Consider the following 124,948-nt stretch of genomic DNA (forward strand, 5'->3'; position numbering starts at 1 on the left):
CAGTGATTAGGAGGCGGGATCATGATGATTTAAATGGTTTCACTGTCCATATCCTCAGGCTTTGCTGACTGCTGCCCGATTTTACAACGAAAGAACATTATTTTTTGGTATCAGCTAACCACATCATACATTGTGGCAATCTGTCCGTCGATGACAGTCGATGACAGTCGACGACGTGGCACACAACCATTGGTTGATGCCCATGCAACGTTTGAGCAGGGGATCTCGACCAATGAGTGCCTGACTACCTCCGAGGTCTGGAAGATCAGATCACAATGCATCTTTTAATCGTCTGCACCTGTCTGAAGATGAGGGCACAATCAGAATGGGGACAAGACAAAGCATGCAAGTTAGAACCAGGTATAAACAGAGCTAACAGGTACATATTTTAGGAATAGTGAGGTGAGTTTTCAGAGCCGTGTGATATTATTTTTTTTCCACATTAAATTGGAGCTTGTTAGTAAATGTCCTCTGTAGTGGGCATCAAGCTATTTTTACCTACTGTCCGCATTTAATGTAATTTCTCATATTTACTATCAACCGTGTCCTCAAGGCCACTACAGTTCATATAGGCCTACAATAAAAAATGTATACTATTTTTTTCCCCACCAAAACATTATTTGCAACGTGTTTTTTTTTTCACGACGAACACTTATATACTGCAGGGAGGAAATTCATGCAAACCTATCGCCTTCCACTTTATTTGCTAATCCCAAATATTTGATCAACAAACGGGACTGCACCCTTTTTTTATGGGAGCGAGTTTGGTGCGTTGTTACATGACGTCATCGATCATTCAGCGCAAGGATTGTATTCAACAGAATGAGATGCTGATTACGCTGTATAGCCTAGTCAATAATAGTAGAATAAATGTATGGACGTTGGCTATAGCTGAATGGTAGGCTATCAACACAGCAAGGTATGTGATTCTCAATGTAAATTAATTGCTTTTGGTCAATATGTGTTTATTGGCGGCACAAAGGATATGGAGAGGGCAGTCTGGTTCACATACGCTGATGATGCGAAGCGTTCTTTTTATTCTCGTACGGCGGCCGAGTAAACCGGACATTGCATTCATTCATATGCAGGAATCGTTTTATTATTAATCTTCTGTTATGGCATTATCCTTGGCTATCTGATGATGATAATGTCTTGAACAAGGTGCGTGCTTGCCTTGTCAGGCCTAAAACCAGGTACCTTATTATCAGAGGCTGCTGAATCGTGACAGAATATTGCCAGGCCCTTTCGGGTCTGCACTGTTAGCCTACAGACTAGACTAGCATGATAGGTTGAGCCTTGTTTAATTTTGTAAATGGTTATTGAATATATATCTATCCTACCTACCTATTTCTCAATTTAAAAAATATATTTTTTGTTTTCAACTGTCTATCGATTAAGATAATGAGCACCCTAACATGATATTTTATATAAATGTTTTTTTAAAGGTATATAAAAAAAAATCCATTCAATAACAGAACGATTGGGCTTAAAAATTGACCGTTCTGCCAATCATTTGCCCATGACTGTCAAGGAAAACAAGCGAGGCAGCAGGTGCACTTTTCAAAATGGTGTTGGATGTCAACTTTGTTTTCACAGTAGCTACTTTTGGTTAATATTTGACCTCAACCAATGGGCAGGTAGAAACTCATACAGTTTTAGTCCATGGGTCAACACCATTGGTCCAGACCTACCTGGTGAATGGAGTTGAAGTTGTCCTGCAAAGCCATGACATAACACGTAACCTACGTTACAGATAACCTGACAAAATGGAGAGGGGAAATTAGTGAGTACACAAACACTCACCATCTTTGAATTAACATCACAAATGTATTTGTTCTTTGCCATATGGTTGATAAAGTAACAAGACTTTGACCGTTTCGGTTGTCATTGCAGCGGTGGCTACTCCCGGGAGTATTTTGACCGCTTTATTGAAAGCCAAGACTCGTCTGTTGTGAACAAGTTCCAGCAAAAGTACTGGAAAACCAAACAGAAGATCATCAAGGTCACGGGAAAGAAAGAGGACGAACATGTCGTGGCATCAGACGCAGACCTGGATGGCAAACTGGAGGTTCGCTTCACAGATCAAATGCTTCAAATCTGTTTTGTTACTGTGTCATGGATACATTGTCATAAATACAGACAACTGTTGTGCCAATTACCAAACCTCTGTTCATCTCACATAACATAGGCAGATGATTGTTAAAGATTTGCATGAAATGCATATATATTTGTTGACTGGCATAAGTCATTTTTCTATGGCATTGTAGGTGTTTCACTCTGTCCAGAGAACGTGCATGGAGCTATTGAAGGTGATCGAGCAGTACCAGAGAAGAATCTGCTGTGAGTCTTTTCACCCTCACATCTGGCACCCGCTTCCATGTCGGACCCAGTTACATCTGGGTACCCAAGGTTCTTCTGGACCCGGATTCTAAAGCCCTGTTCAATCCTCTGAGTTCTACCATGTGGTTCTATCCCTTCTCTTCAGTTCTATCCCAGGAGGAGAATGAGTTGGGGCGGTTCCTGCGCTCACAGGGCTCCCAGGACCGGACCAGGGCTGGAAAGATCATGCAGGCTACCGGGAAGGCTCTCTGCTTCTCCTCCCAGCAGAGGTTTGTACCTGGACCACACTACCAGAGGACAGACAGACACACTGGATATTGCAGTGTAGATAGACAGAATAGGGGGCTCACATTACAAGGTAGAGAGACAGACTACTATCCTGCATGTCTGTCTCCCTCTACTAGAGGAAATGAAACAGACTACTAGTGTAGTAAGACAGACATGTAGGATAGTAGTCATAGGCGGCGTGTCCATAAGGCTAGGGGAATTAAATTGGCAAAATGATATAGCCTAATTAGCCTACTCCTGTCTATACAAAAAAATGTAATCATTCAAAATAGGCTACTACACCAGAAAGCATGATTTGTCCACAGAGGATCATTAGCTTCTTTTAAAATGGGTGGAAGGTAGCTTAGCTGTTAAGAGTGTTGGGCCAGTAACTGAAAGGTCGCTGGTTTGAATCCTTGAGCCGACTAGGTGAAAAATGTGTTTAGTGCCCTTGAGCAAGGCACTTTACCCCAATTGTACCTGTAAGTCACTATGAATAAGAGCATCTTCTAAATGTAAAAAAAGATTAGCTGTGAATTGTTTTAAATCGCATTGCCTACAGTCGGAAGGGCCCGCAATTTCTTCAGCGTGCGTGGCAAATACCAAATAGATGATTGTTGAGTTGCGACTGTCAGTGAAAAGCAGAGGCTCAGCCAGGCATATTGCAATATTTCAAAATCCAATCGCGGGAAAACATAGTTTTGAAAGCAAATGGCTGTTGCTGTAAGGAGAGGACGATGAAAATACTGTCTTTTAGTTATCAAAATTCTCAACATAATTAAGCGAACAAACTTATCAGCACCATCCGAGATCATCTGCTATATATCCCCGGTGAGTGTTCACTGATCAGTGCCACTTGAAAGTTTGTTTTTGGACAATCATTTCCTCTTCCGGGTTAGATGGACGTCATATTGTAAGTATTTGCCTCTTTCAATTTTTATTGATCTGTTATTCTCAGCAGAGTAGGTTACCCTGTAATTTTTGTTGTATTTATAAAAAAAATATTCTGCTTATAAAGTGTAGTAGAATTGCATTAAATGTGTTTATGAAAGGCCACATTTCTTCCTGTGCAAAGAAAGAAGAATCATATCTGATATAGCCTATAGCTCTATGTCACTACGCGTTCAGCCGTGCATTGAACAGTCTTTTTTTGCGAACAGTGATTGAGTTATATTATTAGCCTATATCATGACTATCCAATCTACTCATCACATTATGAATAGTGGGCTATCTTACATAAGTCTGCAAATGTGATGATGCATAGAATGCTATATTTATAAAGGTACATTTTTGGGGGGTGAAAATGAACTTGAAACTCACACACTACCTATGATAGTAGTCTCCCTCTTACAGAGGAGAAGACAGACTACCAGTGTAGAGAGACATGAGATAGAAGATTGCGTCAATTGGCTCCTAAGGGACAGGCTAGGAGTCTGCTGTGTGGAGACAAAAAGAGAAAGAAAACGGCATACAGTGACAGCTTTGTATTCCGACAGACATAGGCCTGTACTGTATCAACACAGTACCCAGAGTGTTTGAATAGAAACTGATGACTCACAATTGAGAGAGTGCTATGATAATCCATGTTGCTTAGGTGAAGGTTTATAACTGTATGTTTACTTACTGTTTGCTGCTACATCTTTAAGCTTTAGTGACAATAACCCAGTCAAAAGATTCAGGATCAGAAAAAAGGTGAACAGACAATCATCTTCTTTCTAAATGGATATTTTCGTCCAGCTGCTGCTCCTCACTCACTCATCCACATTGTGTCAGCTGCACTTCATTTGGATGAGTGGATTTGTTCTCTGTTGATGACAGTCTTTTGTCCCCCTCAGGCTGTCTCTGCGTAGTCCTTTGTCTCGCCTCTATCAGGAGGTGGAGACTTTCCGATACCGGGCCATCTCTGACACCTGGCTGACGGTGAACCGCATGGAACAGTCCAGGACGGAATACCGTGGAGCACTGCTCTGGATGAAGGATGTATCCCAGGAGCTCGATCCAGACACACACAAACAGATGGAGAAATTCCGCAAGGTTAGCATACTCTCTTTAGATATAGGTCTCAATCATATGAAGTCAGTGGGCCAGATTGATTAAGCATTTGTAACGGTTTCTTTAGAGCAAATTTAAATCAGAATTTCATAGAATCAAACAGAAAATGGAAATTGTTATATTTACCACTAGATGGTGCAATTTACTGTAAATGTGTTGTGTGTGTGATTGTACTTCAGTGTTGAGCTGACTCATGGGAACTAGGGGAAAGGCATGTTTTCTTCTGTTTTGTGTTGGTTACACTCAAGGGTTATCTTGAGTGAGAAAGACTTCAGTTGCACTTGCAACATCAGTGTATTCTTATGTGTGATCTTTATTCCATGCAATGTTGTGCCTATGTTATGATCCTGTCTTCCTTCTGTTGAGTAATATTTCATCTCTCCTCTCATCTCAGGTTCAAGTGCAGGTGCGAACCACTAAAACAAGCTTTGACAAACTGAAGAATGATGTCTGCCAGAAAGTCGATTTATTAGGAGCCAGCCGCTGCAATCTGCTTTCTCATGTTTTAACCACATACCAGGTACACCGGAATATCAAGGAGTGGTGTATGCACAGAAAGTAAAATAACAATTATTGCATAATAGTAATTGTTGGCTACAGCCTTGTGCTAATAAGTATGTGTGTGTTTTAGACCACCCTGTTGCACTTCTGGGAGAAGACGTCTCACACTATGGCTGCCATTCATGAGAGCTTTAAGGGCTGCCAGCAATATGAGTTCTCTACAATCAAGGTGAGGGAGGCCTCTATCATATTTTTTATTTTATTTAACTAGGCAAGTCAGCTAAGAACAAATTATTATTTTCAATGACTGCCTACCCCGGCTAAACCCTAACCCAGACGACGCTGGGCCAATTGTGCGCCGCCCTATGGGACTCCCAATCACGGCCGGTTGTGATACAGACTGGAATCGAACCAGGGTCTGTAGTGACGCCTCTAGCACTGAGGTGCAGTGCCTTAGATCGCTGTTCCACTCGGGAGCCCTGTCACCTTTGTCAGGATTTTGGAAACTGAACAGTCCGCTTTTATATCTATGATATACTCAAAAGGTGTCTGTACAGTGTTTTACTTTACAATAACGAAGAACGGTGTGTTTCACCATAAGGCCTCACTTAGATTACAACACAAGGTGTCATGTCTTGTGACGTTGTCCGTATGTTATTCTTCTCCTTCCAGAGCCTCCAAGACCCCATGGATAAACTGTCATCTCAGGGATCGAAGAAAAAGAGGGAGAAGAAAGTCCAAACAAAGACTGATCTTGAGGAGACTGCAGATGGCCAGTAAGTGAAATACATACAACATGACAGAATTAATTTAAAGTCTTACATTATGGTACACAGGATCCTATACTGTACACTACATGTAATGTGTTTTTTTGTTGTCCTTAGACTTATCTCAATAGATCCCAATGAAGAGTCCAATGAAGAAGGTAACGGACAACAGTGTATTTATGAATATTTCAACTAATTAACAAGCCATTGTAACGCACACTTGTTCTATATTGATGGATTTAGGGCTAGATTAAATCAGATTCCCGACACCCGCATAGCTGTTGTGTCTGAGGTGGAATTGTGTTAGAGCTGTCAAATCCACAAGTGGCTACCGGTATTATGCCCATCACGGACATTGCCATTGGCTGCATGGAATCCGGATTAAAGCTTCATTTGATTGAATCTAGGCCTTAAACCATGTTGCCATGCACTTTTCACTCTCATCCTGTGCAGCTCAAACCAAGACACCTTCTGGACAATTCTTTGAAGAAATCGACCTTAATAGACAAATGACAGGTAATGTACAGAAGCACCACCTCAATGTATGTGTCCTAAATGAATACCAGAGAAAAATATATGAACAGATCATGTGAAATTATTTCACCCTAAAAAACATAGAATCAACTACCCATTATTAGGCCCCACTGTCCACCTCTAAATAACACAGTATTTGATTGGTTATTCCAGGGCCTGAGGATCTTCTCTCAGCCTTCTCTAGGCAAGAGCAGGAGGAGGGTGGAGAGAGGGACAGCTTGGCCTTGTTGAATGAGATTCTGGGCAGCACGTCTCTGGATGAGGGCGAGTTCTCACAGGAGTGGCAGGAGGTGTTTGGTAAGGGGGACCAGGGGAGCGGAGCCACTAGTGGAGGGGGCCTAGTGGAACCCCAGCAGGAGGAAGACTCCTCCATCTTCCTCCCATCTCACCTCCTGGACCAGAACAGGAACAATCTCCAATCTTCGCTCTCAGGTCAGAGATACAACACTGTTGTGCATATTTATTCATTGGTCAGATTGCATTGCTCTTCATTGAAAAACAAACCATGTGAAGCATCACCGTATAGTTCTCCCAAAACACAGGATGTTGTGGAGAGAAAGCATGTAAAAGATCATCCTTGATTAAATTGAGGAGTAATCCCTGACCAGAGTATGAAGCATGCGACAATTGAATCAATTTGTATTGGCGTAATTAAATTCAACCCTGTGGTTGGTTAGATTTTATGAATGAGCCCAGAAATACATAATTAGGGCTGTGCAGTCAGCCTTGACAGTTTTTCTTCTCTCTGAATAAGTACTTCAACAAATAAACCTTTTTTTCACCATGCGTAACTATTTCCACAGAGAAAAGTGGCCCTAAAATGCTTTTTTTTTTAAACTACAGCTGTATAAGTAATAGGCACTGGCTATTTGATTTGCTTACCCATAGCTAATTGCTAATCTCTTTCCATTCCATTTCTCTCTGGGCAACGACTACTAGTCCATCATCTGTTTTTGTGTTTGTCTATATTCACTGTGGGGGCTAGTGAAGTGAACAGTCATACTGAAATATAATCTTTAAACCTCATGTGGATCTAAATGTATTATTAAATAAGTTTCCATTTCACACCACACTTGTACAGGGTAAAAACATACTTACTTGTGCATGCGTGAAACTGGACAGATATAATTAAGTACCCCTTATTTGACCTTTGAAATGGTTATGGACTGACAATTGTATTTTGGAGAACATGCATAGATTTGGTAAAGACATGCAGTGTTCAATAATTGCAATATTCTTGTCTATTGCACAAAGTCCTGTTCATACAAAAGGTCTGTGTGAAAGTAATTTATTGTCTCCTGGATCAAGCAACGATGTGTATCCCCTCAAGATGGGTCTAAATCTGCATCTCCCTTCCAGATTGGGCCACGAGCATTCCACAGCCCATCTCCCAGGCAACAGAGCAATCATCTGGAGCCAATCAGAACCCCTCTAGGCCAACAGCAGCGAGAGGTAGGATTGGGCCAAACGAGTAAAACATATGAATAGAATTGAAAGAAAGGGTTTAGCTCATAAAAAAAGTTGTTTCCAGCAAGAACCTGTGTTTATGAGCGCTTTCGGAGTACTTGTTGGGTATAAATATTACCAGGAATAGCACAATGTCTGAGTCAGATGAAGCCCTGTATTAAACAAGACATTACTATTCAACATCCAAGTTTACTGTGTGAGATGGTTTACCATTTGGTTCTGATTGTACAGAGACGCCAGAGACCGCCAAAGACCTTTCAGCCTGGTTTAACCTGTTCGCCGACTTGGACCCTCTGTCGAACCCAGACGCAGTAGGCAGGAGTGGTCAGGAGCATGAGCTTCACAACGCATAGACCTGCGACCTGATTCACGTATAGGGATCCTATGCTATAAGTTAGCATAATGCACAACAAGGTTATGGTTATTTTGTTGTTAACATCTGTTCTAGGGTCATCTCTCTCAACCCGTCCTACTCCTTACCATTGAGTTAAACAACAAATTGACCCTGGACCAGCTGTTAAGGATGCATTTACTGTATCAATCAATTGAGCTTGAAATCATGAATTCCAAAAGAAAACAATAGTTGTCTTTTTATGTTTGACATGATTTATCAATGTTTATACGTTAAGTTGTCAGAGGGTAGATGCTTTCAACAACCAAAATATGTACGAAGGATTCAAGATTAGCTTTTTCAGAATTATTGCCTTGTCATTCGGGTATACCTGTAAGCCTTCTGGTGGTGACAATGAGGCCTTTACACCCATCTCAACAATAGAAAAATCAGTATACAGTATGAAAGGGTAACATAAGTATCCGTATTATCTGATAGATCATACATTTATTGCATGTTTTGTGTATTCCTTATTTAGTCGTGTGTGATTGTACTCAACATATGTTACTGTTGACAATAACATATCTAACATTTGATTTATTTGAGATGCCCTGGAATAAATTTAAGGCGCGTTAGAGCAGCGCACTAGACAGCCGACAATGTACCGTTTTAAGACATTTTCTCAGACGTTTGCGGAAATCCTATTCACGGTTACCACTGCACATGTCGGCTCAAGCGTAAATGACCTTAGTCTGTTCTATAGCACGCCTCAGATTGAATCCCAGCCTAGGTGTACATTTATTAACTAGCTGCACCTTTTCAAGTACACAATCTGTATTATATTGCTTGGAGAGCAACCTGTGGAAGGGCGAGAATACATACAGTGGGGCAAAAAAGTATTTAGTCAACCACCAATTGTGCAAGTTCTCCAACTTAAAAATATGAGAGGCCTGTAATTTTCATCATAGTTACACTTCAACTATGACAGACAAAATTAGAAGGAAAAAAAATCCAGAAAATCACATTGTAGGATTTTTAATGAATTTATTTGCAAATTATGGCAGAAAATAAGTATTTGGTCAATTACAGAGGTCAAATGTCTTCAAGGTTTTCACACATTGTTGCTGGTATTTTGGCCCATTCCTCCATGCAGATCTCCTCTAGAGCAGTGATGTTTTGGGGCTGTTGCTGGGCAACACAGACTTTCAACTCCCTCCAAAGATTTTCAATGGGGTTGAGATCTGGAGACTGGCTAGGCCACTCCAGGACCTTGAAATGCTTCTTAAGAAGCCACTCCTTCGTTGCCCGGGCGGTGTGTTTGGGATCATTGTCATGCTGAAAGAACCAGCCATGTTTCATCTTCAATGCCCTTGCTGATGGAAGGAGGTTTTCACTCAAAATCTCACGATACATGGCCCCATATGACATTCGCCCAATCTTCTTCTGGATCATCCAAATGCTCTCTAGCAAACATCAGACAGGCCTGGACATGTACTGGCTTAAGCAGGGGGACACATCTGGCACTGCAGGATTTGAGTCCCTGGCGGCGTAGTGTGTTACTGATGGTAGGCTTTGTTACTTTGGTCCCAGCTCTCTGCAGGTCATTCACTAGGTCCCCCCGTGTGGTTCTGGGATATTTGCTCACCGTTCTTGTGATCATTTTGACCCCATGGGGTGAGATCTTGCGTGGAGCCTCAGATCGAGGGAGATTATCAGTGGTCTTGTATGTCTTCCATTTCCTAATAATTGCTCCCACAGTTGATTTCTTCAAACCAAGCTGCTTACCTATTGCAGATTCAGTCTTCCCAGCCTGGTGCAGGTCTACAATTTTGTTTCTGGTGTCCTTTGACAGCTCTTTGGTCTTGGCCATAGTAGAGTTTGGAGTGTGCCTGTTTGAGGTTGTGGACAGGTGTCTTTTATACTGATAACAAGTTCAAACAGGTGCCATTTAATACAGGTAACGAGTGGAGGACAGAGGAGCCTCTTACAGGTCTGTGAGAGCCAGAAATCTTGCTTGTTTGTAGGTGACCAAATACTTATTTTCCACCATAATTTGCAAATAAATTCATTAAAAAATCCTACAATGTGATTTTCTGGATTTTCTCATTTTGTGTCATAGATGAAGTGTACCTATGATGAAAATTACAGGCCTCATCTTAAGTGGGAGAACTTGTACAATTGGTGGCTGACTAAATACTTTTTTGCCCCACTATGTTGTAATTGGTGACTGGTTTTAAGTGTGTAAACAATGATATTTACATTGAGTGCTGAAGGAGCGTCTATTTTGATTTTGTCAGTAAAAATGTTGCTAAATGAGACTAACTTATTAGAATTAAACTATTGCCCTTATCTACATTAAAGCCTTGTTTATTCCTGTTATCTTATGTGTTGTTGCTTTATTTGAATGCTGCAAAGCTATGCTGCTGTTCCTCTTGTCAGGTTACAACTACCACCACTATTCTTCCTCTGGTTAATTAGCTTTGAATAGATAGAATGCACACATCTCACTATGAATCCCTGAAGCATATGCTGTCACTAGGCTTTCTCTGAACCATGAAACTAATAACCCAGGTTAAGGGGTTCTAGGGCTCAATTCAATCTGTATCGCAGATGTTCAGTGCTATAGCATGCTTAAAATAACATTTCTGATTGAGATCGAACGCAGGAACATTGCCTTTAAATAAATTTGCTATAGTGCTGAACTTCGGCAATACGGATTGAATTGAGCACCTAGTCTCACGTGGCCAGCCTTCCAAAATCCTGTCTTGTTGAAGCCTGAGCTTAATATAGTAACATCTAAAATAACGTGAAGCTAGTGCTTTAAAAAAATGAGACAAACGTCAGGTGTAATTTTATTGCTTACTTTATTGTAAAAACACAAGGTCTACATAAAACAGATACACAGGCATGTAATATTAGTGCCGAACATGGCAAGCCTTGCTGAACTTTGAAAATAATATGTTAGTATGATTCGAGCAGCATTCATCTTTACTGACAAAATATACATCTAGGTTTGAGTGGATTGTGTTGCATATGTTGGTTTTGCCTGTTTTTACTTAAAATATTTTTTAAATATTAATGCCAAGGGGTTTTAACGTTATGGACTGGATTTAATCGGGGGAGGTCCACGTTATAGCTCGATTTATATTTAAAGGCGACGTTCCCACGGTACTTCCGCGACAAGAATTGAATCCAGCCCTATTACAGTTTCATGAAATATTTTACTCCATACTGAACGTCAAATCAACACTAAGATACTCAGTTTATTTTAACAGATTTGCACAAATTAAGTGCTTTGAAAATATCTCATTAGCCGCAATGTTAATTCTCTGATTGCTTATCTATTTAGTTTTAAAAAAAGTTACTTTCGGCTTTGCTATTTTTTGTTGTTGTTGATGCTTAACTTTTTTTTAGGGCTAGATTCTATCTAGCCAACACCCGCATTAAAGCTGTCAAATCCACAAGCGGCTCCCGGCGTTATACCTAAAGCGGACATTGCCATTGGCTGCATGGAGACGCATTGAGAGAAATCCCATGTAGCCTTGTTTACAAGTTCGAACACTGGATTGTGAGATGTAATCTAAACCTCGATTAGGCTGATAGAAATGCTCATTATTTTGTTTAGTGATTTTCAATTTGAGCATCATTATTTCTATATAGCCTACACATTCTCTTTCTGAACTTCTATCGCGAGTGAGACGAGTACGGCTTCGTGACAATGATCACAGGAGCATTTGTTCACCGATTTGACAGCTCCAACGCAGTAACACCTGACGCCGCCAAAACTCAAGACACCGCTGGTCAACACTTAATCCGATTGAATCTAGGCCTTATTTTGATCAATTTTATTGGTAAAATGTCATAGCTCATTTATCACTAGGGAGATTGAACAGGCTCTGAAAGGTAATACTGCTGATATCTTGGAGCTACAATATAATAACCTCTGGAATGTCTCTTTAAGCACTTGAAACTATCTTTACAGATTTCCAATGCACAAAGTTATTTCTATCGATGGCAATCCTTTAATGTCGTGTTGAAAGATTAGAATCAGCACTTGTTTAAAGACTATGGAATGTCTTAGGAGTAATGTCATGAATGAACCATAAAAGACAACGTCAAAGTTCATGCATGAGTCGTAGTACATTCCAAATGACCTGAGTTCATTGGTTATTCAGGGGACCTGAAACAAGGCTATGTGGGGACATTGTGCTTTGTAGCTGGCTGTGTGGTCACTTTCAGATCGTCTTTAAACTGGATTGAGACCTGAAATAAGTGTAAACATTCAGGAAAAAGTGGAGCATTGTATTGTAACTGTAGGACATCCCAATAGGGTTTTTAATATAAACAGGCATGATATTTTATATTAAAAAGCTTATCCATGCTGTAATATTGGCTAGCAACACAGAACAGCTAAATAAGCTGGTTAGATAAACATTTTCAAAATTCAATAAAATATGTTTCTCTTGCCCATTGCTTAATTCCCTTATTTTTTTTCTTGAATTGATTTTTGATGAAGCTGATGATTGCTAAAGAACACAATACATGAAACAATCGAATCTACCCTCTGAATAGAAAACAAGTCTTTCTGGAGGATTTTGCCTGCCACACCTTTCAGAAGAGAAGGCTAGGTTAGTAAGGATAGGCCCTCCTTGCTGGCTAATGACGCGTTAAAGAGCCATACTCAGCTAGCCTGGTTCCAGATCTGTTGTGCTGTTTTACTACCTCCTATGGTCATTGCGACCATAGGAGTTAGCAAGACAGCTCAAACTGATCTGGGACCAGGCTAATGCTCATAAGCTGGACTGTCCCTGAGAACTAGCTGGTAAGAAGGATGTGTGTAGTGGAACAGGGATCTGTAGACAGGCCACCTGGGACCACTGCTGTGCTTGTCAGTTCACCTGTGTCTGTGTTAGTGTCTGGGCTCAGACTGTCTGTGCTGTTCTCTGTGCTTGTGTTGGTGCCTACGCCTGTGTCTGAGCTACTGACCATGTCTGTGCCTATAGACGAGCTCCAGTTAGTGGAGGCCAGAGTAGTGAAACTAGCGGGTGTCATGGCATCCTCGGGCCATGTGCTGCTTCTTGCATGGAGACCAGGGCTGGGCGAGGTTGTGGTGAAGTGGGAGGAGCAGAGGAGTTTGACGGGACAGAAGGCGGAGCCCCTGGGGATGAAGTTCACCTTGTTTTTGTCTGGGCATGAAAAAAGAGGGAAGCCTCTGGAGACACCAGACCTGGGGAGGAAAAGTGAGGGAGAATGTCTTCATCTTTTTATCATCACATACCAAAGTGTGTATATGAAACACCTACAGTGAGAGAGTCCTACAGATGGAATGATCAAATTAAGATCCTACGTTGCAGGAGAACTAAATGAAGATCCTACATCTGTAGAGTAGCATAAGGACACGATCAGACTAATTTTAAAAATAAACTAAAACATGTAACACTATGAAGTTGAGAAGCATTTGAATTAGAAACACCCCTCAACGTAGTGAAGAAGACTTACACCATCTCTTCAAACACTTTTACCCTCTCACACCCCTCCGGAGGCTCCCGTTTGAACATGTAGCTGTTGTTGGGTTTGGGAGAGGTGGCAAACTTGGGAAGGGGAGAGCCGCAGCCACTGTCTGAAAACAGAATGAAACATGTAAGCAGGTCAGTGTGGTGATCTTATGTCCCTATAAGGGAACATGTGTTAGAGAGCTGTTGCCTGTAGAAGACAATGTGATTCACATAATACGGCAGTATTAATATAGCGTGAGCCATTTATCATTAACCAAATCCTGATCACTAGGCTCCTGAGCAGAGTATGTGAGCGGAGCATGCCCAATTTGATTGGAGCGTGGAGCAAGATTCCCAAAAGGCTGGAGCACTGGCCTTCTCGCCCGCTCCAATTTCACTCCAGTAGCGCTCACTTCACGAGCTCAGGGCATGCTCGCCCCTGCATGCATTTATAGTCTACTTGTATGCTGCTAATAACCCCATGCTTCAGCTACTGTCATGGAGTTCACTAAATATTTTCATAAAGAAACTGATAGAACGCACAAGTGCTAAATCAAGGTGACTTACAAAGATGAGGACCAATAGCAAGAGAAGGAGTGTAGTGCTGTTGTGTCCACAACTAAAGAATCATTGTGGAATCTGAAAAGACACTTATCCCAAGAGTATGATGTGTACTTACTACATGCACATGCTAAAAGAAAGGAAGGAGGTGGGTAGATATCTAAGTGCATCATTGTAGAAAGTATTTCTAAACTAAAAATCTGATATTTTAAACGTTTCGTTCATTTTTGTTCTATTATCTATTCAATAGGCCTGGCATATTCCCACGTTCAAGGAGCTTTCCATTTCGCTTAAAAACCTTTATGCCTACCTATAAAAATAAATTAAAAAACAACTCTGCATCTCTGCCCAGCTTGGCAAGAGTGGCCAAAAGGGTGTTTAGCATCCTCAGTGGCTCTGCAAGTGTGGAGAGGATATACTCCACTGCCAGCCAGCTGGCTCTCCAGACACCATCGCATGAGTCTGAACCCACAGACTGGCCAAACTCGTGTTTCTAAAAATGAATTCCAAAGCACTAACAAGTCACTTTTCCTTTAATTTGCATTTCATTCGAAGTAAGTCACAGCCTAAATGCACAATTTATAGACTATAATGACTTAATACAACAAAATGTTTAAATGCTGCGCGCTTTATGTCCCGACCAGCCTATCGTGTCGAATTCGCAAATGCTTCACAACGTACTTCTTTGTAGGCTATAGCCTTGAAATAATATAGCCTAAATAATTCATTTTTGTTCCTTCTTAGGCTCCTGACCTATTTAGAGTGTTTATATGCTGTTTAACATTCAAATCCATATGGTTTGGTTTCAACACTTAAAAACCAATTGGCAGGTCCAGTTAATCACAAAAATAAATGGGTGTTGGTTAAATTGTGATTTTAATTAACGGCGCGAATTTGGAACTGGAGTTTTTTCCCCCCCGTGAGCGTAGAACGGTTTTTAGTGGAGCGGTTGGAAAAGACATGGAGCGGTGAGCGGGATTTCCAACCGCTCAACTACGCTCACATACTCTGCTCCTGAGACATGCAATGGCTGGAGACTGTTGAATGTGTGCCTTGAACTAGAGTAATAGATCATGCAAGCCAGAAAATACATCTGAATGGAGTACCTTTGTCAAGCTCTTCTGCAGAGCAGGGGCTGCCTTCTGGGGAGTGGAGGGGGTCAGGGGTGAAGGGGCAGGCCCAGGGGCTGGAACCGCCACTAGAGGGGGCCTGGGTGTCCGTGTCACGTGTGTCACCGCCATTGCCATAGCGATGAGGCTGAAAGGGGGCGCGGCGGCCATCCAACACGTCCAAAGCCTGAGAGGTCAGAGGTGGGGATGGAGGGACAGGATGAAGGGATGAGAGGAGTGCGAGAACCACAGCAGGGCACTATATAATTCACAGTTATTGATCATCATAAGTTAATTCAATGCATTCAGTTAATTTCAGCATTATCACACTGCGCGTAAACTCCAGTATGTGTGGACGTATTTGAATGACAAGCAGAAAAGCGAATACCAGAGCAGATGATAATGTATGATACTGTATGAAAATGTTCAGAGCCCTTCTGCTTGTGCTGTAGGGTACAGCTGATTCTGAGCAGAGGAAGACTTGCTGTGCTGCAGGTCATAAATGTGTGTGTGTGTGGGTGCGTGCGGGCACTCGCGCACACGCTTCAGGGAGACCCATTTCGCTAACCTGTCAAGGTTTACTGCCCTACTTCACACACAATTTACAGCTCTACTCAACTCTCAGCAATTTAAATCCGTGTGTGTGTGAATACAGTGTGTGTGTGTGTCCACCTGTATTCCCTGCTTCCAGTCCTCTCTGATGAACACATTCTCCAGCTCGTGGTTGATGCCCTCCACACTGCTAGGCACTCTCGATATGAGGGACTTTGGCACTGGGATGTTCGACAGGGCTGTGGAAACCACCTTATTCTGGAAAACATGGCAAACCAAGGGTTCAGTTATATTTTGTTCAGTGGTAGAAATGTTTTGTAGCTTTTCTATGATCATTTAAAAAAAAGACATCTTGTCAATTGTATGCTCTCCCTAGTATTTTAGTGTATGGTATCGCTATAGAATGTGATTTATGTGAGGTTAAATTTTAAGTTAAATGACATTAAAGTGAGGTCAACAATAATATAGGCTAGATTGTGATCTACCACCGGTGAAAGTCATGCCATGTTAAAGTCAGTTTATGTTATTTTTCCCAGTGCTTTGTTTACAGTTGCTCAGTGTCTGTTAATGAATGAACCACAAACACAGAAAGTACTGGGAACTGGGAATGCCCAGACATGTCTCCGCCTCTTCCTCATCTACGTCTCTGGTCAGAATAGGGACTAGAGCTCTTTAAATAAAACACACACACACACACACACACACACACACATATATATACATATACAAACACACACATATGCAGACATGCTCAAATTTGTTGGTACCCCTCCACAAAAAATGATGAATACACAATTTTTTAATTGAAACTGACAAAAGTAATTGGCGTCCACCATTGTTTATTCCATATTTAATAGAAATCAGACTTTGCTTCAGATTTTTTATTTCATCATAATATTGTAAATAATAAAACAAATAAATGGCATGGACAAAAATGGGACATTTAACCTAATACAACCTTTAGAGGCAGTCACTACAATCAAACGTTTTCTATAGCTCTCAATGGAGACTTCTGCACCTGTTAACAGGTAGTTTGGCCCACTCTTCCTGAGCAAACTGCTCCAGCGGTCTCAGGTTTGATGGGTGCCTTCTCCAGACTGCAAGTTTCAGCTCTTTCCACAGATGTTCGATAGGATTCAGATCAGGAATCATAGAAGGCCACTTCAGAATAGTCCAATGTTTTGTTCTTATCCATTCTTGGGTGCTTTTAGCTGTGTGTTTTGGGTCATAATCCTGTTGGGGGACCCATGACCTGCGACTGAGACAGAGCTTCTTGACACTGGGCAGTACGTTTCGCTCCAGAATGCCTTGATAGTCTTGTGATGTCATTGTACCCTGCACAGATTCAAGGCACCCTGTGCCAGGCGCAGTAAAGCAGCCCCAGAACATAAACAAGTCTCCTCTCCTCCATGTTTTACTGTAGGTATGGTGTTCTTCTCTTTGAAAGCTTCATATTTTTGTCTGTGAACATAGAGCTGACGTGACTTGCCAAAAAGCTCCAGTTTTGACTCATCTGTCCAAAGGACAATCTCCCAGAAGGATTGTGGCTTGTCACTATGCATTTTAGCAAATTCCAGTCTGGCTTTTTTATGTTTTTCTTTCAAAAGTGGAGTCCTCCTGGGTCTTCTTCCATGGAGCCCACTTTCGCTCAAAAAGCGACGGATGGTGCGATCAGAAACTGAAGTACCTTCACCTTAGAGCTCAGCTTGTATCTCTTTGGCAGTTATCCTTGGTTCTTTTTCTACCATTTGCACTCTCCTTCTGTTCAATCTGGGGTTGATTTTCCTCTTGCGGCCGCACCCAGGGAGGTTGGCTACAGTTCCATGGACCTTACACTTCTTAATATTTGCAACTGTTGTCACAGGAACATCAAGCTGCTTGGAGATGGTCTTGTAGGTTTTACCTTTACCATGCTTGTCTATTTTCTTTCTGATCTCCTTTGCTTTCTCTGGTCCATGTTCAGTGTGGTGCACACAATGATACCAAACAGCACAGTGACTACTTTACCCTGGTCCATGTTCAGTGTGGTGCACACAATGATACCAAACAGCACAGTGACTACTTTACTCTGGTCCATGTTCAGTGTGGTGCACACAATGATACCAAACAGCACATCGACTACTTTACTCTGGTCCATGTTCAGTTTGGTGCACACAATGATACCAAACAGCACATTGAGTACTTTTCTCCATTTAAATAGGCAGAATGACTAATTACAAGATTGGAGACGTGTGTAACTAATAAAATAAACAAATTATTTTGAAATATCACTATAATCCAATTATTTATTATTATAATTATTATTATTATATTTTCTAAGGGGTACCAACAAATGTGTCCAGGCCATTTTAGAATATCTTTGTAGAAAAGGCAATAATTCATCTCTTTTCACAGCTTCTTTGCTTTATTCTATGACATACCAGAAGGCATGCTGGTATATATGATAAAATAGCTTTAATTTCATCACTTTTCAGGAGGAATTGAGCAATATTTCAATGAGCTGTAAGGGTGCCAACAAATTTGAACACATCATATATTTATATAAAATTTGCAAATAAATTCATTAACCTCTAGTGACACCCCATCCTGTGAACGGGACCATTGTCATCATCTGACACTAATTAGCATTACGCAACGGACATAAATATCACTAGAAAATATTTCTATTCATGAAAATCACAAGTGAAATATATTGAGACACAAGCTTAGCCTTTTGTTAATCACCCTGTCATCTCAGATTTTCAAAATATGCTTTACAGCCAAAGCTAGACAAGCATTTGTATAAGTTTATCGATAGCCTAGCATAGCATTTTGTCCAGCTAGCAGCAGGTAACTTGGTCACGGAAATCAGAAAAGCAATCAAATTAAATCGTTTACCTTTGATGAGCTTCGGATGTTTTCACTCCCAGTTCCAAAAATATTATTTTTGTAGGCGAAATAGCTCTGTTTGTTCTTCACGTTTACAGTTTTGGAAACTTTAGTGTTGCCTGAAGCAGAAACAGCCTGGCACCCAGGCTACCAAAACCCTAGTTTATACATTTACAATCAAGTATTATCCATAATAAGAACTGCATTTATTTAAGGTTGTACATGATACGGTGACACTGCCACTGTGGATATAGCATTGGGGTAGATACCATACCATGCCCTGTTATCTGGGTGGCAGACACAGGGAGGCAGCAATAAGGTATAACTCACCTGGGGATGGCATGTGGTGCTTGTGTGTAGTCCCAGCTGTTGATCTCGGTCTTTGCTCTGGCGGCTGACCTGTTTACTGCGCTGGAGCTGCAGCCTGAGTTTAGCAATCTGCTGGGGAAAGAGAGTGGGTTTACTTCAGAGAAAATGAATGGTTCTCAATTGACATTCAAGGTAGCCTTGAATGTACTGCATGTGCTGTGTAGCCAACACTTCTATTGTTTCATGCCATACATGGCAGAGAGGTGGCTAAAGCACAAATAGACTGGACCACCAGGCTATATTTGAGGTATAATTCAATAGAATATGCCTTTAGAAAAGGTACAAAGCAATATGTAAGGGATAATCATAAGTGAAGTCAAAGGGTTATTATGTTTCTGTACTGGTTATATAATCATAACATAATCAGTTCTATAATGCAGACTAAGGCGAGGTCTTTTAATGCTGATCTTATAATCCTGGCTGTACTGTACACAGAAAGAGTATGTCTACTCTATAGGATGCCCTTCCCTGCATGTCATCCATACTGGTTATTATAGTACAGTACCATGTGATCCATACAGGTTATTATAGAATAGTACCATTATATCCATGTAGGTTATTATAGAACAGTACCATGTCATTCATACAGGTTATTATAGTACAGTATCATGTCATCCATACAGGTTATTATAGTACAGTACCATGTGATCCATACAGGTTATTATAGAATAGTACCATTATATTCTTGTAGGTTATTATAGAACAGTACCATGTCATTCATACAGGTTATTATAGTACAGTATCATGTCATCCATACAGGTTATTATAGTACAGTACCATGTGATCCATACAGGTTATTATAGAATAGTACCATTATATCCATGTAGGTTATTATAGAACAGTACCATTATATCCATGTAGGTTATTATAGAACAGTACCATGTCATTCATACAGGTTATTATAGTACAGTATCATATCATCCATACAGGTTATTATAGAACAGTACCATGTCATTCATAGAGGGTTTTATATAACAGTACAGTGTGGTTAGCCTGGATTGACTTGCTTTGAGAGTACATGATAGGAGTCAATTAGAGGTTGAACGATTAATCGGAATGGCCGATTAATTAGGGCCGATTTTAAGTTTTCATAACAAACGGAAATCGTTATTTTTGGACGCCGACTTTGCCAATTTTATTTTTTTGACAACTTTATTTAACGAGGCAAGTCAGTTAAGAACACATTCTTATTTTCAATGACGGCCTAGGAACGGTGGGTTAACTGCCTTGTTCAGGGGCAGAACGACAGATTTTTACCTTGTCAGCTCAGGGATTTAATCTTGCAACCTTACGGTTAACTGCCTTGTTCAGGGGCAGAACGACAGATTTTTACCTTGTCAGCTCAGGGATTTAATCTTACAACCTTACGGTTAACTAGTCCAACGCTCTAACCACCTGCCTCACGAGGAGCCTGCCTGTTACGCGAATGCAGTAAGAAGCCAAGGTAAGTTGTTAGCTAGCATTAAACTTATCTTGTAAAAAACAATCAGTCAATCATAATCACTAGTTATAACTATACATGGTTGATGATATTACTAGTTTATCTAGCGTGTCCTGCATTGCATATAATCGATGTGGTGCACATTCGCGAAAAAGGCCTGTCGTTGCTCCAACCTGTACCTAACCATAAACATCAATGCCTTTCTTAAAATCAATACACAGAAGTATATATTTTTAAACCTACATATTTAGCTAAAAGAAAGATTAGCAGGCAATATTAACCAGGTGAAATTGTGTCACTTCTCTTGCGTTCATTGCACGCAGTCAGGGTATACGCAACAGTTTGGGCCGCCTGGCTCATTGGGAACTGATTTGCCAGAATTTTATGTAATCATGACATAACATTGAAGGTAGTGCAATGTAACAGCAATATTTAGACTTCGGGATGCCATCTGTTAGATAAAATACAGAACGGTTCCGTATTTCACTGAAAGAATAAACGTTTTGTTTTCGAAATGATAGTTTCCGGAATCGACCATATTAATGACCTACGGCTCGTATTTCTGTGTGTTATTATGTTATAATTAAGTCTATGATTTGATAGAGCAGTCTGACTGAGCGATGGTAGGCACCAGCAGGCTCGTAAGCATTTATTCAAACAGCACTTTTGTGCGTTTTGCCAGTAGCTTTATGACTTCAAGCCTATCAACTCCAGAGATTAGGCTGGTGTAACCGATGTGAAATGGCTAGCTAGTTAGCGGGGTGTGCGCTAATAGCGTTTCAAACGTCACTCGCTCTGAGACTTGGAGTTGTTGTTCCCCTTGCTCTGCATGGGTAACGCTGCTTCGAGGGTGGCTGTTGTCGATGTGTTCCTGGTTCGAGCCCAGGTAGAGGAGAGGGAAGGAAGCTATACTGTTACACTGGCAATACTAAAGTGCCTATAAGAACATCCAATAGTCAAAGGTTAATCAAATACAAATGGTATAGAGGGAAATAGTCCTATAATTCCTATAATAACTACAACCTAAAACTTCTTAACTGGGAATATTGAAGACTCATGTTAAAAGGAACCACCAGCTTTCATATGTTCTCATGTTCTGAGCAAGAAGCTGAAACGTTAGCTTTCTTACATGGCACAAATTGCACTTTTACTTTCTTCCAATACTTTGTTTTTGCATTATTTAAACCAAATTGATCATGTTTCATTATTTATTTGAGGCTAAATTGATTTAATTTATGTATTATATTAAGTTAAGTGTTCATTCAGTATTGTTGTAATTGTCATTATTACAAATAAATAAATATTTTTAAAATCAGCCGATTAATCAGTATCAGCTTTTTTTGGTCCTCCAATAATCAGTATCGGCGTTGAAAAATCATAATCGGTCAACCTCTAGAGTCAATAGTGACAAGGCAATCCATATGAGGTTTCTGAAGATGAGAAAGAACAGGGTAGTGTAAAGTTTAGTGTATTAAAGGGCTGCACCTCACAATATGACATTATCACGATACTTAGGTGAGCGATACGATATGTCTGCTGCAGACGGATAAGAGAAAGCCATGACAAAATTCGTTTTGGAGGTAAAAGTGCTCAAAACATATAGGCTCACCATTTAAAACAAAGAAAAAGATGAAGAACTAGCTATAGGATGATAAATACCAGAGGTTTGGGGCAGGTACACCTGACTAGCGCTAGCTAACGCTATCTTGTCTTTTTTAAATCAATACTTCGAGTCAACAGTATCGATATAAAATCCCCAAAAACAATGTTGCGATACTCTACTGCCTTGAAACTAAACTCTGGACCTTGAAGCGAGTTCCAATGTGTTTTTTTGTTCCCCTATAATCAGGGACTGATTTAGACCTGGGACATCAGATGGGTGCAATTCATTATCAGGAAGAACAGAAAATCCAGACCTTGTAGGATAAGATTTTAATACACCTTCTTACTGTATAGTACCACTCACTGTTGGGTGGGAGGATTTGGCTACATATGACTAGGTCAGTTAAAATAATACATTTCATTGACAATATGTAAGACCATATGTCAAATCCAAATGTACCTATTGCTACTTTTATATGCTACAATGGGTGACTTAGATTATTAGTATCTTTAGAAACATGTACTATATGTTGCAATATGTTACTACATGTACATACAATACAATAGCATATCATCATAATCATGTCAAGAACAAAAAGAAACATCTCAACATAGTGAGAGAACATTCCATCCATTTAGTGTTTATCGCTCATCTAACAGGCATATCTTATGTAAGTCAGTCCACTTCAAAAGCCTCAATACAACTGTTTTGCTCTTGAGCAAAAGCCAGCAGACTGTAACACGCTTATATATGGGTTGTTTGCAGGAGGACTAGGCCTTTATGGAGTTAGATAAGGTTCATCCTTGTCACTAGAGTATCAACAAGGCCAAGCTGAGAGGGAAATGATATGGCTGTTACACCCTGCAGACAAGTTCAGTGCCTGCTCCCCCTCTCAAAACAACCAGGCCCAACGAGATGCGACGGACTAGACTACAGAGGGAAAGGAAGGTTAAATAAAGACTGTGGTCTGGAAGCGCTAGAGAACTAATAGCTCAATGTGGTCTCCAACTAGCCACTAAGTCAGCCAGGCTACGCACACGGAAACCAACCTTCAGGAGAGTAATATTTAACTGAACCTCGTATCCTGACAAATAAAACACATTTCTAGTAATTGCTGAACCTCAAAGCCCTGACAAAAACTTGTTGGAAGTTTAGTTGACTATGCACATACAGCGCAGATCCAATAATGTCAACAATACAACTCTCGCTGGATGTTTTGTGACAGACCAGCTATTCTGGTCTAACACTCAACTCCTCAGAGAGTTATGGTGTTGACATTGGTTACAGTATTGGATTACAAATAATAGGATAGCGCTCCGTACAGTTGTTTTGACTAGGGACAAAGGTCATGCAGAGAGTGTGTAGGCTAGGCTATATATGCTAGGAAGGTTGAGTGTGGCACCTACCTCTTTCAGATGGTCTGCACTACCCCAGGAAGCTGACCGCTGGTGTGGGCTTCCCTGCTCCCCTCCAGCCTCCTCTATCCACAGACCAGATGTCTGAATCACACACATAAATATGCATACTCTAAGCAGTGGATAAACAAATACACCCACATCAGTCCCCATCATTTGTATGGAATTCAGGAAGACTGAGAGACAAGAGAGGTGGGTGACAGCAATCATCACCCCTGTGCCTTCGCCAGAGATGAACACATCTGGAAACAATCAAACGAGTCAAAAATTGTATTTGCGGGATAAAGATGGCTGCATCTAACCAGAAGCACAAAACAGTAATAACATGTGTGATAGCTACTACTTAAAGTTGTATCCTTACCGTTTTAATGGCAATCCACATTAGGACAGACTGCCAAAGGCTACTTTGTGGTTGGTGACTGACATACTACATACTAGCTGGTAAGTCTGTGGGAAATGGCTGCTCTTTCTCCACTACAGCAGATAAAGAAAAGTGCTCTAGTGTCTACAAGAATGCAACCTTTACATAAATAATGAAATGGTTAACTTATGTAAAACATATGCAAAAAAAGAGACAGGATGTTTCAAAAGCATGTATGCAACCATGATGCACATCCCCTTTATTATGCATATCAACAGTGACATTGGTCCTCCAAGGAGTCGTGGTCAATACAGTAAAGAGAAGAATCTTAAATGTCAATGTCCTCATACTGCCTTACGTTTGACCCTTGTCGAAAAACAAAACATCCTCTATAACGCACAACGTGACACAAAAGAGCCACTTTATGATATGTAATATGAAGAACACTAGTGAAGCATTATGGCTACTGGAACATTGCTCTTCAGAAAGGACAAACGGTTTAAACGGGTGCTTGTGCTCCAATAAAGAGGCCACTATGCTGGATGGCAGATATGTTTTTGTACATGACTATGGTATTGCTGTGGTGTTTCATGCTAGAGCCAAACATTGAGGGCTGAATGAATAGTGAAAGGAAATTTTCCAATGCTAAGTGCTAACTGCAAAAAGTTATATTGAGATGTTAAGTAATATGGGTATTAAAACATTTTAGCCTAGTTCTCTGGTTCTACTAAAGCCTGCCCTTCAGCAAACAGTTAAAAGCGTACAATAACATAGCAATGCTTACACCATAGGCTACTTATCTCCATCATCATTGTAATAACAAGTGAAATGTTTATTTTTTTTTATAACAAATTAAGTGTCTGCAACAGTGTAAAGGCGCCGACAGAGTTGGTCGCCTCGCTTCACGTTCTTAGGAAACTATGCAGTATTTTGTTTTTTAAATTTATCTAAAGTCTTATTACATACAGCCGGGAAGAACTATTGACCATAAGAGCAACGTCAACTTCCCAACATTACAACCAGGAATACAACTTTCCTGAAGTGGATCCTCTGTTTGGACCACCACCCAGGACAATGGATTGGATCTCAGTAGACGACCCAAAACAACAGCGCAACAGAAGGGGCAGATGGAGCGGTCTTCTGGTCAGGCTCTGTAGACGGGCACATCGCTCACCGCTCCCAAGTATACTACTCGCCAATGTTCTGTCTCTTGACAACAAGGTAGACGAAAATCGAGCAAGGGTTGCCTTCCAGAGAGACATCAGAGATTGTAACATTCTCTGTTTCACGGAAACATGGCTCACTCGGGATACGTTATCAGAGTCGGTACAACCACCCGTTTTTTTTATGCACCGTGCCGACAGAAACAAACATCTCTCTGGTAAAAAAGAATGGCGGGGGGTGTATGCCTTATGATCACACCTTGACTCGTTAATCATAACAACATACAGGAACTCAAGTCCTTTTGTTCACCTGACCTAGAATTCCTTACAATCAAATGCCGACAGCATTATCTACCAAGAGAATTCTCTGACTATAATCACAGCCGTGTATACCCCCTCCCCCCCAAGCAGAAAAGTTCTTTCAGGGCTGTCGAGGTTAATTGGACTCCACGTAAACTGGAAACCACATATCCTGAGGTTGCATTTATTGTAGCTGGGGATTTTAACAAAGCTAATATGAAAACAAATTTTAGCAGCATATGGAATGCACGACCCGGGCTGGCAGCATTCTGGATCATTGTTACTAACTTCCGCGACGCATACAAAGCCCTCCCTCGCCCTCCTTTTGGCAGATCTGACCACGACTCCTTTTTGTTGATCTCAGCTTATAGACAGAAACTAAAACAGGAAACGCCCGTGCTCAGGTCTGTTCAACGCTGGTCTGACCAATCTGATTCCACGCTTCAAAATTGCTTCGATCACGTGGACTGGGATATGTTCCGGATAGCCTCAGCAAGTTTATTAGCAAGTGCATCGGTGATGTTGTACCCACGGTGACTATTAAAACCTTCCCCAACCAGAAACCGTGGATTGATGGCAGCATTCACGCAAAACTGAAGGGGCAAACCACTGCTTTTAATCATGGCAAGGCGACTGGAAACATGACCGAATACAAACAGTGTAGCTATTCCCTCTGCAAGGCAATCAAACAAGCTAAGCGTCAGTATAGAGACAAAGTAGAGTCGCAATTCAACGGCTCAGACACGAGACGTATGTGGCAGGGTCTACAGTCAATCACGGATTATAAAAAGAAAACCAGTCCCGTCGCAGACACCGACATCTTGCTGCCAGACAAACTAAACAATTTCTTTGCTCACTTTGAAGACAATTCCATTGCCACTGACACAGCACGCTACCAAAACCTGCGGGCTCACCTTCACCGCAGCCAGCGTGAGTAAAACATTTAAACGTGTTAACCCTCGCAAGGATGCCGGCCCAGGCGGTATCGCTAGCCGCGTCCTCAGAGCATGCGCAGACCAGCTGGCTGGTGTTTACGGACATATTCAATCAATCCCTATCCAAGTCTGCTGTTCCCACATGCTTCAAGAGAGCCACCATTGTTCTTGTTACCAAGAAAGCTAAGATAACTGAACTAAACGACTATCGCCCCGTAGCACTCACTTCAGTCATCATGAAGTGCTTTGAGAGACTAGTCAAGAACCATATCACCTCCACCCTACCTGACACCCTAGACCCACTCCAATTTGCTTACGGCCTCAATAGGTCCACATACGAAGCAATCACACTGCCCTAACCCATCTGGACAAGAATAATACCTATGTAAGAATGCTGTTCATTGATTACAGCTCAGCATTAGGCAGGAGGAAGCCTAGTGGTTAGAGCATTGGAATCCCCAAGCTGACAAGGTAAAAATCTGTCGTTCTGCCCATGAACAAAGCAGTTAATCCCACTGTTCCTAGGCCGTCATTTAAAATAAGAATGTGTTCTTAACTTACTTGCCTAGTTAAATAAATGTCCAAAAAAATGTAACACCACAGTACCCTCCAAACTCGTCATTAAACTTGAGACCCTGGGTCTCGACCAAGCCCTGTGCAACTGGGTCCTGGACTTTCTGATGGGCTGCCCCCAGGTGGTGAGGGTAGGAAACATCTCCATCCCGCTGATCCTCAACACTGGGGCCCCACAAGGGTGAATTCTCAGCCCTCTCCTGTACTCCCTGTTCACCCATGACTGCGTGGCCATGCACGCCTCCAACTCAATCATCAAGTTTGCAGACGAAACTACAGCGGTAGGCCTGGTTACCAACAACGACAAGATGGCCTACAGGGAAGAGGTGAGGGCCCTCAGAGTGTGGTGTCAGGTAAATATCGTCAACAAAACAAAGGAGATGATCATGGACTTCAGGAAACAGCAGAGGGAGCACCCCCTATCCACATCGACGGGACAGTAGTGGAGAAGGTGGAAAGTTATAAGTTCCTCGGCGTACACATCACGGACAAACTGAAACGGTCCACCCACACAGACAGCGTGGTGGAGAAGACGCAACAGCGCCTCTTCAACCTCAGGAGGCTGAGGAAATTTGGCTTGTCACCAAAAACACTCACAAAGCACACCTACACCACCCGATGTCACAGGAAGGCCAAAAAGATCATCAAGGACAACAACCACCCGAGCTAATGCCTGTTCACCCCGCTATCATCCAGAAGGCGAGGTCAGTACAGGTGCATCAAAGCTGAGACAGAAGCTGTTTTTCAGTCTCAAGGCCGTCAGACTGTTAAACAGACATCACTAACATTGAGTGGCTGCTGCCAACATACTGACTCAAATCTCAAGCCACTTTAATAGTTAAAAATTGGATGTAATAAAATGTATCACTAGTCACTTTAAACAATGCCACTTTATATAATGTTTACATACCCTACATTACTCATCTCATATGTATATACTGTACTCTATGCCATCTACTGCATCTTGCACAAGCATTTCACTACACTCACATTAACATCTGCTAACCATGTGTATGTGACCAATAACACTTGATTTGATTTGTTCACAGAGCTCCCAGCTATGTTTATCTCAAGGCTCTTTCATTGACTTACTTTTTTCACTTCCCGGCCTGCCTTGTGTGTTTTGTGGGGTTGTGTGCCAGGTGTCGTGCCAGATAATACTCTGGTAATTTACTTTCACAGTCTACAGCCCATGTTAAATTATTCTCACCCCACTTAAAATCCTGTTTGATTTCCCAGCAGGGATACTGAATTTCAATGGATTTACAATGGCATTCAAGTTGGTCTGTTTAGTTTACATGCTGAGACAAGAGTATAGAATGCCACTGCTATCATTTGGTCTGATTTGAGTTGATGAGGGCATTACGTTCTGGTTCTGTGACCTTGTTGGTCTTCTGATCTACAGCCATCTTACAGTATGCACGTCTAAAACATGAGGAACATTTTCGAGAATAGATAAATATCTTTGACTAAACACTTATTATGGATTTAAGCTGCTTGAAGAACATGGAAAGAGTTGTAAATGCATAACTGCTCACTTTAGACAACTCAAGTAAAACATGCTGAGTTGATTGTCATCGATAATAGACCGTCCACATCCTACCTGTGTAACACAATTCTAAAAACTAAGATTAAGTCAGTCTTTAGTCTGGTGTGTGTGCGCAAACACACACCAGACTAAATCATTGCACTCTGTTTGTCTGTCTGTGTGCCCATGTATGTGTGCGTGTGTCTGTCTGTCTGTTTAATCTTCATACAGACATTCTCTGTGTTCTGTAACCACAGGGTCTAGGGCAGACAGATCTATCCCGGAACAGTGATTAGCATATGTATGGCCCTCCGCTCCTCACTCCCACACAAAAGCAGAAGGGCCAGCCACGAGGGCCAGGTGGTAAGCAGTGGGATTCCTCTCCTAACCCGAACCATCGCCTGAGGGACAGGTGCAAACAACTTCACCTCCACAGAGAGCTGCATTACAGCTCTGAAAAGAGCCCGTCTCTAGATTGTGTGCTACAACAAAGACTTTTTGTCCCAGTTTTTTTTGATGATGCAGTGTTACAGGCGATTTGAGGTATTGGGAGATCTTGTTAACAGGAAGTAGCTAGTCTGTGACTGTACTTGGGGAGTATGGGCTTTTCCTAATCAAAGTGGTTTAAGTGAAGCAGTCCACACCATCATTAGGGGAACGTTGATTCTATATGTAGCAACTTGAACCTGGAGGCCCACTCACCACTTCCAAAGACTACACAAAGAGCCCCAAGGTGAATGAAGGGTTAAAGGGAAGAAGCCATGTAAATGAGGCTGGGCGGCGCTCATTCAGCCACATGAAAGGATTCTATTAGGACGGACAGCGCGGCCATGGTCAATGGCCCTGCAATCATCATACATATTCAATATGGGTTCATAACCACAAATCTGCCCATTCTCAAACTGCATTGAACTCTCAATCACGTTGACCAGAATAGTGAGTGCTGACGTGTGGGCTGCTACCCAGGAAAATTGTAGTCAAAATAAACCCAGTATGTGTTTTTCTGAATATAAATTTTATTTAGAAAACATATGCTTTTAAAGAAATGATTATGATGTGCATCATTAGCTTTTATGGGTCCTTTGGCCTACAGTTACCTGTGTGGCTTTGTCTTTCATGCAGGAAGGGTAGGGTCCGTGGGAGTCACGAGGCCACTGGCCTGCGAGGTACGGCCCCATAATGGCATCCAGGGAAGATGTCCGCCGGATAGCACTGGAGCTACGCACCTGCAGTTTGGACCGCTCTCCTACATGAGCGAGGGGAGAGCAAGGGTCAGGATAGGACACACCCACACTGTCATACTGAACAATTGGCCCGGAACGTCTTGTTGTTTTCCATAAACGTCACTATTGCTAACCTTATTGACTATCATTGCTCTACCGTGATATATACTAGGCCTAACTAATCTGGCTGTGTTGAAGCTCAATCTGATGTCATGGGAGCTGCCTTCTCTCAGCCAAAGTAGTTAAACACACACCACCCACATAAGAACTCATAAACAACCACACCATAATTAACATCAATATGGCCTGCATTCACTCAACATTCCTCCTGCAGTAACTTACAGTAAAGACCCAAACACAGAAATGCCCTGTTTTTCTAAAGAAGGGAGACATGAAGGAGGAAATGAATGAAAGAATAGGCTAGTAAGCAGTATTATGCTTTGTGATTGTTGAAAGTCAATGAGAGCTCCTTGTTTTCCATATCAAAGAGCTCCTGAGGGGTGAAGCAGGTGACCAGGGTACACATTCTTCATTCAATCTGTTCCTTGTCTAAGTGCATATGCAGTGTTCCTTTTCGATACCACTACACACCACCTAGGCTCTAAAGCCGAGATGATCAGCCAAGTCTGAGCATATCAACCAAAATGTTGGCTAAGTAAGTAAACCCAATAACCTAGGGTAAACTATCTGAGGAAAGGGGAGTGGATTTCCATCAATATTGTTCTAGCCAAAGTTCTCCAAACACAGCATGCAAATTTTGCCCAAGTGATTTTCCACTGTCTCTCCACTTTGCTAAATTTAGGCTCTCAAGAGCAAAATAAAGTCAGATCCTTTCCTGGCTTTTAGTATGCATACGGTCCCTCTCCCTATTTTCTAATCAACCTTTTCAAAAATAGTGAACTTTCTACCAAAGTTGACAGATTTTGGGCTGGGTTCTAGGTTTAACAACAAGCTTGTTTTCCAATTTACTCTTACTCTGCAGTTTGGGGACGTGTGACAATGAGGCAGGCCATTTCAGCACAGCTGGCACTTTGAGAGGGAGGGGGAGTTTCTTTGTTGAGACCATTGGGAAGGCCTGGTGTGGGGATGATGTTATAGTGTGAACCTAAAGATCATGTGGTGGAACGTCACCCTCTTCCATGGCCTTCACCCTGGCCTGTAGTTCTTGCGACCCTTCCTCCACCACCTAGCTCAGATGAGTGATGCGAATGAACACACTGACTGACTGAAAGGAAGATGTCCACTGGTTAACTTCTCCAATGTTCCAATCACAAAGCTGCATGGCTGACAAGGACACAATGTATTGCCCACTTCAATGTTTAACCTTCATTTGTCAGATGCCTCGAAGGATAAAACCACAAATTCACCACAAATTCCATTCAGTGTGTTTGCTGCAAATAACCTATAATTCCGAGGAAACGGTCAAATAAAAATAGCTCCATATTTCCGTTTGACAATGAAAGATGAACAATACATCTACACTACCATTCAAAAGTTGTGGGTCACTTAGAAATGTCCTTGTTTTTGAAAGAAAAGCAAATTTTTGGTCCATTAAAATAACATCAAATTGATCAGAAATACAGTGTAGACATTGTCAATGTTGTAAATTACTATTGTACCTGGAAACAGATGATTTTGAATGGAATATCTACATAGGTGAACAGAGGCCCATTATCAGCAACCATCACTCCTGTTTTCCAATGGCACGTTGGGTTAGCCTTTTAAAATGATAAACTTGGATAAGCTAACTGATCATTAGAAAACACTTTTGCAATTACGTTAGCACAGCTGAAAACTGTTGTTCTGATTAAAGAAGCAATAAAACTGACCTTCTTTAGACTAGTTGAGTATCTGGAGCATCAGCATTTGATTACAGGCTCAAAATGGCCTAAAACAAAGAACTTTCTTCTGAAAGTCATCAGTCTATTCTTGTTCTGAGAAATGAAGGCTATTCCATGCGAGAAATTGACAAGAAACTGAAGATCTCATACAACGCTGTGTACTACTCCCTTCACAGAACAGCGCAAACTGGCTCTAACCAGCATAGAACGAGGAGTGGGAGGCCCCGGTGCACAACTGAGCAAGAGGACAAGTACATTAGAGTGTCTAGATTGAGAAACAGATGCTTCACAAGTCCTCAAGTGGCAGCTTCATTAAATAGTACCCGCAAAACACCAGTCTCAACATCAACAGTGAAGATGCGACTATGGGATGCTGGCCTTCTAGGCAGAGTTGCAAAGAAAAAGCCATATCTCAGACTGGCCAATAAAATATTAAAATGGGCAAAAGAACACAGACACTGGACAGAGGAACTCTGCCTAGAAGGCCAGCATTCCGTGGCAACATCAATATTTGGCAGGAGAGCCTGTCTCAGAAACAGGATTTAGAGTAGTCTAGTCTTCCATCTCCCCTTCAGTCCACCCTTCATCTCCTTATCACCTGAAAGGAACAACGGCTCAGGCTGAACCAATAAACATGAAATGTCACACCACTCACTTCCATTCTCCATAATATAGGGCTCACAATATGTTCCTGATGTGTACAATACAGTACAGTTGAAAGGGAGTAGGTCATACACCTGTAACCTGACTGTTTGTTCAACAATGATTCTCAGGGTCTACAGCCCCTTTACAACCCTTAAGCATGTCTTGCTGCCAATGATTACCTCCCCCTTTCTGTCAATATTCCAGAAGCAGCAGGCGTGTAAGAGGAGAGGACACTATAAGCTTCCTTATTAGTGATGTACTGTAGTAGAAGGCCTTCTTCCCCCTTTTATGTAACTCTGGGGCCATATATTCAATCAAAACACAATATGCTAGTGAGTTTGTTTACAAATTATTGATTATATGAATCCTAAATCAGAAAAAAGCCTAATCATGTGTTTGACTTACCTTAGAAACCTAGGGCCCTTTTCCATGTCAAGGTGACTGAATAGGGCCCAGTCAGTCTCATTAATCCATCAATATTTTTTTTAAATAATTAGGATATAAAATGCATAGCAAACACTGTATTACAGGAATACAAAAGGCCTGCAATCTCTTGACCATCACCAAGAGCAAGCAAAATGGTGCATTTATCCTGAATACATCTACATTGTAGCATGTGGTAACAGGATAATATACAAATATTTTACCTCTACAAACGGGTGAGTTTGGACTCCGGTCAGGTGAGTGCGAGACCCTATTTTCAGGAGACAGTCTCTGTCTCGTGGCGCCAGTGCAATTTACTCCAAGATTCAGTGTCGCACTTGGGGGAGATGACCCGCGGCTATTTGTCGGTCCATTGTTGCCTCCAACAGAGAGAGCCAAAGAGCGTGTCGGGCTGCTCTGGCCCCCGCGTAGGAGCTGGTAGGGCACGGTAGCACGGATGGGGTGCAAACGGCAGCTGTTGGATAAACTGGGGGACCCTGCATTGCTACGTCTGACTGTGGACTGTTGTTGAAGCGAGTTGGTGGGAACTGACATTCTGCTGCTTCGTATCACTTTCAGGAAAATCGCCAAGATATCCGCTTCTGGAAAACAGAGGATAAACTTCCTTTAATTTTTAGCTCGTATGCTGCTCGAGCTCATTTTGCAGCAATCTCGCATCTTGAAAAGGCGAATTCTACTGCAATAACTTACCTGAAGAACACTAAAACAAGTCTTCTTTGTGCATGTTTTGTCGATAACTTTAAATATATGTTGTTTTACAAACTTAATTTATACAGTTAGCTAAACATATTCTCTAATCTTTGGCGCTTCCCTACCGTCCCCATGTCCACTGTAAATGACAGTTGTATCCGCAAGACTACTGGCTGATAAACCTGGGCGGGCTGCACTCTTTAATTCTGATCATGTGGTTGGACAGCTAAATTATACAGTAACATTACTCATTGGACCAATGATGTCTATCGACTGTACTTTCAGCCAATAACGTCATCGATGTATTAAGGATTGGACCAATTTTTCTCAAAACCTTCGTTTAAAAAATTAACGTTACAATATTTGTGTTATTACCTGTACAATTAAATACATAATGTGTGATGTAATGACATTAATTCATATCGACGAAATGTTGGACAAACCTGACTCAGGGACAAAGACACGATTGATGAAATGTGATCCTCAGTTTTTTAACAAAATTTGCATAGTCCCTACATGTATATGTTTTATGAGAACTTGTGAGTTTACCCCCTAGATATTTACTGGAGAGTCATTGTGCATTTTATTTCCTCTATACAATTGTAAATATGAGGGGGAAAAACGGTAACAGTTGCATCATGCATGATAGAGCATACATTTCCACCAAAGATTGAAGCAATTAGTTACTATGATTCTGTTTTCAAAAGGCAAATGCAAAAATGCTTTTAGGAGACTTGAGTTCAAGTAACTTTTTATTCAGAACGGTACACTCCTACCGCATTTGCCAAATCCACTCCATTATGGTTCACAAAAGGGTACACCATAAAACATCCGACGCTGAGACACTGTGGTGAAAAACAGAATACAGTAGCTCACATGCCCCCTCCCTACTCCATGACTAAGTGATTTAACCAGCTCGGGTGCAGGCCCCTCTCACTTACAATGGTTCCCCGAGTCGAAGCAGTAGAGTCCAATGGGGGGGTGGCAGAGAAAGAAAAACACATTTACAATGCAGCTTACACATCGCCGTCCCTGTGGAGTACGTCTGGACACCCATCCCGGATTGATGTGTAGTATGCATATTTTGTGCGCGATTTTGGCCCGGGGAGAGAGAACTGAGAGCCTTCTCGCTCTCCAGCTCTCGCCCTCTTTGAGTCAATGGTGTTCAGTGGTGTTCCGGCAGCTGAAGTTCTTTATGAAGAGAACAATCTGGAGGGTCTTGTCGGAGTGCCGAGCAGCTGCTGTTTTTTCTCTGCCTCTTTTCACAAGACACAGGCCGGGAGAGGGGAGGTGAATACACAGACAACTTCCCCCCTCCCTGCCCCTGCACTGTAAGCCCTAACATACAATGTGAGATGAAGAGTGGCACAGACCAGGGTAACCAGAAGAGAGAGAGCATTGTCAATTTGTTCTCTTTCTGTTGCCTGGGGTAACTAACTTCCTTCTTTCATCACTTTGTCAATGTTTTTCGAGATATCTCAGTCTGACTGTGACCTAGAAAGAAAGCTTGAAAAAATGTCTTAAAACATAGCTACAATATATTGGCACACAATCATATCCTTTACCTGCTGGCTGATTAAAGGGATAGGGGAAATGAAGGCTATATGCTAATGCTAGGAATTAAAGGATCATCCTGATTCAGGTTTGGTTAGAGGAGGCCGTTTATAACACAACCTTTATAATATATCCCTTTAAGGATCTCCTTAATGTCATTAGTAAGCATCAAGCCACAATCCTTCAAGACATTCATTGATTCATCAGTAACACATCTAGCCTCTCTTACCATATGATTATGAAAAGATGTTACGTTTTTATTCAACTCAAGCGATCACCCAGTGTTAACACTATTCAAGCGGCCTGTCCAGAACAGTACCCAGCAACCTGGCTTAGTCTGGGGTGTGTCGACTGGTGGGTGCCGTAGTGTAGTGAGAGTGCACAGGGAGGTGTTAGGCTGTGGACCCTACCAGAGGCCCCTCTAGTGGCTGTCTGAAGGCACCAGGTTTCCTGTGGTGTCCAGCTGCATGCACTTACAGGTGCAGGCCGACACTGGACACTCTGTATGGTCCCTATGGGGAACAGAGAGGACAACCAAAGGTTAATCAATTAACAACCATTAAAAAATGCACAAACCACCGAAAGTGTGAAACTTTTCACAAAGCTACCAAATCACATACGCCGGTGTAGACCTTACCGTGAAATTCTTAGTTACAAGCCCTTAAACAACAATGCAGTTCAATAAATAGAGTTCAGAAAATATTTACTAAATAAACTAAAGTAAAACAAATATAAAATAAAAAAGTAACAATAAAATAACGATGCTATATACAGGGGGTACCGGTACAGAGTCAATGTGCGAGGGTACCGGTTAGTCGAGGTAATTTGTACATGTAGATAGGGGTAAAGTGACTATGCATAGATAATAAATAGCGAGTAGCAGCAGTGTAAAAACAAAGGGGGGGGTTAATGTAAATAGTCCAGGTGGCTATTTGATTAATCGTTCAGCAGGTTTATGGCTTGGATGTAGACACTGTTAACGAGCCTTTGGGGACTAGATTTGGCGCTCCTGTACCGCTTGCAGTGCGGTAGCAGAGAGAACAGTCTATGACTTGGGTGACTGGAGTCTTTGACAATTTTTGGGGCCTCCCTCTGACACGCCTATTATATGGGTTCTGGAAGCTTGGCACCAGTGATGTACTGGGCTGTACACACTACCCTCTGTAGAGCTTACGGTCAGATGCCGAGCAGTTGCCATACCAGGCGGTGATGCAACCGGTCAGGATGCTCTCGATGGTGCAGCTGTAAGATCATGAGGATCTGGGGACCCATGCCAAATCTTTTCAGTCTCCTGAGGGGGGAAAGGTGTTGTCGTGCCCTCTTCATGACTGTCTTGGTGTGTTTGGACCATGATAGTTTGTTGGTGATGTGAACACCAAGGAACTTGAACCTCTCAACCCGCTCCACTACAGCCCTGTCGATGTTAATTTGGGCCTGTTCAGCCCCCCTTTTCCTGTAGTCCACGATCAGCTCCTTTGTCATGCTCACATTGAGGAGAGGTTGTTGTCCTGGCACCACACTGACAGGACATTTTACAAGACCTATGATGCATTCAGTTGACAAAACTACTCCGATACAGAAAATGTTATCTGAATGTTCCGGTAATGTTCTTACCTAAACCAGCTGAGTATGTGACCTGCGTGGCCGCCATGTCGGCAGTTGTGGCACCAGGTGAACCAGTTGTTGAACTGGGCCAATTTGTTTTCCCTGGTCAGATCCACCTTCTCATCTGACTTCCCCGTGCCTGGAAAAAAACAACAGCTGTATGACTACACACTTCTAATCTAAACAATAAAATGTTAATGTTTGTTTTGCTTTTTATGTGCTTTGAGATTATTTTCCGTAATGAAAAGCGCTATACAGGTTAACTAAATTACTATTAATAATTTAGTTGATGTTTTATAAGCCAACTAAAGTACAGATCAGTATCTACAATCATCACATTCATGATCTGCTTTATTTATTTTCTGTGTGATTTATATCACTAGCTAATATACTGTATGTATGCATTTCTCTCGCTCAATTACCCTAAAGTGTGTGTATGCACTTGCATTCCTATTTGCATAATAGAGTGTGTAATGAGGAAGTTAGACTGGCTGCAGAACTGTGACAGTAGGGTAAAGTTGACTTTCAACACTGATCCATGACCAGTTTTTCATTCTCTCCCCATAATGGTTATGGTTAGGGGAAGGTAAACAGATCCTAGATCTGTGGCTACAGGCAACTTCCACCCAGAGCCTATCTGTGGAGCATACCATGTCCAGTACCTGGGCAGTTGGACACAGGCGTGCCCATGTTCATGAGGCAGAGGGCACAGCGGGGGAGGGGCTTCCTGCAGCCGGGGCAGCTGGTGACCTTTGACTTGGTGGGCGATCCGCTGACCCCATACTGGCTGAAGCCGCGGCCCTGGTGGGGCATGGCCGAACAGCTGTACGATATGGACTTCCCACAGAAGTTACAGCTCACAAACACCTGCAGCAGGCAACAACACAAAGGTCAAGTGTGATAATGTCTGGCAGGTTCAATTAGAGCAAGCAGAAGCCAACATGAATAGGTTATATCATCGAGATCATTGTTAAGATTATGAAGCTAGAGATGAATGTAAGGGTCCAATACAGTGTATCATTATCTGGCTGACCAATAACAAATAAACAACTAGCATCACTTATTAAGCAGGATAATCATATTCATTATTGTGTTTTAAATGTATGTAAAAACCTGCAAGCAAGTTGGTCATTCAGTCACATCCTCCATGTGACGATTTATGAAGAGATAGAACAAAAGACAGAGACGTGAATAACTATGAACAACTGTCCCTCTCTTAGTGCAGTGTTCCCTTTCCCTTTACTTGCCTGTGCCAGTGGTTTGGAGCTGGGGTCCAGCTTGCTCCTGTGGATGTCAAACTCAGCCCGTTTGTGCCAGAACCTCCATGCGTCCAGCAGGTTACGGTAGTTCTCGATCCAGCACTGGACACGTGGGTCCTTCACCACCTCCCCTGGGGAGCCCTGGGAGGGAAGAACACTTGGTAATGAAGCTCCCCTTACCAAATGACAGAGCATCATTAAGCATTTGAACCCCAGCAAATCTTAACATTTCAAAAAATCTAGAAGCCTGAATGTGGGAAAATCCTTGGGGAAAGATCCAACAATCGATCTTGAGGAAAACTGTCTAATTCTAGCCAACATGGGACAGGTGATCATAGTATGAACCACAAGGTCAGTCAGCTCATTCCATTGACTTCAACCGTTCTACAGTGTGATGTCGGGCAGCGCAAGACTATTCAGCCCCTGCTCGGACCATACCTTGAGCATGCAGAAGCTAGCGGTCTGGACGTCTCCGGTCCGGTCCACGTAGCTCTCCATCAGGTCCACTCCGTCTTTGGTCAGCCCCGTCAGCAGGATCCCCTCCAGGTTCCCCACCTCCTTCATCTCACTGGTCAACTTCTCCATGTAGCGAGGCAGCTGCATAACAACACACAGAGAAAAGGAAACGCATTCCTTTCAATAGATAGAAACGGGGTAATCAGTGAAAAAAACAACTATTATAATCTATTTAGTATATGCTGTCGTGCGTTTGCTGGAGGTCTTACCTGTGAGTCGTTAAGGAACATGCATGCGAAGGCCACTCGGTCCGTTACGGCCACACTACTCTCATACTAAGGAGGGAAACACAACAAGGTGTGTATGACTAAGCTGTACTTTTTTTATGTTGGAATCTTCAAACTACTATGTAAAACACTGCCCTCTTCATACTGCTGATGATATTTAAGATTCATTTGTAGTTTCCCTGAAAACTCACTGAGGCCCCCTCGCGGTCCCTAGCCCCTTTTGACAATTCAGGTACTATAGCCCTTTGTACTTCAGTCTAACATCATAATGAATGATATAAAGGATTGGATAATGCGCATAAGAATCTGGCAACCCAGTTTATATCAATGGTTTACCCCCTTCCCTGCGTACCAGTACTCCGTCGTAGGTGCCAGGCTCACTGGTGAGGAAGGCAAACATGACACACAGGTAGGGGTTCTTGAGCTGCAGCCTCAGAGAGCTGCACATCTCCCTCCACAGGGAACTCTTCTCGTCCGTGTAGCCTGACAACGCCATGGCAACCACGTTTAGGTTCAGGTCGCCTGCGAGGAAGGAAGGGTGGGGAGGTTTGGTTTATTTTGCTTGGATAGCTTGGTTTATTAGCCTGGTTTATGAGCTTCCACTGTACACTACAGCCAAATCCTAACCTAATATTGGTGGGTATACTTTCTGACTGTATACTGCTTTTGTTTACAGTGGTGAAATAACAGCAGCATGTTATGGTACTTTTGCTGTGACGTGATGGAAGTGACACCTCCGGCAACAAGGGCACAGGAGAGTAATGCATGTAATGTTAACACTCAATACCTAATTAGTCTCCCTGTCAGTCTGTGACCAGGCAGTAATTAGTAGCACACGTTATGCTGTGTACAGTACATACAGTGTATATTGCAAACATGTTCTTGAGCCCTTACAAAGAATCTTCAAAAATGCATTACATAGTCCTGTCCCAGATGATTCCATGCCAGTACCTCGCTCAGCGGAGGCTCCCTTGTTGAGGATCTGGATGGCCCTGCGGATGTCCAGGTTGAAGAGGGCCACGGCGGCCGCACGCTCCCACTCGCCCTCCCCCTCCAGGGAGCGCAGGAAGGGCTCCACGTTGATGTCGGGGCCTCGGTTGATCCAGCCGCACAGACGAAGGGCAAGGCTGCGCTCCTCGCTGTGGAACCTGGGGACGTCCGTCTGGCGGTCTGAGCCGCTCCAGCACCGCCGGTTCTCTGTAGTGCCTGGTGGAGTAGAGCAACAGATACAAATGTTACTTCAGGGGCTTTTTTCGCTCCAACGCAAAGACAAACCTAGGAGAAACACTGAAAAATAGTTACATAACTTACAGTGTTACATAATACTTTCAAGGGTTCAGCCTAGATATAGGCCTAAAGATGATCTATATCTTTAAGTTGCTTACCTGAGCTGGACTTGACTATGTTCTTGATGCCTGAATAGACCAGGGCCTGTTTGCTCCCCTGCTGTTTCTGCTCCACGTCTTCAGTGTACTGCTTCATGAGTGATACTTGCATAGGAAACGGAACGCTGAGACATCATAAGAACCACAGTGCAAACAGTGACATACAATATAGCAACTTAGTCTATCCTGTAGGTCAGGTGTAAGAACACAAAGACAAATGATAATTCAATAAATTACCACAGTGCAAGCAGAACGCCAGGCATGTCTCTCACACAGGGACTACCTTATCTAAAATAAACAGAACAAACAGCACATAAATCACACAAAGCTAGAAATGCTAAGAAAATAGTTAGCACCAGTAATGTAATAAACCAGGGGTATTCAACTCTCACCCTACGAGGTCCGGAGACTGCTTGTTTTTTGTTCTACCTGATAATTAATCGTACCCACCTGGTGTCCCAGGTATAAATCAGTCCCTGATTAGAGGGGAACAATGAAAAAAGACAGTGGAGCTGGCTTTGAGGTCCAGTTGAGGTTGAGTGTAATAAAGGATATAGAACAGAGTGTACCACAAGGACTTGAGCTGGGGGTCGTCCCCTCCGGCCAGCAAATGGTTCTTCCACACCTGGACCGTATCATGACCGTACCTGGACTGTGCCCTCTGCCTCATCTTAGTGGCTATGTCCTTCTCTACTGTACCCTCCCCTCCCACCCCCTCGGCACACTCGTACAGGTGCCTGCCGCAGGCCCACATGAGCGAAGTGGTGGAGCTCCAGGCTAAAGAGATACGTTCGAACACTGTGAAGTCAGTCATGACGCGGTTGGCAGCCGAAACCACCACCATGCGGTTCTGGGAAGTGGGGTGCCAGGCGAAGCTGCCAATGAGGCTGTTGCTGGGCTGCACGCTGCGCTCGATGATCGTGGGCTCTGTCTCGTCGCCGATGGGCGTGGGCGTATGCTGCATGTCGTAAAGGCGGATGATGTTGCTGTCACGCGTTAGCGTGGCCAACAGGCCCATACGCGTGGGGCACCAGGCCACCTGGGAATGAAAGGAAAGTGAGTTGTACATCCTTACATCCAAAACATGTAGGCTACAGCACAATTAAGCATTACGCTATCACACAAAAAGTATACTTCTGATATGTGCAAGTCGATTGTACACTGGATGGCAGGGGACAACAGAATTTCACAACAGACCAAAAAAAGCATACCAGTAAGTTACCTTGGTGAGCGGCTTGGGCTGCTCGGTGAGCGTGAGCACTGGCTTCTCAAATTTGCGCAGGTCCCAGATGGCCACCTGGCCCTCGAAGAAGGAGGCCACGCGGTCGGGGAAGTGGGGGTCCACTGTCACACCCTGTATGGCCTTGGTGTTGACGAAGGTCTTCTGGCTGGTGTTGCGCAGGTCAAAGATGGCCAGGTTGCGGTGCATGCCAGCCAGGAGCAGCTTCTGGTCGCGGGGCAGCCAGCAGAGGGACAGGCAAGCATCGTTCTGGCCTAGCTCATACAGGGGCTTGGTCACCACTAGGCCAGAGTCTGTGTCTCCTGACGAGAGACGGATCTTTTCAGCGGCTACACTAGCCTCTGGGGAGAACTTACTGCTAATGTCCCATATGAGCACTGAGAAGTCTGCTCTGTGCTTGTCCAGCCCGGCGGCTAGCCAGTTGCTGTCCACAGGGTTCCAGGCTAGGGTGTTGCATTGACGTGCATGCTTGGGCACAAACTCCTTCCCCATCAGCTCCTTGCACTTGGAGTTGTGGCTCTGGCCTAGGCTAGTGAGGACTACCCTGCCGTTAGCCTGTCCAACTGCTAGCAGACATTCAGGCTCGTGCTTTGGGTACCAGGCCACACATTTCATGTATGGGGTGTCTGAGTTGATCGCTAATAGGGTAGCAGCGGTCTCCACAGAGAGGGGGAGAGCTCCGGCTTTGGTCTCGCTGCACCCCACAGGTCCGATGCGGTACAGTCCAAGCTCTGAGTCACAGATGACATAGCGGTCCGCGTGGTGGGGAGACCACAAAATGTCTGGCTTTGAGCCACTCATTGTTCATATGGAAGAGCTTCTGTCCGGGAGAATTCTCTTGCTGTTTACAACTTGGTATACTGGGGGGAAACAGCATTTACAGTACAGCTGAAAGTTACCAACTGACATCTAGCAAGTAGTCTAGTAGTGAGCAAACTAATGTGTTTAGCCGACTTTATATAAACGAATATGTTGAGCATACTTTCTATATACTTTGTTGAGCATACTTTCTTTTCATACTTAAGATATTTTACAAATGTTGTCACAATGTAGTCAGCTACGATTGTGTGCAGCACGGGAGCAACATATTAGATCGCGAACTGCTAACGTTAGCTAGTGACATGTGACAAGTGGCACAGCTAACATTTAGTTAGCAATCCCAAGGCGTAAAAGAACGATAGGCCTAAATTGCAAGATGTTAATGCAACATTGTATCTCGGTAGATAGTTAATTAAACAAAAATGTGGATATAGGATACTTTGTGGCATATTTGTTAGCAAAAAATTGAAAGTCTGCTAACTTAGCTAGCAACAGTAGTTAGCTAACGTTATCTGGTTAGCTAGCTACAATTTTGTTGACATCGCAAGATTAGCTTCCCGAACTACCCGTATTAAGAAAACAGATGAACCCCAAATAAACATTAGTAAATTGTGTTTCTAATAATAAAGATTTAAAACATATTGAAAGAAACTTACACATTTCTACAGACATGTCAACATGATCAAAACTGGGAGTCCACTAGTTACCACAACTACAAAGTCAAAATGGCCTATATCGTAAAATGTCATGTAAATATTTGCTTATTGGTCTTAATTTAAGGTTAGGGTTAGGTTTAACTCACATTTTAAGAAGATAAATTGTAGAAATAGGCGGGCTTTATGATTTTGTGGATGTGGTAACTTGTGGCGAACACAAACCTAAGCCGTGCTTGTTTTCATGTTACACCAAAATATTTCCCCGGAAAAAGCAGATTACTATTCGAGAGGTCCGGTTACGCACAACCCCGTTCGAATTTTGGGGAACACGGCACTGTCAATTCCTAAAGGTGGCGCTACAACCAAAAATGTATGATATTGGGATACTACTACATTTATATTATAGTGTAATAGTAGATATGCATGTTTAATAGGCTTTTACATCTGTTAGGTGATCAAGGGTTTTCAAACTGGGTTCCCGGGGGTCCGCAGGGAAGCGCAAGGGGTAAACGGAAAAGTTGGAGAAAGATAAACAAATTCAGCCCCTTATTTTTCACTAAATTATATATTTGTTTTATCAAACCTGCAGAACACAAGCTGGGACATAACAAGTTAGCCCTAGTTTACCATAGTACTGACAGGTTGGCCTGTAAATCTAATTAAGTCTCATTCCACGTGGGCGTTAAATGATTCTTGAACATGCGGGGGAGCCTGTGTTCTGGTTTTATATACTGAAAAAAAACATGTCTGTTTTTCAAGTTAGTAGGCGTGCAAGTGGAGAAGAGGAAAATCTTCATAACATGTATCAGTTGGGATTTGAATCTACAACATCCAAACAATCACCATGCAGAAAGGTTTACAAACAGTTCTAAATTGCAAATAACGGGATTCAACGTAGACTGTGGGGAAAGTGAAATGTTAAAAGAAACCACAACGTGTTTTAAATTTTTATCCTCAGCTTTTTACACCTCTATAGTTCTTAATTAAGCTTAATACGTTATAAGGAGTTCCGTCTTGTGTACGCTGCCCAGAGCTACAGTATTACGCGCAATACTAAATCAAATTGTATTGGTCACATACACGTCCTATGGGTGACTACAATTTATTCCGTGTCTAAAACTGTGAAATGTCATAAAGATACATGAAGATAATACATAGTGACGTGTAGCGCACAATAATCTACACATTCTTGCAGACGAACCGAGCGCTGTCCTTCCCGAAGCGACATCGCACTTCACGTAGTGGACTAGTCCGAGCTGGTGATCAGGACGAGATGCTGTTTCCTAAACCACTCCAGATGATTATACCAAAACCGGCGGCTGTATTTAAATAAGAACTAAGGTAAGATGATAAAATCCACATTTTCAAATCAAATTACAACTTTCTAACTAGTTTGGCAATTATTTTCTCTTGTGGAATGTAAAAGATGAAAAAATGATTATTTTACACTGATGACTTTGTTTTCTAGGCAAGAAAAAAAACATAAATGATGTGGCATGTTGTTTTAGTTGATCTGTATAAATAGTTGACAACATTACAGGAATTCATAAAGTACATTTATGTTGCCAGCTTCAGCCCATAGTTGATACAGTGACTCTGCAGATGGCTCATGTACTGTACATTGATTCTGTGCTCCAACAATAAGGGTGAGAATCAAGAATGATCGTGATTGAGGAGGAGATCGCATCCACACCTGCCATATAGAATGATGTCACACTTGAATAAGACAAGTTTTTTTCTTTATGTTTAGGGTGTGAATGTTGAGAAAGGACAAGATGGGGAAAGGAGTGGCTCTGTTCCTTCTGCTGTTGGCACTTCTTCACGAGGCTATAGGCCAGAGAAGAAGAAAAGGAAAGTACAGTGTCCTCAGAGATGGAGAAAATGGTAAATGACGTCCACATGTTAGTGATGATGGTCAGTCACTGTGGCTTATCCGTTATTATTTTTATCTATATGGCTACATTACATCTGAAATACCCCGTGCATGATAAAGGGGGGCTGAATTGACTGATTTAGCCTCGGTTTCAATTCTCCTCATTAGGAAATGCGACTGAGAATAACAGTTAACCATCGTTCCGTGTCATACCCTCTTTTTCCTAAATTATTTCGCAAATCTTAGTTTTGGACTGACTTAATGACAAAAATGATCCTATTTACACTAGAATAAATGTTTCTGACTCATATCGATGGCACATAGGCCGTTTTCAAGAGGAAAAATAGCTTATTACATTCAGTTGCTCTTTAAGGTGTTTCTGTCTTTTCTAAAAAAGGGTGCACAATCTGCTGGAGAAGTCAAACAACGTTCTCAGCCAACAGGAAGATTTTAATTTATCAATGTCTAAATGTCTAAATCATTGTAACAGTGATTTACTCTAAGTAGTACAGTGCATTCGGAAAATATTCAGACCCGTTGACATTTTCCAAATGTTGTTTGTTACAGCTTTATTCTAAAATTGTTTTTAAAAATGTTTCTTCTAATACATCTACACATAATACCCCATGATGACAAAGCAAAAATAGGTTTTTAGATTTCTTTGCAAATGTATAAAAAAAATTAAAAAACTGAAAAATACATTTACATAATCAGACACTTTACTCAGTACTTTGTTGAAGCACCTTTGGCAACGATTACAGCCTTAAGTCTTCTTGGGTCTGAGGCTACAAGCTTGGCACAACTGTATTTGGGGAGTTTCTCCCATTCTTCTCTGCAGATCCTCTCAAGCTCTGTCAGGTTGGATGTGGAGCATTGCTGCACAGCTATTTTCAGGTCTCTCCAGAGATGTTCAATCAGGTTCAAGTCCGGGCTCTGGCTGGGCCACTCAAGGACATTCAGAGACTTGTCCCAAAACCACTCCTGCGTTATCTTGGCTGTCTGCTTAGGGTCGTTGTCCTGTTGGAAGGTGAAGCTTCACCCCAGTCTGAGGTCCTGAGCGCTCTGGAGCAGGTTTTCATCAAGGATCTCTTTGTACTTTGCTCTGTTCATCTTTCCCTCGATCCTGAGTAGTCTCCCAGTCCCTGCCGCTGAAAAACATCCCCACAGCATGATGCTGAAATCACCATGCTTCACTGTAGTGATGGTGCCAGGTTTCCTCCAGATGTGACGCTTGGCATTCAGGCCAAATAGTTCAATCTTGGTTTCATTAGACCAGATAATCTTGTTTCTCATGGTCTGAGAGTCTTTAGGTGCCTTTTGGCAAACTCCAGGTGGGCTGTCATGTGCCTTTTACTGAGGAGTAGCTTCCTTCTGGCCACTCTACCATAAATACCTGATTGGTGGAGTGCTGCAGAGATGGTTGTCTTTCTGGAAGGTTCTCCCATCCTCACAGAGGAACTCTGTAGCTCTGTCAGAGTGACCATCGGGTTCTTGGTCACCTCGCTGACCAAGGCCCTTCTCCCCCGATTGCGCAGTTTGACCGGGCACCAACTGTAGGAAGTGTCTTGGTGGTTCCAAACTTCTTCCATTTAAGAGTCATGGAAGCCACTGTGTTCTTCGGGACCTTCAATGCTGCAGAAATGTTTTGGTACCCTTCCCCAGATATGTGCCTCGACACAATCCTGTCTCGGAGCGCTATGGACAATTACTTCGACCTCATGGCTTGGTTTTTGCTCTGACATGCACCGTCAACTGTGGGACCTTAAATAGACAGGTGTGTGCCTATCCAAATCATGTCCAATCAATTTAATGTACCACAGGTGGACTCCAATCAAGTTGTGGAATGGCAACAGGATGCACCTGAGCTCACTTTCGAGTCTCATAGCAAAGGGCCTGAATACTTATGTAAATAAGGTATTTCTGTTTTTGCTTTGTCATTATGGAGTATTGTGTGTAGATTGATGAAAATATATATTTTTAAAATCCATTTTAGAATAAGGCTATAATGTTAAAAAAAATGCGGAAAAAGTCAAGGGGTCTGAATACTTTCCGAATGCCCTGCATACTGAACAAAAATATAAAGGCAACATGCAACAATTTCAAAGATAAGGAAATCAGTCAATTGAAAAAACATTTCCTCCGCATAGAGCTGATCAGGCTGTTGATTGTGGCCTGTGGAATGTTGTCCTACTCCTCTTCAATGGCTGTGCGAAGTTGTTGGTTATTGGTAGGAACTGGAACACGCTGTCGTACACATCCATCCAGAGCATCCCAAACATTCTCAATGGGTGACATGTCTGGTGAGTATGCAGGCCATGGAAGAACTGTGACATTTTCAGCTTCCATGAATTGTGTACAGATCCTTGCAACATAGGGCCGTGCATTATGAAGCTGAAATATGATGTGATGGCGGCAGATGAATGGCATGACAATGGGCCTCAGGATCTCATCACGGTATCTCTGTGCATTCAAATTGCCAGCAATAAAATAATTTGTGTTCATTGTCCATAGCTTAGGCCTGCCCATACCATAACCCCATCACCACCCATGGGGCACTCTGTTCACAATGTTGTGTCATGACATTGGCCTCTTTGGGTACAGCAACCCCATCCCCCTCTCCCTGCCTCCCCCTTGCCTCCTTCAACTAGGCTGCTGTGGTCAGAGGTTGTAAATTCCTGAGAAGACCCTGCCACATGGCCACACAGTATAGAGAGAGTAGATTTTCATGGAGAACAAAGGAAATCCACAAATGTCATGTTCCGGAGAAAGTATAAAAGATCGGTGAAGAATCCAGCTACGAACTGGTCTGTTTGTCACAACTTGGGGAAGCTCATGGGAGATGGGTGTGGCCACATTACCATAACAATGTTTATTTTATAGCCTCAGATATGAGGTTTACATCTAATTATTGTATAAGATGAATGAGTGAGTATGAAATTGTTTACACAATTTTACAATGTGATTTTGGACTGTTTAATGAAGGAAAACTCAAAAAGGGGATTGGAGTTAAATAAATCAGAGGACCGCCCCTGAGCCCAGTTAGGGTCATGCGTCCTGGGACAGCCCTTTTCTGCCATTCTGAATAAAACCCCCACTCGAGTTTTCAAATCAGCAGACCGAGCTTTCCTCAGTTACGAGATGGCTAAAGGTTACAGACCATGTTTTTCTCCATTAGGAGGACAAAGGTGGTAGACCATTGCTGAATCTTTTAACCATACCACGTGGTTAAACTCTTAGACTATCGATACCGACAGAATAAGAACAAGTCTTTGATATTAATTACTAGTCTGCAGCTAGGAATTCGGTATCATTGAACGCGAAGAACCACAACCGCCAAAACATTCATTCTATAATGAAACAAATGAATGTCACTGTTAGTGAGAATTTAAAAATGGCCAAGATAATCCCTCCACCTGACAGGTGTGGCATATCAAGAAGCTGATTAAACAGCATGATCATTGCACAGGTGCACCTTGTGCTGTAATAACGCGTTTTGTATGGAAAAACCCATTCTGATTGACTGGGCCTGGCTCCCAAGTGGGTGGGCCTATGCCCTCCCAGGCCCACCCATGGCTGCGCCCCTGCCCAGTCATGTGAAATCAGTGGTGAAAAGTACCCAATTGTCATACTTGTAAGAGTATAGATACCTTAATAGAAAGTTACTCAAGTAAAAGTAAAAGTCACCCAGTAAAATACTACTTGAGTAAGTCTAAAAGTATTTGGTTCTAAATATACTTAAGTATCAAAAGTAAATGTAATTGCTAAAATATACTTAAGTATAAAAAGTAAAAATATAAATCATTTCAAATTCCTTCTATTTAGCAAAGCATGCGGCACCATTTTCTTGTTTAAAAAATGGATGGATGGCCAGGGGCACACTTCAACATTTAGAAAAATTTGACAAAAGATGTGTTTAGTGAGTCTGCCAGATCAGAGGCAGAAGGAATGACCATGTGTTGTCTTGATAAGTGCGTGAATTGGACAATTTTCCTGTCCTGCTAAGCATTCAAAATGTAACAAGTACTTTTGGGTGTCAGGGAAAATGTATTGAGTAAAAAGTACATTATTTTCTTTAGGAATGTAGTGAAGTAAAAGTAAAAGTAGTCAAAAATATAAATAGTAGAGTACAGATACCCCAAAAAACGAAGTAGTACTTTAAAGTATTTTTACGTAAGTACTTTACACCACTGTGTGAAATTCATAGATTAGAGCCTAATTTATTCATTTTTATTGACTGATTTCCTTATGGACTGTAACTCAGCAAAAATATTAGACATTGTTGCATTTATATTTTTGTTCAGTATAAATGTTCATTTGCTTTTGACATTTGCCTGAAGTTTATCCAATCGATCTCCATGTGAAACACATGTATGCATCCCTCTCCCAGACATGACAACATGCTCCATGGAGGTGGCCTTCATTCTGGACAGTTCGGAGGGCGCCAAGACCTTCCTGTTTGAGAAGCAGAAGTCCTTTGTTCTGCAATTCAGCACTCGTCTCACCATGCTCCAGTTGTCTGGATGGACCCTAAAGCTGCGGATGGCTGCTCTCCAGTACAGCAGCTCTGTGTCTGTAGAGCACAGCTTCACTGCCTGGCAGGACCTGGATGTGTTCCACAGCAGAGTCAGCTCCATGGCCTACATTGGCCATGGCACCTACTCCACCTACGCCATCACCAACGCCACACAGCTCTTCACCCAGGAGACCAAGGAGGACAGCGTCAGGGTGGCGGTGCTCATGACCGACGGTGCCGATCATCCGAGGAACCCTGATGTGATCGGAGCAGCGGCGGATGCTAAGGGTAGTGGCGTGAAGCTCATTGCTATAGGGTTGTCGGACCTGGCCCGCCAGAGCCAGAACAGTGCCAAACTCCGGGCTATCGCCAGCACACCGGCCAAGCAATTCGTCCACAGTCTCACTGACCCCCAGCTAGAGGAGAAGTTACTGAAAGAGTTGGTGAGTGTTCTGTTATCAAAGTCACCCTACACTCAAGTTGAAGATGATTGGTATGCTTAACCAGGCCAGCACGGTATGGTTTGGGATCATTAGTTTGTAGTGTGAAAAGGGTATAATAGTACCTTCCACACTGCCTTTTCTATATGAGTATGAGAACTTCACAGCTTTTTCCAGAGGTTTGTGAGGGTACAAAGTGAGGGTAACTAAGTTAGTTGACACACAACATCACTGTCCAACAGTACTGCGCTCCTCAAATAAACGTGTCTTGTTATCATGTCTGTGTCCTAAGCGGGGGCTCAAACCTCAATGGCAGAATTGTTCCTGTGTGGGGAATTCTTCCCCTAATATGCATTTTCCATAAACACAGAGATTTGTCTATAGTTTAAATGAGATCAAGACCTGTCTATGGGCAAATAGTAGCATAAATTATACATTTTCCAAAAATCATCATAGTTTTTCTAATTCATAGTCATTAGCGGAGGTTTAAAAGAGAACAGCTTTATTAAGCAAAACTGACAGGAAGTGATCTAGCTCTGTACCCCCTGTTGTTTTATTCTTCCTTAGAACAATGTCTTGACCATCTGTACCATTGTTTATGTACAGTAAGGCTTGCTCAGGTACAATACAATGTTCAGTCAATAGTGGTACTGTTGGAATTGTTTCTAGGTAAAAATCTCACACAATCGTCTTGTATTTTCCTCCCATCCAGGGTGCAATAGCGCTTGAGGCGGTAAGTACTTCAAAACAATAAACACTACAATGCCACTGGAAGTAGCAGGTGGTGTGATAAGACTGCTTTTTGTATTCTTTTCATTGTATCAGTGTCCACGGGCTGAAGTGTGTTTGTGTGAAAGAGGGGAGAGAGGCTCTCCTGGAAACCCAGTGAGTACACTAGACGTTTTTTCAACAGAACATCTAGGTCTACAGTAAGGATTATGCAGTAACCCAGTATGACTGACGCACCACACAAAAAACAAAACAAAAACCTTGTAAGAAATACAGAATACTATCATTCAACAATGACTCCATATACTAACTTATTGTGTATCGTCAAGGGTACAAAAGGAGATCCAGGATATGAAGGACCATCTGGTCCAAAAGGATCACGGGTAAGTAGTAAAAACATAATGATTTTCACTATTTTAACGACCTCAGTGATCTACATACAATCCTGATCTCACATTTATAACACTGTCTCAATTCTACAAGGGAGAACCTGGAGTCGGTGGCCGACCAGGAAGTGACGGTCTTGAGGTATACTATGTATTTCTTTATTCTGTCATTATTAACATCCATCTAACCGCCACATTTCCATAGTTGACTGAGATACCTTCAGTACTGGGTGTTGAACACTGTTGTTCTTACTTCACAGGGCAGTCCTGGTTATAAAGGTGACAAGGTGGGACATCTGCTTTCAAGACATTTCAGAATACAACTGTCTTGCTTAAAAGTGTTTTGCCAATGATTGGTTGAACCCGTGCTGTATTTCAGGGGGAGATAGGAGACTGTGGCACCCCTGGGGGAAAAGGAGATGAAGTAAGTACAATGATTAATGTGCCATTTTGGTTCAATCAACATTGTGATCTATTCTACAATATGTGTGCCAACGGAAGCATGATGTCATCTTGTCATCTTACAGGGCCCTGGAGGACCTCCTGGCCCACGGGGACCTAGAGGAGACCAGGTACAATGTAACATCGTTGTTTTTATTAGAACACAACTCCTTCAACACATTAACACATCTTTTTAGGACCTTGTCTTAATCATGAATGCATATGATACAGTATGTTCATCTGAAATAGGTTAATTGATTCTCAATGAATGATGCACTTTAGAGCAAGGGCTGAGTACTTCTTTCACTGAGATGTTTGATGACAGGGTGAAAATGAGTACAGGCATTGAGAACAGACAACATCCAAGTCACTCAGAGACATCCCTTATTCCCTTTCATTCTCAAACATGGATAGTGGAAGTTGAGTTTTGTCGTTTTCCCACCCATGCACTTATGGAATGTGAATTTTGGATTATGCCTAATCCCAATGCTAATGTGAGTATCTAAAGCAGTGAATCCAGGCTTGCAGGATATTATTCTTTTCCAGGAGCAGACTTTGTGTCGTAGGATTAGCTGCTAGGACAGGGTTGCCAGTACAGTGGCACTGTTCCTCCTCACTATCAGCCCCTCGTCTGGCATGGTATCAGTGATAGTGTTGTTTTGACACCAGGCCCTGACAATGGAACGAAACTCCTGCTCTGTTCTGTATAGTTCTGTGCATTTGTATTGCATTAGTTCAATTGTAAGAATTGACTACAAACTGGTACATTGTAAAATGTAACATTTGGCAGATATCAGGGATGAGTTAGATTTTCTGGGCTATCAATTCTATACAAACAGTAGCTACATTACTGTACAGTGAGAAAAAAGGCTGTTGTAGACATCATTTCACGTGGACCTATTAGGATACTACAATGGAACCAGTGCATTATATAAATCAACTTCATTGTTCTTTTATTCATTAAGGCCATTTGTGGATTTTTTTGGTTTCTTCCACAGGGTGTTAATGGACCACCCGGGGACCAGGGTCCGGAGGGCCAAACAGGACCTAAAGTAGGCACGCTGATTCTCAGCCAATGACATTCAAGGGGGCTAGGAAATCAGCCAATTACATTCATGGGTGCTACTGTATGACACTTTCGTACATGGAAACACATTTTCACACAGCATCTCTATTGTCAAAGTGTGTTACTTGGCCAGAGAAGCCATGAGAGCCGAGTTGACCTTGCTGTCCGTTTCTATTTATATACCGATCCTTCACTTTCTGTCACACATTGACCAGACCTCTCAAACAAGGAAGGCCTTGGAATCAAGAGTGATTTAGAGCCACTTAGCTATTTAGCAATAAAAAATATAAAAAATCTGACATAATCAAGAACATAATGTATAGCAGAAACAAGTGACTGCTGTATTCTTCGTAAATGCCATTCTGAGATGCGTTATTGAATCCCGTGAAGATCCTTTGTTTGTATTTTATTGCCATTTTCCTCGTAGACTTCTGTTGGAATGGATAGAGTTCCTCTGTGGAGAAGCACCGGGGAAGGGTTTTCTCTTACAGTATGAACTTGGAATAGAAGTGTTTTATGACTAACTTGTTGGTGGTGTGGGTTTCAAGTAGTAGGAGTTTTGACGCATTCACACAGTGATCGTACACCTCTAACACAGGGGGACCAAGGAACCACCGGTGCATCTGGACCAGCAGGTGACATTGGCATTGGGTTCCCAGGTCCAAAGGTAACCTAATAATAACCATTACAGAGATTATGCTATACATTTACAGTTTATGTAAATAACATAAATGTTGAAATGTGTCATTGTTCTCAGGGGGCCAAAGGAATTCAGGGAAGACCAGGAACCCTTGGTCCCATTGGCATTGGAGAGCCAGGACAGCCAGTAAGTATTACTGTAGATGCCAGCTTTGGATACCTAAACAGTGATCGCTATGGGAACGTTATACATGACCCTATCCTTCAACCTCTGATTCATATGATCAGATTTGACAATGGTAATCTAAAAACGAAACTAAATGTTGCCATTTACTGGACAGTACATTTTGAAACTGTTTGAGGGTCAAAAATTAAGAAAGTGTTTGTTTATTTCAGGGACCCCCAGGACTTGCTGGAGCACAGGGTAACCAGGGAGCTGTTGGGGAGGGGCTCCCTGGCTCAAAGGTGGGCAAATATTTGAGTGTCCAAGTATTATACTGTTAGGTATAACTGTACACATCCTAAAGTCAGAATGAGGTCTGGTATAAGTACAACGGGCCATTAATATGTCTTTTTTTTAATCAATGTGGACTCAAGTATCTATTTTTTTCAGGGGGATCGAGGCCACGAGGGCCCCAGAGGTGAGCGTGGTCTCACTGGTGTTGGGGTCAAAGGTGATAAGGTAAAGCAAGTTTAAGACTATTGGACATTACTATGTTGAGGTCTTATGTTGGTCCGTATGATGATAAATGATCAACGATCCATTGAGAATGATCCCATATTCCTTCAGTGAAATGACATTTGATGGGAGGTCTTATGTTTCTCTCAGGGAAATCCTGGACAGCTTGGATCACAAGGACCGGTGGGAATGCCAGGGGCAGGAATTCAAGGAGAAAAGGTACATTCTGATTCAACTGCAGTCAGATCCTTCTGTATAATGTCAATTTGTCTATTCTCAAACATACTGTATACTCACACATACTTATACTCATATTCCTTTTCTTCTAATGTCCCCTTATTTTCAGGGGAACCAAGGGCCAGTTGGCCCTCCAGGCCCCAGAGGGAATCCAGGTGTGGGACTTATGGGCCAAAAGGTAAGGTTGAATGTCACATGATCAAAGGGAGTCTAATGTCAGGCAAAAACGGACGTCTTAGATCTGAATGCAAGACGCAAACATACAGTATATTCATTAGTAGATATGATGTCACATGTACTGTTTGTTCTACAGGGAAGCCAAGGCTTCTCAGGTGAGCCTGGAATCCCAGGGGAGAGCGGTGTTGGGGAGCCAGGACCTAAAGTAAGTCTGATGATTTAGTAAGACAGTATTTAAACCAGATGAAGTAAAACTGTGTTAATAGAGATTTGCAAATGTTCCTCTAGGGAGACCCAGGATCGGAGGGGTTACCTGGTATTCCGGGCCTCTCTGGAGAGGATGGAGACATAGGACAGAAGGTGGGCACAGTGTGCTGTGATGCAATGTCATTATCACTAGGACAGTACATTAATGCCAGTCTGTCAACTGACAGTGTTCATTGTTTACAGTATTGTGTATTTATTTCACTTGGTATCAGGGTGACATTGGGTTACATGGGCCCAGGGGACGTGATGGGGCACCCGGAAAAGGTGTCCCTGGAGAAAAGGTACAAATCAGTTATCTTAAAGCATTTTCACTATTTTAAAGGATGTATGGAAAAGATTGTCTGAAATCAAGCTGTGACTATTCTCTCAGGGGGACCGAGGGGAGCGGGGCTCCAGGGGCCAGCTTGGGGCAGTAGGGCCTGTGGGGCCAATGGGGGCCAAGGTAAGCACATGCACAACAGTCATGCTCAACACTACTGACCCAAAGCAAGGTTGGTTCTGCTGTTATAAAATGTTTCCTGTTTCAGGGTGAACCCGGAAGTGCTGGACGAGCAGGTACAAACGGACCACCTGGGCGGGGGTTACCCGGTATCAAGGTAAGTTCTGGTGAGAAGGAACATTGACAACACTGTTGGTTACTACTTTATTAGGATATTAAAGTGTTACCATATCTTAAGGGTGACGTCAGTGTTCTATTTTATGTTGGGTTGTTTTGTTTCCAGGGGGACCCTGGTGCAGTAGGCCCACCCGGACATGTTGGTGAACCAGGAATAGGAATCACTGGACCGAAGGTCATTTGATTCAGCGTCTTTCAGTTTGATTTGGGAGGTGCAAGTGTTTCTCAAATGTCCAATGAACCACATAAGACCATTGGTGTGAAACCACTTTCACTTTTTAGGGTGAGAGAGGGCTACCAGGGCCCATTGGTCCACCTGGGCTTGAAGGGGAAGGCTTTCCTGGAACTCCAGTAAGTATCCTCATTTTCTCTAGTATTATGATCATACTCATTAATCTATGCTGACTATTCAGTATGTATACTGTATGAATGGATGTTCTGTCATGCTTATTAGGGAGCCCCTGGAGTACCAGGATTGACAGGTGAGATTGGACCAGAAGGAAAAGGTTTACCTGGTCCTAAGGTGAGTTTTCCAGTGTAATGAACTCTATTTAGTTCACAAAATAACCTTAACCCAATTATAGGGGCAACTTAATGTGTTTGTTTTGTGATCTCTATGTGAGTATTTAACCTGAGGATCTTTCTGTTCAGGGAGACCGGGGAACTCCAGGCCCCACAGGACTAGCTGGAGCACCAGGAGTTGGGCTAATGGGCCCCAAGGTCATAAATCTTATTCAGACCAATAATAATCATTTTTACCAATGTGTAGGAGGAGAAATTAGCCATCGTGATTTGAGTACACAGGATATCAATGATTGAACAAGATTAATATGAACCATATGACTGGCGGAGCATCACGATGACATGATTCTCTCTGCAGGGGTCAGCTGGTCAGATTGGAGCACCGGGTCCCCAGGGACTGCCTGGAGAGGGCATTCAAGGACCAAAGGTACAACTAAAGGACCGTTTAGTAAGCCATGTTAGGTCATGGTACAGCCAGGCATATACTAGTGCTGTGTTTCCACAGGTCAAAATGCTGAATTGATTTTCCCTGATAGGGGGAGTCAGGATTCCAGGGGATCCCAGGCCCCAGGGGGCCCCCAGGACAAGGTATTCAAGGGGATAAGGTAAGAACCTCCACACAAACAACATAACATGTAGCTTAATAAATATAGAGATGTTATCCAATCTCTAATCTCGGCAGCCAGAACCAAATCCAGTCTCACAAATGGTCTTGAACTTTCAAAGTTATAGAAAAATGATCAAGTTTTGCTGTTCCTACAGGGAGAAAGGGGGTTTGTGGGTGAACGAGGCAGAAAGGGGGACAGGGGAGAGACTGGAGAGACAGGAACTGCTGGACCTTTGGTACTAGTCTTACTATAAATCTGGAAAAAGCATGGACATTATCAGATGTATATATTTGTTATTGAGTGACCTCCTGAATTACAGGGCAGACTGGGAGAAAAAGGGGAACCTGGCCTAACAGTAAGTATAGTCTGTTTTGTACACTGTACCGCCGTACTGTAGTATTACAATGACTAGACACTAAAGTGTTTTACCATCTGTTACAGAGGGAGGAGGTCATCAAACTGGTCAGATCTATATGTGGTTAGTGTGGTACTGTGGTAATTCACACACCAGGTACAATACCATACCTGTAATGGCTGCTTGCAGAGACTTTCAATGAATCGATCTCTTTCCCCAGGTTGTGGGGTGAAGTGCCGTGAGAGCCCACTGGAGTTGGTCTTTGTGATTGACAGCTCAGAGAGTGTGGGCCCTGACAACTTCAACGTGGTTAAGGACTTTGTGAACGCTCTGGTCGACCGTGCCTCCGTGAGCCGGGAGACCACTCGCGTCGGGGTGGTCCTCTACAGCCACATCGACATGGTGGTGGTTAGTCTGCACCAGCAAGCCAGCCGGGACCAGGTCGAGACTATCTCAGTTTTATATTTCTCAAAACTTTATTGAATCCTCTGTAATGATAACATTCAATTCATATGACATAACAGTTCAATGCAAGTTGATTTTCTCTCAAGCGCCCAAAATGAAAAATCTTACTCTCTAGTACAGTAGCCTGGTTCCAGATCTGTTTGTGCTGTCTTGCCAACTCTTATGGTCACATAAGACTTATTGTCACATAAGACCTCACAAACAGATCTGGGACCAGGCTACATCAGAGATGTTATAAATATTTATCACCACCAGGTGAAGAAGGCGGTCCGCACTATGACCTACCTGGGCGAAGGCACTTTCACGGGCAGCGCCATCCATCAGGCCAACCAGGTGTTCCGGGCGGCCAGGCCCGGGGTGAGGAAAGTGGCCATAGTGATCACAGATGGACAGGCGGACGAGAGGGACTCTGTGAGGCTGGAGGAGGCAGTGAAAGAGGCCAATGGCAGTAACATTGAGACGTTTGTCATCGGGGTGGTGAACCAGAGTGATCCGCTGTACGAGGAGTTTAAGAAAGAGCTCCACCTCATGGCCTCTGACCCAGACAGGGAACATGTCTACCTGATTGATGACTTCAGGACACTTCCTAGTAAGCAGGAAGTACCTTCCACTATGATGTCCATTCTTACTGAAGTTTATGTTCCCTGTAAGGATCATCTTGTAAAGCCACAGTTATATTTGAATAGTTAATGTGGGCCTAAATACTTCTAAAGCCAGAGAAACACCTGTGCTGTTAAAATTATCCAAAGAAAATTCAGTCCTAAATATCTGTACGTTTTACATAGCTGTGTCTTATTGCCTAGTCCAAATAATATCGGGGTACTGTCTTGTCTTGGCTCGTCCAGCCCTTGAGAGCAAGCTGCTGAGTCGGATCTGTGAGAGTGATGGCGGGGCCCAATTCAGCTCCATCCCTAGCTCCAGATACTCCCCCGGAACCCCTGGACAAGCCGGGATTGTCAGGGAAACCCCAGAGAGGACTGATACTGACACGCCCACTTTCAATGGAGACTTTAAAAAAACACATATGGTGGTGAGAATGACGACACTTCCACTTTACATAATGGTTCTGTCATGATCAGAATAGGGCTGCACATTTACCGAGCTTTACGGAGCTCACTAAGCTTTGCAGTACAATATATCATGTCATTGTAAAATATAATATTGTGAAGAAAATTAGGAGAACTCACCATAACCAAATGTTTGCTAAGGCCCCACATAAGAAAAGTTGAATTTCCGCTAAATCAGCCATGAATTGAGTGTGTGTGTGTGTGTGTGTGTGTGTGTGTGTGTGTGTGTGTGTGTGTGTGTGTGTGTGTGTGTGTGTGTGTGTGTGTGTGTGTGTGTGTGTGTGTGTGTGTGTGTGTGTGTGTGTGTGTGTGTGTGTGTGTGTGTGTGTGTGTGTGTGTGTGTGTGTGTGTGTGTGTGTGTGTGTGTGTGTGTGTGTGCATGCACATGTTCATTTGAAAATGCGTTCATACATGGATCTGTGTGTCAAGATTTTGATTGCAATCACATACTATAGCAGATGTACAAAATACATATATCCATTTTTTTACCCTCTGTTAAACAGCCAGGTCCACCAGGAGAGTCAGACAGAGTCTTTACCCCACAGGGCCCCCAGTCCGGGGACCAAGATAACTCAGAGACCTACAGGGTACCATCCTTTGACAGGGAACCCTTCAAGCGCCTACCAGAGTTCCTTCTTCCGTCAGAGATGAAGAACCCCTCCCACAGTGTGGTCATGACGGGCTCCCAGGCCCCAACCCAGAGGCCCCTTACCGTAAAGCTACCCGGGCTCCCCCCAACCTCTCCACCTCTGCCCCAGGATGCTTTAATACCGGGTGATTTGATTGATAGGATATAGCACTTTTCCAGAGCTCAAACTACTGTGTAGCCTTTGCTGATATTTCCTATTCTTGTCATTTCATAGAATGCTATACAGTACAAGTAAAAGCAATGTCCCCCATTGTTCTTCCTTTTTCCCCAGATGAGAGATGTGGACAGACTCTGGACCCCGGGCCTTGCAGGAATTACTTTGTGAAGTGGTACTATGACACTACGGCTAATGCCTGTGCCCAGTTCTGGTTCGGAGGCTGTCAGGGAAACCAAAACCGATTTGAGTCGGAGAAGAGCTGCAAAAAAACCTGTGTTAAGGTCTAACATAAACACAGTTGTTGACTTGTTTTGAATGCTTACAAATCTACTTGACTGTATTGATAAAGACATGATACATTTGGGTCAAAGGTGGGTCAATTTCAATATCAGTGCCTTATCTCTTCACCAATACTTTGACATGGGGATAGAAATGGATAGAACAAAGAGAGTACTAGGTGATGTTGGGACCAAATGTTCGATCACAGTTATTTTGGATTCGTATTCCCTCGTCTTGGAACTGTTGGTGGTAACATGGCACCAATTCAATTTAACTTGAATTAAATTGAATTTATCCCCTCAGGGGCAATAAGCTATTTATATAACTTTGTATATGTGTGTCTTTGTTTTAACATAAACTCCCTCATTTCTTGGAGGTAAATAACTGTAAGTTGAATGAGACTTAGGGCTTTTGAAAGAAGTATACAGTGAGGGAACCATTCCATTTATTCATGTTCAAGATGGAGTAATAAGGGCAGTGCGAACCGTATTGGTTTCCAAAAACACCGTTGAACACTAAATGGCAATGTTACAAACATGGCAGACGTTCATAACACTAACCTTTATCTCGGATTAACTTTCCTATAAGTAACTAATTTGTATGAAAACTGACTGCTGGATATTATTGTTTATAACACTGCACAATTTCATTAAAGTTAATTAAATGAACAAAGAGAATGTCGTTCATTTGAACATCCAGATATATTTGAACATTTGGTGCAATATTACACTGTTTAATGCATTCGTGTCTGTGGTAGCAAATGTCACCAACCCCCACTCCTCCAACCTTCGCAAGTGAACCGTTCAAAAAGACAGACTTGCGTAATTGAAGAAGCAGAAGGTGGTTGATCTTGCGTCGGGGAAAGTGTCTTGTCATCACCTGAAAGTTTAAGTTTGACGCTTAAAAGCGACGTCTGTGCAGTTACAAATAATTGACCAGGTTAAGTAGCCGCCTTCAACTTTTTCACACTCTCTGAGCTTTAATCGCACTCATGTCCAGCTGAGAAAGACAACAAGAAAGAACTATTCAAGGCCTCGGGAGAAACACTATAGTAATCAAAACAACCATAAACAACAGCCCCAATACTGTAATATCCATGGATTACAAATTAAGCCTGTGGTAATCAAATGAAGTGGCCATGAAAATGATGTGTGTGTATCAAATAAATAAAATATAACTGAAGCTTTGGAAAGACAGGGTCATGTGTGCCTTTCCAAGGACTCATGAGTGATCAAGTGCTGTACTCATCTAATAGGTAATTTCATGAAGGGCACTCCACTGCAAACTAATGGACACAAATGCCTACTGTAGCAAACATTTTGAAATTGAATGCTTAACCTTTCCGTCAAAAACCCTGCAGTATGTGGGATAGAAGATTAGCAAAATTGTTGTCTTGAAACTCTTTCAATGTCAGAAATAACAGCTAAAACACCAAAAAAGGCATGCAAATTTACAAAGACTGTGTTATGGTCTTGTTTACATGGTGAAAGAATGCCTCTTTAGTATGCATTTGAAGGTGGCAACATTGTGCTCTGAAGCTGGAAAATAGAAATCTGTTACGTCATCATTTCATAGTTCAATATCAATCAAAACAAGGTGAGGTGAGGATGAAAGAACCATAGAAATAGAATGATTAAATTAGGTAGATCTATGATAGATCTAATGATAAATTATATATTTCTATGGAAAGGACGTATAAAACCATGTTTCGTTTACAAGCAATTGTCACATTCGAGTGATGCGCACGCATCCCCACACCAGAAAGCTCTGTAGCAGGATATCCGACGCTAAAGTGAAGTTGAAGTTTTGATGTTTGAAGTTGCATGTGACCGTATCCACTGCTAGCTAAACAAAGAGGTTTCTGATGGCGAACCGCAAGAGCAACTTTTCATGACGAGGTCTGGTGATAGTTCTATTACCTGTGTGGTGATGTCAATCCTCCAGGGGTTGACCTGTAGCCCACCACACCAGCCCCCACGGCCGTACAGCCAGGTGCCATGCTCGTTGGGCACCGCCCCCTCTCCCACCCACATGGCACACCCCAGGGCTGAACCTGGAGAATGACACAACCCCAGGAAACAGTCAGGACAATGGGATCATTAAAGAATGCTGCACTGAAAACATGGTAAATGCAGTATAATCCATTGATATGGTAGGACCTACATTCATTTGGAACAAAATGCATGACAAAAGACCCACACCTGACTCACTCAAATAAGAATAGAATAGGGACACAAGCAGGAAAACGCCCTAGGACAGGGGTCAGCAACAGGAAGCTTGCAGGACAAATTGGCCCCCAAATTATTTTTGTTTTAAGGCTAAAAATACGAATTTCCAGGAATTTAGCTAAATCCTTTAATTTAGGAAATCTGTTCTCAAGTATTTCTGCGAATACATAAAGAGACCTATGTGACCACGTCTAAATGTAATCAAGGTATGAAATGATTATGCTATTGTGAAATATAATATAAATTTGGGCTTATTTACGGTGTAAAAACAATAATGTTCCACCCCCCCCCCCTGTCCTTCCAATTAGAAGAAAAAAATTGTCCCGTGGTTCAATTGAATTGCCCTCAGAGAAATACAGCCTCATTATGCTAATGTAACTATGGCCCAGACTATGGGAAGATTATATGAATCTGCATGGCCAAACTTGAACGTTAGTCATTTCCCACCTGCCGAGTCAAAAATACGAGTGTGATTGAATGCTCCCTTGACGAGGAAGTGGTGTGATGTCACACAGAACTCGCCACAGCTGTTCTCGTCGCTCCCGTGGCCTGGGATTACAGCATACAACTCCACCTAAGACACAATATGGTACATAAAACGACTGATTGCAATAATAAATTGATTTGTAAAGCAGTTTCTACCCACATTATGGCCAAAGCACTAACTAAAGCAAAGGCAATATTAAAGAAATGTAAGAACATGCAGTATATGACAATTACCCTTTATTATGAGTGAATGTAAACAGAATAAATATCAATTCTGCATCATACGTTTTAAGTTGAGGCTGGGACAGGGAATTTGATTGGTTGGTGTCTCTTGTTGTATTCCTTGTCAAAGATGCCTCCACTGTACAATGACATCAGCTTCAAGGGGTAAAGCTTGGATGAGTGATTGGCTACAACAAGAGCAAAATCTAGTTATAACATCTGTTTGAAGAGTTCATCCTGTTACTTATTACCATATAAGAAATACAGTATGATACTGTAATGATACTGTCTTTAGACGGTATTGCATTGGTGCAGTGAGAAAAAGCTGATACTGGAGTACTTTTTCCTCTATGACTAATCTGTCATGACCGAGACTCATAGGGGGGGGTTGTCCTTTGCCAGGACAACTTTCCAGCAACTATTTGCAAACATCCTGTTATTTTCTATGACACTTTGCTTAGGATGGAAGTGCACATCTTTTTCTACCCATGATGAAAGAGGGATGAAATGGTCTAAATTGCTCAAGAAGAGTGATTTCTGTCCATTGTCACTAGTAGAACTGTACACAACAGGATGGCATACCCACACACTGGAAACCTATTTAATGTTGGGGTTTTTAAAGTGAAAGAGTCAGTCCTATTGTCTAACCATCACTTAGCATTTTCTATACAGTAAAAATACAGGTGTGGCATATCAAGAAGCTGATTAAACAGCCCTTTCATTACACAGGTGCACCTTGTGCTGGGGACAATAAAAGGCCACTCTAAAATGTGCCGTTTTGTTACACAACACCACAGATGTCAAGTTGAGGGAGTGTGCAATTGGCATGCTGACTGCAAGAATACCAGAGCTGTTGCTAGAGAATTTAATGTTAATTTCTTTACCATAAGCCACCTCCAACGTCGTTTTTGAGAATTTGGCAGTACATCCAGTACGTGACAACCGCAGACCACGAGTAACCACGCCAGCCCAGGACCTCAACATCCGGCTTCTTCACCTGTGGGATCGTCTGAGACCAGCTGATGAAACGGAGTAGTATTTCAGTCCGTAATAAAGCCCGTTTGTGGGGAAAAACTCAGTCTGGTTGACTGGGCCTGTTCCCAAGTGGGTGGGCCTATGCCCTCCCAGGCACACCCCTGCCCAGTCATATGAAATCCACTGGTATAGGGCCTAATGAATTTATTTCAATTGACTGATTTCCAATTGACTGATTTCCTTATATTGTAACTCAGTTGAAATTGTTGCATTTATATTTTCATTCAGTATATATTTCCACACTATGAAGTTGAAGTAATACTGTAAAATTGTGAAGATTATGATAATACCCTTTTAGTGTAAGAGCTGTTTGAAAAGACTGCCTGGAATTTCTGCTTGTTTTGCACGGGTGTTTTGGCCTGTCTGGCGACATCACCAGGTGGTATAAGTTAGTAGACCAAAAACAAAAACAGTTTCAAACCTCTGCCAATAAGTGCTAGTTTTCAGGTTACATATCCCTCCCATTAGGCCCCTCAGACCACTCCCAGACAGTCCCAGCAAAATTATTCTTTGAGAAATTGCTCCTTAATAAGAAGCTTTTTGGATTTCTTTTTTACACTTTTAATTGAAAACAACCACAAGAAGGTACTTCATTGTTACCCAGAAATGATTTGATATGGAGATTTAAAAAAAACATCAATGGAAGTCAATGGAAATGGAACAGCTTTGCCCTTCAAGAGTGATCTTAACAAATACCAAAATGCATTTTGGGGACACATGTCAAATGGTATCAATATCATGTGACAACAAATGCACAGACTGTACCTGCGGGAAGGCTGTTATACAGCGCCCCATCTCCATGTTGCAATGGGGACTGAAATCGTTACAGCACACAAACAGCTGCACAGTGTGATCCCAGTGGGAGTCATTCCTCTGGCTGGGACAGGACAGAAACGCGTCCAACTCCAACATGTCAAAATCCAACATGACTATCGACACAGTGAAATGGCAAAGTCAAAATTCCTTTAAAATATCTATCAAATTCTAATTATATTCAAAGCTGGAGCATTTATTGTCGACTTAGTGTATGGCACGACCATAAATGCTGAGTGTACAAAACATTAGGAACACGTTCCTAATATTGAGTTGCACCCCTTTTGCCGTCAGAACAGCCTCAATTTGTTGGGGCATGGACTACAAAGTGTCGAAAGTGTTCCACAGGGATGCTGGCCATTGTTGACTCCAATGCTTCCCATAGTTGTGTCAAGTTGGTTGGATGTCCTTTGGGTGGTGGACCATTTTGATAAACACGGGATGTTGAGCGTGAAAAACCCAGCAGCATTGCAGTTCTTGACACACTCAAACCAGTGTGCCTGGCACCTACTACCATACCCCGTTCAAAGGCACTTAAACCTTTTGTCTTGCCCATTCACTGTCTAAATGGCACACATACACAATCCATGTGTCAATTTTCTCAAGGCTTAAAAATCATTATTTAACCTGTCTCCCCCTTCACCTACACTGATTGTGGCTACTACTCCACTCTGTCCTTGCATCTGGATCACCTCAAACACAGGGACCACCCAGGCTGGGTCACGGAGTCTAGTCTGAAGCCCCTCATAGAAATCAAACCTATGAAGGAATGGTTATAGTTACCAAATAGCTGAAAATCTTTCTCTTTCTTCGCATACTCCTGACATATGAATTCCCGATGTCTTCAGTTTACTGTAATAACTAGGGAATCCATAGTGTGCTTACTGCTTACCACTGGGCCTGCCAGTTGATGAACTTGAAGGAGGGGTAGAGGAACCAGCCCATCTCAGACAGTGCCCCCTGCTGGTCAATGCCAATGAAGAAGTTTGGAGAGGGGGTACTCTGAAAGGACACGGTCACCATGTGCCCATATCTACAAAACATAGAATATAAACATCCATATAGTCACTTTATTTGGTCCAATATTCATTTATGGTTGTGAATTTGCCAATCAACAAGTGTAAAATAACATACACAGTACGTTCTATTGACCATTGCTCGCATATCTCATCAGGTCAGGAGTCGATAGATCATTTCCATGAGTAATCCATCCAACACTACAGAGAGAACACTTCATCCTTAGAGGAAGCATGGCTTCCAGTGAGTTAAGTGAGGAAACCAACTTGACCAAACACTGTATGAATCAGTCAGTCAGTCTGTGTTAGTTACCTAAGGGCCTGGGCGACAGAGGGCTCCCGGTGCACTATGGCAGCAGGTATGCCTAGTGGTGTAGAATATTTGTCTCCCACACAGTTCATATCCTGGATCGGGTTACCGGGACGTGCATATGGACAAGGACACCTGTGGCGTTGGACTTGACCATGTTCTTCACCTGGGGACGGAAACAAACAGTGTCAATGTGTTCCTTCATGTCAAGTTCAAGCACAAGGAAAGTCTGCTTGTGAGTCTTTACACAACCTCTCACATTCTATGGGAAACATTATGGACAACTGTATAACAACTCTTCTGTTAATCCTGGAAAATGGCAGTTAAATGTTTCCCCGCATCTCTCCACCTATCCCTCTCTCCGTCTCATAACTGACCTTGGTGAAAAAGGAACCCAGGCAACGACACCTGCAGTGGAGGGGGCCGGCTCACACCCGTCTGCATCAATCAACTGGTGTTTCATCTAGCTCCAGGAACCCATCAGCCAATCATATCGCACATCAAGTCTCTTGACAATCACTGGCATATTCCACCCTGTATGTAATTAACATTTCAATAGACACGTCACTTCCAGAAGATGCACATAGAAAACAATAAATACATGGCCCATCTGTCATTAAATAACTCTGATGGCACCCTGAGAACTCTGAACTATAATATGTTCATCCAGGATAAAAACTAATAATAGTCAAAAAGGAAAGTTAAATGGACCACAGACAGTTGGGATCTAAATGCAAGGGACAATGAAACGTCCACTGGTGCTTTGATGAGTGCACCATTCCTACAGTGCATAGCGAGTATTCCCTACCTGTAGAGGTACAAACTGCCTGAGAAAGGCCACAGTTGTGTCCCGAACGGACCCAGGAGTACAGCACACTGTGAATCCAGTTCCCATAGCCAAATACAGGAACAGGGGAGAAGTGCAATCTGGACAAAACGTATTTCTTTCTGTTGAACAGAAACACAAGGGGAAACTTGTAATATGTCAGTTCTGTTTAATGGCCTGTCTCCTCTATATTAACAAACAACAGTAAAAATGTGTGTTGCTCCTTTGTAATGATACCTATGGGTGGGTGCTATCGGGTAGGTCCTGGACCAAGTCGGTTAATGACGACTCGGAGTTCCACAGGCACACCAAAAAGGCAGACTTGTTGGTAAAAGCAGGAATTACCAATGGCCCGTTTAACCCTGCATGTGGCGGGTAAACGAATTCTCCATCCAGGGTTACCACAGAAAGCTGGAGCTCTGTTACCTGGCTCCAATACCGTGACTTGTTGAGGAGTTATTTTAGATATGAAGTTGACGGTGCTGTGCGCAAATGTAGATGTTGAGAATGCATGCTCGTCGTAGTCTAAATTATGAGTTGACTTCATCCCTTTAATTTTCGCTGTTTACACTTTTTGAATGACATGTAGGTCGAACGTTACTATTAAGCAGCACAGCACCAACGTTGATAATAACCAAGCCCCATGTTCCACCCACAACGGTGGCGGTATGTCGACAATGTTCTAAATCAATATGCACACAGCAGTATATTTGGTCATTGCTGTATAAATGCAGAATATGTCTATATCTTTTTTTAATTGACAGCATTGAGACGGGAGTTGACAGACGGTATAAGGACGAGTACTTCATTGTTTATTCCAAGGGATTTGTGAAGTGGGCGCGTGCACTTGTATGGCGCCCCATAAATGCTAAAAAGTCTTACAGACGGAAGGATTATTACTGTATGTGTGTTTATGCTTTGGTTGAAGGATTTCACTGTACACATACACGCACGCATAGTCTCTTTCTCTCTCACACACACACCTGCTTTCTCGCTCACTCTGACCCATCACACTATTTCTTTTTATTGAGTCCTACTCCCTACTTTTTGTTTAACGTTTCTTGTGTTTCTTTTATACTATATAAAGCGTCTTTGTGTCATTAAAAATCGGTATAAATAGGCTACCATATGTTAAATATGACGTTTTGACGTCACTTGTTTATGTTGTACTTCTGGATGGAATTGAGTGATTGCGAGTCCAGCACAGTGCCAAAAGTAGACTAGCCTTGTTCCAGATATGTAGATTTTAGGCCTCTGTTGAACAGAAGCAACGGTGGTTTTCCCCTTCAGAAATTGAAACACAAAGACATACCTACTGACTCATAATATGACCTAACGGCTTGACATTGACATCCACTTCAGCTCTGTCTGTGCATACAAACGCCGGCGCGCACAGATGCGCCGATTGTAATGTCGCACCAATGGATAGACGCACTTTTCTCTGTTAAAATTTGCTCCGTGTAGGTATTGCAGCAGGCTGCATCTTTGAAACTCTTGATATTATAGGAATTCAGTATTTATTCAGGCCATTGGTCTGATTTTATCAGTAAAGTTACTCTCATCAAATAAAATAAACGCATGAAGAGGAACAACTTTATGCACAGCACAGCTGCTACCACAATGAAGATAATTCTACTCATTATGGTATTTTCCATCGTTATGGCATCTGTCCTCAGCCAAAAAAATACATTTTGATGGCAGTTGGAGAGAAGACAATGATACGGTAGGACACCTCTCAAATTGGCAAAAATATGTTTAAAATATTTGACTGTAGCCTATATAGTGGCATTGTCGATATTAAGATAAAAAAAATGTTTCAGCACTGTCCCGTACATTTGTAAATGTGGACTATTTAGGAAGCAGCCACCGGCAGTGATAGGCTTCATAATAATCTTCTCGTGATTAGCCTAGGCTACTATAAAATGAATAAGCTAAATTGTGTATTTTATTTATTCAGAGGAAATTGCAACTATCTGAGCAATATAAAGAAATCCTGAAAAGAATGACTCGAAAACCTGAGTCACGCCAATTCTTTGGTCTTATGGGGAAAAGAGGCTCTGGTAGGCTAACTACTTTCTAGTAATAATTCAATATTTTAAATATATTCTATTTCTATAAAAGCTCATCTGTATTTTTAGCTTTTTCCCCTTCCACTCTTTACAGCAAAATCCCAGGTAACAAGACCAGGTAAGTGTTGCCCGCATTACACTGTTGGTACTGACCATTTCAACTCAATTTTACTGAGGCTACTATTATGAAGATATTCATGGGATATAAGGCACAGAGATCCTATTAAATATGTAATTCTATGATAGAAGGTATGAAAACCACTAAGGTGGAACTGTTCTCATGCCATATACAATTCCCACGAGACTCTGCTGTGTAATGTCAAAATGGGATCACTGTGGGAGATGTACTTTTCTCAGTCTGAAATTGCCCTACTATCACCTCTTTCCCAGGGCAGAAATTTGAGTCTTTTGTTGGACTGATGGGTAAAAGGAGCTCAGAGGAACAAGGTAAAATATCAGCATTTAGTTTATCCATGACTCGTTCTGAGTGAGTTTTTTTCATTCTCTTAGGACATACTGTTGATTACTGTTATTCCTGCAGGTTCCTTCTAATGGATCTCCATAGCAGCTACATACAACTTGCATCAAAATAATTAAGTGTGAACCAGGATGCACTGAACATGTGTTTGCATGATTGTTTCAGTCAAGCGTGAAGTCCAATGTTTTGAAAACATTTTTGCGTCAGCAAATTAAACAGTACTTGCAAAAATTGCTTTAGAAAATGAAGGAATATGCATATTACTGTGTGAAATGTCAAATCTATTCAGGCAAATAACCTGCTAGTGCTCTGAAAACATTCATATTGTGCATGTAATGTGGCAGAATACTTACATCAAAAGTAAAACCACTAAACTGAAAAACGCTGAAAAAGGTAACCCATGTTGCCCTCTGGTGGAGATATGGTGTAGACAAAGCAGATTAATACTGAACTACAGAGCAAAAATAAGTAACACATTTAAACTGTTTAAATATCAGTAGGCCTACATAATAGGTATTCTGAATGTAGTAATGCAGTATCAACATGCATCTCTTAGCAGCATTCATTGCATTGCAAGTCTATCACATATGTTTATTAAGTGACTTTGTACAATACAAATAAAAAATACAGATGGAGTACATAGGCAAAGCAAAATATGGTGTTGGCTTTCCTTTCCCACTTAATCTGATGACATGTGGAGTTACAGAAATATTCCTTTCATTTATTATTTTGCTCTTTGTACGACTACTGAATGTATTTTGAACAGTCAATCCTCCTCAGAAACTGGTCAAAGCTTCAGATTAATTCTTACATACAAAAAAAAAAGGACTTTAGCTGGCTCGGTGTATATATAAAAAATAAACTAACTGAAATATAACATTTATGAAGTTAATGGTGGTCCAAGGCTAGTGAAATTCGCTAAAAACAGAAGAAAGCGTTACATTTTGGAAAAAGCTTCAGCCATAAAAAATTTAAAAAAGCCCAAGGTGCATTTTAGCCTCTTTTAGATTTCCCATTCCTCCTATTGAGAGACCGAGACTGTCGTTTCCTGTTAGGCTACATTGCATGGGGAGCTGTTCAGTATGAGGTTTATCTGTTACACTTTACTAAACAAAACGGTTTTTGGAAATGCCATTTCCTTTTCCACATCATGGAAGAGCTTTTGTGCATGTAAACAAATAAAACCACTGAAACATGATTGTTGCTCTGCATAAAACTGTAGTAATCAGTTGTTAAATAGACATTGCAACCTTGGGCAGTATTCAGTTATATATGGGTTTGGCCTGTCTAAGACGGTAAGTTTGGTTAAGGTAAACACATTCCTTGGAGAAGTCCACAGGCAGCTCTCTTCCGGTCATTGTGACAGTACATGCAGACCCAGCTGGGCTGTACAAGAGCTTTGGTGCCACACATAGATATCCAAGCTGGCAACAAGTACAACTTGGTGTTTCTGCAGACTGTCTAAAATATCTTCCCCTTCTTTTTGTTCTTTTCCAGAGTCCTGTAGAGGAGATCATGTTGCAGTGAATATAGTATATAAGGCAATATAATGATGCAAACATTTACAAACAGTGGTTGAGATGATGATTATACAACAGTGACATCTAGTGGGACATGCTGGTATTACGTTCTGCACACACCCTTGTTTGTGTGTCCAGTTGAGCTTTTTTCTCTAGCCAACAGACAACAATAAATAGAGCTACTTTTGTAACAACCAAAGTCACCACGACAGTTCAGGTGTGTGACAGACACTGTTACCTGGAGGCATCCAGTCTCTGTTGCTCCAGGCGCTGATTGGCCTCCCAGTTGGCCCGGTCATCCTCAAACTGGCGTCTCTTCTCCTCCAGCTCCTTGTGCTGGGCCTCCAGATTCTTCTTCATCTGCTCATGACGCCTTGACAGCTGCAGAAGAGACATTTTGAAAACAATTGAAAAGACATGCTCACAACTGTGACTCACTGAATAACTGACAATTGTTGCAAAGAGGACTATCCTGGTTAAATAAGTGTGCATTTGGAAATGTAACACTTCAGAGAGAGGGGCAGTAAAGTTCTCACACACACACACACGATAACTAGTCATTATACACATCCTCTCATACACCCACTCACGAAGACTTTCAGTGCATCAACACCCACCAAAAAGTGAGTGTTTATGCATCAGGAAGTAAGAAGTCAAACCATACGGTAGGGGTCAGTAGTGTAGTAAGCCAATGTGACTGATGTTACCTCAGCCTCAGAATCTTTCAGCTTCTGGATCTTCTCCTTGACCTTCATCTCAAACACCTGTTCCATTTCCATCTCCATCTTCTTCATCTTGGCCACGTGCTCCCGCCGCTCCTCCTCCATCTGAGCCAGGGGGCTCCTGCAGGGTCACACACGTATGCAGGCAAACAGTCAGACCAGTCCCACAGTGCACCGTCACCAACCGTCACCAACACAGTGGAACAATCCGCACAGTAATGCCACCCCCATTTCCTTGCAGGGAATTGGCACATACAAGGATCTATGCATGAAAGGAATGGTAGGACTCAATGTGGTGACTGAAGTGTGGAAAAGCAGAGGGAAGAAGAAACCCAATTTGCTCAAAGACCAGCACCAAGCAATCACGGAGCTGAGTTAGCTAAGCTGTTAGCATAGGCTAGTGAGTAACTGTAGTGAACAAGTGGTGCTTTGGGATGTTAGCTTAGCTAAATGTTAGTAAACTCAATTGAAAGTGAGAAGAAGCCACCAGTCTAACTACGCTAATTACACTTGAAGAATTTGCAATGTAATATGCGTGTTTATCAATTCCCAGTTGACTTCTCAATGTTGGCATCTACAGGGTTCCTTGAGACATTGTCTGACATGAGGGGGGAGAAAGGAGAGAAGAAAACACCCTGAACTGGGAGAAAGAGAATTCAGACAAGGGAGGAAAATGGTATATTTAAAAATAAAATGATCTAAGGAAACATAAATTGACCACTTACATGCCTTCACCTGTGTCATGTCTAAAAAAACAGAAACACACACACTTAGCATGCTGCGATGAAATCATGCACTACGACAACGGAAAAACTCAAACGGACTGACCGCACTAACTAAAACATACACTTAGAACGAAACACCTACTTTCTCACGGTAAACAAGGAAAAGTTCAAAGAAACAAAACCACTTTTCTAGAGGCATGAAACGGTGTGTGTAGTAGTAGTGTGCAGTAGTAGCCTTACATTAGTAGCATGTGTTTGGTGCGTAGCTGTGCGTTAGGAACCGCAGTGTGTGAGGGTGTCTCTCAGTAAAGAGCTACGATGCGGAGCGTGGTTGGTGTACATAACAGGGTCTTAGGTGTGAGAGAGCAGCAGTGTGGAATTTAAAGGGATAGTTATGGATTTTGGCAACCACGCCCCTTTCTACTTCCCAAGAGTCAGATGAACTTGTGGATACCATTTTTATATCTCTGTGTCCAGTATGAAGGAAGTTCGAGATAGCGTTGCGAGCCAATGCTAACTAGCGTTAGCACAATGACTGGAAGTCTATGGGTATCTGCAGATAGCGCAATGACTGGAAGTATAAGGGTAAGACTAGTTAGCAATTGCGCTTACGCTAGTTAGCATTGTACTAGATAGCAACTTCCTTTAAACTGCACGGAGAGAGACATAAAAATGGCATCCCCGAGTTCATCAGACTCTGGGGAAGTAGATAAAGGGCCTCATTGCCAAAATCCATAAGTGCCCCTTTAAGCTGTAATACCTGCATTTGGAATGATGGACCTATATTGGGAAAAAAATTACCCCCAAGAACACTACCACAATAATCATCCATTTATACACAGCCTAAATATCACGTCAATATGATAAAACATTTCAAATGTCCAGTAGATTATCTGTCAGGTAAAATATGCCTTTAAGCAACAAAAAAAAGTTAGGCTGTGCATGTTAAATAGAGAACCACTGGTAGCTGTTGGACTCACTTCGTCGACTGTTGACCCTTGACCCTGTTGTTGTCCTGTCCGTTGTAGGTGACGGCTGCCAGCTTCCTGCTACGGTAGTTCTCATAGTGGACGTTATTGGTCACGTCCTTCAGGTCCTGCATGTGGGTTCTGTACGCAACAAAACAAGTCTTAGAAACCATCATGTTGAGGCTATGGTCAATGTGGTTGACAATGTTACAATTTTATTTACTTTTTTAAATGCATTGTCATTTCCTATACATTTTTGTAACTTCATGTTTTGAGTCTGTACCTGATGAGCATGTCTCGTAGGATGGTGAAATCACAGTGGTCTCCGTTCTCAACTGCAAGGAAAGACAATCAATACATATTCAAACCCCTCTCCAAAAGGAGCCTCTTAATAGATTTCCCCTTTCCCCCTAACTTCATCTCCCATCATGCCTGGTACCTTCTGCCACTCCCCATGGGTACTGTCGTCCTCTGGTCCTCTTCCCATTCACCTCGATGATGGTGTTACTGCCCACCACGGCCAGGGGCAGACGGTCCTGCAAGCAAAATAACACAACGGCGTGTGAGACGAGTGTGTGTGTGTGTGTGTGTGTGTGTATGCAACAGCCCCTCCAGAATTTTGTGATAGGCTAGTTGTGGGCCAAAATATTTGGTTTTGCTGCAGCAATTCAGATATTTTACATGACAATTTGCAATGATTTTGACCAATTTGGAAAAAAGTTTGACATGCTGCTTGATTGAACCATTTTATGCAGTAAAAGTAAGTTATTGGTTAAAATGTCCAGCACTCTTTTTTTGTGTGCAGTGATTGGAGAGCTATATGTGGTAATATTGCAATGATTTTACTGTTTTATGTGGTAATAGTGCAGTGATTGGTAATTTGCACACCCTCGCATAATAAGCAGGGAATTGTTGATTTTGCAAAAACAATTGCGATCGCAATATCCAGGCGGGACTGATGCAGCTAAGTGCCTAACAGTTCAAATGGCTAAGTTTATTGGTGCACGCATGGTGCTTACAACTCCTCGAGGTACATATGTATTATACCTTGATCTTCTTCACCAGTTTGTTCTCTTCCTCATCATCAGTCTCTGGGAACTCGTAGATCTTGATTTTATGTTCCAGGATTTCCCGCATGATCTGAGGGAAGGTTCAGTATGATTTATTAACATACAAAAGACGTGCGAGACAGTTCTTTTTATCATGTGGTATCAACTCCATTCAGACTGTACTGCCCAGGGGAAATTTAGAGGGCATCGTCAGAGCAGTATGTGGAATGGGAAACCTCCCATTCTGCCCAAACAGTCTATTTCTATCTGCAACAATCAAGTCTTCGTCTGTGTAAACCCTTGACGCCCCGCCCCCCAGACAGAGCCCAGCCCCCCAGACAGAGCCCACTGACCTGCTTCTTGAACCGTTGGCACTCCTCTGGGGTGAGAGTGTCTGCTTTTGCGATCAGTGGGATGACATTCACCTTCTCATGCAACCGTTTCATAAACTCAATATCCAGAGGCTTCAGTCTGGAGGGAGACGTGACAAAATGTACATTAATACCATAAATGCTGGGGTAGGGGTACTGATGGACAGATTCCTGACAGGTCCACTATTTTCATAGCAAACCACGAAGCTCACATTTCTTTCCTTACATCTATTAACTAATAAAACATTGTTTGCAATGGAGCTCTAGTAGTGTAAACAAACAAGTAATTTATCAACGATGACAACACAAATAACTACTGTCTGTGTCCAGAACACTTTCCCCAGCTGTTTCCCGTGAGCATTGTCACTGTGCAAGGCACTCGAGTGCGAGTCAGCTTATAGCAGCTGGTGCTGCGAGGAGTGTGTGTGAGGGGTCAGTGTGTGAGAGGCCAGCATAAGCTGCTCATCCTAAGAGCCTGTCTCAACATTGACTGGGGGATTGTAACGACAATGTCCCGTAGAACAGAGAATGAACAGTGAACGCATGCACACATCCCATTTACCCCAAAGCCACGATACATACAGCCTTCTCTGACAGATGGCCAATGCCCTTTAGCACTAACAGTCATATGAAACAACTATGTAGGTATATTGCAAAACAACCCTAAAGAGTGAGAAGAGAAAAAAAAGCCTATAAGAGGCAGTAGCCAAAAATTATTGGAATTTCTAATATGGGGTATTCTACTTTACACTTGTGAAATCTTAGTAAATCTCAAGACGCCCTCCCCCTTCATTCACACTATCTGACCTCTCTCCCTCCCACCCAGACTCACCCGTGTCCCGAGGGGGCGATGAAGTAGAGGCAGCACTGCACTCTGCTGTCAGGCATCAGTCGTCTGTTCACCCGCGACTCACAGTTGAGGTAATCCTCAAACTTGCTGTCTATGTGGTCGATGACTGGCTGCCAGCTGCGCGGTACACACAGCCACAGGGAGGAAACAAACCCACACACATTGAGCCAAAAATGGACGCTACTTCCTGGAAACCTGCTCGCAAGCTATAAGCTGAAATGGCTGTCAAATGGGCCAAGATCAATGCATTTATTGGATCCAAAATAGAGTTGTCGTCAAATTTTGCGTACCAGTTGCTATTGTCCACAGCGTCGCCGAATCCTGGGGTGTCGACTATTGTGAGCAGGAGCTGGACACCACCTTCCTTTACTAACACTTTGGATTGCTCCACCTGGGAAATAGAGAATTATATTAGCCTTCAATAGTTGCCTTGTCTAAATGCATACTGTTACTGTTCATATTTGGTATATGACAGTGAACAATACAACTTTCCTAAGAACCGTCATAAGAATATTAAGCACCCGCTACACTTCTGGTTGTTTAACTTTTGGACAACAATGCAGTACCCAATGCGTTGAGCCAACACCGGTCTCCACAAGAGAGTGTTTGCCACAACACAGAAGAAATGAGCATACTGCCAATCCCAATGAAGGGAATGAAGAGGACCAAAACAACCTCTCAGGAAGACAACTTGTCGCCAAATGTGTAGCACACATTGAGGCCAGTGGGTGATGCTCATTCTAGCTGCATGTATTAGCATGCAGTCTAACACTGTGCTATTACCGAACTATGCAGAGGAACCAGAAAAACAGACAAGCGTCTGTGTGGAGATAACGTTGCATTTTGGAGGCCAAGTAGAGCAAGTTTCTGGACTAAATGACATCCAGTGCCTTCAGAAAGTATTCACACCCCTTGCCATTTTCCACATTTTGTTGTGTTACAGATGGAATTTAAAATTAATTATATTGAAAAAAAAATTGCATCACAAGCCTATACACAATACCTCATAATGTCAAAGTGGGAAAATGTTGTTTGAATTTAATTTTCACATTGAATGAAATAAATAAAAAGCTGAAACGTCTTGAATCGTGCAGTGAATTTCAAACACAGATTCAACCACAAAGACCAGGGATGTTTTCCAATACCTCGCAAAGGGCACCTATTCATAGATGGGTAAAAGAATAATCATTTAAAGCAGCCCTCCAATAGCCCTTTGAGCATGGTGAAGTTATTAATTACACTTTTGATGTTGTGTCATTACACCCAGTCACTAAAGTGATACAGGCGTCCTTCCTAACTCCGTTGCCGGAGGGGTGACTTTAAAACAGTTACAGCATTTAAATGGCTGTGATCGGAGAAAACTGAGGATGGATCAACATTGTAGTTACTCCACAATTACTAACCTAAATGACAGAGGAAGCCTGTACATAATAAAAAAATATTCAAAAACATGCATCCTGTTTGTAATAAGGTACTAAAGTAATACTGCAAAAAATGTGAAGCAATTGACACTTTGTATTCAGGACAAAAGTTATGTTTGGAGCAAATCCAATAAAACACATTACTGAGTACCACCCTCCATATTTTCAAGCATAAAATGGTGGCTACATCATGTTATGGGTATGATTGTAATCGTTAAGGACGGAGGAGTTTCAGGATTAAAAAAAAGAAAGAAATGGAATAAAGCTAAGCACAGGCAAAATCCTAGAGGGAAACCTGGTACAGTCTGCTTTCCACCAGACAGAGATTAATTTATCTTTCAGCAGGACAGTAACCTAAAACAAGGCCATATCTCCAGTGTAGTTGCTTACCAAGAAGATAGTGAATGTTACTGAATGGCCGAGATACAATTTTGACTTAAATCTATGGGAAGACCTGACAATGGTTGTCTAGTAATGATCAACAATCAATTTGACAGAGCTTTGAAAACATTTAAAATAATAAAAGGCAAATGTTGCACAATCCAGGTGTGGAAATCTTTTTAGAGACTTATAGAGAAAGACTCACAGCTGTAAATCGCTGCCAAATGTGCTTCTACAAAGTATTGACTCAGATGTGTGAATACTTATGTAAATGTATTTCATTTTCGATACATTCGCAAAAATAAGACTAAAACAATCCGTTGTGGGGTATTGTGTGTAGATGGGGGAGAACATTCAGGCTGTAACACAAAATGTGGAATAGGTCAAGGGGTATGAATACTTTAGTCTGCTCTATATCACAGAATGTGTTTCAACACTGAGGAAAACTAACATGGTCACCAGTGAAATAAGGATATTCAACCAGAGAATCCAGGACTGCTAAGCAGAAGTGTTTTAAACTACCTGTACAGTCTTTTTGACTCTGTGTGAAGGCCCAGGGTATTCTGACGAGTACAAGTCTGTTAGGAACAGAGAGTTGATCAACGTGGACTTGCCCAATCCCGATTCACCTAGAAGAAAACAAAAACTGTTGCAATAAAAATGAATCTATTTTTTTAAATTAAAAAAATGTAAGCATGGCTCATATAGCCTAATGACAGTGTTGCTACATTAGGATCATTGTCATTTTAAATGAGTGAGTCAATGCAATTCAAATCAACATATTGGCCTAGTGTGCACAGTAATATATATATATATATATAGTTGCATGAATGGCTATCACACAGTGGGATATACTTGCTTTCAACATGTATGATTAGCTGTTTATAATGTCTTTGAATGTTGAACAACATTCAAAGACATTATAAACAGCTAACCATACAGGTTGAAAGCAAGTATATCCCACTGTGTGATAGCCATTCATGCAACTTTAGAGGCATCCCATGGTACTGTAGAAGATTCTAATAAAGCCCAGCCAATAAATCCCATCAAAGGTCATGTCTTTGATTGAGGGCCATTGACATTTGTCCAAGACGACCATCCATCTAATGATTGTGTAAAGGGCTAGGACAACAGCTCCTGGTCTGAACGTGGCTAGAGAATGCCTCTCATCATGCCGGCTGTGTGGTCCCATTTATCTAGCGTGGCTAGCCATTGTGTGCCTGGTCTCCATGCTCCTGGGGAATGAAATCATTAGGGCAGTGGAAATTACCACTGGCACTGACCTCGATCGTCAACGGGCTGCTGTTTACAGGCTACAGTATTGAGATTTGAGAGCTACCGTTTCTGTGTTGAGTGATTGCACTTGACTACGTGCATTTCAATGCCCATCATCATACTCCTATGAATATGGATGGCTAGTTTATATAAAATACACCAGTGTTTTCCATGTAACAGGACAGGTTGGCGTGCTGCACTCAGCGAGGCATAGTGCACTGTGCCAGTCACCGCCGATAACGCTAGCCCTTTCTCACACTACCTGTGACCTAAGCCAGCAGGGACATGTGGGCTCAAATCTTCTCAGGACTGGGTAGAGGAGCTAGCTCTGCCTACTGCCGAGGCAGTGTGTATGTAACCGTGTACGAGACTGATATTGCTGAATTAGCAAACTAGCAACCACTTTCTTTTGCTGTAGATTTTGTATTAAAATGTACAAAAATGGATACAAAATCCTCAGCAAAAAAATAAAATTGGTTGATAGTTTGACTCTTTGCCAATTCAGCAATATCAGTCTCGTACACCGTTACAGACACACTGCCTCGGTAGAGGAGCTAGCTCTGCCGACTGCCAAGTCCTGAGGAGATTTGAGCCCACATGTCCCTGCTGGCTTAGGTCACTGGTAGTGTGAGAAAGGGCTAGCATTATCGGCGGTGACTGGCACAGCGCACTTTGCCTCACTGAGCGCAGCATGCCAACCTGTCCTGTTACATGGAAAACACTGGTGTATTTATATAAACTAGCCTGCTTCACATGAGCAAAATATGCATTGTTTGTGCTGCGTTTGCATTCACAGAAATAGGACTTTAAAAAACGTATTATTATTATTATTGCACCAATCAGGCTGGCGAAATCATCAAGGCATTTCTGGGCCCAACAGCCAGCTTGGGCACCATCCAACACACTGCCTTAAAGGACATTTTATACAGCAGGGTAAATCATGGTGACTTGTTTAAGAGGAACCATATTGCATGCAAGGCAGACATGTTTAGATAGAATGACCAGTGTAGAATGACAAGTATAGCCTGACTTCTTAAACTGATCAATGATAAACCCATGACTGGCTCAGAAAGAGGCTGCTGTTCAGATGAAATGCGAGATGAACTATTCTTAGCAGTGAGGGAGAACTCCTGCTATGCCGACCACAGGAAATGGTTTGACCCAAAGAAACATTTTCCCTCCAAACAGTGACTGATTAGCAAATGAAGGTCCTGGCCGAGTTCAATGACCGCATCCAAGTACTTCAACGGCACTCTTGTATTTTTGATAATACTGCGCAGTTTTTTAATAAATCCAATCAAAAACAATGCTATTTTAAAAAGGCAGGCAGATGTGAAAAAAAGTAAACGAAAAGTAAACGAGAGGTTACCTTCTCTCCCTCGACAGAGGAGGTTAAAACCACACACATGCACTTTGCTTGCACATAACTATTCCTTTCTCAAAATGTAAACTTACTATACAGAGCTTTTACTGGTCAACTGTATTGTTAAAACTGAAATGACTGAAAACATGACTCGGTTGAACCATGACCTCAATATATGAATAGCATTTTCTTACCAACAACCATCAGGGTGAATTCAAAGCCTCTCTTCACCGACTTTCTGTACACTTGGTTGGGAAGGCTAGCAAAGCCCACATACCCCTCCAGATTCTTTTGTTGCTGGAAAGTAACATAGGAGCACAACATCACCACCACAGCTTTTGCAATGTTATGCAACAGGCCAAGGTTACTTCAAAATTAGGGGAAAGTAATTCTGATAAGCAGGCAAATAAACATTGGACTAACTTTCCAATCCATCCATACTTACAGCTGTTTTATGGAAATAATCATGCGATGTGGTCCAAAGTGAGGTAAGAGCCAGAGGAGAGAACACAGGCAACAACAATCAATATCAGCAATAATCCTAACAAAGAACTCTGTTTTCAGAAACAAATTCACAATCTGTAAAAGCCCGGGGATAAATAATGTGTGTTTAGGCTAGCAAGCATAACATCAGAGTTGGATAGTATGGTACAATGTTATTCACTGTTGTTGGCTTTCCTATGGGGTATAACAGAGTCCAATCTCTGTGATGCCCTTAGCCTTGGACTGTTGTTTAAATGTTTTCAATTGAAAGCCTATGTCTGTGCAAAATTACCATTCAAACTGTAAGTCTTCTTTATGTCCATGCATGGTATAAGTGAGATCACTATCTGTACACCAGTGGAGGCTGGTGGGAGGAGCTATAGGAGGACGGGCTCATTGTAATGGATAGAATGAAAGAAACGGCATCAAACCTGGCTTCCATGTGTTTGATACTGTTCCATATATTCCATTCCAGCCATCACAATGGGCCCGTCCTCCCACCAGCACCTACTGCTTTACACTGTTACATGGAAAATGTTTCTGGCAACTGATTCAAATCCTTCTTCGCGATTATGCTAGCTAGTGTGGTTTCCGTTTCAGTTAGCGGGTCAACTGAAGGAAGTGGTGAGAGGAGTACACATTTTTCTCATGCAGTCATGAGTGCATCTTCATCGCAATTTAATAGGCATTCTTTAATTTAAAAAAAACCTGGCTCACTTTCACTCGGTCCTACCCCCAAACCAATATGAAAAGGGAGACACCCAAAGATACCCATCTTCAGACTTGACTCGTCCTTAGATCTATCCAAGGTCTGAGAATCTAGCTGTGTTGGCTTGAGCGAGTGTTTATCCTCATCTGTCCCCTTCCCTCAGATTATCAGAGCATACTCTGGTTTGCTGTTTTCTACACTATATGGTGTCACACACACACTTTAATTAATATACTTTTTCAGTGTAACACTCATGGGCAAATCAAGTGTTTGAAATAGCTGGAAGTAAATACATTGCTCGACATTATTGTTTTGCTAGCTAACAATAAACAATGGCTTGCTCGGTGAATACTGGGACAGTCATTTAATTTAAGGGTAAGGATTTGGCGTTAGCATTTTCTGAATCGTAGGCTAGCAAGCCAGCTGGCTAACGTTAGGTGGTGAACATGACGTTATCGACACAATAAAAATTTAAAAAGCTAGCTAGCGTTACCTCGATTGAGTTTACTTAACAAACACCAGATACATAACATAAAACATTAGCTTTTGGAATGAACCACTAGGTAGATAAAATTGGCGCAAGCAATTCGCGATGAGGGACAAAATAACTACACAGGAAATGCCTAAGCTAATGCTAACCTGCTAGCAACTCATCCAACAACTGGTGGGGGGACGACTGGGCGTTGGTTACTCAGACAACTAGAAAGCCACGAACAACCATTACTTTAAAATAGCCATTCTGATACAACAAGCTATAAATGTAATTTCCAAAGCAGTTTTCGGACATTTTTAATACAGTAAGTAGGCTCACCCATAATGTTGACGTTTGCTGCCGCTCAGAAACCGATCATTCACAACCCGACATTCCCCTTCTTACTAGCGCATACCTACGTACTATGGCCGACGTAATGTCACACCTGAACGACGGAGAGTACGCCAGATACAATGCGTACTGCGATTATGAATAGCAAAAATTAAGGACCAAACATCTCGCGGTAGTTTATTCATTGCCTGAGTTATCCACATGCTATCGCGACAACAGTGTTACATTTTTCAAAAAATGTAGATCATCTGTTTTCATCTGGATTATTTTCCATCAACAGAAACCTGACAGAAACTGTGCATCTACTTAACTTTCCAAATCGGAAGTTTATTTTGCATATATAGATAGATGCACACAGGTTAGTAGTGTATGAAAATAAATATGAATCAAAATAAGAGTTATAAACCTACTTGTTAATTTACAGTTATTTAGTATTAATGTGTTTATTTATGGACTTGGTGAAACTGCAACAACCACTGAGCTACAATAACAGGGGAACAACAAACAACTACATTCCAAAAACAAAATTATCTGGTGACGGAATGCGAAAAGGCGTCAGTTGTATCCATAGAAACTACCACATAATAATGTTGCTTCCACCTATTGGTTAAAACTATCATCAATTTCAGTATGTCCTTTTCCAATTCGGGCACAAACTTTCCAATAATATGCCCATTAATAAACTGCAACCTTGAAGGCGAAAACAAGCTTGAAAAAGAATAATAAAATAACAGGTGTATCCTACATATTTGCCATGGTGAAGGAGGGTAAGGGACTGCTCAGTGGCTCAAAGGAAACACGTTTGTTCTTTGTTTTGTGTTCCCTTGTAGTGGATGGCTGCATTATTCCTGAACGACTATGTCGCACCTGTTGTTGTTCAGTGTTACTAGCTACCGCTAGGCTAATGTTTCTAAAACAGACTATGTTTATTTGTATATTGAGAGCCGTTACAATGTACCAAATGCCATGATATTGAATGCATTGTTATATTGTGTCAATTATCGGAAGTTGTACCTCAGTTATGACCCATGGAAGCAGAAGGGAATTTATATCATGCCCAACCCAGTTAAAAAGGTGAGAAGAGCAGACAAACTACTCCAGAAGTTAAAGGGACCAGACAACAAGTAAGTTGTATAGAAGTAGTTTCAGTCAATTCAGATGCTGCACATACATAATGTCAAAATAGGCCTAGTATTTTTTGGGACATTTTCAACTAAAATATTCGCACATAACTGATGTCCTGTTTTGACTGGAATAAAAGGATTGACCAAAATGTAACATTTTTAGAGAATCACATGATCTCAGGAAACTACTGTCCCTGCTTGAAACTAATGCTCACAGACACCAGGTAAGGACATGTCAATTCAGCTGAATGTCGAACCCTCTATTTTGTGTTGTACAGTCGTGGCCAAAAGTTTTGAGAATGACACAAATATTAATTTTCACAAAGTCTGCTGCCTCAGTGTCTTTAGATATTTTTGTCAGATGTTAATATGGAATATTGAAGTATAATTACAAGCATTTCATAAGTGTCAAAGGCTTTTATTGACAATCACATGAAGTTGATGCAAAGAGTCAATATTTGCAGTGTTGACCATTCTTTTTCAAGACCTCTGCAATCCACCCTGGCATGCTGTCAATGGCAGCCCATTCTTGCATAATCAATGCTTGGAGTTTGTCAGAATTTGTGGGGTTTTGTTTGTCCACCCGCCTCTTGAGGATTTACCACAAGTTCTCAATGGGATTAAGGTCTGGGGAGTTTCCTGGCCATGGACCCAAAATATCGATGTTTTGTTCCCCGAGCCACTTAGTTATAACTTTTGCCTTATGGCAAGGTGCTCCATCATGCTGGAAAAGGCATTGTTCGTCACAAACTGTTCCTGGATGGTTGGGAGAAGTTGCTCTCGGAGGATGTGTTGGTACCATTCTTTATTCGTGGTGGTGTTCTTAGGCAAAATTGTGAGCGAGCCCTCTCCCTTGGCTGAGAAACAACCCCACACATGAATGGTTTCAGGATGCTTTACTGTTGCCATGACACAGGACTGATGGTAGTGCTCACCTTGTCTTCTCCGGACAAGCTTTTTTCCGGATGCCCCAAACAATCGGAAAGGGGATTCATCAGTGAAAATGACTTTACCCCAGTCCTCAGCAGTCCAATCCCTGTACCTACTGCAGTACACCAGTCTGTCCCTGATGTTTTTCCTGGAGAGAAGTGGCTTCTTTGCTGCCCTTCTTGACACCAGGCCATCCTCCAAAAGTTTTCGCCTCACTGTGCGTGCAGATGCACTCACACCTGCCTGCTGCCATTCCTGAGCAAGCTGTACTGGTGGTGCCCCGATCCCACAGCTGAATCAACTTTAGGAGACGGTCCTGGTGCTTGCTGGACTTTTTTGGGTGCCCTGAAGCCTTCTTCACAGCAATTGAACCTCTCTCCTTGAACTTCTTATTAATGAGCCGATAAATGGTTGATTTAGGTGCAATCTTACTGGCAGAAATATTCTTGCCTGTGAAGCACTTTTTGTGCAAAGCAATGATGACGGCACATGTTTCCTTGCAGGTAACCATATTTGACAGAGGAAGAACAATGATTCCAAGCACCACCCACCTTTTGAAGCTTCCAGTATGTTATTCGAACTCAATCAGCATGACAGAGTGATTTCCAGCCTTGTAGTTGTCAACACTCACACCTGTGTTAACGAGAGAATCACTGACCTGATGTCAGCTGGTCCTTTTGTGGCAGGGCTGAAATATAGTGGAAATGTTTTTTTGGGATTCAGTTAATTTGCATGGCAAAGAGGGACTTTGCAATTCATCTGATCACTCTTCATAACATTCTGGAGTATATGCAAATTGCCATCATACAAACTGAGGCAGCAGACTTTGTGAAAATTCATATTTGTGCCATTCTCAAAACTTTTGGCCATGACTGTACAGTATGATGTGATCAGGTTTGTCTGCCTGACATTCCAGGTGGCAGTATTGAGTCAGTCATGTAAGGTCTGCAACAGTGGAGGAAGATCCCAGACCATTCTCCAGCTAAATACTGCCAGCAACAATAGGAGTCAGATTCACATAACCTCTGAAGATCATGAGCTGGAGAAATTCAGGTATATCCATAAATAATTCATTTAGGATCCCTTGAATATGATTGATCACATAATTAACTTTTCTTTCACATCTTTCCGTCTAACAGTGCAACATACAGAAATCAACATTGTTTCAACAGTCATCCTCAACATAAGCTTTTTTTGGAGATCCTTACCTCTTTGGTCAAGAACAGACTGTGCAGGTAGTCTCATGTGGTATCAACCATTTTTGTGCAGCTGATGAAGGTCTTGAAAGTTGCTCAGTTGTGTGTGTACTTCCTTTGTAGTGACTGGGTCGACCATGCACCACCAGAGTCTGTCCTTAGAGTACTCATCTGTCTACGATTGCTCGTAAGAGAACCACTTTATCAGGTAAAACGAATGATGTGCCTTTTCTTCCTTCAACTTCGTATGATGTAAAATAGATATGACTCGTGCTGCCTTTCTTTTTTGACTTGTTGACAAAACCTGACAAGCAAGCAGGACAATTCAACACTCTGATTTCAGGTATCTTTTTAATTCTCGTCATACCCTGTCTTTTCAGAGAGTTTTTCATCAACTCCAAGGTGTTGATCTTCTCGCAAGGGTAAATGTACTTTAAATCTATTTAAAAAACTTTCTAGTCTGACAGTCCTGTGTTGCTTTTTATAGCTGTCACTTTCTATCCCTTTCCCTCCCTCTTTAGTACATGGAGTTGGTGTGCAGCAGTTATCTGGGGTGTGGAGAGCAGACATTTGCCATGGAGAAGTTGGTCACCATGACGTGTGAGTTATCAAATCCCCCCAAAAAGTAGCCTGTATTTCCCTCAATGTCCTTCCTTATTGTCCCTTGTCTCTTCATTCCCGAATAGATATGCTTCAGAAACTGTCTGCAGTGGAGGACCAAAGGCAGTGGGTTATTGAGAGTGGTGCTCATAAGGTAAACAATTGTACAAATGTCACTGCCTCATACAATGTACTGTAGGATTGTGTTAAATAAAGAACTGTACTCCTAACTGACTGTTAGTCCAATGTCTGTTCCCCATTACTTGTGGATAGGTTTTTGTTTTTTTCTGACTTGGAAAGTAGTAACTAATGAGCATATAATGATGTAAGATTTCATGCTCATGCTCAGACCCTGGTAAAGCTCCTATCAACACGTGACAGCAGTGTATTACTAGGTGCCCTCCTAGCACTCACCTCATTGGCTGAGAGGTAACTGCTCTTATAAAGGGACCTTGGGACATCATGCATACCTTTAGTAAAAGTATACACTGTAGCTAACACTTAAATACATCACTTGATCTATCCCCTAGTTCAGAATGCAAGAAGAAGATAGGAGAGTTGTCAATCGTGGAGAATCTTCTTGTTATACTACAAGATTATGACTTACTGTCCAAAAGGTACAGTACCTACCTCCCCTAGTCAGTCACACTCTATGCGTTCATCTTTGCACAACAAAGTTGCCTCAAAATAACAGTTTGCCTTACACCCCCATCAACAGCATGACTATATCACTGGCAATAACATGCATCTTCCAATGTCTTGCTTTGATATGTGTTTTGCGTATCCATTTTTCTTTGTGTCCCTTTCAGGATGAGTGCAGAGTTGCTGCGGCTGCTTTCCCCGGTGCGGCAGGTGCGGGAGCAGGTGAGGGAGTGCGAGGGCCTGCCGGTGCTGCTCAGCCTGCTGCACGGGGAGCACCTGAAGCTGCTGTGGAGCGTAGTGTGGGTCCTGGTCCAGCTGTGTGAGGAGCCAGACACCAGCGCCGAGATACGCACCTGGGGAGGGGTGCAACAGCTGCTTCACATCCTCGACAGGTGAGAGGCTACCTGGATAGACTAAAGAAGTATCATACAAGTTCATGGAGAGCATAGACTACTCAGGAGTTCACTGGGTCAAATGCAGTATATTGGGTGAGACCTAGGTTAGTGCATATTATGACCTTGAGAAAATTGTGATTATGGGAAAATGGTATGCAACCTCTGGTTAAGCTAATATTGTAACGGTTTTCTAGTGGTGATGAAGGAGAGTCGGACCAAACTGCAGCGTGTCGATTGAGATTCATGTTTAATCAAACAAAGAAACACGAACACTACACAAAACAATAAACGTAATCGAAACCGAAACAGCCTATCTAGTGCAAACTAACCGAGAGTACACATAGGACACTAAGGACAATCACCCACGACAAACTCAAAGAATATGGCTGCCTAAATATGGTTCCCAATCAGAGACAACGATAAGCACCTGCCTCTGATTGAGAACCACTCCAGACAGCCATAGACTTTGCTAGATAACCCACTAAGCTACAATCCCAATACCACCACCAAAACCCCAAGACAAACACACCACAATTACAAAAACCCCATGCCACACCCTGGCCTGACCAAATACATAAAGATAAACACAAAATACTTTGACCAGGGCGTGACAGAACCCCCCTAAGGTGCAGACTCCCGAACGCACAACCTAAACCTGTAGGGGAGGGTCTGGGTGGGCATCTGTCCGCGGTGGCGGCTCTGGTGCTGGACGTGGACCCCACTCCATAATTGTCTTAGTCCACCTCCTTAGTGTCCCTTGAGTGGCGACCCTCGCCGCTAACCTTGACCTAGGAAACCTAACAACGGGCCCCACTGGACTGAGGTAGCTCGGGACCGAGGGGAAGCTCGGGACCGAGGGGAAGCTCGGGAGTGAGAGGAAGCTCGAGAGTGAGAGGAAGCTCAAGCTCAGGAGTGAGAGGAAGCTCAGGCAGGTTGATGGATCTACCAGATCCTGGCTGGCTGGTGGTTCCGGCAGATCCTGGCTGACTGGCACTTCTGGCGGATCCTGGCTGACTGGTGGATCCTGGCTGACTGGCGGATCCTGGCAGACTGGCGGATCCTGGCAGACTGGCGGATCCTGGCAGACTGGCGGATCCTGGCAGACTGGCGGATCCTGGCAGACTGGCGGATCCTGGCAGAGACTGGCGGATCCTGGCAGACTGGCGGATCCTGGCTGAATGGCGGATCTAACTGATCCTGGCAGACTGGCGGATCCTGGCCGACTGGCGGATCCTGGCCGACTGGCAGTTCTGGCGGATCCTGGCCGACTGGCGGATCCTGGCCGACTGGCGGATCTGGAAGAGTCTGATTGACTGGCAGATCTGGAAGAGTCTGATTGACTGGCAGATCTGGAAGAGTCTGGTTGACTGGCAGATCTGGAAGAGTCTGGTTGACTGGCAGATCTGGAAGAGTCTGGTTGACTGGCAGATCTGGAAGAGTCTGGTTGACTGGCAGATCTGGAAGAGTCTGGTTGACTGGCAGATCTGGAAGAGTCTGTTTGACTGGCAGATCTGGAAGAGTCTGGTTGACTGGCAGATCTGGAAGAGTCTGGCTGACTGGCAGTCTGGAAGAGTCTTGACTGGCAGATCTGGAAGAGTCTGGTTGACTGGCAGATCTGGAAGAGTCTGGCTGACTGGCAGATCTGGAAGAGTGACTGGCAGATCTGAGTCTGGCTGACTGGCAGATCTGGAAGAGTCTGGCTGACTGGGCAGATCTGGCGGCGCTGGGCAGCCTGGCGGCGCTGGGCAGACTGGCGACGCTGGGCAGACTGGCGACGCTGGGCAGACTGGTGACGCTGGGCAGACTGGCGGGGGCACTGGCGGCGCTGGGCAGACTGGCGGCACTAGCTGCTCCATATAGGCTGACAGCTCTGGCGGCTTCCTTACAGACTGACAGCTCTGGCGGCTCTTACGTGCTGACTGGCTGCTCCTTGCAGCCTGGCAGCTCCTTGCAGACTGACAGCTCCTTGCAGACTGACAGCTCCGTGCAGACTGACAGCTCCGTGCAGACTGACAGCTCCGTGCAGACTGACAGCTCCGTGCAGACTGGCTGCTCCGTGCAGACTGGCTGCTCTGTGCAGACTGACTGCTCTATGCAGACTGACTGCTCCATGCAGACTGGCTGCTCTATGCAGACTGACATCTCTGGCTGCTTCATGTAGGCTGACAGCTCTGGCGGCTTCTTACAGACTGACATCTCTGGCGGCTCCGTGCTGACTGGCTGCTCCCTGCAGCCTGCAGCCTGCAGGCAGCTCCTTGCAGACTGACAGGCAGCTCCGTGCAGGCCGACAGCTCCGTGCAGACCGGCAGCTGCAGACCGGCAGACAGACCGGCAGCTCCGTGCAGACCGTGCAGACTGGCAGCTCCGTGCAGACTGGCAGCTCCGTGCAGACTGGCAGCTCCGTGCAGACTTACAGACTGGCAGCTCCTTACAGACTGGCTGCGCTGAACAGGCGGGAGACTCCGGCCGCGCAGGAGAGGAGAAAGGCTCTGGCTGCGCTGAACAGGCGGGAGACTCCAGCAGCGCTGTAGAGGAGAAAGGCTCCGGCAGCGCTGAACAGGTGGGACGCACTGTAGGCCTGATGCGTGGTGCTGGCACTGGTATGCCGTGCATGCTATGCCAAGCCCACACCTTTCTTTCTACTCTGTCCAATACATCCTCCACTCTCAGACTCAGCACTCTGCTTCGCCGACAGCTCCAATTCCATCCATGGCTCTGCCCAGGGTCCTTGTCCGTCAAGGATCTCCTCCCAAGTCCATTTATCCAAAGAGTGCAGCCTCCCCCAATGCTGCTGCTGCCTCTGTTGCTTCTCCTGCTGCTGCCTTTGCTCCTGCTGCTGCCTTTGCTGCTGCTGCTGTTGCTCCTGCTGCACCTGTCGCTTCTCCTGCTGCTGCTGTTGCTGCTGCCTCTGTTTACCACGCCGCTTGGTCCTTGGTTGGTGGGTGATTCTGTAACGGTTTTCTAGTGGTGATGAAGGAGAGTCGGACCAAACTGCAGCGTGTCGATTGAGATTCATGTTTAATCAAACAAAGAAACACGAACACTACACAAAACAATAAACGTAATCGAAACCGGAACAGCCTATCTTGTGCAAACTAACCGAGAGTACACATAGGACACTAAGGACAATCACCCACGACAAACTCAAAGAATATGGCTGCCTAAATATGGTTCCCAATCAGAGACAACGATAAGCACCTGCCTCTGATTGAGAACCACTCCAGACAGCCATAGACTTTGCTAGATAACCCACTAAGCTACAATCCCAATACCACCACCAAAACCCCAAGACAAACACACCACAATTACAAAAACCCCATGCCACACCCTGGCCTGACCAAATACATAAAGATAAACACAAAATACTTTGACCAGGGCGTGACAAATATAGTATTGTCAAGAGTTACTCGAGAGTTTAGTGGGTCAAAGACAGTGGTTGAAACATTGGTTAGTGATTATTATGACCATGAGGAAATTCAGATGATGAGAAAGTGGTATGCAACCCAGACCCGTAGGGTTCCGTAATGTACTGTATGCTGTCTGTTCCAGTGAGCGGGCATACGTTTCGGACCGCTCCTCTATCGAGGCCCTCTGCAGCGCCAATGCAGCGGGTCGCATCCAGAGACAGCACGTCAGTGAGGAGCTCAGTCCACAGGAGGATGTGGACGACACCATGTCTCTACAGTCAGGTAGGAACATACACTGGACATGTTGGATATTTAGACTATAGATCATATAGATTGATCTACGCTCAACATGATCTTGTGTAAATGTCTGTCTTTATTGCAGCATGCTGTGCGGCTCTGACTGAGCTCGTTTTGGATGACACCACTGCACATCAGGTGGTTCAGGTAAGGGCGCCTAGCCACAAACAGAAACAGAGTGTTGGCTTACATTAGAACGATCAATGAACTGGACAATATATAGGACTATGATGTTGATTCAGAATTGTGTTAGTGGAAAGGGCATTTTTGAAATGCATTCTCTTTGCTTCGTCAGGAGAATGGGGTCTATGTAATTGCGATATTGATTCTGCCACAAAGCTTTCGCAATGGACCAAAAGCAATATCCCTACAGGTATTACACATTACATAATGGTGTAATTACAATTATCATGTCATGTTTGTCCTTATACTACAATGACAGTCATTATGTTATTGTTGATGTTGACAGTGCTATGCATTTCGGACCCTACGTTTCCTCTTCAGCATGGAATGTAACCGACATCTATTTAAAAGGTGATGACATAAGACATTGTTTCTTAAAGTCAATGTACATATTCTTTCAGAAAATGTATTTAAAAAAAATATATGTTTCAGGCTCTTTCCTACAGATTTATTTGAGCTGTTCATTGATGTTGGACATTATGTGAGAGACATCACTGTCTATGAAGCACTTCAAGCAAAAGTTTCTCTCTACACTGTGAGAAAACTGCTATACTGTAAAAACGACTATACGTAACATATAGGTAACTGCCAAAATAAAGGAAACACCAACATATAGTGTCTTAAAAGGGTGTTGGGCCACCAGGAGCCAAAACAGCTACAATGCATCTTGGCATAGATTCTACAAGTGTCTGGAACTCTATTGTGGAAGCACCTGCTTTCAGTATACTTTTTATCCCTCATTTACTCAAGTGTTTCCATTATTTTGGCAGTTACCTGTACGTTCAAGGGCCCTGTCCTGTCTCCTTTTAGATTGTAATGTAAAGCCCCGTATAATCAGAATAATGATTAATTTACTATTTTCATGAACTATTCTCTGCCGTCATTACTACTCTACTCCACTCTGTGAGGATTGTTTACTGGCGTGTTGGCTTACATTTAGCAGGAGGAATTGGACAGCCTGAGGGAGAATATTGAGACTGTCGACCAGAACCGCCCTCCTCTGAGAGTGATCAATGGCTACTCCATACTGGACCATCTAGGCACTGGGGCATTCGGCAGTGTGTTCAAGGTAGAGCCTCCCACTGAGCCATTCATCAGTGCCAACCTTAATGTGCCTGTATGAGTGGACACATGACAATTACAATGTGGTTACAATGTGGTTGTGATTGATGTGGCATGTCTGATTGTGCTTTGATTTCAAGGACTCATGATCACTAGAATTTTGCTACCTCTACATGCTTGAGTTTGAATTTGTACCATTTGGCATCACTATGGTGGTGGTGGTTTTAGTGCCAAAATAAATTGAATCCAAAGTGTATTTTGGCACTAATATCACTCCACACATGTCTTTAACATTATTTCTGGTATATTTTCTACCTGTTTGGTTTTGATTGTTGTGTGCGGTTGTGCTGAGAGGTGAGGAAACAGAGTGGTCAGAACCTTCTGGCTCTGAAGGAAGTGAATCTCCACAACCCTGCCTTCGGTAAAGATAAGAAGTCCAGAGACAGCAACGTGGAGAAGATAGTGTCTGAGCTCACCATCATTAAGGAACAGGTTAGCATTGGTTCACTATCGGCCAGATACAGTAGTTCATGTCTCACACGTTGCTTTTGTTTGTTGATATTCTACCATGTGGTTATATACAATATTACCCACAACACACCAGTCAGTACCTCTTTTTGAATGATGAGCACTCATGATTTTTTTTCTCTGTTCCCTGAAGATGACCCATCCAAATGTTGTGAAATATTACAAGACATTCTTGAAAGGTAAGTATCAGACACACACCACTATTTTTTTTAAATTTCTGTATTTTTTATTTAACATTTATTTAACTAGGCAAGTCAGTTAAGAACAAATTCTTTTTTACAATGACGGCCTACCAAAAGGCAAAAGGCCTCCTGCGGGGATGGTGGCCTGGGATTAAAAATGAAAATAAATACAATATAAATATAGGACAAAACACACGTCACAACAAGAGAGACAACACTACATAAAGAGAGACCTAAGACAACAACATAGCAAGGCAGCAACACATGACAACACAGCATGGTAGCAACACAACATGGTAGCAGAACAAAACATGGTACAAACATTATTGGGCTCGGACAACAGCCCAAAGGGCAAGAAGGTAGAGACAACAATACATCACACAAAGCATCGAGTTAACATTATTAAGATATCAGATTTTTAAATGGCTATGACCACTGTTTCAGGTGACAGGCTATACATTGTTATGGAGTTGATAGAAGGTGTTCCCCTCTGGGACCATTTCAACTCTCTGAAAGAGAAGGAGCAGCAATTCACAGAGGAGAGACTTTGGAACATATTCATCCAGGTAAGTATCGGCCTCCATTGCTTTGCACTGACAACAAAGCTACTGTAACCGTGAATTCTCTCTTGGATAATTGCTATGAATGAATGAATGAATCGTTCAATGCTATGATGTTGTTTACTAAAGAATGCATATCCCTGTTTTTTTTTTCTCCCGATGAAATTCCTCAGATGTGTCTGGCTTTAAGGTACCTGCACAAGGAGAAGAGGATCGTCCACCGAGACCTCACTCCTAATAACGTCATGCTGGGAGAGAGGGACAAAGTCACTATCAGTCAGTCAATCACAGTTGTCCTTTTCATGCTCTATTTCTCTCTCCTCATAGCATCTTCTACTAAAACCAGAGGCACACGTAAATATGAATGAGTCCAATCCTTCCGCACACCACTTACCATTCGTTTTATGTACATCATGTCCTTATGCCTGAGGGTATACGTGTCGGTAAAACATTTGACCTGAATCCATTTCAGCTGACTTTGGGCTGGCTAAACAGAAACAGGAGAACAGCAAGCTAACATCAGTGGTTGGGACCATACTGTACTCCTGGTGAGTTATGTGTATAGTTGTTACTCATACTCGGGGGAGATTTCAGGGAGATCTGTCCTGATGATGAAGTAGGTCGTCTCTTAAGGTACGACTGCCTTTATCAAGCTTCATTACTGACACTCCAATATCATTTGAATGATCTCTACAACTGCCATTTTGCGTGTGTGTGTGTGTGTGTGTGTGTGTGTGTGTGTGTGTGTGTGTGTGTGTGTGTGTGTGTGTGTGTGTGTGTGTGTGTGTGTGTAGTCCAGAGATAGTGAAGAGTGAGCCATATGGGGAGAAGGCTGATGTCTGGGCTAGCGGATGTATCCTCTACCAGATGGCCACACTGAGGCCTCCATTCTACAGCAGCAACATGCTCTCCCTCGCCACCAAGGTAACATGCAAACACACATATACACACACACTACTCACATAGGTTCTCTATGTATCTAGGGCTATTGTTGCTAAACTGTGGTTTGTGTTAGTAGATTGTGGAGGCAGTCTATGAACCAGTGGAGGAAGGCATTTTCTCAGAGAGAGTCACAGACATGATTAAATGGTAAGTATAAATATAGTATAAAAGTATTCAAATATGATGAAGTTAATTCATTTATGTTTCACTTAAAGATCTTTGATGTGGATAGCAAAGAGCTCCCATTGTATCACACAAATCAATGATGGACAATGCTTGATAAGATGCTACATTATCTGATTACTACCTAAATAACTCCCATAATACCCCTCAGCTGCCTGACAACCGACGCAGACTTGCGTCCAGACATTGTGGAAGTCAGCTCCAAGATCTCTGACATCATGATGAGGTTCATGGACAGTTTGCATACTTCCCAGAATGCTTTGGAGAGGAGGGCAGAGCGAGACAGGAAGCGAGCACAGAAGTACTTCCTGGAGAGCCATCGGTGCAGGGTCAGCTGCTGCCACTCCTCTAAAGACCAGGAGAAAACCAGTACTAGGACTGACTCTGATGAGTCCATGGTACCATATTTCTCTTTAGGCCACAGCTCAAATCAAAGCAAAAAAATACCCAGCCAAGGTAAATCTTTCTTGGATTATATGGCCATAATTAATGTTTCTCATAACATTTGCTACCATCTTGATTATGATCTATGTGTTTATATAGATAATGGCTCAGATAAAGATCTAGATCCCTCTCACACCAACATCTCCACTGTCTCGGGGTATAAAGACGCTGGTGAGCACTTGAATCCAAAATGCTCACTTGAATTTAGATCATTCAATTACTAGGAGTATTTCCAAGTGTAACGTTTGGATTGGAATCAATTGATGTTTTTTTTATTGTTAAAGGGCCGATAAAGAGTAGTGTCAGTGCTTCTGTGGTAGATGAACCAAACTTAGCTGGGTGAGTCTATATACGATCATACTCTGATATATTATATGTTGTTGAATGTTACCCATATCATCATTTCATCTGAAGAGTGCCTATACTGTTTGTGTCATGACAACAGTTTGTCAGTCAAGTGATAAAATAACCATCCTGTTTTCCTCAGTGGTGAGTTTGCTGTTCCGAAGCCAAAACCTCGACCAGGTAAATTGGGTCATTTTGAAGGATGTTCTTCTTTCCTCCTTCAACTTTGGTTAAGTGGGTTCAACTCAACTGATAAACATGTGGGTTTCATAGTGTCAGCAGGAATCTGTGTGTCTCAGAGGAAGGTTCGGCAGATCGATGATCCCGTCCAAAGACTCCTGGTACAACTGCATAAGATCATTTACATCACTCAGGTAAGTCTATATGTACTTTAGATTTTTATTTGATTTAGAGTTCCGGTAATAATAATGAGAGCTATGTACCAGTTGGTTGGTATATATAGTATGTCTAGACATTTGAGACATTATATTTTAAATCGTACTGTTTCTAACCATTTTATGTTCAGCTTCCCCCAGCTCTTCAGCACAGTGTCAAACGGCGGGCGATTGAGAGATTCAAAAAGTCCCTGTTCCACTACGAAAGCAGTCCCTACAATCTCAAGGTGGAGCTTAACAAGGTAAGTACAAGACACCAGGAACTTACAGCAACGTTAGAGCGGTCTGCCTCAACTATGGATTTGAGCTGCGGTAGTCAGCGTGGCATTGTAAGCCTATATACCTGTCTAGTTCATCTAACAGGTCAAACCCGTATGTGTTGATCTCCATTTTGTTTCCAGCTGCTTCAGGGGTCTCCAGAGCTAATGGAGTCAGGCTCTGCCAGCTCAGACTGGTGGTCTCTGGTCCAGTCTTTTGGAGGAGACCATCTAGGTGCTGCCAAGCAAGCAGGGTTGGGTAGGTTACTTTCTAAATGTAATCCGTTACAGTTACTAGTTACCTGTCCCAAATTGTAATGGGTAACGTAATTTGATTACATTCGGTTAATTTTAGATTACTTTCCCCTTAAGAGGCATTAGAAAAAGGCAAAAATGTATGTTACCAATTGAACAACGTCTATTGCAGGATAAATCATTGTTAAAGTTTACATAGCTGGCCATATATGGATGTTACATTTGACTTTATGGGTTGGTTATGTAGACTTCTTCTAACCCATCGCTTTCTACTACATATAATAATACCATTAAATTATATCTTTACATTAAAAACCAAAGTCTATCAGAGTTCCAGTCATTACAATAAATGTTTTACACCCTGGATCTTCAAAAATAGGACATGGAAATGTGGAAGTATAGATTAGCCAAATTGTTTTACCTGAGCGTGACCCCAAAACGAAGGACTTATTAGCCAGCCCTACTCTGTTGTTTTATGATTTATGATTGTTGTCATGGAGGACTGATTGGGCTCATTGATTCGAGTTGAAAAATAAATTCTGCTCTCATGGAACTGCATGCTTTGAGCTCTACTGTAAAGTGCTATTTACATGTGAAAAAGGAATGCCATGTGCTACATTTGCTATAGGCCTATTGTTTACCTTTTTGTTGGTGACACTTTGATATCTTGATAATATGCAGCTGCTTAAATCCACAGATGAAACAATAACAAAACGGACGCCCCGCCTCTTTTGGTAAAAAAAAGCTGAGGGATGGGCCTGGGGAAATGTAACCACTCTCAGATGAATAGACAGAGCTATGGAAGCTGGGACTGACCATCCATGATATCAACATTATTGTTTTAACCATGTTATGAGGCTATACAGTGTTTGTTTATAAACATTGGAGTAAAACAAGCTTATATTTTGGGTTCTCATGGAGTGTGACAGTTGAACTAAGCTCATGAGGTATTTATACGTTTTTTCACTGGCTGTCCACTGGTTTCAAAAATAACGAATGATAGGCATCTTCCTAAATTCAAACATTATTGGGTTCAAATACACATTTAGGTTTGTGAACAGCCATCCTCAACAGCCACAATCCGTATGGCGCAAATAGCTAAATGAGAGAGCAGCAGTGTGGTTCACATCAATGCGCTATGTAGATAACAATAATAAGTGTTATCCGTATCCACGTAGACGACACAACTACTGTCATACTTTCCTTCAAGTTGGATAATCTTTGGATGCCGACAGCAGTCGCACCATTGGAAGACATAGCTTGGACTGTAACCTACAAAAGCCTATTCCTGCTCTTTTCCCGCGATCCAGCAAACACATTTGGTGTGTCATCATAGTGGTCTCTGAGTTGTGGTCAGACTCGCTCAGGTGGAACAAACTTAAACTTGGACCTTTTTTCAATGCTGATTTGAACGTCATTGAGAAAACAGAGAAGTGTCAAAGATTTTTTTTCTCACAAACATCCTTTCTGAATTTAAAAGTAATCCTTGAAGTAATTATCTAGTTTTTCCAAAGTATCTGTAATCTGATTACAATATTTTTGCTGGTAACGGATTAGTTACTTTATTTTATCCCGTACATGTAATCCATTACTACCCTAACCTCAGTGCTAGTACATACTGGTGGTTAACGTAGTGTCACGATCATTATAATGAGTGGACCAAGATGCAGCGTGGTATGGTTCAATCCTCTTTATTTTGAAGAGAAACTCAAAGAAAACAATAAATCACGAAACGTGAAGCTACAATAGTGCTCACAGGCAACTATACATAGTTAAGATCCCACAAAGGGGAAATGGCTGCCTAAATATGATCCCCAATCAGAGACAACGATAAACAGCTGCCTCTGATTGGGCACCAGACCAGGCCAACATAGAAATATAATCACCTAGATGACCCACCCTAGTCACACCCTGACCTAACCAACATAGAGAATAAAAAGCTCTCTATGGTCAGGGTGTGACACGTAGCAACCTAACAGAATACTGAGCCAAGAACCAAAGCTATGTGATGAGTGTTGTGTTCTCATGTTGTCTCCCATGGGGGTTGCTATAACCCTTGTCTAGGTGTTTAGAAGCCTAAAATGTAACTTTGTGCTACAGGTGATATGGAAAATGGTGATCTCAAGGAGGGAATCAGCTATGAGCAAATGCAGGTTAATATAATTTTTTTTATTGTATGAAATAAATACAATAGAATAGCCTGTTGTAGTTGACATATTTCTGGACATGTGGATGTCTATGTCTGGCTGAAACTGTGAATCTGGTTAGGAAATATGAATGCTATAAGTGATCTTTCATTTCAGGCCATTATAGAGGAGGTTCTGGAGGAGAATGGATACTACAACGCAATGAGGATTGACCAGGGTGCAACAGGGACAAACAAGTGACCTTCATCCTTATAAATCATATCTTCATTGGCATGCTAGTGTTTTCCAGTCACACTGTCGAAATGGGCTAGCACGACATTTCTTTGAGAGGCTGATAACCTTGAGAAGGAAGTAGATCAATGATACACAGTCTGCATAAAGGGGAAGTGTTTCACAACAGGCTCAAACAGACAAATAGTACTGATTTCGGGTCAAAGAAAGCAGTCATACGTCTTCAACACATGCATATTAGACTATTTATGGCCTATGAAATTGAAGCTGTATGGTCACTTGGAGTTTTTCCTCTTTGAGTTTGCACTGAGCTAATGTACTCATGCATTGATCATATGTACAAATCTATACAGATTCTAGGGTCTTTCTCAGTGTTGTGTGAGGTTATTGTGGTTATTTTGTGATCTCTCTCTCTCAGGTTACACTTTAACTCTAAGTAGACTCAGGATAGGGATATTACTGCTGTATCGCTGGTATTGTCTGACCTGCATCAGACGGCATGTTCCTAATGTCGCTATACAATGACGTGTTTGTTGTTGTTGAGGACTTTTGCACAGTTAAATAGTCTACTTCCAGATGATATTCTATGTTAAATGTTATTAATTGTACATTTTCATTTGTTTCTAAACAGCTATGCTTTGAGGAAATCTCAGGTGAAGCGAGATGCACTTTCTACCTATGTTTAACTTTCTTCAGACAGGTATCCGTGTCCTCAGGTCTGTGTGTTAATAGAAACTATTGCATGTATTTCCATTACATGGGAAATAAATCTATTGCTGTGGAGAATTCTGTTTGTTTGTCTGGCTTTAGATTATTCAATTAAATGTATTTATAAAGCCCTTCTTACATCTGCTGATGTCACAAAGTGCTGTACAGAAACCCAGCCTAAAACCCCAAACAGCAAGCAATGCAGGTGTAGAAGCACGGTGGCTAGGAAAAACTCCCTAGAAAGGTCCGAACCAAGGAAGAAACCTAGAGATCTTCGCCACTGCACAACCCAAGGGGGGGCGCCAACATGGACAGGAAGATCACGTCAGTCACTCAACCCACTCAAGTGATGCACCCCTCCTAGGGACGGCATGGAAGAGCACCAGTAAGCCAGTGACTCTAGCCCCTCTAGCCCCTGTAATAGGGTTAGAGGCAGAGAATCCCAGTGGAGAGAGGGGAACAGGCCAGGCAGAGACAGCAAGGGAGGTTTGTTGCTCCAGTACCTTTCCGTTAACCTTCACACTCCTGGGCCAGACTACACTCAATCATAGGACCTATTGACGAGATGAGTCTTCATTAAAGACTTAAAGGTTGAGACCGAGTCTGCGTCTCTCACATGGGTAGGCAGCCAATTCCATAAAAATGGAGCTCTATAGGAGAAAGCCCTGCCTCCAGTTGTTTGCTTAGAAATTCTAGGGACAGTAAGGAGGCCTGCATCTTGTGACCATAGCGTACGTGTAGGTATGTACGGCAGGACCAAATCGGAGAGAAAGGTAGGAGCACCCAATGTATTGCTTTGTAGGTTAGCAGTAAAACCTTGAAATCAGCCCTTGCCTTAACAGGAAGCCAGTGTAGAGAGACTAGCACTGGAATAATATGATTTTTTAAAAAAAAGGTTCTAGTCAAGATTCTAGCAGCCGTGTTTAGCACTAACTAGCACTGAAGTTTATTTGGTGCTTTATCCGGGTAGCCAGAAAGTAGAGCATTGCAGTAGTCTAACCTAGAAGTGACAAAAGCATGGATACATTTTTCTGCATCATTTTTGGACAGAAAGTTTCGGATTTTTGCAATGTTACGTAGATTAAAAAAAGCTGTCCTTCAAACAGTTGTGATATGTTCATCAAAAGAGAGATCAGGGTCCAGAGTAACGCCGAGGTCTTTCACAGTTTTATTTGAGACGACTGTACAACCATCAGGATTAATTGTCAGATTCAACAGAAGATATCTTTGTTTCTTGGGACCTTTTAACAAGCATCTCTGTTTTGTCCGAGATTAAAAGTAGAACATTTGCAGCCATCCACTTCCTTATGTCTGAAACACAGGCTTCCAGGGAGGGCAATTTTGGGGCTTCACCATGTTTCATCGAAATGTACAGCTGTGTGTCATCCGCATAGCAGTGAAAGTTAACATTATGTTTCCGAATGACATCACCAAGAGGTCAAATATATTGTGAAAACAATAGTGGTCCTAAAACGGAACCTTGAGGGACATCAAAATGTAGATTTGATTTGTCAGAGGACATACCATCCACAGAGGCAAACTGATATCTTTCAATTCAACAATTTGGGTTTCCAATTTCTCTAAAAGAATGTGTTGATCGATGGTATCAAAAGCAGCACTAAGGTCTAGGAGCACAAGGACAAATGCAGAGCCTAGGTCTAACGCCATTAAAAGGTCAATTACAACCTTCACAAGTGCAGTCTCAGTGCTTTGATGGGGTCTAAAACCAGACTGAAGCGTTTCGTATACATTGTTTGTCTTCAAAAAGGCTGCTTTTAATTTAAAAATTGAGACGAATGGGAGATTCGATATAGGCCGCTAGTTTTTTATATTTTCTGGGTCAATGTTTGGCTTTGTCAAGAGAGGCTTTTTACTGCCACTTTTAGTGAGTTTGGTACACATCCAGTGGATATTTATTATGTTCAACATATGAGGGCCAAGCACAGGAAGCAGCTCTTTCAATAGTTTAGTTGGAATAGGGTCCAGTATGCAGCTTGAAGGTTTAGAGGCCATGATTATTTTCATCAATGTGTCAAGAGATATAGTACAAAAAAACTTGTGTCTCCCTTGATCCTAGATCTTGTGCAGACTCGGGACAACTGAGCTTTGGAGCTCTGAAGTGAAAGCCATCCTCTCTTGGGGAATGATGCTTTTTATTTAGCTTTGCGACAGTATCAAAAATACATTTTGGATTGTTCTTATTTTCCTCAATTAAGTTGGAAAAATAAGATGATCGAGCAGCATGTGAGGGCTATTCAATACTGCATGGTACTGTCTTTCCAAGCTAGTCGGAAGACTTCCAGTTTGGTGTAGCGCCAATTCCGTTCCAATTTTCTGGAAGCTTGCTTCAGAGCTCGGATATTTTCTGTATACCAGGGAGCTAGTTTCTTATGACAAATGTTTTTTGTTTTTAGGGGTGCGACTGCATCTATGGTATTGCTCAAGGTTAAATTGAGTTCCTCAGTTAGGTGATTAACTGGCTTTTGATGATCCTTGGTTGGGGTCTGAGCAGATTATTTGTTGCGATTCCAAACGTAATAAAATGGTGGTCCGATAGTCCACAATTATGAGGAAAAACATCGACAACATTTATTCCACGGGACAAAACTAGGTCCAGAGTATGACTGTGGCAGTGAGTAGGTCCAGAGACATGTTGGACAAAACCCACTGAGTCGATGATGGCTCCAAAAACCTTTTGGAATGGGTATTAAAGTCACCAAAAATGTTAATATTATCTGCCATGACTACAAGGTCCGATAGGAATTCAGGGAACTCAGTGAAGAATGCTGTATATGGCCCCGGAGGCCTGTAAACAGTAGCTATAAAAAGTGATTGAGTAGGCTGCATAGATTTCATGACTAGAAGCTCAAAAGACGAAATCATTGTTTTTTGGTTGTTGTAAATTTAAATTTGCTATCATAAATGTTAGCAACACCTCCGCCTTTGCGGGATGCGCGGGGGATATGGTCACTAGTGTAACCAGGAGGTGAGGCCTCATTTAACACAGTAAATTCATCAGGCTTAAGCTATGTTTCAGTCAGGCCAATAACATCAAGATTGTGATCAGTGATTAGTTCATTGACTATAACTGCCTTGGAAGTGAGGGATCTAACATTAAGTAGCCCTATTTTGAGGTGTGAGGTATCACAATCTTTTTCAATAATGGCAGGAATGGAGGAGGTCTTTATTCCAGTGAGATTGCTAAGGCGAACACCGCCATGTTTAGTTTTGCCCAACCTAGGTCGAGGCACAGACATGGTCTCAATGGGAATAGCTGAGCTGACTACACTGACTGTGCTAGTGGCAGACTCCACTAAGCTGGCAGGCTAGCTAACAGCCTGCTGCCTGGCCTGCACCCTATCCCATTGTGGAGCTAGGGGAGTTAGAGCCCTGTCTATTTTGTAGATAAGATGAGAGCACCCCTCCAGCTAGGATGGAGTCCGTCACTCCTCAACAGGCCAGGCTTGGTCCTGTTTGTGGGTGAGTCCCAGAAAGAGGGCCAATTATCTACAAATGCTATCTTTTGGGAGGGGCAGAAAAGTTTTCAATCAGCAATTGAGTTGTGAGACTCTGCTGTAGAGCTTATCACTCCCCCTAACTGGGAGGGGGCCAGAGACAATTACTCGATGCCGACACATCTTTCTAGCTGATTTACACGCTGAAGCTGTTGCGCCACTCTTGAATCTTTCATATTATTGTGTTTATACAGTAGTTTTTCCACTGAGGCAATGAGTGTAATTCTCAACAAAGACCACAGGGGGGCAGTATCAACCTTTGTATGGAGCACTGGATCGTGTAAATATTTTTTGGTTTTTGTTTAAAAGAGTCAGACACACCCAGGGTATATATAGTTTCAAGACTTTAATAGACCAATAACTATCTGAAATATGATCATAATCAATATCACAAAAAAAGCACCAATGCCGTTCACCATAGAGATAAACATAACCATACAACGGTATGTAGAATACATGTTGACATGGTGAGAGTAATAGCACTTACTTAACAAAGCCAATCATGCAAGACTTGAAATAATGGAAACGTGAAGCCACTTACTTTAGAATAGGAAACCTGTTTTAAAATCTCTCGTACATTTGTGACCCACACACACACACCTAGTAATGACCTCTGAAAAATGCATTGTCATGCCCTTGCCCCTGTGTCGCACCACAATAGAATGTCTAGTCACAATTCACACGAATTCCACTCCAGTCCGTATAGAAAGGCTCTGTGTGAGGTTAATACGTTAAGCTACTCTCTAGTACTGCAATGCACTGTATGTATTCAAACCATCTTCTAAACACCTTATGATACTGACAAACACACAGGCTAGTCTTGTTATATCTCCAGTCACATCCAGTTATGAGTATTCTCTTTTTCTCTCTGTATGTACATCACAACTAAGTACTGCAGCATGATTCTATTTACAATTCCCTTTATATATTCAACTCTGAATACACTGTTTTCACTGGTATTGTTCACGTTTGACCATCCTCATCATTTCCTTTCTGGGACATCTCATTGGAGGTATATATTTTCTTTCTCGTCAGGTTTTCAAGCAAACAGGCCAGTGTCTATGTACTGTGTGGACATGGTGTGTGTGTGGGTGTGATGTTCTTGTCTGCTCTCTGCTCCTCCTCTGACTGCTTCTGCAGGTTCTCCATCTCCTCCAGCATCTCCTGGATAAGAGGAGGCATGGAACCTGGGATCTCCATCTTCAACGTCACCACGCGCTCAGCTCCTGTGTAATTAGAAGGGAAAATGTCAATGAAACTTTATAGTGTTCGAAGTGTCTCTTAACTATATCGCTTAACCATATCACTCCCATCAGAGGCAGATTTCCTTTCTTTTCCCTATTTAACCCACCTCCACCCAGCATGTCTGAAAGGGTTTTTACACTGACTAGACTTGTTGCCCACACTGACCTCCACAGGTCACCCGATTTTCTACTTTTCTCTTTACTCTACATCCTTAAATTAGCCTTGGATGTGGTTGGATGTTCACTGGTGTTGTAAAATCACAGTATTCCATAACACCTGGTTACAACAGTCATGAAGCCAAGCCAAGAGGTTTGTAGTTCAGGCCAAAGTAAGTGTCATGGCCAATAGGGAGTGGACCTCTAACCTTTGGCGCTAATGCTGCGCAGGTCGGTTATCTTCATGAGGACCTTGGGGAACATAAGGGGCATGCTGGGCCGGCGTTTACGGGAGTAGATCTTCAAGGCCTCCAGTAAGGGCTCTTGCAGGACCTCCACCTTAGACGGCTCCTCCAGGTCCTGGCGGTCTGACACAGGAGAAACATTGTCCGTGTGACACCGACACATCATTCATCTGCTAATTCAGCTCATCTATTTTGTTTGTGTGACTCCTCTACGTGGCCTATATGTATCGATACAGAAAAACGACAATGTGGTTCATTTATTGGAGTAAATACTAAAAGTACATTCATTCATAAATCAACAAAAAAGATTGTTTTATATGGAACGTGAACTTTCTGCCTGTACTGAAGCTATGGCTAGTTGCAGTACCTCCAGACACCAGGCAGATGGCGCTGAGTAGGCCACTTTCTGTGTCATCCATCTCCAAGGGCAGCAGCTGGCCGGCGAAGGTGAACACCTGGTCTGTGAGCGGGCCAAAGCCAGCGTTGTGGATCTGTGTACGGGTCAAGGTCAGCCCGTCTGAGAAGGTCATAGTGTCCTGGTCAGGTGTGTACCTCGTACAGATCCGTAGAATCTACAGGAGACAGAGAGGAAATGAGGGGTAGTACAGAAAGTATAGAAAGGGACAGTATACTCAGTATAGAAAAGGGTAATGGTGAGATGCATGTTCAAGAAGAGGGGGATGGAAATTAAAATACTAAAAGACATGAAAGACAGTTCAGGCAAAGAGAAAAAGAGAGTGAAAGAGAGAGAGAGGGAAGTATAGAGGTAAAACACATACCTATATGGAGTCTGCATAAGAAAAAATAGAGAGAGAGATCAGGTTGAGAGAGATAGAGATAGACATACCAGGTAGAGAAAGATAGAGGGATCAGGTCGAGAGAGATTGAGAAAGGGATAGACAGATCAGGTTGAAAGAGATAAAGAGATAGGAAGAGCAGGTCGAAAGAGATAGACAGATCAGATCGAGAGAGATAGAGAAAAATAGACAGATCATGTCGAGAGAGAAATAGAGAAAGAGGGATCCGGTAGAGAGAGAGAGAGAGAGAGAGAGAGAGAGAGAGAAAGAGATAAAGGGATCAGGTCGAGAGAGATAGAGAAAGAGATAGACAGATCAGGTTGAGAGAGAGATAGAGAAAGACAGAGGGATCAGGTAGAGAGAGATAGAGATAGACAGATCATGTCGAGAGAGAGATAAAGAGATAGGGGGATCAGGTCGAGAGAGATAGAGAAAGACAGATCAGGTAGAGAGTGTCATGACGTTGGCCTGGGGGGTAGGTTTATGACAGTCATAAATACCTCTTCCCCCCTTTTTCCTCTCTCTACCCTACTGAGGTTACATTTGCTAAACCCTTGGTTAACATAGAGTTTCTGAGAACGTCAGTATGTGGGGGGAAATGAACTATATTCTGGTAATCTGACCAATGGAACATATGCGGTGGTACTTAATGAATATGATGTCAGTTCGGTTGTCATCTGAGACATTCTCATCAATGATCAGATGACATAAACTCTACAGTGGAAGGTCTACACATCAGAGTTATCGGATTCATATGGAATTGTTGTTTAATTTAAATGTTTGAATATGAAATTATTTGTGATGGGATGAAATGTGATCTTAGCTTCTAAAATGAGAGATTTGGGTTTTCATAAGATAAGGCTGCTCAATCATTGGCCTGCCCCTGTGAAGGGACATGGGCTATAAAACTTTTCAAACACGCTCTCCTCTCCCTTCCTATATAAGCCCTTGACGACAATATAACTTCCTGTTCCGAGGATGTAGGACGACAGTCCTATGTCAGAATGGTTCAGATAATAACTACAGAACGAAGCCAACATCAGCGTGAGCTTTGGTTGCGAATGGTATGAACTTTGAACTCTTATTCACTACCACAGTGATACCTCCTAGCCGTTGAGTTAGCAACAGCAGATGCAACGAGGGTTAGGAAGGAACAGACAGAGTATCCAATCTATCACCCAACAACGTTACTACAATGTATCCAATAGACAACCAGAGACATTCTTCAAAGGACTACCACCAACCTACCGAAGCGCAGCTCAGAGTAAATATTTATTGCATTTTCCTTTTCCAAATGGGCGGTAATTTAGAATGCATAAGACACTGTATTTACGATAGCACAGCTTTTTCCCTTTGTTCCTCAGTCTTCCCGCTCTTTCACTCAAACCCAGCCCCTTTTCTTTTGTGTAACAAGCTGTCATATCTGTTCCGCCCACTAGGGACGTTTTCCTTTATGACGTAATTTGTAATCAAGTTATGATTTAATTATGTGTATGTGTAATTCTGTGTGATTAGTTAGGTATTTAGTAAATAAATAATGAAACCCAATTTTGTATTGCTGATTCAACTTGTGAGCCAGGGTTCGTGCAGATAACCAAGAATTTACAACTTTCAGATGAGACTGAATTAAGGTGAGGATTAATGTTGACTGCTATTGATGTAAAATATTACTAGGTTTTTAAGAGTTTATTCGGAAGATAACACCTCTATAAATATTATTTTGTGGTGCCCAACTCTCTAGTTAATTACATTTACATGATTAGCTCAATCAGGTAATAGTAATTACGGAGAAATTAATTTATAGAATAGCATGTCGTATTACTTAATCCGGCATAGCCAAAGACACGACAAGAGAGATAGAGAAAGAGATAGACAGATCAGGTCGATAGAGATAGAGGGATCAGGTAGAGAGAGAGATAGAGAGGGATCAGGTAGAGAGAGATAGAGGGATCAGGTAGAGAGAGAGATAGAGGGATCAGGTAGAGAGAGATATAGAAAGAGAGACAGATGAGAAAGAGGGATCATGTAGCGAGAGAGATAGAGGGATCAGGTAGAGAGAGATAGAGAGAAAGATCAGGGAGAGAGAGATATAGAAAGAGAGAGGGATCAGGTAGAGTGAGATAGAGAAAGAGATAGACAGATCAGGTTGAGAGAGATACAGATAGAGGGATCAGGTAGAGAAAGAGAGATCAATCTGCACAGTAATTATCCCTGCACGCCTCATTAGAAACCACCTCAGTAATGTAAAATAAACATGATAACGCTACGATATTAAAGAGTTCCCATCGAGAAAATAAAGCCATGAGTGAATCACCATGGTGCAGCTAGTGAGAATCTACCAACCTTTGATGGTGCACAGAGTTGACAATGAAAACCAGAAGATATCGGGAGATGAAAGAGAATAAAACATGCCTTCAGCGGTAACACTCTGTCTGAACCCACCACCACTGTGTCTGTCTTCAGCATAAATGTATGCTGAGACAATGGAACAGCAGATCCATAGTGTCTGCACCAAACAGCACACTGTGGCTGAACCCTTCTAACACCAAACAGCCCAGTTGATGAGGTGCGAGATGTGCTTTGGAGATGTGGACGTACACACACATATATATCCCCTCACGCATACAGTATATACTGTACACACAAACGTACAGTACACACACACCGCTCACCAGAATGTCCAGACAGGCCGCTTTGAGGAGGGTGATCTGGTCAGTTATAGTCAGGCCGGTGAAACCAGGAACCCGTTTGGCAAACTCCACAACCTTGATGATACATTTGGTGGCCAGCTCACTGAACTTATCCCACAGCCCCAGGTCCAACTGGATCCTAGTGTCTGAGCTTGAGTTCTACAGAGAGAGGGAGGAAGGGTAAAGGAGAGATGAGAGATAGAGAATAGGGGGGATAGATAGAGGGAGGGAGAGAGGGGGGGGCAGAGAGAGGAGGGGAAGGGTAAAGGAGAGATGAGAGATAGAGAATAGGGGGGAGAGAGAAGGGGGGGCAGAGAGGAGGGGAAGGGTAAAGGAGAGATGAGAGATAGAGAATAGGGGGATAGATAGAGGGAGGGAGAGAAAGGGGGTGGGCAGAGAGAGAGGGATGGGATGAAGAGAGAAAATCACAAGAAAACAAAAAGAGAATTACTTGACACATTGGAAAGAATTTACAAAAAAAACTGTGCGAACTAGAATGCTATTTGGCCCTAAACAGAGAGTGCACAATGGCAGAATACCTGACCACTGTGACTGACCAAAAATGAAGGCAATCTTTGACTATGTACAAACTCAGTGAGCAAAGCCTTGCTATTGAGAAAGGCTAAGTGCACACTGCACACAAATTGAGGTGGAAACTGAGCTGCACTTCCTGACCTCCTGCCCAATGTATGATCATATTAGAGACATATTTTTACCTCAGACTACACAGACCCACATAGAAATCAAAAACAAATCAAATGTTGATCAACTCCCATATGTGTTGGTTGAAATACCACCGTGTGCCATCACAGCAGCAAGATGTATGACCTGTTGCCACAAGAAAAAGGATAGAACAAACACCATTGTAAATACAACCTATATTTACATTGATTTATTTTCCCTTATGTACATTTAACTGTTTGCATATCATTACAACACTGTATATAGACATATTATGACATTTCAAATGTCTTTATTCTTTTGGAACTTTTGTGAGTGTAATGTTTACTGTTCATTTTTTATTGTTTATTTCACTTTTGTTGATTGTCTATTTCACCTGCTTCGGCAATGTAAACATACGTTTCCCATGCTAATAAATTGAATTGAAAATAAAAATTTAAAAAGTATATATATATATATATATATATAGAGAGAGAGAGAGAGAGAGAGAGAGAGAGAGAGAGAGAGAGAGAGAGAGAGAGCAATTAGTTCCGAGTATTATCTCAACAATACAGCCAGTATGATTAATTTAGATGAATGGTCTTTGTTCCAGGGATAGTGCTTCTGAGCGTCAACAGAGACAGGCTTAAACGGAACACTATCCATGACGCATGTCATTTGTATCTGTGGTGCCAACCCGGCAGTGGCTGTTACTCACTGTAGTGTATTTGCCCAACTGGCAGAGGGAAGGGAATGTCTCTCTATGAGCCCTACAGATATTCTCCACTACACCGCCCAGTTCCGCTGTCAGCTCATATGTCTCGATGATGGTCATCTTGGGAGTCTCCTTCTTCTCCTTCCTCTTGCTCCGGTCATTCCTGACAGCTGGGAAGAGAGGATGAAACATGAACGGAGATAACTCCAGAAGAAAATGAAAATGAATTGGTTGCAATAGCTAAGTTGGTTGGATCGTGGCGCTTGTAACACAATACCTCTGGTGTGATTTCCCTTGTGGGCAACACCTGCAGAATATATAGTAGGTGTTAACAGCAAAGAGTCTGTTAAATGACCATATTTTTCGAAACAAGCCGTGCACATTTACCAATGAGTGTGTAAGTCATGCAAAAAAAGAATCACGTTGCCTTCCAACTGATCTATAAATCACGGCAACGTACTTCGACCATTGGTTTTCAACACAGGCCACTCGTCTTACTGAGCCGGATCTCAGGGAGAGATACATCTTCATGCACCTGGTCTCCTCAAACAGACGCACGCCACGGACGGATCTGTGCAGTCAATGGATAATCTACTCTAGTCTGCCCTACTTCCTGCAATCACTGTGTAAACCCTTCACTCTGGGCTGCATTTACACACCAATCAGTGACAGCGGCAGACGATGGAGCAGCAGCAGTAGTAGTAGTAGCCGTTACATACTAGCCACATGGCCACAAGGCTGATACATGTGCTGATGGATTTATGTAATGCTGACATGCTGGGTAGAAGGGATGAATGACATTCAGAATAGCAGGCATCCATCACCATGACACCATCCCCCTACCCACAACAGAGATTGTATCTGGGTCAGTGCTCCTTCTGGGAAATGGTGTTTGAAGTGCTGTCATGTGTTTGGACAGCGGAGGTGGAATTCATTTTCTTGGAAATGTTCGGACAGCAGAAGCATTGACATGATTAGACAGGTTTTTAGGTACGGTGCCTTCCGAAACTTTTCACACCCTTTGACATTTTCCACATTTTGTTGAGTTAAAATTAACTCTGTGTGCAATAATGGTGTTTAACATGATTTTTTTAATGACTACCCCATCTCTTTACCCAACACATTACAATTATCTGTAAGGTCCCTTAGTCGAGCACTGAATTTCAAGCACAGATTCAACCACAAAGACCAGGGAGGTTTTTCCAATGCCTTGCAAAGGGCACCTATTGGTAGATGGGTAAAAAAAAAGAAGCAGACATTGAATATCCCTTTGATCATGGTGAAGTTATTCATTACACTTTGGATGAATCAATACACCCAGTCACTGCAAAGATACAGGCGTCCTTGACGGAGTTGACGGAGAGGAAGGAAAGAGCTCAGGGATTTCACCGTGAGGCTTATGGCGATTTTAAACCAGGTACAGAGTTAAATGGCGCTGCTTGGAGGATGGATCAACAACATTGTAGTTACTCCAAAATACTAACCTAAATGACGGAGTGAAAAGAAGGAAGCCTGTACAGAATACAAATATTACAAAACAGTCTCTAAGAGCTTTGCAAACCTGGACTGTACAATATTTTCACATTCTTTTTTTAATTCTTCAAGCTCTGTCAAGTTGGATGTTGATCATTGTCAGACAGACATTTTCAAGTCTTGCCATAGATCTTCGAGCCAATTTAAGTCAAATTACTCAGAAAGACTCTGTAATCGCTGCCAAAGGTGATTCTAACATGTATTGACACTGGGGGTTGAATACTTATCTAATCAAAATATATGAGCGTTTTATTTTCCATTAAGTTAAAAAATATATCTATAATTTTTCTTCCACTTCAATATTTCACTGTATTTTGTGTAGATCGTTGACAAAAAGTGACATTTAAAGATGCACTATGCAGAAATCGATACTCCATTTCCTGGTTGCTAGAACTCTAATTGTTTGCTTAATTTCAGTTTATGTGACAAAATAAGATAGTATAGCATAGAGAATCATTGAACCATCTAAACCGCTGTCAAATATATTTTCCATAACCAAAAATATTTTTTGTTCAGCTGTCTGACGCTGGTGTACAAAACGAAAGTAAAAGACAAACAAACAAAACTTAAGAACGGGACGCATAGAAATAGCACACCTAGAACAGATCTACCACTTCTTAGAATTGCTTTCAAGTGGAATGATAGATCTAGAACCCATATTTCTAAGTGAATTTGGTCGATTCGCCCCAAAAGTTACATATTGTCACAATCAATTTTAATCCCAATTTGTAACACACCAAAACGTGGAAAAAGTGAAGGGGTGTGAACACTTTCTGAAGGCACTGAGTACGTTGGGTAAGAGTTTTATGAAAACGTTTGGGAATGTTGCATAGCAGTGTTTTGCAGTTTTGGCGTATATCACAGAGGAGTTGGACGTTGTTTAGAAATGTTGCTCTTCAGTGGTTGAATGGAGACACTCTGAAATATTATTGACACTTACACTCCTTGGACATGCCAGCGGCGAAGCATCTCTGTAGCCGGCAGTACTGACAGCGGTTCCTGGTGATCTTATTGATGATGCAGTTACTGTCCCGGTGGCACGTGTAAACCATGTTCTTCTGGACACTTCTACGGAAGAAACCCTGGCAGGCACCAACAGAAAGGATAATAATATGAGAATAGAGAAGACATCTCCCTTGTACCTTCAGCTACCAGCAGTTAACATTCTATAGACGTCTGAAAGGAGCTCGAATGACTTTGGCGGTGGTATTGTTATTACATCACCATCCAAATACATCCTTCTAAAATGAGGACGTTAAACGGACACTTCAGGAATTTTGGTATCCACCATTTCATCTGACTCTGGGGATGTAGTAGATAAAGGGCCTCATTGCCAAAATCCCCAAGTATCCCTTTAACATCAACATGTGTTTTCCATATGCAAAGAAGAAAACAAACGACTTGTAAATACCTCATACCTAATGAATGACTGTTATCACACAATCACCATGACATTAGAGGAAGAAAGAAACCACAGGCCAAATGGAACCGGAATCATGTTGTGAAACACATCAATAGTGTAGGGTGTAGCAGGGTAACACCGCACGTGTTGTGTCTGGCGCCTGTCCATAGTCAGTCGATAGTATTGACTGGTGCTGTGTGATCCCGACACATGAGCTGTTTTATCAGGGCCAAGATTCAGGCCCTTTAGTGATACTCGTGTTTGCTCTGGGTAAACACGGCAGTCAAACAGTCCCTAGTGGTCTTGAGTCTACTCTTTAGGGTTAAATACAGTAGGTTGAGTAACGTTACATAGTTATATTGTAATTTGGGTTACTTCTGGGTAATCCCAGGCCCCCGTCCCCGCAGGAGGCCTTTTGCCTTTTGGTAGGCTGTCATTGTAAATAAGAATTTGTTCTTAGCTGACTTGCCTAGTTAAATAAAGGTTAAATAAAAATGTAAATACATCTATACGCTTTATTTCTTTTAGAGTTAAAAAAATATATATATTTTTAATTTGAACATCTAAATAGATATGCCAGGTCAGATCGTCTATCAACAGACACCAACTGATATTTCTAAAGTGTGCCATTTCCACTTTCGACCTGCTACGGTTGAGAAGACGAACAATCGACAAATCTCTTTCATGCTGCTCCAGGGGCAGGCTCGTGAAGGTGATGAGAGAGATGAGCTCCATGCTCACTTTCTGCACTAAACAGTCAGCGAGACGACTCTGTAACTAACGCCACTTCTCATCTCTAACACAGATGTGATCTCACACTTAATCTATAATTAGGACCATTGCCTTTCATCTTGCTCTGAAAGACGCTGAGGAGAGAATGTCATCTGTAGTCATGGTCTCCTCCACGCTCTTGGTCTTGTTCCCTGTGCTGCCCATCAATTATTTACCTTCTCTTTGTGGAGTCTTCTGTTGCCCGAGCGTTCAGCGAAAGCGGAGGGCCAATCGGCCTAACTTTCATGAACAATTGTGTTACACCTGCTCACTATAACTCACTGCCAAGGACCATCAAAGAGTGGTAGAGGGGGGGGACATTTAAGAACCCCAGAGAATAGTGGGAATTGTGTGTGTGTGTGTGTGTGTGTGTGTGTGTGTGTGTGTGTGTGTGTGTGTGTGTGTGTGTGTGTGTGTGTGTGTGTGTGTGTGTGTGTGTGGTGCTTGTTGCAGTTCCTTCCTTTACATATCCATTATCCATATCACAGGTAAATTAGATCTGGGATTGAACTCCAAAGTAGAAATGAACATGGTGAACATGTTGAAACCGCTGATGAAAAAAAGGTGGAATTATGCCTCATTTGAGCAGTCAGATGTGTTTCTTGGGATATGTACATGATCAGTCTGGCCCCTTACCTTACAGCCCTCACAAGCACTGACGCCATAGTGGTAGCCTGAAGACTTGTCTTGGCACACGAAGCAGGGTTTGTAGGTGCGAGGAGGGGGCGGAGGTGAGAGAGGACTGGCGAACAGGTCCTCTGAGCTGGAGCTCTGGGTTTCCACAGCTGCTGACACACAGGAGGGATAAAGGGAGAGAGGGAGAGAGGGAGGGAGGAAGGAAGAGAGGGAGAGAGGGATGATGAGGCGCTGGGAAGAAAGACAGGCACCGAGTGTTGGGAGTGAGATGAGGGCTGCCACTGTATAAACTTTGAAATGGCCTCCTTTCCTTATCGTCTTTCTATCATAAGCTGTGCCTGAGTTTTCATCATTTTTCTGTCACTCTAATTTGCAAAATTCTCTAACGTGAAGACAAGGAGGAGAGAAAAGTAAAATTCGGACAAAGCTGGGAGAAGGAGAAAATTCCAATGCAGCTGCTGAAAATGCAGTCATACAACAAATTTATGTAGCTTCATGTTCTTCAAACAGTGATGTGTTGAAGTAAAACAGTATTAAATCCCTAAAAACTATTGAAATGTCCAACATATTGGATTATGTCTTTGGGCCTCCTCTTTTATTCGAGGACCAATAGTTATTTCTATGGTCAGTAAACATTCTGCAAAGCGACTACGCAACATACCGTTCAATCTTTCTTTTTTTTTTTTACCAAACAGAAAAGTGCTTGGGCATCTTTCATCGGAGAACAAGTACTAATTTTCTATGGCCAGTAAACATTGTACTGAGTGACTCAGCAGTAGAACTATCTCTATGGAAATTGATTCCAGAATTGAATGTAGATGAGTTGAAAACATATGTAATGTCAGCCCACGGTTCCAAGTCCACTTGTGTTCCCAAGGACATGTTGAGGCCTTGTGTTGATCGGCGTATCTGACTGAGATAATGTTCCGCTATTCTTTTAAGATTGCTGTGTCGTCCTTTTCACAGAGAGTGCAAGGGTGAAGAAGAGGCCAGATACAGTCATACTATTTCAATGCCATACTTTGTGGGAAAATGACGACAGCAGACACTCTTAAGACATCTCTTCAGTTTCATAGAGAGCCTCCACTGCCACAGGGCAAGCATCCCCGCTGGCTTCTTATCGCCTCCACTGCCACAGGGCAAGCATCCCCGCTGGCTTCTTATCGTCTCCACTGGCTTCTTATCGTCTCCACTGCCACAGGGCAAGCATCCCATGCTGGCTTCTTATCTTCCACTGCCACAGGGCAAGCATCCCCGCTGGCTTCTTATCGTCTCCACTGCCACAGGGCATCCCCGCTTTCGGGTTTATCGTCTCCACGCCACAGGGCAAGCATCCCCGCTGGCTTCTTATTCTCCACTGCCACAGGGCAAGCATCCCCGCTGGCTTCTTATCGCCTCCACTGCCACAGGGCAAGCATCCCCGCTGGCTTCTTATCGCCTCCACCGTTAAAGCACACAGGGCCAGTGACAGATAACTTAGAAAGCCAAATTGAGGGGACACAAATAGAAAAAGTGCTTATCCCCTTGAACCCATGACCTCCAGTTGAACCTACCCTTGCCGGGTCAAACAAGAGAACACACCCATTAGCAAGTATTCTCTCCACTGCAAAACAATGGCGGAGGATGCCACAAGATCAACTGACTGAAGCAGTGGAATATTAAGCTAGACTCAGTGGTTTGGAATGGGGAGGGAGGCGCTCACCAACATTTAAGAGAGAAACTGGTAAAGAGTAAGGTTTTAAGATGTGTGCCACGATCTGCTTCCACTATGTCAAAGAAAAGTCACTTTCTCTGCATGTTATCACAATACTATCACAATACTATCACAATACTGTCACAATACTATCACAATGCTATCACAATACTATCACAATGCTATCACAATACTATCACAGTGCTATCACAATACTATCACAATGCTATCACAATACTATCACAATGCTATCACAATGCTGTCATACTCTCAACTGAGGTCTTTTGGGGGACTTTTGGGGCTAGATGCTGAAAGTAAAGGCAATATGTGGTGAGGAAATGTCTGTGATTCTGAGTAGGCTACTCAACATGTAAACAGGAACAATAATTATAGTTATTAGGATATCATCACTGGCTCATACAACATTAATGTGCTTATAGAATAGCCTAAGTGATGAACAAGGTAAATATATTATTAGGCTTTGCTTGCAGAGTTTCCCAACAACTACTATGCTGTGAGGGAGACAAGCCAAGCAGTCTGGGTCTCGTCTGACCTCCTGTTGGTGACCGTCCAACGAACCCTCGGTGACCCCCAGTGACCGTCCTGACCACTGACCACATTGGCTGGGTTTCGGTCGACATGCTCCTCCATCTCAAAACACTGAGCGCTGCCAGAGAAGGTCTAATGTTGTAACAGGCTTTGGTGCTGCCTTCGATACGCCTTTGATATCGCATATAATTTACAAGGAACATAATGTCCTGTGAAGCCCTTGAGACTGACTGTCAGAAGCACACTGGTGTTAGGCTAAATGAAAACCTCAGAAGAGACAACTAGATCAACCATCAGATAGAGGAAACCAAAGGTATCTGAATGGAATTTGACTTCCTAATCTGATCTGCAAATATCAACAACAAGTTGAGGAAATGGGCTCCCGAGTGGCGCAGGGGTCTAAGGCACTGCTTCTCAGTGCTAGAGGCGTCACTACAGACCCTGGTTTGACTCCAGGCTGTATCACAACTGGCCGTGATTAGTAGTCCCATAGGGTGTGGCAGAATTGGCCCAGCGTTGTACTGGTTTGGCTGGGGTAGGCCGTCATTGTAAATAAGAATTTGTTCTTGACTGACACGCCTAGTTAAACAAAGAATAGAATCAAGAGGAACAGTGAGTGTAGTAGGTGACAACAGAGGTGTGTAGAGTCAAATAAGAGTGCAGATTTTATGGCCAATTCATTATCAATGGGTTCACAGTAATAATCCATGTATTATTGATTTAGGATAACAAGTAAGTATACTGATTGATTGCACAACGGTGAATTCATTCCATAAACTAGGAGGTAGGCTTACGAATACTAAATAAATGCAATCATCAGTTGCAACAAAGCAAACAATGTGCACATGTAAAATAACAACAATGTTGACCCTATTCCAAAGCTTTAAAGACACAATCTGTCATTGCCTTTTCAGCCAAATGGCAGCCCTGTCACTTGGTTTGCTATAAAGCTGAGTGATCGGGCTGGAGAAAAGTAACCACAGTCCAATTATCAATGAAGCTATGGATGCAAGGACTAACAGTTATATCAACATTATAGTTTGAAACATATTTTGAAGCTATATATCGTTTACAAAGGCATTATTTACAAACGTAAAAGTAAAAGAAAGAAACCTTATATTTTGGGTTATAGTGGTGTAATACACTTGTACTAAATGCATTAGGCATTAGTTATTCTTCAAGATTCAATGGGTATCATTAACTGAAATTACCATAAAAAACAGTAATATTGAAGATTGCGCCTTTAACATAAACTTTCATGTGTAGGCCTACATAAATGCTGTTGTGTGTTATTTTTTAGTTTAAGCTTGATTTTACTGTGCGGGCTTATATATTGAATTTGATGTAAGCCCTATATCTGAAATCACATTATAATTTTAGTTCATTTGAACAAGATATATGACATCAATTACATATTCAGAAAGATATATGAAGAAATGCCTTCGAACTACAGCCTCTGAAAAAAAGATGGTAGCCTGCATTCAACATGACCTAAATAAATATGTTTACATTGTCTTTGGATTAAATATGCAATGACACAGGACTGCACAGGGAACAGTTCAGGCTACAATGTACGAACAATTGACGCAAGGAATAGGCTATATTATAAACAGTGCATCAAAGGTGTGAGAAGAAGATACAACTGGATGTATCATGTCAAGTCCCACGTTCAGTATTTCCTGGTGTAACATGATCACAACACATATTTCGATTTAGTGTAGAGTAAACCAGTTGGCAAGTGAGGGATAATTACTTCAATCCTCAAATAGACCAAATAAAAATAAAGCTTCACCTACATTGCGCGATCCGATGAATTTGCCAATCCGTTTCTGTTAGTCCAGTGAAGCATGCGGTTACAGATGGTTCCTGGAGCATACAAGGACTTGCAGTATAGAAGTCCAGCGTTTCTCCTGGACCAACTGCGAGAAAATCCATATAGTCAAACATGTTTTTTTAATAACATAGGCGTAAGGCCGAGTCCTTATCAAGATGCGTCAGGATCTAATAGCATGTAAAAATGGAACCAATGGAATGCAACTGTCCTTAATTCGCACACCCGAGTAGGATTCTGTTTTCCCTCTCAGTCAAGCGTATGATGGACATTTTTGTTAAAAGTTTGGAAATTGACCAAAATTATAGTTTATTAATTTGAGTCGATGCAAAAAAAATATCTACAGCTGTATGCGCGAGAAGATTTCCATCGACGCATTTATCAAAAAATATTTGCGTCCATCTCGCGCAGGGAGCACAGTAAAATAGCCCGTCCTTGTGAAAACCCGATAAAACAGAATAGTAGGCTATTTTACATAACAACGTTTGTTTTGGAGTTCTTAGCTCCCATTTATTGACGAATGGGTTACGCTTTCTCTACACAACCACTTCATACTAGTTATGTCACAGGGACCGATTGAATTACCTAATATATGCTGGTGAACTTTCCATGAACCTTTTTGGCGGCCGCTAACCTTCAAATGACCCAAACACTGTCTGACATCACCAAGTACAAGGATTCCCTCACCAGACGTGATGGACGTCAATATTTTGTGCGCGCTTGGGTAGAATGTTGGGTAGAATGTTAGGTCAGATGGTGGTAGAAATACAGTGTGCGAGCAAGTTGTAGGATTCTGACTTTCTTCATTAATTTCACGCTTTTTACTGGCAATATAAATGACATGTATATTTTATAAGTCTGATACGATAGAACACAATGAAATAGAACAGAAACGAATCAAATAAAATAGATACTTGGAAAAACATACTTTTCAAAATGTAAGCTATCTAGCAACCATCTGCAATCATCTACATCTCAGCCTGTGAATAAGTGGAAGTTAGGCTGTCTTTCATATCTGGAAAGTAGGCCTAATATTAATGACCTGGGCCCTACTCTTTTTTTCCACAGTAAAGCCAATTGTGTCATCTACACCTAAAAATGGAACTACAATGTAAATCTTGGGTGGGTGAGATAGATAAGCAGTTCAAATATTGAACAGTGTTATAACAAAGACGTCAAAGGCCATTCTCTAAGCTCTCACATCAGCAGAAAATATATGATAAGAAAATGATAGAGCTTTGAGCTAAAGATAGTGATGGAATGAAATAGAAAGGAAAGGTCTGTATAGATATGTTGATTCTAATTTGAAACATGTAGAATTCCTCTGCTTTAAGTAAAACCTAAAATAACAAGGCATTCTCGGATAAGGAACCTTAAAGCCCCAGTCTGTAAGATTTCCATGAACTTAAACTGAAGAATTATACCCCTTGATTTCAAAGGACAGATATGGCATGTTAAACAGTTCAATGAGAGTAGCATAACTGCCTTTCCTAACCAAAAAGACTGCACACCTTTGGCAAAACCTTAACATTATTATGCATCTCACAGTGTGTGACTTTAAAGCTGATTTGCGTAGTTGTTTTTAACGTTTTAAATATATTTTCCCTGACAATGTGTGTTTTTTTTAATGCAAAAAGGTGGTTAAAGCAAATTTAGAACCTGTAACTGTCAGAAAAGGCCACTTCAACTGTCGCTTTTAAAGGGACGCTCGGAATTCAATAAAATGACAGGAGTCTAAAATTAAACTAATAAGGAGGATGTCACAGTATTAGCATTTTGTTATCTAAACTACCATGTCTCTGGAAAATCGATACTCTTTAGCTTCCGTTTTTCTTAATCCATGTCTTCTTCCATTTCTCATTCCTGACATAAGGAAGACAAAATCACTGAGAGAGAGCACCATAATTAAATTTAGTGCAGGAGAGATAAAGTAGGCCATCAAGATGGGGGGGTCTGCTAAATTTCAACATAACAGCACCAAAGAAAATAGGAGGAGTGGGGGATTAACTCAGAAATATCAACTGGGAATATATATAAACCTAATGGGGGGGTTGACTGAGAGAATAAATATTAAAATATTAGAATGAGTTTTTTTACACGGTAAATACACTTAATAGTTTCCCTCAATGCCACTGCTAACCCCATTCACGGGACTATAGCTCCAGTGTTAAAGGAAGCTAATTACCCAGTATCTCCCACACTCCAGGGAGGAGGGGTCATTCAGAGGACAGGCATGCAGAGCATTCCTGCAGCCTGCTGGCCCCCATCACCCAGCCCAGGCAGCCTCACTCCCTCTCCCTTTACAGTATCTCTCTTTCTCTCTCGAAGTTTCAAGTTTCCCTTTATTTTACCAGGTAAATTGACTGAGAACATATCTTTTACAGCAACAACTGGGCTCCCGAGTGTCGCAGTGGTCTAAGGCATTGCATCTCAGTGCAAAAGGCGTCACTACAGTCCCTGGTTTGAATCCAGGCTGTATCACATCCGGCCGTGATTGGGAGTCTCATAGGGCGGCACACAATTGGCCCAGCGTCGTCCAGGTTTGGCCGGGGTAGGCCATCATTGTAAATAAGAATTTGTTCTTAACTGACTTGCCTAGTTAAATAAAATATAATTTAAAAAAATAATAAAATAACCTGGGGAAGAGTTACAGTGGGAGGAGAGGGGATGGAGCCAATTGGAAGCTGGGGATGGTTAGGTGGCAATGTTGGTATGAGGACCAGATTGGGAATTTAGCCAGGACACCAGTGTTAACACCCCTACTCTTACAGTAAGTGCCATGGGATCTTTATTGACAACAGATTCAGGACACCCGTTTTAACGTCCCATCCGAAAGACGGCACCTGCCCTATGGCATTGTATGTGACAATAAAACATCCATTATTTGTATTATTAACTTAGACCTGAAGAAAGAGTGCCCCCTACTGGACCTCCAAAACCACTTCCAGCAGCATCTGGTCTCCCATCCAGGGAAAGTCTCAGGACCGACCCTGCTTAGCTTCAGAGACCAACAGTGGAACAGGGTGGTATGCTGCTGGTATGTACTCCCTCGCTTTCAATCTGTTCATTTCCATCATACATCCCCGTTCACTCTCTTTCTCTGTAAATATGTTTCAGCGCCACCGAACCACGGACATGGTACAGGACCTGAGCTCTGTCTCTCTGTTGGTCATTCAGTCTACCCGTCGGTCTGCCTGTCTGTTCATCTATTCTTCACTTATATATTAAAATGCCATATGTTTCTGTGGCATGTTATCTACCAATGGATGAGCGTAAAAAAACAAATGTAATTTATTTCTACCAAGATAAGCACTGTCTTCCCACGCATGTGAAATAGCTGTGAAATTTCATCTCAAAGGAGTGCAGTAGTGCAGATTACTAGCAAATCCGCACTGATTAGATAAGGATGCCCTAATATGGGAAGCAGCTTTCCATACCTTAACACCATAGTTCGATTGTCACAATGCACCCTCCCCCAGTGCTACTCAGATCCCAGTGAAACATTGATACCACAGTACATTTATTTGTGATGAATCAGTTATTATTGTTGTATAACTATGGTCTTGTATATGGCACTGTGACTGTCCTCTTTCTCTTCCCACATTATCCAATATATCTGTTCCAATTACACAAACTCATTACCCACATAAACTACATCATCAATGAACTAGTATAATTGACTAAATATTGGCATGTTATTGCTGTTCAAGATCAGACTACATTACACCCATCCAGTGGCGATTTTAGCATGTAAATCTTGGTGGGGCAAACTCAAAAGCCACTACACAACACGACACTAAACAATACATTAATTGCACTATAACGGCGACAAGCGGTGCCCACAAACTGTTAGGGCCTACATAAAGCTGTCCCAACAGCAGAGCTTTCTCTCCAGCACAATGGAGTGAATCCTTACCACTGCTACACCTGGCTATCAGCGGAGCCTTGTCTGGCAGCGGAACAATTCATTCAGCCTCGTTTACTGCCTTTTTCAAAAACATAGCTGATATGGCTGACTTAAACAAATGTGGTTTCTACTGACAATCGAGATGTACAACCTATGGCATGAGGGAACGATAATGGGATAAGAGGCATTCCGTAATTCTGATTAAGACATTAATGAGCGAGCTAAGACTATAACTGTGTTCAGCACTTTTGAAATGTACAGCGACAGAGTGCAGAACATGGGCTGCTCTTAAAGTATTTTCCCTGTACACCAAGTCAGAACCGTATGATAAATAAAGGGGGCATATAAGCAGACAATGAAAACTCTTACAATGTTAGATGATGACATTTCTCAAAAACAGGTTATAGGCTACATGTGCACCACTGAGTCAGAACAGTAACGTTAGGCGAAATTAAGAGGTGAAAATAGACCAAATTATTAGGGTGAGACACATGGGCAACTAACAGTTTACTACACAACATACACTTAGTATTACTTTCTTATGTACAGTATACATATCTTCCTGGCATATTACATCATTTATGCAACAGCATATAAGACATGGACTCACCTTGTTGTGCTGTACTCACTTGAACAGGAAGGTGGTGCGGTGGTCCAATTCCGAGTTGGATGACCGTTCAAAATGTATTTTACCAGTCTGAGCTCGTTTATTCCCGACTTCCCAATTGCAATGCTTGCGGTTAGCCACTGTCACGATTCCTTCCAAACCACTCATTGTTGAATTTGCGATTTCCAACTTGTTGTGTAATGTTTATGGCCGATGAGCACCGATACGTTTTATCTATCATTTCACTTCATAATTTCTCTTCATTATTTCTCTTCATATGACAAGGATTAAAAAGGATTTGCCAGTAGATTGTCGACTTGATTCATGATGATGACTGCTAGCTAAGACTTTGAAAGTAAGATGTTGACATGATCAGTCCAATCAAAGCTACTGTACATTTGATTTGACGTCATTTTATCTGTGGCCAATGACCTTGAGCCTTCTTGGAAGGGCACTTGTAATATAACTCTATGGCAGGACCCAAAGGGCTGAAATTTTGGATGTCTACCCTTACTAAGGACTTAAACTTTGCGATGACGTAGTGTTGAGTGTCAGAACACTGAGCCAATCACGGCACAATGCTCCTATACTCAGCAAAAAAAGAAACGTCCCTTTTTCAGGACCCTGTCTTTCAAAGATAATTTGTAAAAATCTAAATAACTTCACAGATCTTCATTGTAAAGGGTTTAAACACTGTTTCCCATGCTTGTTCAATGAACCATAAACAATTAATGAACATGCACCTGTGGAACGGTCGTTAAGTCACTAATTAAGGTCACAGTTATGAAAACTTAGGACACTAAAGAGGCCTTTCTACTGACTCTGTCCGTACTGTGAGACGCCTAAGACAGGGAGACAGGACGGACAGCTGATCGTCCTCGCAGTGGCAGACCATGTGTAACAACACCTGCAGAGGATCGGTACATCCGAACATCACACCTGCGGGACAGGTACAGGATGGCAACAACAACAGCCCGAGTTACACCAGGAATGCACAATCCCTCCATCAGTGCTACACTGTCCACAATAGGCTGAGAGAGGCTGGACTGAGGGCTTGTAGGCCTGTTGTAAGGCAGGTCCTCACCAGACAGGACTGGCAAAAAGTGCTCTTCACTGACGAGTCGCGGTTTTGTCTCACCAGGGGTGATGGTCGGAATGAGCGTTACACCGAGGCCTGTACTCTGGAGCAGGAGCGATTTGGAGGTGGAGGGTCCGTCATGGTCTGGGGAGGTGTGTCACAGCATCATCGAACTGAACTTGTTGTCATTGCAGGCAATCTCAATACTGTGCGTTACAGGGAAGACATCCTCCTCCCTCATTTGGTACCCTTCCAGCAGGCTCATCTTGACATGACCCCCCAGCATGACAATGCCACCAGCCATACTGCTCATCCTGTGCGTGATTTCCTGCAAGACAGGAATGTCAGTGTTCTGCCATGGCCAGTGAAGAGCCCGGATCTCCCACTGAGCACGTCTGGGACCTGTTGGATCGGAGGGTGAGGGCTAGGGCCAGGGCCATTCCCCCCCATAAATGTCCGGGAACTTGCAGGTGCCTTGGTGGAAGAGTGGGGTAACATCTCACAGCAAGAACTGGCAAATCTGGTGCAGTCCATGAGGAGGAGATGCACTGCAGTACTTAATGCAGCTGGTGGCCACAACAGATACTGACTGTTACTTTGATTTTGATCCCCCCTTTGTTCATGGACACATTATTCAATTTCTGTTAGTCACATGTCTGTTGAACTTGTTCAGTTTATCTCTCAGTTGTTGAATCTTGTTATGTTCATACAAATATTTACACATGTTAAGTTTGCTGAAAATAAACGCAGTTGACGGTGAGAGGACGTTTCTTTTTTTTGCTGAGTTTCTTTTCTGATGGCTTACTCCACCACCACAGAAAGCACTGAGCTAGGCTGAAACACCTGCATATTGGAGCTGCCTTAATCAATAAAACATGTTTGTATGGGGCTTTAGGTTAACTCAATGATATACTGTATATATTTTTTTACATTGTTTGCAAACTGATATGTGACACGTATTAATGCCAAAATAAATGCAATAACATGCAAGCCCAAAGAAATATATATATTTATATATGTTATTATTATATTTTGCTAAAAATGTGGGGCTCAAAATGTGGGGCTCTGTGGGACTCTGCCCCACTCGCCCTGAATGATGGGTCACAGCACCCATCCCATTCCAAAGCCTAGGAAATATCCTTGTAGCTTAGTTCTGGAAGGAATGACATATACTCTTCTTCCCACCCTTAAAAAGGGAAGAATTGGAAAAGAGATACTACGAGTGAAGGCAACATTTTCTTTAACATTAGCTTTGCTTTTTAGCTGTTTACAGCCTGTTGTTAGCCCTCACTCAGCTCATCACATCTTTAAATAGTTATTTATTGGAGTTATATATCTTTTATACGGGCTGTTACACAACCAGCAACAGGATGATAGGGACAAAGTGGCTTTAAAACTGCCGACGTTCAATCAAACTCTTTTGAAATGGGGGTTTGATTTTCTATAGGGAAAGTGTCAGGCCTATTAAGAAGCGAACAAAGGAAAACCATCTTCTTGATTGATGTATGGTTGCCATGGTTATTCAAAATGGGGCATCTATGGCCAATGGGGATTGAGGACATCCATACTGTCTCTGTTTTGGGACCATGTTGTAACTAATCTATGTGGAATTAAGACTGGAAGCTGACATTCATCTGCACTTGCCCCATATTTGTAAAAGACAATTCATTCAGTTGTAGGATCTAAATTTGACTGGTATTGCCACGGCAAAATAATTCTGCAGCAACAGGATTTGAACGTTTAGTCCATAACGTTGGTTGATGGGTGGTTAGGCTATTAGTCACATAAAAAGTGAAATACTGTTAATATAACCATGTGTTAGTGCAGGTTTTCAGTGAATTTATGTCAATTATGAAGCCCATCTGCATTTCGTGTGGTGCAGGAAAGAAAAAGACTGATCAAATGAAGATCCTTCACCAGTAGATAGATGAGTTGCATGGATTATACCATGGGTCATGTGACACAGTGCAGAGTATTCAAAGGATGACACAATTGTTTCATTGAAAATAGCTGAGCTATATTATCATTGTCCAACATTGTAATGAACCAGAAATATTTCAAAAATATATAAAACATTTACTCAAAATATGAAGTATCTTCAAAGCAGCTGAACAAACTACATAATTACTTGCACAAATTATTAAATGTAACACAAATTAACAACAATTTGCAGATTACACTTGAGAAACCACTGCACACATCAATTTTATTATTTTGATTTTGTTACCAAACCTCTGCACACATTTAGCTTGTTTTATGTATACAGTGAGAAAAACATTATACTCTTACTGTAAAACAAACAATAAAATTAAATTCCTTAAATGTCACACTAGGACATTCAAACCCAACCACAATCCTGTCAAGTCCCAATACAATGTATAATTTCCATAGTGGAAACCATTCCACAGTTGCTGTTGATTTGACGGAGCCGTTTGTGTATGGCTCTGACCATCATAGAAGACAAAGGATTTTCGATCACTACAGGGCACATCATTCCAGTCTCTACTATACCCATTTTCCTCTCTATCGTTTACACAGTGCTGATCGCTATGCTTATTATTCAGGTTGACCAGTCCACCAGTTTAGAAACCTTGGATCTTTCTCACCAGTGCTATTAGCCAATGACCATATCCAGTTGGTAATGTTATCATATAGTCCTATCCAGACCAAGTCAGTATAATCAGCTGCAATGTTATTCAGTGTAGTCATATCCCACATGTTGTCTATGGTGGCCAGGTCAATATACTTCTCACTGCAGTAGCTCTGTGCTTAGGCCGAGGTCAATGGTTATTTCCTCTTTTAGTGATAATTCAAATGTAGAAGCGTCTCATTCTAATATTTTGGTGCGTGGTTTGTTCACAGCTCTGTTGGTGCGACCGTGAGTGAGTGTCCTTCCAGTTGATCTAATCTGTTGTTTAGTACATGTTATTTATGACTACGTTCAGTGACGTCTCCTGAAAGA

At 42.3% G+C, this 124,948-nt stretch overlaps 7 protein-coding genes and 1 pseudogene across 26 annotated transcripts; 3 read left to right on the forward strand and 5 right to left on the reverse strand.

Moving 5' to 3' along the window:
• The first annotated feature begins 237 nt into the window (after positions 1 to 237).
• On the forward strand, positions 238 to 9,200 carry LOC112223018 (islet cell autoantigen 1). 10 transcript variants are annotated; one of them, XM_024385945.2, is made up of 14 exons: positions 253 to 360; positions 1,754 to 1,783; positions 1,894 to 2,068; positions 2,268 to 2,340; positions 2,486 to 2,609; positions 4,443 to 4,641; positions 5,054 to 5,179; positions 5,291 to 5,389; positions 5,833 to 5,936; positions 6,045 to 6,085; positions 6,381 to 6,443; positions 6,615 to 6,893; positions 7,821 to 7,913; positions 8,160 to 9,200. In XM_024385945.2, exons 2-14 carry the CDS (start codon positions 1,767 to 1,769, stop codon positions 8,279 to 8,281), a joined length of 1,515 nt encoding a protein of 504 aa, XP_024241713.1. In that variant the 5' UTR covers positions 253 to 360; positions 1,754 to 1,766; the 3' UTR covers positions 8,282 to 9,200. The 10 variants fall into 10 exon arrangements, with proteins under 10 accessions (XP_024241706.1, XP_024241713.1, XP_024241715.1 ...); XM_024385947.2 differs by having other exon boundaries at positions 291 to 379; XM_024385942.2 differs by having other exon boundaries at positions 294 to 379; positions 1,638 to 1,783.
• Positions 9,201 to 11,104: 1,904 nt separating this feature from the next.
• LOC112223017 (glucocorticoid-induced transcript 1 protein) lies at positions 11,105 to 33,538 on the reverse strand. Of its 4 annotated transcripts, none has more exons than XM_024385935.2 (9): positions 33,376 to 33,538; positions 32,889 to 33,266; positions 29,630 to 29,778; positions 23,664 to 23,756; positions 19,175 to 19,282; positions 16,097 to 16,234; positions 15,422 to 15,611; positions 13,759 to 13,879; positions 11,105 to 13,486 (listed from the first exon to the last, which is right to left on the reverse strand). In XM_024385935.2, the coding sequence occupies exons 2-9, from the start codon at positions 33,217 to 33,219 to the stop codon at positions 13,075 to 13,077; spliced, it is 1,542 nt and encodes a 513-aa protein (XP_024241703.1). In that variant the 5' UTR covers positions 33,220 to 33,266; positions 33,376 to 33,538; the 3' UTR covers positions 11,105 to 13,074. The 4 variants fall into 4 exon arrangements, with proteins under 4 accessions (XP_024241703.1, XP_024241702.1, XP_024241705.1 ...); XM_024385934.2 differs by having other exon boundaries at positions 19,175 to 19,285; XM_024385937.2 differs by lacking the exon at positions 23,664 to 23,756.
• Positions 33,539 to 34,109: 571 nt separating this feature from the next.
• Positions 34,110 to 42,923, reverse strand: LOC112223016 (GATOR complex protein MIOS). 5 transcript variants are annotated; one of them, XM_024385932.2, is made up of 12 exons: positions 42,859 to 42,923; positions 41,144 to 42,021; positions 40,477 to 40,960; positions 39,922 to 40,020; positions 39,488 to 39,742; positions 38,889 to 39,058; positions 38,519 to 38,584; positions 38,232 to 38,390; positions 37,782 to 37,934; positions 37,185 to 37,401; positions 36,544 to 36,673; positions 34,110 to 35,441 (listed from the first exon to the last, which is right to left on the reverse strand). In XM_024385932.2, the coding sequence occupies exons 2-12, from the start codon at positions 41,960 to 41,962 to the stop codon at positions 35,351 to 35,353; spliced, it is 2,643 nt and encodes an 880-aa protein (XP_024241700.1). In that variant the 5' UTR covers positions 41,963 to 42,021; positions 42,859 to 42,923; the 3' UTR covers positions 34,110 to 35,350. The 5 variants fall into 5 exon arrangements, with proteins under 5 accessions (XP_024241700.1, XP_024241699.1, XP_024241698.1 ...); XM_024385931.2 differs by having other exon boundaries at positions 42,783 to 42,911; XM_024385930.1 differs by having other exon boundaries at positions 42,637 to 42,901.
• Positions 42,924 to 43,459: 536 nt separating this feature from the next.
• Positions 43,460 to 59,461, forward strand: LOC112222562 (collagen alpha-1(XXVIII) chain-like). The gene is made up of 36 exons (XM_042304572.1): positions 43,460 to 43,977; positions 44,387 to 44,520; positions 48,897 to 49,465; positions 50,175 to 50,195; positions 50,288 to 50,347; positions 50,521 to 50,574; positions 50,675 to 50,719; positions 50,838 to 50,864; positions 50,957 to 51,001; positions 51,105 to 51,149; positions 52,017 to 52,070; positions 52,683 to 52,751; positions 52,842 to 52,910; positions 53,120 to 53,188; positions 53,337 to 53,405; positions 53,553 to 53,621; positions 53,749 to 53,817; positions 53,953 to 54,021; positions 54,105 to 54,176; positions 54,296 to 54,364; positions 54,454 to 54,525; positions 54,611 to 54,679; positions 54,806 to 54,874; positions 54,982 to 55,050; positions 55,154 to 55,222; positions 55,351 to 55,419; positions 55,580 to 55,648; positions 55,758 to 55,826; positions 55,984 to 56,064; positions 56,149 to 56,184; positions 56,271 to 56,307; positions 56,405 to 56,625; positions 56,905 to 57,238; positions 57,495 to 57,679; positions 58,220 to 58,490; positions 58,637 to 59,461. Exons 2-36 carry the CDS (start codon positions 44,394 to 44,396, stop codon positions 58,807 to 58,809), a joined length of 3,564 nt encoding a protein of 1,187 aa, XP_042160506.1. The 5' UTR covers positions 43,460 to 43,977; positions 44,387 to 44,393; the 3' UTR covers positions 58,810 to 59,461.
• Positions 59,462 to 59,764: 303 nt separating this feature from the next.
• Positions 59,765 to 67,962, reverse strand: LOC112222561 (annotated as a pseudogene).
• An 899-nt stretch (positions 67,963 to 68,861) lies between these two features.
• On the reverse strand, positions 68,862 to 81,069 carry LOC112223014 (septin-7). 2 transcript variants are annotated; one of them, XM_024385927.2, is made up of 15 exons: positions 80,933 to 81,069; positions 79,375 to 79,376; positions 79,124 to 79,226; positions 76,814 to 76,920; positions 74,780 to 74,880; positions 74,472 to 74,606; positions 73,622 to 73,739; positions 73,267 to 73,359; positions 72,659 to 72,755; positions 72,503 to 72,554; positions 72,232 to 72,360; positions 71,252 to 71,272; positions 70,512 to 70,647; positions 70,043 to 70,185; positions 68,862 to 69,785 (listed from the first exon to the last, which is right to left on the reverse strand). In XM_024385927.2, the coding sequence occupies exons 1-15, from the start codon at positions 80,934 to 80,936 to the stop codon at positions 69,746 to 69,748; spliced, it is 1,281 nt and encodes a 426-aa protein (XP_024241695.1). In that variant the 5' UTR covers positions 80,937 to 81,069; the 3' UTR covers positions 68,862 to 69,745. The 2 variants fall into 2 exon arrangements, with proteins under 2 accessions (XP_024241695.1, XP_024241696.1); XM_024385928.2 differs by lacking the exon at positions 71,252 to 71,272.
• A 492-nt stretch (positions 81,070 to 81,561) lies between these two features.
• On the forward strand, positions 81,562 to 98,032 carry LOC112222628 (NIMA-related kinase 10). Of its 2 annotated transcripts, XM_042304573.1 has the most exons (34): positions 81,578 to 81,711; positions 81,953 to 82,068; positions 82,232 to 82,292; positions 83,915 to 84,051; positions 84,138 to 84,233; positions 84,318 to 84,402; positions 84,575 to 84,616; positions 84,716 to 84,794; positions 84,881 to 84,948; positions 85,144 to 85,223; positions 85,325 to 85,411; positions 85,604 to 85,828; positions 89,381 to 89,520; positions 89,621 to 89,682; positions 89,831 to 89,908; positions 90,005 to 90,069; positions 90,151 to 90,253; positions 90,659 to 90,787; positions 91,135 to 91,272; positions 91,442 to 91,487; positions 91,935 to 92,056; positions 92,224 to 92,326; positions 92,523 to 92,598; positions 92,845 to 92,974; positions 93,069 to 93,139; positions 93,327 to 93,631; positions 93,719 to 93,790; positions 93,904 to 93,958; positions 94,107 to 94,144; positions 94,238 to 94,338; positions 94,491 to 94,601; positions 94,761 to 94,875; positions 96,972 to 97,024; positions 97,175 to 98,032. In XM_042304573.1, the coding sequence occupies exons 2-34, from the start codon at positions 81,998 to 82,000 to the stop codon at positions 97,256 to 97,258; spliced, it is 3,228 nt and encodes a 1,075-aa protein (XP_042160507.1). In that variant the 5' UTR covers positions 81,578 to 81,711; positions 81,953 to 81,997; the 3' UTR covers positions 97,259 to 98,032. The 2 variants fall into 2 exon arrangements, with proteins under 2 accessions (XP_024241123.1, XP_042160507.1); XM_024385355.2 differs by having other exon boundaries at positions 81,562 to 82,068.
• A 3,771-nt stretch (positions 98,033 to 101,803) lies between these two features.
• LOC112223013 (retinoic acid receptor beta-like) lies at positions 101,804 to 116,967 on the reverse strand. Of its 2 annotated transcripts, XM_042304574.1 has the most exons (9): positions 116,360 to 116,967; positions 112,322 to 112,470; positions 110,453 to 110,594; positions 108,257 to 108,286; positions 107,983 to 108,149; positions 106,587 to 106,763; positions 103,485 to 103,689; positions 103,082 to 103,240; positions 101,804 to 102,698 (listed from the first exon to the last, which is right to left on the reverse strand). In XM_042304574.1, exons 1-9 carry the CDS (start codon positions 116,508 to 116,510, stop codon positions 102,532 to 102,534), a joined length of 1,347 nt encoding a protein of 448 aa, XP_042160508.1. In that variant the 5' UTR covers positions 116,511 to 116,967; the 3' UTR covers positions 101,804 to 102,531. The 2 variants fall into 2 exon arrangements, with proteins under 2 accessions (XP_042160508.1, XP_042160509.1); XM_042304575.1 differs by lacking the exon at positions 108,257 to 108,286 and having other exon boundaries at positions 116,360 to 116,966.
• Between the last annotated feature and the right edge of the window lie 7,981 nt (positions 116,968 to 124,948).

Source organism: Oncorhynchus tshawytscha, linkage group LG23 (genome assembly GCF_018296145.1).
Source record: "Oncorhynchus tshawytscha isolate Ot180627B linkage group LG23, Otsh_v2.0, whole genome shotgun sequence".
Classification (NCBI taxonomy): Eukaryota; Metazoa; Chordata; class Actinopteri; order Salmoniformes; family Salmonidae; genus Oncorhynchus; species Oncorhynchus tshawytscha.

Bases quoted from the DNA above. Each gene is read 5' to 3' on its own strand.
- LOC112223017 (XM_024385934.2), bottom strand. From the start codon at position 33,219: ATGTCAGTTCCCACCAACTCGCTTCAACAACAGTCCACAGTCAGACGT. The intron at 16,235-19,174 runs GTGAGTTATACC...CATGTTTTCCAG, and splicing joins GCACCACATGCCATCCCCAG to AATAAGGTGGTTTCCACAGC. The intron at 13,880-15,421 runs GTACTCCATTCA...TTCTGTTTTCAG, and splicing joins TGCAGAAGAGCTTGACAAAG to ACAGTGGCTGCGGCTCTCCC.
- LOC112222562 (XM_042304572.1), top strand. From the start codon at position 44,394: ATGTTGAGAAAGGACAAGATGGGGAAAGGAGTGGCTCTGTTCCTTCTG. The intron at 54,365-54,453 runs GTACAAATCAGT...CTATTCTCTCAG, and splicing joins AAGGTGTCCCTGGAGAAAAG to GGGGACCGAGGGGAGCGGGG. The intron at 55,827-55,983 runs GTAAGAACCTCC...CTGTTCCTACAG, and splicing joins AAGGTATTCAAGGGGATAAG to GGAGAAAGGGGGTTTGTGGG.
- LOC112223014 (XM_024385927.2), bottom strand. The intron at 73,740-74,471 runs GTGAGTCTGGGT...GTCTCCCTCCAG, and splicing joins ATCGCCCCCTCGGGACACGG to ACTGAAGCCTCTGGATATTG. The intron at 69,786-70,042 runs GTAACAGTGTCT...TCTCCTCTACAG, and splicing joins CAGAGACTGGATGCCTCCAG to GACTCTGGAAAAGAACAAAA.
- LOC112222628 (XM_024385355.2), top strand. From the start codon at position 81,911: ATGATATTGAATGCATTGTTATATTGTGTCAATTATCGGAAGTTGTAC. The intron at 89,683-89,830 runs GTAAGGGCGCCT...TTGCTTCGTCAG, and splicing joins CTGCACATCAGGTGGTTCAG to GAGAATGGGGTCTATGTAAT. The intron at 92,599-92,844 runs GTGAGTTATGTG...GTGTGTGTGTAG, and splicing joins GGGACCATACTGTACTCCTG to TCCAGAGATAGTGAAGAGTG.
- LOC112223018 (XM_024385938.2), top strand. From the start codon at position 326: ATGGGGACAAGACAAAGCATGCAAGTTAGAACCAG. The intron at 361-1,893 runs GTATAAACAGAG...TTGTCATTGCAG, and splicing joins AGCATGCAAGTTAGAACCAG to CGGTGGCTACTCCCGGGAGT. The intron at 2,069-2,267 runs GTTCGCTTCACA...ATGGCATTGTAG, and splicing joins ACCTGGATGGCAAACTGGAG to GTGTTTCACTCTGTCCAGAG.
- LOC112223013 (XM_042304574.1), bottom strand. From the start codon at position 116,510: ATGTTTGACTATATGGATTTTCTCGCAGTTGGTCCAGGAGAAACGCTG. The intron at 112,471-116,359 runs GTAGGTGAAGCT...GTGTGTCAGCAG, and splicing joins AATTCATCGGATCGCGCAAT to CTGTGGAAACCCAGAGCTCC. The intron at 106,764-107,982 runs GTGAGTAACAGC...CTCTCTCTGTAG, and splicing joins AGTTGGGCAAATACACTACA to AACTCAAGCTCAGACACTAG.
- LOC112223016 (XM_024385932.2), bottom strand. From the start codon at position 41,962: ATGAGTGGCTCAAAGCCAGACATTTTGTGGTCTCCCCACCACGCGGAC. The intron at 37,935-38,231 runs GTATGGTCCGAG...CTTCCCTCCCAG, and splicing joins CTAGCTTCTGCATGCTCAAG to GGCTCCCCAGGGGAGGTGGT. The intron at 36,674-37,184 runs GTATGCTCCACA...GTTTTTTTCCAG, and splicing joins CTGCCCAGGTACTGGACATG to GCACGGGGAAGTCAGATGAG.